Genomic DNA, 113,389 nt, shown 5'->3' on the forward strand with positions numbered 1-113,389 from the left:
AATGACAGAATGATCTCAGTTCGAATCCAAGGCAAACCATTCAATATCACAGTAGTCCAAGTCTATGCCCCAACCACCGGTGCTGAAGAGGATGAAATTGACCGGTTCTATGAAGCCCTACAGCACCTTATAGAACTAACACCCAAAAATGATGTCCTTATCATCATGGGAGATTGGAATGCTAAAGTAGGAAGCCAAAAGATAACTGGAATAACAGGCAAGTTTGGCCTTGGAGTACAAAATGAAGCAGGGCACAGGCTGATAGAATTTTGTCAAGAGAATACGATGGTCATAGCAAACACTCTTTTCCAACAACCCAAGAGACGGCTTTACACATGGACATCACCAGACGGTCAACACAGAAATCAGATTGACTATATGCTCTGCAGCCAAAGATGGAGAAGCTCTATACAGTCAGTAAAAACAAGACCAGGAGCTGACTGTGGCTCAGACCATGAGCTTCTTGTTGCAAAGTTTAGGCTTAAATTAAAGAAAGTAGGGAAAAGCGCTAGGCCAGTCAGGTACGAATTAAATCATATCCCTGTTGAATATACAGTAGAGGTGACAAATAGATTTAAAGAATTAGATCTGATAGACAGAGTGCCTGAAGAACTATGGACAGAGGTTCGCAACATTGTACAACAGGTAGCAACCAAAACCATCCCAAAGAAAAAGAAATGCAAGAAAGCAAAATGGCTGTCTGAGGAAGCTTTGCAAATAGCTGAGGAAAGGAGGGAAGCGAAAGGCAAGGGAGAAAAAGAAAGATATGCCCAATTAAATGCAGAATTCCAAAGAATAGCTAGAAGAGATAAGAATGCCTTCTTAAATGAACAATTGAAAGAAATAGAAGAAAACAATAGAATAGGGAGGACCAGAGATCTTTTCAAGAAAATTGGAGAGATGAAGGGAATGTTTCATGCAAAAATGGGCATGATAAAGGACCAAAATGGCAGGGACCTAACAGAGGCAGAAGAGATTAAGAAGAGGTGGCAAAATTACACAGAAGAACTATACAAGAATGAGCTTAATGTCCCTGATAATCACAATGAGGTGGTCACTGACCTCGAGCCAGACATCCTAGAATGTGAAGTGAAGTGGGCCTTAAGAAATCTGAGTAACAACAAAGCTAGTGGAGGTGACAGTATTCCAGCTGAGCTATTCAAAATCTTAAAAGACGATGCAGTAAAATTGCTACACTCAATTTGCCAGCAAATTTGGAAAACTCAACAGTGGCCACAGGATTGGAAAAGATCAGTTTACATTCCAATTCCAAAGAAAGGCAGTGCCAAAGAATGTTCAAACTATCGCACCATTGCACTCATTTCACATGCTACTAAAGTTATGCTTAAAATCCTACAAGCTAGACTCCAGCAGCATGTGGATTGAGAACTACCAGAAGTACAGGCAGGATTTCGAAGAGGCAGAGGAACTAGAGATCAAATTGCCAACATACGCTGGATCATGGAGAAAGCTAGGGAGTTCCAGAAAAACATTTACTTCTGCTTCATTGACTATGCTAAAGCCTTTGATTGTGTGGATCACAACAAACTGTGGTAAGTTCTTAAAGAGATGGGAGTACCAGGCCATCTTATTTGTCTCTTGAGAAACCTATATGCGGGTCAAGAAGCAATAGTGAGAACTGGACACAGAACCACTGATTGGTTCAAAATTGGGAAAGGAGTCTGGCAAGGCTGTATTCTGTCGCCCTGCCTATTTAACTTATATGCAGAGCACATCATGAGAAATGCAGGGCTAGATGAATCAAAAGTTGGAATTAAGATTGCCGGAAGAAATATCAACAACCTAAGATATGCAGATGATACCACTCTAATGGTAGAAAGTGAAGAACTAAATAGCCTCTTGTTGCGGGTGAAGAAAGAGAGTGCAAAACTTGGGTTGAAACTTAACATTAAGAAAACCAAGATAATGGCATTCGGCCCTCTCAATTCCTAGCAAATAGATGGGGAAGAAATGGAGGTAGTGACAGATTTTATTTTCCTGGGCTCCAAGATCACTGCAGATGGGGACTGTAGCCAAGAAATTAAAAGACGCTTGCTCCTGGGGAGGAAAGCCATGGCAAATCTAGACAGCACACTAAAAAGCAGAGACATCACCCTGTCAACAAAAGTGCGTATAGTCAAGGCTATGGTCTTCCCAGTTGCAATGTATGGCAGTGAAAGTTGGACCATAAGAAAGGCTGAGCGCCAAAGAATTGAGGCCTTTGAACTATGGTGCTGGAGAAGACTCCTGCGCGTCCCTTGGACTGCAAGGCGATCAAACTGGTCAGTCCTAGAGGAGATCAACTCTGACTGCTCTTTAGAAGGCCATATCCTGAAGTTGAAACTCAAATACTTTGGCCACCTAATGATAAGGTTGGACTCACTAGAGAAGAGCCTAATGCTGGGAAAGATTGAGGGCAATAGAAGAAGGGGACGACAGAGAATGAGGTGGCTGGATGGAGTCATTGAAGCAGTAGGCATGAGCTTAAATGGACTCCAGAAGATGGTAGAGGACAGGAAGGCCTGGAGGAACGTTGTCCGTAGGGTCGCGATGGGTTGGACATGACTTCGCAGCTAACAACAACAACAGTTCCAGAAGAGGAGCAGCTTAAAAGTCCGCTCCCCCCACCAGCATTTAAGAAAGAAAGTTTTTTTTTCCTTTTACAGTCTCTTAATCATCTCACCCAGGCGATCCTCCAATTTTGCTTTCTGATTCTTCCAGGTGGTCCCCCTGGCTTGTTATGGCTTGCAATGGCCATCTGACAGCTGCTGGTCTGGGAAGCTTCCGTCGGCTCTCCAGGAGGTTACGATTCCTCCTTGTTAGGCATATGGTGTTAGCCTACAATGTTGGGTTGAAAATATATTAACCATGATGTTATGTCTTTAAGATGTTAATTGGCCAACGGGTGTGTAAGTGTTCTCATGGCCATAAGAGGGAGCTAGTAACGTAGCTTCTCTCTCTGAATTCACTGCTCTCTACTATTACTGCTTTTGCTCTGTTACCTGAACTTTGTATTGACCTCTGGACCGGTAAGAAGACTTTGTATTTTGGATTACTCCTTGGACCGTTGCTATTGTGTATGACCTGGACTGTTTATTTTTGACTGTGCATTTTTGTTTTTACACCACCTCAAAAGTAAACTACTTTTTGCTTTTACAACTCAGTGTACTCTTGTGTTTACTGTGTGACTCTTACTGCTCTCAGTACCCTTCCTTGTCTGTGCAACTCTTTGTTAGTACAAGGAAATCTCTGCACAACAAATTCCTTAACACTGGTTATGGGCCCAGGCCTGTACTGAGAGTTAGTACACACAGTATTCCTAGCTGAGTTTGTGTTAACTATTTGGTGTAAAATGGCACAAGAACTGTTGTCAGGCATCACCTGGATAACCCGGTTGGATGGGACAAACTATGTTTCCTGGTCCACGAAATGCTGCTTGCTTTTGCGCAAGGAAGGACTATGGACTGTAGTAAATAACCCACCTGATACTACTGCTTGGGATGCAAATAACAAAGAGGATGCAAAGAAGATAGACGACTTTAAACGAAAGAATGAGAAAGCGCTTTGTATTATTGGACTAACACTGAATGACCAGCAGCTTGTCCATATTCGTGGTGAGGAGTCTGCTGCTAGGTGTTGGGACGTTTTGCGAAGGCTTTATGTTCGAGACAGTGTGGGTGCACATATACACCTTACACGTAAGCTGTTTAGAATTCATCTGCAGAAGAATGGAGATATGCTGACTCATTTGAACTACATGAAGGCAACTTTTCAAGAGCTTCATGAAAAGGAGCTGATTTTTTCAGAGTTGCATCAGGTCTACATTATTCTGTCATGTTTGGATGAGATGGGTATGTTTATGATGGGTATGTTTCTTCTTTGGAAGTCCTGACCAGAGAGGAACTGACATTGACTAACATTACTGGCAGACTGCTTGAAGAGTCCAGAAGAAGGCGTGACAGAGACCAGCTGAGAGAGACACAACCACGAGAGGAGCAGCAATTCACCACTGCTTACAATGTCAAGAAATGTTATTCTTGTGGGGCTAGAGCATGGGTCGGCAACCCACGGCTCCGGAGCCGCATGCGGCTCTTTGAGCCGTCTCCTGCGGCTCCCAGCTGCCTGGTGCACGCGCACCTGTTCGAACGGGCAGTGGTGCGCGCGCACCTCTCCAAGCCGCCGCCGTCTCGTCCGGAGACCTGCCGCGTTCACGGCAGCTGTGCAAACGGGATGGAGAGTGCGCGCGCACCTCTCCCAAGCCGCCGCCGTCCGGAGACCTGCCGAGGTTTGAGGAGGTGTGCGCGCACCTCCCCAAACCTCCCCAAACGTCGGCAGGTCTCCGTACCTCCACGCGAACGGGCAGCGGCCCCGCTTATTGCGAAAGCTGCTGCGGCCCGTCTGCAAAGCTGCCGAAAGCGGCAGCTTTGCAGACGGGCCACGGCAGCTTTCGCAAGAAGCGGGGCCGCTACCCATTCCGAGAGGTGCGCGCGCACCTCCCCAAACCTGCCGACGTTTGGGGAGGTTTGGGGAGGTGTGCGCGCACCTCTCCAAACCTCCCCAAACGTCGGCAGGTCTCCGTACCTCCGCGCGAACGGGCAGCGGCCCCGCTTGTTGCGAAAGCTGTCGCGGCCCGTCTGCAAAGCTGCCGAAAGCGGCAGCTTTGCAGACGGGCCGTGGCAGCTTTTGCAACAAGCAGAGCTGCTACCCATTCCGAGAGGTGCGCGCGCACCTCCCCAAACCTTTGGAGAGGTGCGCGGGTACCTCCGCGCGAACGGGCAGCGGCGCCGCTCTTTGAGAAAGCTGCGTCTGCAAAGCTGCCGCCTCCGCTCCCTTCTTTCGCCCGGCCTGCTTTTCCAACCTCACTTCCCTCCCTGCCAAAGCTCCTCCTTTTCTACTCAAACCGATTTTCGGGGTTGCTCGGCTTACACCCAAACGTCCCTTTCTCACCGCTCCTCCCTCCCTGCCCGCAGAGGCTCCAAACGTCCCTTTCTCGCCGCTCCTCCCTCCCTGCCTGCAGAGGCTCCAAACGTCCCTTTCTCGCCGCTCCTCCCTCCCTTCCCGCAGAGGCTCTTGCCCTCCCCTGGCTCGTTCAACGGGGGGGAATAGGTCAGGTACCCCTTCCCCCCCCCGAGAACGACACGTGTAAATCTCAAAATGACCCTGGCAAGCTTCGCGCAAAGCCGCCAGGCAGACCCGCGAGCTGGGGCTCAGAGCCAGCAGCTGGAGGGGAAGAAAAAGACGGCGCCGTCTGAGGAGTCTCCTCTTCGGCTATCTTGCTCTGCCCGTCTCCCGCTTGAAAAAACCTCCTCAGCGGATCGGTGCGGTGAAGAGGCCGGGCTTCCTTCGGGGGGCCTTTCATTCCTGTACAAGGGGGAAGGGGAACTCTGTGCTTTTGTGTGTGCGTGTGTGTGTGTGCGTGTGTGTATTTAAAGCACGAGAGAGGGAGGAAGAGGGGGGAAAGCGAGATGTCGGCGCTGGGTCATGTCAGCCGGCTGCGCGTTTCCACGGCTGCTTCCTGGCCTACCGGAAGGCCCCGGTGGCTGCTGGGGCATCGAGAGAGGCCCCGGTGGCTGCTGGGTCGTCCCGGCGGCCGCGCTCTTCCCCGGCTCAGTGGAAGGCCGCAGTAACGTGGGGGCTGTATACAGACACCGGCAGCTGGTCACGGGGCCCGGTGAGTCCCTCCGTGGCCTCACCGGGTGTCGGGCGTGTCGAGCCCGACACCGGGCAGTCTCCCTGGCGGCATCGGTCGATCGGAGGATGCAGCCGGCGTGCGGAGGGCAGGCCCCCAAGACGAGGTGGGCCTGCGCTAGTGGTGTGCGAGGATGGCGGGGGTGGCTCTCGTGGCGAGGAGGGCGTGTCCATGGGGGGTGAGGGCCTCGCGCTGTGCTGCGAAGAGGGGCCCTACCGAATGTGGCGCCCATAGGCCGCAACAGTTGCCGTGGGCAGCATGCAAACGTGCCGCGGCAGCTCCCCCAAAGAGGAGGAAAGCCGCCACGGCCCGTTTGCAGGCCGCCGCCCTCCTCTCTTTGGGAGAGCTGCCGCGGCACGTTTACAGGTTGCCGAAGGCGGCGGCGGCGCTGCCACTGGGAACCGGTTCCATCACACACACAGGAAGGTGGCAACCACGGGCGTCCGCGCATGCACAAGAAAAAACCGTTTTGCGCATGCGCAAGACTTTTTTGCGCATGCGCGTGCATGGACACACACATGCGGCTCCCACTTTTTTGTGTGTGTGATGGAACCGGTTCCCAGTGGCTCTTTTCCTTTTTCGGGTTGCCGACCCCTGGGCTAGAGTGCATATAGCCAAATTCTGAAGAAAGGGTAAAAAACAGAATGTAAATAGCAGTGGGAAGGCTAAGAAGAGCATTGCTTTGGCTGTTTCTGGTGAACCAACATCCAGAAATAATGAATTGTGGGTTGTTGATAGTGGGGCTTCACAATGCATTACTAAAGAGAAAAAGAGGTTTATTAATATGAAAAACAGCAACCAATATGTTTCACTGGCAAATGGTTGGAAGATGAAGGCCTCTGGTGAAGGTAATTCCTATTGTCCATGCATTAATGAACAGTTACCTATGTTATTTATACCTAAACTAAGATTCAACCTGTTATCTGTAAGGGAATTGGTTAAAGTTTGGTTTGTGGTAACATTCAGAGGGGAGCAATGCACTATTGAAAGGAATGGAACCTGTGTAACTGCTAATTTGAAAAATGTATTACAGATACTACTGTTATAGATATTAAGTTGATGTTGAATTTAATTACGGCAGTGAGACTTTTAGTAGCGCAATATTGGAAGAAGGAAAAACTGCCGACTATAGAAGAGTGGACTTTAAAAGTTTCTAACTTGGCGGAGATGGCAAAGATTTCAGCGTATTTGAAAGACCAATCCCAACAGAGATACATTGTGGAATGGAGGAGATGGATTGATTATATTCAGAATAAATATGGGACTAAAAAGTTTCATTTAGCATTTGAATAAGTAGTGGATCTATATGATGTATAATTAGTTAGTAGTTTTTATTAATATTTTGATGATGGCGAGTTAAAGTGCGATAGAATTTAATGTTTTATTGTTGTTAGCATATTTTAGATTATGTTTGTTTGTATTTTTATACCCTGTATTCAGCTCTGGGAAGTCGGGGAGGGGGGAGGGTAGGGTAGGGAGGGGTTGGGGAGAGTGGAGGGGGAGAAGGGTTTTTTTTGTATTCAAAAATGTATTGTAAAACTTTTCAATAAAAAAAAGAAAAGAAAAATGGTTTATTCATTGAGCACGTTGGTTGGGATAGGTTAGAGCAAGAAAGTGTTAATACTGATCCTCTAGTTTTTGAGGACTCCTCTGATAACATAACTAGTAATGATAATACATCTCCTGTAAATATAAAAGATGAAGAGGAGATAGGGGAGATAAAAGATGAATCAGAGGAAGGAGAGGAGTCAGAAATTCAAAGCCCTGTAATTCCTTGGCGTTCAACATGAATCAGACGTCCACCTGATCGCTATGAAGCCAGTGTAATATGTCAAGTTAGTTTAGAGCCTTCTAACTATGATGAGATCAGGATGTATCCTGAAAAGGAACAGGCATCATGGAAAGCTGCAATGAACAGGGAGTTGAAGTCTTTGCAGGATCTTAAGGTCTGTGAGAAAGCAAAACTGCCACCTGGTGAGCAAGCTATAGGTTGCAAATGGATATATAAAATAAAGAAGGGTGTAGATGGGACTGTAACCCATAAGGCACGTTTGGTTGCACAAGGTTTTGCCCAAACTACTGAGGATTATGACGAGGTGTTTGCACCCAGTCTGAGGGCAACTACTTAGAGAGCAGCTTTAGTATGGGCGGCTAAAAACCAATATATAGTTAACCATGTAGATGTTGAAACTGCATATTTACATGCTCCATTGCAACATACTATTTATTTAAGAATACCACCAGGATTGACCAATGATAGAGACTATGATTGTTGGGAATTAAAGAAAAGCCTCTATGGATTGAAACAATCAGGCTATGAGTGGAATAAATGTATAGTTAATGAGTTGAGTGCATTAGGTTTTGTAGCCAGTAATGCTGATCCTTGTTTGTTTAGAAGAGAACACAATGGAGTGTTATCTTTTCTTTTATTATTCACAGATGATATTGCAATAATAACAAAAACTGAGTTAGAAGCACGAACTATCATTTCAAGATTGCAAAATAAATTCACAATTAGGAATCTTGGAGAAATAAGCCACTATTCCGGGTTAGATATTGTGAAAACGAATAGGGGTTTTAAGGTGTCACAAGCAAGTAAAATTTCTCAGTTATTAAAGAGATACAATATGGAAATGTGTAAATCAGCAAAAACTCCGATGGCTATGGATTTTAAGGACACTAATATTGAGAGTCCTGTATTTGATAAGACTATGTACCAATCTTTGATAGGAAGTCTTATGTATCTGAGTAATTGGACTAGACCTGATATTTCTTACTGTGTAAACCAATTAGCTAGGTACAACAATGAACCAACTGTTAGACACTGGCAATCAGCTAAACGAGTATTAAGGTATTTGAAGCAGACTATTCACTACTCGTTATATGTAGAGCCAAATCGTGAGTTAATCCTCACTGCATATGCAGATGCGAGTTTTGCCTCTGATACAAACACTCGTCAATCTACTTCAGGGTTGGCTATAATGTTGGGTGATTCTTTGATTGGATGGAAGTCCATTAGGCAAAAACACATAAGCTTATCTACAATGGAGGCTGAATTTTCATGTCTATCAGTGTTATGTACAGAACTGCTAGTGTACAAACAATTACTGTTGGATATGGGTTTAAATGTAACTGATCCATTCATTGTATATGAGGACAATCAAGCTGCGATACAGATGGCTAATAATGCTGCAGTAAGAACAAGATCCAAACATACTGATCTTCGTAATTTAAATGTCAGACAATGTGTCAAAGATAAATTAATACAGCTAGAGTATTGTTCATCTGATGTAAATATTGCAGACCATTTTACGAAGGTACAAAGTGCTGTGAAACACAATGCTAATTGTGAAAGAATGTGCATAAGATTGTAAGGGTTATATATTATTCTACCCAAAGGGGAGAATGTTAGGCATATGGTGTTAGCCTACAATGTTGGGTTGAAAATATATTAACCATGATGTTATGTCTTTAAGATGTTAATTGGCTGATGGGTGTGTAAGTGTTCTCATGGACATAAGAGGGAGCTAGTAACGTAGCTTCTTTCTCTCTCTGAATTCACTGCTCTCTACTATTATTGTTTTTGCTCTGTTACCTGAACTGTGTATTGACCTCTGGACTGGTAAGAAGACTTTGTATTTTGGATTACTCCTTGGACCGTTGCTATTGTGTATGACCTGGACTGTTTATTTTTGACTGTGCATTTTTGTTTTTACACCACCTCAAAAGTAAACTACTTTTTGCTTTTACAACTCAGTGTACTCTTGTGGTTACTGTGTGACTCTTACTGCTCTCAGTACCCTTCCTTGTCTGTGCAACTCTTTGTTAGTACAAGGAGATCTCTGCAGAACAAATTCCTTAACACTCCTGTGCTGCTAAACTATGCTTCCCTGTTTCATTGTCCCTAGAGGACGGCTCTTGTCTATCTGGAACCCAGGCAGACCCCCCCAAACAGCTGAAAAGCGATGATCCTTCGGGAGCCCCCAAAGGATCCATCGTACCGCCGCGGCACTGGCCCCTTCCCTCCCCATCCAAACGTTCCCTGAAGTGATGGACTATGGACAGGCCACCTCTCTATCTGACCGGCTATCTTGCAAAACTCTCGTACATACTCCAGGGCAGGCCGGCCGGCTTCCTTTATCTTATGGATTTGTTCTTCTGCTTTGAGGGCAATGGATGGGTCCTCAAATCTTTCTCTCAGTCCTAGGAGGAAGAGGTGGGGGTCCTCCAATTCAGGGGCTTGCTCATTGTATAAATTATTCAGCCATTCAAATGCCTCTCCCTCTAGACTGCACACAATCATGTCGACCATAGCGGTTGGGTCTGGGTAGAGGTAGGCACAGGGGTTCAAATGAGAGCGCACTTGGTTGAGAAAAAAAAATCAGCTTCTCTGGGTCCCCATTGAAGGTTGCTCTGAAAGGTGGATCAAACACTGGTTGCTGGGCTGCCCACTCTGACAGTTGCATCCCCCAGTTGCTGCTGGTCCCATCCTGACTGCTGCTGCATGCCCAGGGTTTGCACATTCAGGGGCTGTGGCCACACCCCCTGCTGTGGTTGTAATATCTGCAGTTGCAACCTCCTGTGTTGCCAGGGGTCTCCCAAAGACATTTGCCTGGGTGGAGGCTGTTTTTGAACTTCCTGCTGCTGGTTAGCATAGAGTTGTGGTGCCCTCTGCTGCTGTAGATCCCTCAATGGTTGCTGAATGGGTGGGGATTGCTGCTGGATGTCAGGTTTCCGACGTATGGGCTTTTAAAGTGACTCTGAGGCATTGTTTACCTTAAAAGTCCTTTATTAGCCTAATACACCGGCAAATGCTTGCTCGAAGGAAGCTGTAATCTGAAATCTCTGCCCCTTGCACAATATATTAAAACACAATTCTCCACCTTTCTAATTTTGTCATTAATCATATTCTCCAATTAATTTAAAGAATCAGTTTCCCTTCCGTTAGAAAACCCACCAAGGTCTTATCTTCTTTAGTTACAGATGGCCTTGAAGGTGTAATCCTACTTGTCCCCTCTCCCAACCTTAAACTAAATCTCTTAAAGCAATACACAAGTTTAACATATGAAATGGCTACTTCTTCATCTCTTGTCAAGCAATAACATTCGGTGTTAGCAGCGTTGACACTGGATCTCCCTCATTTGTGGGCCCCTCAGCGGTTGCTGTATGTTCAGGGGCAGTGACCAATCTCCTTGCTGTGGTCGTCCTCCCACCAGCTGCTGATCTCCTGGCTTCTGCACCACCCCAAGCTGTTGCAAGGCCTCTATTAGCTGTGGCAAGCTCAGAGGCTGCTGACCATCTACCTGCGGGGGCTGCCAAACTCCCCATTGCTGCAGAGGCCTCAGACTAGGGTTCTCTCTCTCTGTAGGGCTGGAGGCCCTGGCAGGAGAAGACATGGTCTGGAAGGCTGTCTGATCTGCAATGAAGGGGCTGTAGGCTCCTTTCAGTAGGAGTTGATTTCTGCTTCTCATCTCTAGCTTTTCAAATCTTTCCAGTGACTCACCCGAACCTTCAGTGGCAGACGATTTGGTAGCTCTCCACTGGTCTGCTTTTGAAACCTTTGAGGGTGGCAAGGCAGTCTCCAAGTGTCTTGAGTCTCCACTAGGCTGGGCCTGCTCTGACGGCCAGTTCAGCTCTCCTAGCTGGGAGACCTGCCAAAGTTTTTCTTCTCCCGGCTTGTTATCTGTTGCTTCCCCCCCCCCCCGGGATAACAGCCACTGCCGGGTTGCTGGCTTCAAGCAGTTTCTCTTTTCCCATGATGAAATCTTATCTTGAATCTCTGTCAGCTCCCCTCAAGTCTAGAGCGAGCGGTTGGGGTTCAAGACCCCTAAATAGTTTGAAAAGTTGCAGATCTTGGCTAATTTCATGGTTCTGACAAATGCAGTACTTCAAAGAACTTCAAGGCATTGTTTCTTATAGAAGCTATTAATGAGTCTGTCAGCTTTTACATCACTAGATTTCACCCAGGTGGCCTCAGACAACGGATATCCCTTCCATTGCACTTAGTACTGCAATTTCCCTTTAAAAATTCTTGAATCAAGAATACGCTTTACTTCATAGTGAGTCTGTCCTGCCACTATGAGGGGTCTGGGTGCCTTCTTAGGGGGAGGTCTTAAGGTGGAACCCCGTAAAGGGTTCAACAGGCTACAATGGAAAACAGGGTAAACTTTTCCTAAGAGCCTAGGAAGTTTTAATTCCACTGTGACCGGGTTAATGACCTTTACAATGGGGAAGGGTCCTAAGTACTTCGGTCCTAACTTCTTACTAGGTAACTTCAGCCAGTGCTTTTCAACCTTTTCACCCATGGTACCACTTTTAGGATATGGCAACATCCGAGTACCACCAGTCGCCTAGCAAGGTGTCAAAAACTTGATGACCAAAAAAATAAAGGAAAAAAGTGATGAAGTACAGGTAGTCCTCGACTTACAACAGTTCACTTAGTGACTGTTCAAAGTTACAATGGCACTGAAAAAAGTGCCCCCAAGCCACAGCCAAGCAAGACACCTGCCTGCCCGTCTGGCGGCGCTCTTCCTCCTGTCCAAGGTTTTCATTGTTATGAGCATTTCTGTTGAGGATTGGCAGTGGGGATGACATGAGGGGGTGTTTGGTTTTTATTCCCCCCATCTGCTGGGTGGTTGCAGAAGGTTTTGGTCACTTCACATGACCCTGGGACACTGTGACCATCTTAAATATGAATCATTTGCCAAGCATCTGAATGTAAATCACAAGACCCTGGAGATGCTGCAACATTCCAGCTGATCGGCACTTCTTTTGGGCTCAGCAGAAGCACCAAGATCAGCACTAAGCTCCAGCTGGAGCCCGGCGCTGATCCTGGTGCTTCCGCTGAGCCCTGACAGCCCCGAAGAAGTGCCAATCAGCTGAAAAGCGGCACTGATCCTGGCACTTCCGCTGAGCCCTGACAGCCCCGAAGAAGCGCCGATCAGCTGAAAAGCGGCACTGATACTGGCACTGACAGCCCTGCAGCTCCAGCCATCTCTCACTCAGGCTTGTGCGGTGCTGCCAATGGTTCATCTCATTCCCCTCCCCCGCTACCACTTTTCTAGGATGGTCGCGTACCACCTGCCAGGTGTCAATGTACCACAGGTGGTACCCGTACCACTGGTTGAAAAGCCCTGATTTAAGCCATAAATATTTAGTTGACAGATAAACCTTTTCCCCAACTTGGAATTTTCTTTGAGAAGCCCTTTTTTTATCTGCCCGGTTTTTGTATGTCTCGGAAGCCTTTTTCAAAGCAGTTTTTGTGGTTTTCCAGACTTCCTCCCACTCCCTCACCCATTGATCAAGAGTCTGGGAAGCAGAAGGTGCTTGGGGTTATTCGGGTATTGGGCTGAACTCTTTTCCTGTGGCCACTTTAAAAGGCATGAAGCCGGTGCTGCTGTGAACAGAGTTATTGTAAGCCACCTCTGTGAAAGGGAGATCAGTCCAGTTCATTTGTTGATAATCCACATAGCATCGGAGATACTGCTCTACCATTGAGTTTGCAGATTCAGCCACCCCATTGGTAGATGGGTGATAGGCTGATGATAGTCCTTGAGATGAGCCAATTAGTTTAAGAAAACTCCTCCAAAACGTAGCTGTGAACTGCACCCCCATCAGAGATTATTTGTTTAGGTGCGCCATGCAGTCTGTAGATGTGTTTCAGGAACATCTTGGTTAGTCGTTGGGTGCAGGCAATGAAGTGAGCCGGCTTTGAAAACAGATCTATCAGAGTCCAGATGACTGTATTTCCCCTACTTTCAGGTAGATCTACTATAAAATCCATAGCAATTTCTTCCCATGGTTGGGAAGGGTCTGCCACCGGTTGCAATAACCCAGGGGGTTTTCACAGAATTCTTTTCATGGTGGCACATACAGAACTCTGGACATAGTTTTCCACGTCCCATTTCAATCCCAGCTACCAGAATTGACGGTGGATGGGATGTAGTATTTTTAAATATCCAAAGTGCCCAGCCTGTTTTATGTCATGGCCATGTCAGAGCGCATTAAGGCGGAGGGTCTCTGGCAAATATAGCTTTCCTCCCTTATAAGCCAAACCATCCCTGCATGTTAGGGAGGTTTGATTGTCCTTGAACCATTGGCTGGTGAGGAGCTCTTGTTTTATTTTCTTTGCCCCAGGGTCATTGGGGATAGGGGCTCTTGAAGGTGGGACTCTGTGTGGCATGAGTTGAGAAGCAGTTTGTGGATTGGAGATAATTGCCACATTAACCTCTTCACGCTGGCTTTTGTACTGGGGCAGTCTGGATAGAGCATCAGCTAAGAAGTTTTTTCCTCCCGGTATGTACTTTAGGGTGAAATTAAAACGGTTACAGTACTGCACCCATCGTACTTGTTTCGGGGACAATTTGTGGGGAGTCTTTAGTGCTTCTAGGTTTTTGTGATCAGTCCATACCTCGAAAGGTACCTTGCTCCCTTCTAGATAGTGTCGCCAGTTTAATAGAGCCCAACGAATCTTCCTTCTCCCACACAGCCCACCTCCTCTCACAATCGGTGAATTTTTTTGTGGTGTAGGCGCAAGGTTGTAGGGTCCCACTCTGGTTCTTTTGCAGTAGCACAGCTCCGACGGCCACGTCACTGGCATCAGCTTGAATCACAAAGGGCTTCCCTGGTCAAGGATACTTTTAAGACCGGTTTAACCGCAAATAGACTTTTTAAATTCTCAAAAGCAGTTTGACAGTTCATAGTCCATGCTAGTGGTTGGCCTGGACATGGCTTTCCTCCCTCTTTGCCTGTTTTTAGAAATTCCATAAGGGGTAGGGCAATTTCAGCAAAGGAGGGGATGAATTGACGGTAGAAGTTGGCGAATCCCAGAAAGCACTGGAGTTGTTTGTGAGTGTTTGGGGGCTGCCATTCAATTACGGCTTTCACTTTGGTCGGGTCCATTTCAATGCCCTCGCTGGAAATTCTGTAGCCAAGATAATCTAGTTGGGTCTGGTGAAACTCACACTTTGATAGTTTAACATAAAGTTTGGTGTTCAACAGTTTCTTTAGCACTTCTCTCACTAGTTTTACGCAGTCAGCCATATTTGTGCTGTATATCAGGATGTCATCAAGATATACCAAAACCCCTTTGTATAAATGGTTATATAGTACCTGATTAATTAGCTGCATGAAGACAGCTGGAGCCCCCTGTACTCCAAACGGCATGACTTTAAATTGGTAGCTCCCCATGGGACAGTTAAAAGCAGTCTTCCACTCATCTCCCTCCTTTATCCTCACCCGGTAATAAGTCTCTCTCAAGTCCAACTTAGTGAAGACTCTCCCCTTTGCCAGGTGGGTTAGTAAGTCCTTCAGGAGGGGGAGGGGGTATTTATTTTCCATGCTCACCACGTTCAGACCTTTATAATCCATGCAGAGATGAAGCGACCCATCTTTTTTTTCTTTAAATAACACTGGGGCGGCCACGGCAGACTTGGCCTGTTTGATAAATCCCCTCGCTAGGTTTTTGTTCACATGCTGCTGCATCTCCTCCATCTCAACGGGGGGACATAGCATACATTCTTGGTTGTGGGAGTTTGGCTCCAGGTAACAGTTCGATAGAGCAATCATTGGGTTGGTGGGGAGGCAGAGTGTCACATTCTTTCTCACTAAATGCCTCCGCTAGGTCCTGGTATTCACTGGGGATGAGTGGCTCACCTGGATGAGACAAGGTAGCCATGTGCACTAGCTCATTGGGTGGGCTAGGTTCTTCTGTAATGTCCATCGAGTTAACGGGGGGCTTGGGTCCTATAGGTAACCTCACAGTCCTCATTCCCTTCTCCCACCAGATAAAGAGTTTCCATTTGTCTAACCAGGCTAGTCCTAGGATCACAGCCTCAGTCATTTTTGGAGCCTCCATGAAACAAATGAACTCCCAGTGTTCACCTATTTCTAAGCATAGGGGTTCAGTCAATTGTGTGACTAAAGTTCCTCCCATTAGGGAGCCATCGGCTAGCTCAAACCTCATGGGTTTGGAGAGCAGCCTTGCTTGTATGCTCATTTTCAGGGCAAGTGATAAGCTAATAATGCACCGGGAGCATCCAGAGTTGAATAGTACTTTCAAATCTACCTGTGCCCCTGTCTTAGGGATTATGAGTTTGGCAGGTAGTGAAAAAGGTGGAACATGTCGACTCACCATCGGGTTGTTCTCTCCGTCGTTGCTGTAGTAGGAGGGTAGAGCGGCAGCAGGTCCAGCTTGGGTTTCGGCACTCTCCTGCATGGGGGATGTAACTTGGGCAACAGGTTCCTGCGCGATCTGCTTGCATTTCTCTTTCGCTGGCTGCTGGGCTGGTTTCTTTCTCGCTGGTGGTCCTGGTCTATTCTGCTGCTGAGGGTAAAGGACTGGGCAACTTGCTGCTCGATGTCCCTGTTGTCCACATCTGAAGCACTTGATTGGTGGGCCTGCAGGTAGCCTGGGATTGTCAGTAGCCATAGCGGTTGGAAGCTTTTGGGGTGGTGGTGGCTGTCGTTTGATTTGATCTGGCCTCAGCTCAGTTTCTTGTGGGGGTGACTTCTTATAGTGGGCAAGCTGAACGTCCAGTCTTACTGCTGCCTGGTACCATTCTTGCAGCTGATTAGGAACTGCTTGATAGATACAAGCCTGGGAGAGGTGGTCATCTAGTCCCCCCTTGAAGTGATGGACTAGGGATTGCTGGACCACCTCTCTATTTGGCTGGCTATTTTGCGAAACTCTCGTACATATTCCAGTGCAGGCCTGACAGCTTGCTTTATCTTGTGGACTTGCTCCTCCGCTTTGAGGGCAATGGATGGGTCCTCGAAACTTGCTCTCAGTCCTAGGAGGAAGAGATGGGGGTCCTCCAACTTGGGTGCTTGCTTGTTATATAGATTGTTCAGCCACTCGGATGCTTCCCCTTCCAAGTTGAAAGCAACCACATTGACCATAGCGGCTGGGTTCTGGTAGAAATAGGCACAGCAGTTCAAGTGAGAGCGCACCTGGTTGAGGAAAAAAATCAGCCTCTCTGGGTCCCCATCGAAGGTTGCTCTAAGAGGTGGTGCCATCAGTGGTTGCTGGCCTCCCCACTGTGGATGTGGCACCCCCACCGGTTGCTGACCCCATGGCGGCTGCTGCATCCCCAGTTGCTGCAAGCCTCCTAGCAGTTGTTGCATGTTTGGGGGCTGTTGCCACCCCCACGGCTGTTGCTGCATTGCCGGTGGCTGCGGCATCCCCAATTGCTGTACGACCCCCAACGGTATCAGTGGCTGCTGTGTTGGCACCCCCAGTTGCTGCGGGCCTCCCAGTGGTTGCTGCATGTGTGGGGGCTGCTGCCATCCCCACTGTTGCTGACCTACAGGCAGTTGTGGTATCCCCAGTTATAGGCTCCCCTGTGGCCTCTCAGGTGGTTGTTCCTGGATCCCCATCGGTTGTGGGGCCCTCAGCGGTTGCTGCATGTTTGGAGGAGGCAGCCAGCCCCACTGCTGTTGCTGTACTCCCAGCAGTTGCAGACTTCCTGGTGGCTGCATCACCCCCGGTTGTTGCAAGGCTCCCATCTGCTTCTGCACATTCGGGGGCTGTGGCCACCCCCAGTTCGGTTGCTGCACTGCCAGTGACTGCTGGCTTTCCATCTGGAGAGGCTGCGACATCCCCCATTGCTGTATGGTCCCCAGGCTGGGTGGCCGGTAAGCACGTCGATACAGGGTTTGGCTGTTCCAGTGACAGCTCAGGCTTTTATCTTGTCGGTGGCGATCAGGGCTTTTGGAGGGGCAATGACTGGAGCTGTCTCTCCCCATGGGGCTGGAGGCCATGGTTGGTGGCTTTGAGGACAGGGAAGCCGTCTGACCTCTACAGGTGGGACTGCGGCTTCCCTTTGGCATAAGTTGGTGGCTGCCTCGCCGATCGTGATCGTTCACATATGGGGAACGGGAGGGTCGTTCTCCACTTCTCATTTCTAGCTCCTCAAATCTTTCCACCAACTTCTCCACTGATTGACTACGGGCTGCAGACAGGTACTTCCACTCACACGAGTCCTCAGCGGTAGTCGATTTCGTGGTTCTCCACCAGTCCGACGTGCGGGAAGCTCCTCTTTGCAACTCGACCTCATCCGCCTTCGAAACACTTGATTGTGGCAAGGACATCTCGAGGTGTCTTGAGTCTCTACTGGGTAAGGTCCATTCCGACGACCAGATCAGCTGTCCTCACGGCTTGGGTCTCGCTCCCACCTGAGAGGCCTGAAAAAGTTCCTTCTCCACCGGCACGCTGGCTTGCCCTCCCCCCTCTGAGGTAGCAGCCACTGCCGGGGTGCTGGTTTCAGGCATTCCTTCCTTCTCCATGCTGAGATCTTCCCCGAATCTTTGTTGGTCTATCCCTCAATTCTACGGACAGAGACTGGGGCTCGGGACCCCAAGTTAGTTAGGTAAAAATTGGAGTTTTTGGCTTAATGTCATGGTTCCGACAGATGAATCTCTTCAAAAGAACTTCAAGGCATTGTTTTCCTTAAAGAATCTTTATTCAAGAAACAAAGTATCGGCACTACATAGTTGAAGCCAAAAACTGAATTCCCTTCCCCTGGCACAAAGTAGCAAAGTACAATTCTCTCCTCTAATTAACAGTCATAAATCACATTCCCCAATTAACTTAAAGCCTGGGCTTTCTCCCCATCTCGCCAAATCTCTATCAACTCTGGACCTAATAACCTTGGGTTCCCATGGCTGAGTTATTATTGTTATGATTAGCTGGACTCTCATCCTCATTCCCCCTCCCAGCATCAACAAACTCTACAAGCGATAGAGAAAAAATGGCTACATTTCCATCTGTTGTCAAATCAAGAACATCCGATGTTAGTTTAAGTTACCTAAGTTTTGGTGGGCTGAAGCTACCATTATAAAGCCCACCAAAGTAGTTAATTGGGGATTGTGATTGTTACTTTGTAATCTTGGGGCGGGGGCGGGGGAAACTTTCAGTCTTCATTTTACCTTTGTTCGTGCCAACACCATGTAGCCATTAAATGTGTTCTTTGAGGAAAGCAATTGCCTCGGAGTTCTTATTTCTACTGGTCTCATTTATCAGAACCATGACATTGACTTTTGTTTCAAGTACTGAGCTAAACCTTGTGCAGCCACATATTTGGAGGTGTCATAGACAGATTTAGCTCCACATCCAGTTTTCCCTATCTTTCAGTGGAAGACAGGAAGCTTGTACAGATAAGGACATGTCCATTTTTTCTGGGGTTTAAATCTAACAGACTTAGAAATTAAGGTTAAACTAGAAAATAACCTAGTTCCTTCAGCACAGCTGAGACCAAGATCACACAATGCATATTAAGCAGAAAGCATATTCTATTAGTTGTTGTTGTTAGTTGTGAAGTTGTGTCCGACCCATCGCGACCCCATTAACAACGTTCTTCGAGGCCTTCCTGTCCTCTACCATCTTCTGGAGTTCATTTAAGCTCACGCCTACTGCTTCAATATTCTGTTAGAGCTTAGCATAATATAGGAATCCAGTCTCACACCTTGTTCCTGTGACATAGGAAGAGAAGGGATTTTTGTCTGTGTTTTGGTCTCCTTTCCATGTTTAGTTAGATTCTGAAAGCAATTTTCGATACGGTAATATCATTAAGGATAGCGGTTCAAGGGGGGAAATGGGTATGTTTGTGCTGCAGAGACTTAGGGTGTTATTTAGCCACAGAGTGAACATGCTTGTCCCATGCAATTGGAGAAGCTGAGCACCCCCACCCCCTCCGCAATCAGAGAAGCTGTGCTGGCCCTGCCATTCGCCTGCTGCCCCAAAACATAGCCCCTGCAATCACCCATCGTGTGCTGCCGCCCTGCAGCACCATGGCTTCTCCCTGCCACCCGATTGCCTGGTGGCTATCTGTCCCATGCAGCCAAAGGCCTGGGACATAGGGTGCCTCGGCGAAAGGGCCAGGCTGAAGGGCAAGGAGCCCATTGGCCAGGGAGAATGGATGGGGGAGGGCCAGCCAAGGAGGAATGCTGGAGGTAAATGGGCAGAGAAGCTGTGCTGGCCCTGCCATTCGCCTGCTGCCCCAAAACATAGCCCCTGCAATCACCCATCGTGTGCTGCCGCCCTGCAGCACCATGGCTTCTCCCTGCCACCCGATTGCCTGGTGGCTATCTGTCCCATGCAGCCAAAGGCCTGGGACATAGGGTGCCTCGGCGAAAGGGCCAGGCTGAAGGGCAAGGAGCCCATTGGCCAGGGAGAATGGATGGGGGAGGGCCAGCCAAGGAGGAATGCTGGAGGTAAATGGGCAGAGGCACGGCCAAGGGTAGGAGCCTAAAGGTCCCATTCTGCCTCTTGATGCTGGATAGTCTGACACCTTTTGGCATCTTCTGGGTGGTGTCTCCTCTCCTGGAGTTTTGGGCACTTTCCTTTTCTCCCACTTATTTTCCTCTCGAGCATGGCAGAGCTGTCAGCTGCCATTGTATGAATGAATACCAACAGCTCATCAGCATTCTAAAAATCTGGGTATTGAGAAAGCTAGCTCTCTTTCTTTACAACACAGCTTGTGTTGATAGGTCTAATTGTCTTTCAAAACTCAAGTTTTAAATTACAAAAAAAGCTGCATCATTGAAAATTGGCTGTTTTACCGCCTGCATTTTGCTAGTTGACTTGGAGGTCCTCTGAAGGCTACAAAATAAAAGGAGGGGTGCTTATTACCTATCCCTTTCTGCTGTAGGCTGTTCTGTAGAGCTTTAAAAGGTCCCTCATATAATCATTACTATTAACTGGACATCATCTAGAAGTGTGGACTAACTTCTAGAATTATCACCAATGGCCATGTTGATTAGGGAACTCTGCGAATTTAAGATCTGAAGAGGATTCTGGTTGGAGAAGGCTGAATTTGAAATCAGTTGGTAGGACTAAGATGAAACTTAGTAGAACACCTTGTAGAATCTCAACTTGTTTGGCTTTTGGATGCAATACTGCTTCATTCTGTAAAAAAATACTGGTTAGTTGTCCATTTTTATGGGTAGTGTCCTGCTATCAATTCAAACTGAAATATTCTAACACAAAACAAACATGTAGAGAGCCAGTTTTATTTTTGTCAGTTCTCAAATTAGCAATGGAAGACTGATGAAGCTCTTTTAAGAATTTGAGCAATGCACTACTTTATTATTTTGACTAATCATTAATAAACAGTGGCTGGGTTCATGTATCACTCTAAACTTCTTTGGCTGGGTATGTCATGTGAAACCAGCCCTCACTGTAAGTAACAATTTATGGTTTAATGTCATGAACAATTCCGCCTATAGCTTCAACAAAACTACCCATGGTTTAGCATGCTATGTGATGTTAGCCACATGGTGATGATTCATGTTGCATTCTGCTGGAAATTACCATAGCTCTAGTTAAAAATAATTTTATTATTTAAATTTATATACCGCCCTATTCCCGTAGGACTTGTTAGGCATATGGTGTTAGCCTACAATGTTGGGTTGAAAATATATTAACCATGATGCTATATCTTTAAGATGCTAATTGGCCAATGGGTGTGTAAGTGTTCTCATGGCCATAAGAGGGAGCTAGTAACGTAGCCTCTCTCTCTCTGAATTCACTGCTCTCTACTATTACTGTTTTTGCTCTGTTACTGTGAACTGTGTATTGACCTCTGGACCGGTAAGAAGACTTTGTATTTTGGATTGCTACTTGGACTGTTTATTTTTGACTGTGCATTTTTGTTCTTACACCACCTTAAAGTAAACTACTTTTTGCTTTTACAACTCAGTGTACTCTTGCTGCTCTCAGTACCCTTCCTTGTCTGTGCAACTCTTTGGTAGCACAAGGAGATCTCTGCACAACAATTTCCTTAACAGGACTCAGGGTGGTTTACAGGTTTACATAATGATGGATACTTTGCACTACAGTTTAAGAATTTTTTTAAATTCAAACATGGTCCACATTTAATCATAGCTTAAACACACTTCCTGAAAATATTTTCAGCAGCTTTATTCACAATCTTAAGTCTGAGTGATTAAATGAGTCACTTCACTCAAAAGGCCTTGATGGAGCAGTGGGCTAATGCCTCCTTAAGTAACACCAGCTGCCTGCAATTATTGCAGGTTCGCATCCCACCAGGCTCAAGGTTGACTCAGCCTTCCATCCTTCTGAGGTAGGTAAAATGAGGACCCAGATTGTTGGGGGCAATAAGCTGACTTTGTAATAATGCCGCTTGGGGGGGGGGGGCGAAAGCCCTAATAAGCAGGCATATACATAGAATGAAGGCTATTGCTAAGCACATTGATTTGTGCTTCTTAGATTGTAGGCCACCCTGAGTCTTCGGAGAAGGGCGGGATATAAATGGGATTAAAATAAAATAAAATAAAAATTTAAAAAAGGAACAATGGAAATATTTTTTTAAAAAAATGTATTCATGGGATAAGCCTTAACAAATAAAAATTCTTTGTAATCTCAATGATGCAAGTTTCAAAGAAACTTGTAATTAAACATCTTGCCTCACTACCTTCTTACTCCATAGCAGGCTAAAGCAGGCCTCCCCAGCCTGGTCATGCATATTCCCCATATACTTAAAATGCTCACATTAATTACTTGCTTTTATACTAATTCCTGCAGTCATATTGGTGCCAGGTCTGTGCAAAATCCTAAAGGGTTTTTGTTTTAACAAAAGGTTAAACAAGCCACTCTTTCAAAGCTGCTTCATAAAGCAACATGCCTCCCTCCCAGTGTTGTGATTCAGGGTCAGCCTGTGGGTTCGGCAGTTGGGTCGGATGACTCAGATGAGGGGGAGGAGGGGGGTGTTGAAGAACTTGCTGATGATGGCTTTGAGGCTCCGCAGAGCTCCCAGCCAGGCCCCTCCCACCTGGTGGAGACCCAGCTGTGTGAGTCTGACAGCGTGGATGAAGATGACCCACAGCTGGCCCTGTTCAAGGACGCCCGACGCAGGAGGCAGTCAAGTAGGAGTAAACAGAGGAAGGCAATGGGGCTTCTCAGAAGGAGGGAGAGAGAAGCCACACCCTGAACTCTTTATAAAGGACTTGTGTGGGGAGGGCTGGTTTGCTGAAAGCAACCGCTCAGATAGTGTTTCAAAGCTCCGGTATCTTGGTTCGTGTCTTGTTTGTTTTTGTAATAAATTTGGCAGACGTAATCCAGCCTCTTGCCGTCTGTAAAGGGGTTGCCTTTTCTGCAAGGCCGGTAGCAGGCTGGTACAGAACACCCACTTCTAAAACCAAAGAAATCACGTTTTGATTTGCTTATTCCTGAGGCTTTCTCCAGCAGTTCCAAGAAGTGAAAGAAGCTTCTTCAGATGGTACTGAAAGCCAGAAAAAGTGATGCAAGGCAAATGAACCATTACTGTGTCTGGCACAAAAAACTTGTAATCAAAGCAAATTGTGGCAACCTCACCATAATCTCTCTATACACTGAAGGACACACAACATGGACTTTGTAGTGTTGTTGCACTTGCTAACTTACAGGTAAAACTCAAAAAATTAGAATATCGTGCAAAAGTTCATTTATTTCAGTAATGCAACTTAAAAGGGGAAACTAATATATGAGATAGACTCATTACATGCAAAGCAAGATAGTTCAAGCCGTGATTTGTCATAATTGTGATGATTATGGCGTACAGCTCATGAAAACCCCAAATCCACAATCTCAGTAAATTAGAATATTGTGAAAAGGTGCCATATTCTAGGCTCAAAGTGTCCCACTCTAATCAGCTAATTAAGCCATAACACCTGCAAAGGGTTCCTGAGCCTTTAAATGGTCTCTCTGTCTGGTTCAGTAGGAATCACAATCATGGGGAAGATTGCTGACCTGACGGTTGTGCAGAAAACCATCACTGACACCCTCCATAAGGAGGGTGTCAAACCGTCCCAGATGAGAAATCAGTCGATGAGTCGTGGTATGGTCAACTACAATGGTTCCTTTATTCACGAACTCCAAAGTAAATGCAAAGTCAGCTTTATGCCGATACACGCCTTGGCCCCACTCTCCCCAAACCAAGCCAGCATCCGGCTGGCGCCTATTAAACCCGTCCTCTCTCCATCCCCTCACGCGTCCTCGCGCCCGTGCTCCCGTGACCCGTCCGCAGATGAGGTGGCAACTGGATCTGAGCGTGTGGGGCCCGCAGAACAACTGGCTGACACCCAGCTGGTCATTGGAACGCCCCCCCACCCATGTCTGTGTGGGCGCAGAGCCGTGTGGGTGGGTGGATGTCCCTGAATGCCCCTCGTAGTGTCGGGCCCATGGGGCTCAACAGGCGGCTCCCCTTACCAGGGCTCCACCTGGAAGGTAAGAAGGAGACGTTACACACACTCCTATGTGAGCGACAGGTTCGGCACATTCCCCCCTGGGCTTCCCTGGATACTCGTGGTGAAACGCCCGAAGCAGCCGTGGTGCTTGGATGTTCCCCTCTGCTACCCATGACGCTTCGGATGCTGGATACCCCTTCCACAATAGGAGGTATTGCACCTTTCCCCTCCGTAACCTAGAGTCAAGGATCTCCTGTACCTCGTAATAACCATTGCGAACGGGTCCGGGAGTCCCCTTTTCCCCTACCCCTGTGGATGCAGGGGCCAGTTTCAACAGGCTACTGTGGAAAACCGGGTGAATTCTGCCAAGAAACCTGGGTAGCCGAAGCCGAACCGTCACCGGGTTAATGATCTGGGTGACCTGGAACGGTCCTATAAATTTGGGGCCTAACTTCCTACTTGGTATTTGTAGTCGCAAATACTTTGTGGAAAGATACACCCAATCCCCAACATTAGGGGTGCGAAAAGGCTGTCGTTTCCTATCTGCCTGCTCTTTATTTGTACTAGCCGCCTTGTCCAATGCCTCCTTGGTCGCCTTCCATACCCCCTCCAACTGTTCCACCCATTCTCTGGGTTGGCAAGGGGGGGCGTCCCTTGAGCATACTCTGGGATAGGAACAAAGTCATATCCCAATACCACCCTATATGGGGAGAAACCAGTACTACTATGGACCGTGTTGTTATGAGCCACCTCTGCGAACACCAATAGATCCACCCAGTCCGTTTGCTTGTAGGTCACATAGCTACGCAGGTATCGTTCTACCATTGCGTTGGCTCATTCGGCTGCCCCATTAGTACAGGGATGGTAACCAGAACTCAAACCCTGAGACGAACCAATGAATTGGATGAACTCCCCCAGAACTTGGCCGTGAACTGCACCCCACGGTCCGAAATAATACATCTGGGCACTCCATGTAAATGGTAAACATGGGTTAGAAACATCCAGGCTAAACACCGGGCCGATGGCAGTCCCTTACATGGCACAAAATGGGCCTGTTTTGAAAACAGGTCCACAACCGTCCATATAATGGTGTAACCACGGCTTTCTGGCAGTTCCACGATAAAGTCCATGCCTATATCCTGCCATGGTCTGCAAGGGTCAGCTACTGGTTGCAGGAGCCCCAAAGGCTTTCCTGGCCAGGGTTTTGTAGTGGCACAGGCATGGCAGTTCCTTACATACTCTTCAATATCCTTTTTCATGCCTGGCCACCAAAACTGCCGTCGTGTCAGGTGTAATGTTTTTAAGAATCCAAAATGGCCGTCTTGCTTAGTGTCATGGCATCTGTACAGAACGGTGGTTCTGAGTGGTTGTGGTATATACATCCTGTCCCTGTACCAAGCCAGCCCATCTCTTATGGTCAGAAGGTGCGGATGATGCCGTAACCAGTCATCGTACTTGAGTGTTTCCCGTAGATGATGAGGCAGGTCGTCCACAGCTGCACACTTTGTGGTTCTTATTGTTTCAGGTTCACAGGGGGGGTATAATAGCCTGCACCACTTCCTCCCTCCGATTGTCATACTGTGGCAGACGTGAGTGCGTCCGCTAAGAAGTTCTTTCCCCCTGGTACATACTTTAACGTGAACTTAAAGCGCCTGAAATATAAAGCCCATCAGACGTGCTTAGGAGCCAATCTCCTAGGCGACTGCAAGGCCTCTAGGTTCTTGTGATCAGTCCACACCTCGAACGGTATTTTCGCTGGTGATGGCGCCATGTTTCCAACGCCCACCGAACAGCGAAGGCCTCCTTCTCCCAAATGGCCCAGGCCCGTTCGGTGACCGTCAACTTATTTGATGCATATGCACAAGGTTGTAACTTTCCGCTAACGTTCCGTTGGAGCAGAACGGCCCCCACCGCCACGTCACTGGCGTCCACTTGAACAATGAACAGTGCGTTGGGGTTGGGATGTAACAACACTGGTTCTCTGGCGAACAGCGTTTTTAATGACTCAAACGCCCATTGACAATCGGTAGACCATGCCACCCTCAGTCCTGGATGCGGCTTCACCGACAATTGCTTTGTCTGCAGCAGGTCCGTCAAAGGCAGAGCAATCACAGCAAACGACGGGATGAATTGACGGTAAAAATTGGCGAACCCCAGAAAACCCTGCAATTGGCGACGTGTCCTTGGTGCTTGCTATTGTTGTACCGCCTCCACTTTTTTGGGGTCCATTTCAATCCCAGATGCCGATACTCTATAGCCCAAATAGTCCAATCGAGATGTATGAAATTCACATTTCGTGAGCCTTACATACAAACGTGCTTCCAAGAGCTTTCCCAATACCTGCCGAACCAGGGCAATGTGCTCTTCCATGGTCTCCGTATAAATCAAAATGTCATCTAGATAGACGAGGACCCCCCCCGGTACAGGTGTTCATGCAACACCTGGTTTATTAATTACATGAACACTGCGGGAGCTCCTTGGAGTCCGAACGGCATCACTCGGAACTGGAAACTGCCAAGTGGACAATTAAATGCCGTTTTCCACTCATCACCCTTCTTGATTCGTACTTGGTAATAAGCTTCCCGCAAGTCCAACCGAGTAAACACTCTCCCATTGGCCAGATTTGCCAACATGTCCTTCATAAGTGGCAGAGGGTACAAATGCTCGACACATACCACATTGACTCCATGGTAGTCCACACATAAACGGAGAGTGCTGTCTTTCCTCTCTCTGAATAGGATGGGCACTGCCATCCTCGAATGCGCTGGTTGAATGAACCCTCTCGCCAGGTTCTTATCTATATACCACCGCAACTGCTGCATTTCTCGTGGCGCCATGGCATACATTCGAGGCTTGGGCAGTTTAACCCCCGGCTCCAACTCGATTGTGCAGTCCGTTGGTCGATGGGGTGGTAAGATATCACACTCGCCCTACATGGCTTGGGTCCGGGGTATTTGAGGGAACACCTGCTGCCAGCATCAAGTTCCCTTCGTCCAGTGCGCTCCCACAGGGAGGGTCTTCTCAGGGTCCCACCGGTTTTATTTGTACAGGGATAAATTTAATCTTTTTTAAACTGGTTTTTAACTTTTGTATTTTTGGTTTTTAATTCCCTGTAAACCGCCCTGAGTCCTCCGGGAAAGGGCGGTATATAAATGTAATAAAATAAATAAATAAATAAATAAATAAATTGAAGACCTCCATTAAGTCAGAATATTCCGGCGGTACCTGGACCTCTGCCCCAGACCCGATTCCACAGGCTTCCTCCTTACTTGGCCTCGTTTCCCCTACACGATCGTGGTTCAGAGGCTGGGGCCCTACCCCTAGGCGAAGATGACAACCCCCCCTCCCACCAAATAGTCGGGCCCCATTTATCCAGCCAAGTAAGACCCAGAATCACCTCCTCGGTCATGGAAGGCACCACAATAAACCACAGTATTTCCTAGTGCTCCCCCATTTCCAGACGTACGGGCTTTGTTACGTGTGTAATAGGTGCACCCCCCAGGAGAGACCCATCCACCTGCTGGAAACATTTAGGGGAAACCAGTCGCTCCACCCCGATACCGACCTTGGACACTACCTTTTGGTTGATCAGACAGCGGGTGCTACCCGAATCGATTAAAGCTTTGAACTCCAATTTACTGCCTGTATTGGGACTCACCAACCTTATTGGGATCGTAAAGCGGCTTATGGGAGCACTCACCATTGGATCCTCCTCCTGCTCTTCAGCGCTATCGTAAATAGCTAGTTCCACATCCGTCGGCCTCTCCATCTCAGTTTGGGGATTCCTTCTGGGTATTGCATGCAGAGCCTGGCATGCAGCCCGGGATCATTCCACAGGACGTCTAGGGGAGACACCCCGTGCCAGGGTTGTGCCCATCACCACCCGAGGCACCGGCACCGGGCATTCCGCAACACGATGACCCGGCTGGTCGCACCGGAAACAACGAGGTGAGGCTCGGGATGGCGGTGCTGAGGGTTTCATAGTCGAATTCACCGGCTTTTGTTCCTCCTGCTGCGCCTTGTCCAGGACTTGTCGAGACTCAGATGGGGTTTCCGCACGCCCTTTGCAGCCCTGCAAGCCGATGTCCAACTCGACCGACACCCGGAGCCAGTCCTGAAGTCTAGGGGGGATTCCGCGAACAATACAAGCCCTCTGAAGAGCCCCGTCTAGTCCTGTATGGAATTGGTGAATTAACATCCACTCTGGCCATGAACATAGCTTCCCAGCCACCTCCCTGAACTCACGGATGTACTCCATCGCTGGATGGCCGTTTTGTCGAAGCCCGACGACTTCAGCCTCAGCTCGTTGTATACGGGTGACATCCTCGAAGCGTACCCATAACGCCTCTAGAAACAGACCAACATCCCCCAGCTCCCTGGCATAGTCACTGTATAAGTCAGCAGCCCACACTGCAGCCTCTCCTTGCAGCACCGTTGTGACCACCATCACCATTGCACATTGGGATGAATAAGCTGGGCCAAATTTATCCAAATGGTGTATCACATGGCTTAGAAAGACAGCCAGACGGTCGGGGTGTCCATCAAAAGCCATCGGTAACGGTGATGGGCCCCATGCTACGCCTGCTCCCCAAGGACCCATTTGAGCTCCTGATCCTCGCGCCATGGGGCCCGGATATCGTGGGTAAGCCGCCTGCCAACCTGAAACCTCCACTGGTGGTACTGTTCGTTGTGAAGGACCACCCCCCCCCGTTGCAGGCATATCCACGCCTCCCTGAACCGGAGCAGCAACTGGGGCTTGTGTAGGAGGAGCAGTTCTTTGTGGTGTCCCATGAACAGGCAGTCCCCAGAACTGTGGACTTGCCAGATGAAAACGAGTTTGGTCCTGACGCACAGGAACGGCTCTGTCATGTGACCAGCATCCATTAGCAGGTTCAGGCTCAGCAGGGTTCCATGGTCGGGGTTCTCCAAACCTATCCCTCAAGATGTCCAGAGTGTAGCTACCAGGTGCTGTAGAATAGCTCCACTCCTCACCCTCCTCATCAGTGCTACGTCGTTCCCTCCAGTCGAACAACGGGCCCCTCGGCCTAGTTGGTTGTTCTTGGCCGGCGTCCGTCTGATCCAGAACAGGGCTTAGCCACCATTCCCCACTACTCGTTTGCCCGCCTGTCTCCTGGGCTCCACTTCCAGTAATCACAGAGTGGGGGTCCCGGACCTTGGGCCGTACAACAGACGGAGCCTCCGCTAACTCCCCCACATCAAGGGGTGCTGTGGCCCCGGCTGGCTCTCCTCCTTCAGCCGCCAGAACAGCCCCCTGGGTTCCTTCTGCCATATCAGTCAGCCGAAAAGCAAGATCAGAATACAGCAGTAGGGAAACAAAACAAAACCAAAGCAATGCTGACTTACTGTCAAACGGTCCCCGATGAGAAATCAGTCAATGAGTCGTGGTACGGTCAACTATGATGGTTCCTTTATTCACGAACTCCAAAGTAAATGCAAAATCAGCGTTGGGAACCACACGCCCCAACGCCTGCTTTATGCCGATACACGCCTCGGCCCCAGCCTCCCCAAACCAAGCCAGCAGCCGGCTGGCGCCTATTAAACCCGTCCTCTGTCCCCTCGCGCATCCTCGCGCCCATGCTCCCCTGTGACCCGTCCGCCGTGATGTATCTTGTGTTATCCCCCAGCCCCCTCCCAATCCTACCTTAAACGCCCAGTGTGTGACCATCCCTCCATACACCCCCCTCAGCCCCACCTAGCTCTGATATAACCTTCCACACGTCCCACAAGAAGTCTTTGCCAAGGCCCGGCTCCAGCCCGTCCGGTGTTCCCAATAACGACTGATGGTCGCAAGGCCCCACTGGAGTACAGGCACCAGTGTAGACAGACCCGTCCCGCCAGGACCCCTCTCGTCCGGCCACACACCCTCCCGACAGAGGCCTATCTATGGTTGGGCCTTCGGCGGCCACCTCCGGTGGCAACTGCTGGGTTCCTTGTGCGATTGGGCAGTCTGTGGTGCCCTTTCGAGCGCCTGTGGGGCCTTCCTCAGGTCCCTCTGACGCAAGCACGACGGAGAGCCCTGGAACAGCTGGTTGTCGGAGCACCGGAACCCGGAAGTGTGAAGCAGCCGGCTGCCGGCCTCGGGAGGCGACGAACGGCTGGGACTCTTCCGGAGCTCGCAGACGAGGTGGCAACTGAGTCCGAGCGTGTGGGGCCCACGGAACAACTGGCTCACACCAAGCTGGTTGTTGGGACCGCCGCCCCCGTGTCTGTGTGGGTGCAGAGCCGTGTGGGTGGGTGGATATCCCTGAACGCCCCTCGTAGTGTCGGGCCCATGGGGCTCGACAGAGGGAAAGCCTGAAAAGGTAATTGCAAAGGAAGTTGGATGTTCCCAAAGTGCTGTATCAAAGCACATTAATAGAAAGTTATGTGGAAGGGAAAAGTGTGGAAGAAGAAGGTGCACAAGCAGCAGGGATGACCGCAGCCTGGAGAGGATTGTCAGGAAAAGGCCATTCAAAAGTGTTGGGGAGTTTCACAAGGAGTGGAGTGAGGCTGGAGTCAGTGCATCAAGAGCCACCACACACAGACGGATCATGGACATGGGCTTCAAATGTCATATTCCTCTTGTCAAGCCGCTCCTGAACAACAAACGTCAGAAGCGTCTTACCTGGGCTAAATAAAAACAGACCTGGTCTGTTGCTCAGTGGTCCAAAGTCCTCTTTTCTGATGAGAGCAACTTTTGCATCTCATTTGGAAACCAAGGACCCAGAGTCTGGAGGAAGAATGGAGAGGCACACACTGCAAGATGCTTGAAGTCCAGTGTGAAGTTTCCAGTCTGTGTTGATTTGGGGAGCCATGTCATCTGCTGGTGTTGGTCCACTGTGCTTCATTAAGTCCAGGGTCAACGCAGCCGTCTACCAGGAGATTTTGGAGCACTTCATGCTTCCTTCTGCAGACGAGCTTTATGGGGATGCTGACTTCATTTTCCAGCAGGACCTGGCACCTGCCCACACTGCCAAAAGCACCAAAACCTGGTTCAATGACCGTGGGATTAATTGCAGTAATTGCAGCAAAAGGGGCCCAAACCAAGTACTGAGTACATATGCATGATTATACTTTTCAGAGGCCCGATATTGTTCTATGTATACTCCTTGTTTTATTGATTGCATGTAATATTCAAATTTTCTGAGATTGTGGATTTGGGGTTTTCATGAGCTGTACGCCATAATCATCACAATTATGACAAATCACAGCTTGAACTATCTTGCTTTGCATGTAAATAAATAAATAAACCTTTATTGTCAAAGTACATTTGTACATTGAGATTAGCTGAGCCTCCCCCCGTGCTCTCTCCCCCCAACACACAGTGACAACAAACCCTCCATCCTACCACACCATGTGAACCAACTACACCACACACCAGCCTCCCAAGTCAATTCTGCATAAGTTCACAGAGATTATATCCCATTTAAAAGCCTACCAGCCCACGGATAAAAGCTATTTTTCAGCTTGTTGGTGCGGCTGGCTATACTCCTATATCTCCTACCGGATGGTAGGAGAGTAAAGAGATACCGTCCAGGGTGTGAGTCATCCGTGAGAATCTTCCTCACTCTTCCAAGGCAACGAGCCCTGGCGCTGTCATCCAGTGGTGTCAGGGGACAGCCCACAGTGTCTTGTGCTGTGCTCACTACCCTCTGTAATACTTTTCTGTCCGCAGCTGTCAGACCAGCATACCAAACCACAATACCATACGAGAGGACGCTCTGTATAGTAGAACGGTAAAAGAGGGTCATTAGCCGTTGTTCTACCCTGTTCTTCCACAAGACCCTAAGAAAGTGAAGCCTCTGTTGGGCCTTTCTAGCCACCTGGGTTGTGTTAACTTTCCAGGTCAGATCTTCACAGAGGTAGACTCCCAGAAATTTAAAGGAGGAAACTCTCTCCACACAGTCCTCCCCAATGTAAAGTGGGGCAGGTTCCTCCTTTTTTCTCTGGAAGTCTAACACCATCTCTTTCGTCTTGCCAATGTTTAGGTGCAAGTTGTTGTTACTACACCATATGGATAGTTTTTGTACCTCCGCCCTATATACTGTCTCATCCCCACCTGTAATAAGACCCACCACAGTTGTATCATCTGCGAACTTGATTATCGCAGTGGATGGGTCAGATGATACACAATCATAAGTGTATAAAGAGTACAGGTAGGGGCTAAGCACACAGCCCTGTGGCGTGCCGGTGCAAAGCTTCAGGGGGGTGGACAAAGCAGACCCGACCCTCATTGTTTGTAACCGATCCTTAAGAAAGTCTTGAATCCAATCGGCGGGGGAGAATTTCAAGTCAGTCAGCTTCTCGATGAGCATGCTCGGCAAAATGGTGTTGAAAGCCGAGCTGTAGTCAACAAAAAGCATCCTGACATAACTTCCAGGTCTCTCGAGATGACTTGCTACAGAGTGTAAAGCAGTAGCTATGGCATCGTCTGTCGACCTATTTCCTCTGTAGGCAAATTGATGTTTATCAAAGTCCAGTGGGAGGCATGTCCTAAGATGTTGGAGAACCAATCTTTCGAAGCATTTCATGACTACAGACGTTAATGCAATAGGTCTGTAGTATAATGAGTCTATCTCATATATTAGTTTCCCCTTTTAAGTTGCATTACTGAAGTAAATGAACTTTTGCACGATATTCTAATTTTTCGAGTTTCACCTGTAGGTTCTTTTTCTTAGTTTGCTTTTTTTCTCGTTTTTTTCCCTATTGATGTTAAACTGATTGGTCTGTAGTTTCCTGGGTCCGTTTTTTTCCCTTTCTTGAAGATGGGAACCACATCAGCCCTTTTCCAATCCTCAGGTATTTCCCCCATGCTCCAGGATTTTTGTAAGATATGGTGCAGTGGTTCTGAGAGTTGAAGTCCTATGATGGTACAACATATTGTATAATTTGGGAAACAAGATTTTTTTTCTCTTAATGCTCCTTTATGGTTTGAGAATATATCAGTATAAACAAAGAAACCTTCCTAAATTTGTTTAAAATGCACAGAATTTTTGACATAAGTATACATTGTTCTTAGTTTTACTTAATTCCTGTTAATTTTGTTTATATTTACACTTTTATTGTATTGTAAACTGCCCAGAGTTGCTTTGGATAGTGAGATGGGCATCATATAAATTTAATAAATAAATAAGGAACAAATTAGTAATTGAATGTTCCTTTCCATAAATTCTATTTGTAAGCTGAAGTTGAGGTTGCAACTAGGTATTCTGGAGTACCTGTTGAGGGCTACTGTGGCACAGTAGTTTGTGTCAAGATCCTCAAGATTAGTATCCAGAGATGCAAGATCCTCAAGATTAGTATCCAGAGATGCAACCATGTGCAGAAAGTTAACAAACCACTGAGGGTACTGCACAATTATTTGACAATTCAAAGGACTTAATTGTACTTTTGGAATATAAATCTGACACTAATAGTGCCTACTATGAAGATGGTTTAATTACAAGCCCCCCAGCGCAATTGAAAGAAGAGTTTCAAGTAAATCTACAATCCTCAAGAACAGGTTTGGGGTGTCCACTTCAAAATTGAAATTGGCAATGTGGACGTATTTGTTTTAAAATCATATTGGAGAATCTATTGAGAGTTTATATTTAATAGACATTCAGAAGAAAAAGATTTTATTTTATGAGGACAAGCTGGAGGGAGTGACTTAAATAAATGGAGTTGGACTGGATTTTCTATTGGTCTCACATATATAATTAAAAGACAGTTCCAATGCTTTGTTTTATGCTTATAAAGTGGGTTTAAGAATGGGTTGAATAAAAGGGAAAGAAAAAGAAATTTTAGATCTTTTTGCATATATAACACTTGAGTAATTCCTAAAGTTTGCATTATTATTGCGCCCATATAAATTTCAGCTGTTCTAGTAGGATTTTTCTGACATTTAATCAGTTGCCTCTTACAGCAAAAGGCCTGGTCTGCGAAGAGCTTACAAAGCCTCATAGGGATCTCATTGTTGGAAGGTATCAGTCAGGAGAAGGGTACAAAACAATTTCCAAGGCATTGGATACATCAGGGAACACAGTAGTCATCATCAAGGGGAGAAAATATGGCACTACAGTGACATTTCCAAGGACTGGATGTCCCTCCAACATTGATGAAAAAACAAGAACTGGCCTGGGAGGCTGCCAAGAGGCCTACAGCAACTTTCAAGAAGCTGCAAGAATTTCTGGCAAGTACTGGTTGTGTACTACATGTGACAAGAATCTCCCATATTCTTCATATGTCTGGGCTAGGGTGGCACCCCACCCCACCTTGGGTACGGTGGCAAAACAGAAGCCTTTTCTTATAAACATGAGCCCAGCTACATTTTGCAAAAACCTACATCAAGTCTGACAAAAGTATGTGGGAACATGTGCTATGGTCTGATGAGACCAAAGTAGACGTTTTTTGGCCATCTGTGAGAGGGCAGGCTGCCTAAGATTAGCTAGCACCTGGGCTGATGGTGCCTGCCCCTTTAAGACCTCTCCCTAGCCAGTCTGACAGCTCAGCAAAGAGCAGCTATAAAAAGCCTGCAGCAAACCAGACTTATATGTTGTGGGTGTGCTAGTTTTGGACAGCAGTGGGCACAGAAGGGCTCTGGGAGTAAGAAGAGTTGTGGGTTTTCTAATCCAAATAGGAAACTGGAAGCAACCTAAGATGTCAAGGTAATGATTTAGAAGCTAACCACTTGATGTAATGTATGATGTAATGTTGGAAATGACTAAGCAGGGTCTATGTCTCTTTAAGAGCAAACAGGGTCTGTATCTCTTTAAGAGCTTTGTATAAAAGGGAAGGCTCCGCAGATGTGTTCTTTCTCTTCTGTCTTCCTGCTGTGGTGTGTTGAATCCTGCTGTTTTAACACATGTATGTATATTGTTCCTGGTGTATGATATTCTAGATAGTGTAATATAAACCACCATTTAATATAGACCACTGTTTACTGTGTTTACTCCTGGGTTATCTCAGCGCAATAAGACTGTGCATGCTCTGACATAAAAGAATTGGAGAAGCTCACTCCTGATAGTAAAACAGAGCAGCAGTAGACCTAGGAAGGGTGTGGAATGAAACTGGAACTACTACCCAAGGATCTGGTGTCTAAAATAAGGCTGGAGTGAGCCTTCTAGAGTTTGGGCAGCCCACTGAATTGGGTAGAGAAAACCCAGTGACACCATTGTTCCAAAAAGTATTTTTGGCACACAAACACCATGCATCACCAAAAATACTCCATACCTGTTCTGTACCAGCCTGCTACCGGCCCTGCAGAAAAGGCAACCCCTTTACAAACGGCAAGAGGCTGGAATTACGTCTGCCAAATTTATTACTACAAAAACAAACAAGACACGAACCAAGATACAGGAGCTTTGAAACACTATCTGAGCGGTTGCTTTCAGCAAACCAGCCCTCCCCACACATTCCCTTTATAAAGAGTTCAGGGCGTGGCTTCTCTCTGCCTCCTTCCGAGAAGCCCCATTGCCTTCCTCTGTTTACTCCTACTTGACTGCCTCCTGCATTGGGCGTCCTTGAACAGGGCCAGCTGTGGGTCATCTTCATCCACACTGTCAGGCTCACACAGCTGGGTCTCCATGGTGACCAAGTGGGAGGGGCCTGCCTGAGGGCTATCATCAGCAAGATCTTCAACCCCCTCAGCAAGGTCTTCAACACCCCCCTCCTCCTCTGAGTCGTCCGACCCAACTGCCGAACCCACAGGCAGACCCTGAATCACAACAATACCCACAGTGAAGCATGGTGGTCATAGCATTATGCTTTGGGGCTGCTTTTCTTCCATTGGAACTGGGGCTTTACTCAAGGTGGAGGGAATTAGGAACAGTTCCAGGTATCAGTCAGTTTTGGCACAAAACCTTCAGGCCTCTGCTAAAGCAGAATTTCACCTTTCAACACAACAGTAACCCAAAGCATACCTCAAAATCAACAAAAGAATGGCTTCACTTGAAGAATAACAGAGTTTTGGAATGGCCCAGCCAGAGCCCGGACCTGAATCCAATTGAAAATCTGTGGGGTGACCTGAAGAGGGCTGTGCACAGGAGATGCCCTCACAATATGACAGATTTAGAGCTCTTTTGCAAGAAAGAGCAGAAAAAGATTCCCAAGGGAAGATGTGCCACGCTGATAGGTTTCTACCCCAAATGATGGAATGCTGTCATAAAATCAAAAGGTACTTCATTTTTTAAGGGTGTGCACACTTTCCCACCCCGATTTTTCAACTGAATTGTACAGCTTGTTATATTAAAGGTGGAAAAAATTCTGAAGTGATTTATCTTGGTATGATTTTTTTTACATCTCAAAAATCTGGCATTTTAATGGCAGTGTAGACTTTTATATCCCGTGTAGACTGTTTCAGTCTATTTAAGAAAAAGGTGGAACCAGGTTCATAAAAGCCCATCTTTGAGACTCATGCTGGAACTACCTGCTTAGCCATCTGGTCTTGTCTTTAGTTTTTGTTTTGTATACTGGTTCAAGGAATTGGCACTTGGGGATACAATTCTGAACCTGGCACTGAAAGGCACACAACAGATACCTTGTATAAGAAACTGGCATGCTTGCTTTCCAGTGAGAATGGGTAACCAAAGAGAATCCCAAGATGAGCATGAGAAAATACAGAGAATAGGGAGGTGAGGGTTTGTTTTTAAATGTGTTTAATGCTTCTTGAAAGGATTAGGTCCCCTATTTTACAAGGCAAGCATAAAAAGCACCCATCTTTTGAAAGCCCCTAAGCATCAATAGCTGCATAGTTAGAAGCTGGTCTCACTCCCTCTGCTTTTAGGAATCCTTAATATTTAGAAAATAGTTGTCTCTGCCCACTTGCTATAATGCAACAAAATTTTTAAATATATGAAACTATAGATTTAATTTGGGGTGGAGGGGTTGGGAAAAGATTTTCTGTTTGCTGGATAGAGTAATAGAAAATGTACAGGGGGGGATGTTTGACACCATTTTATTAATCTTCAACTGCAGTGGAAAAATATAACCTTTTACAAATGCCATCCTGTGTAAGCTTCAGTATATAAAACTAACCCCATATCAGAACCAAATAAAGAGAATAGGCAAAGCAGTTTCCAAATTGTACTTTTATCTTTTTTTTGTTTGAACATTTAATTTCAACTTCATTTTTGCAATCCAATATTTCCTGAAAGGTTTTTTTATTTAGACTTTTAAAAAATTCTTTGGCACAATTGTGTATGGTTCAGGCTTTGTTCACAGCAAAAGGGGCTTTGTCCCGTTTTGCTTGTTTTTATTATCACCAATTCAAAGTTGTGTTTTGTTTCAAAGCCTCACATCCCATTTGGAAAAACTGGATCCTAATGTCTCCACTGACATGTATTCTGGACACCCTACCCGCCTCTCACCCCATCCCGGGTTTCTACATTCACAGTTGAACAAAATTCAGGAAGGAAAGGAGCTTTTTATTGAAACAAGATTGTGAAAAAAGTCACAACGGGAGCTTTGAACATCCCACCTACAATCCCCTAAAGAAACCCTACATGGGGCAACTTCTATTTACCCCTCCCCAATTCAAATCTCATACTTTTCTGCCACTTCAAGTAGACTGAACTTGTTAATTTAGGAAATGCAACTGCTAATCTTTTCAGTGTTTCTTTTGGGAAACATCAACTGCAATTGAGAATGTAGATACTGCCTCATTCACACACACACACTTTTGAAAGAAAATCCTTCACCCTTCCCATTTGTCTTGAGCAATGACAGTGCTGTGTGTCCAAAAACTCCCCTCCCTCCTGAAAAAAGGTAACTGGTGGGCTGGGGACCCCATCTTCTCCTCTCTAGCAACAAAAGCCAGACCTTATTAAGTGAGTACTCAAATTGAACCTGAAGCTAGCTTTTCTCTGTCCTAGACTAAGTAAACTACCTCTTCACTGTCCAAAAGACAAGAGAATTAGTCCTTGTCAGAAGAGACTGTACTGAATCATTTTCTACTTCCTGGAGGCAAGCAATGACAAGGTTTTGTTGCTATTCAAGTCAGTGATTAGCTCCATTAACAGTGGTTTTGCCATTTGCCGTGGCTGGATTTTCACCTTGGTGTGTTTAAGCCTCTCACTCACTCATCCTCTCATTCCCAAACACTCAGCATTCGTGCACACTCCTCACTTCGGGTTGGGTTTTTTTCCCCTCAATAGATTGGAGAATTCCAGTGGGGGTCTCAGGTGTCATCCCAACAGTAAAAGATCTGTAAGTGAAGAAAAATAAGAAGGCAATGCAGTGTAATATAAAAAGAGACACTTGCAATTTCTTTAGTAGCAATAAGATTGTTTCATTATTGTGGGTTTTTTAAACAAATATTCGCATTAGACAACTTTTTCACTTCGATTGTCACATCACGTTGCATAAGATTTCTTATATTTTTTAAAGCAGGTCTTGAAAGAAATAAGGAATTTTTGAATAGGACATTGAAGACAAAGGCCATTGGGATGATAATCCAAATACTACTTCCTACACCATTTTGAAGCTTACTCAGTGGGGAATTAACATATTCTGGGCCTTACATTAGTTCTCCGAACGTCTAATGCAAACTGTATAGGAACAACTCAGATGTTTTAAAGAACAAAAAAGTTGGAGCCTTCTTACCAAGCTTGATTTTTCAGTTTTCTCAACTCTTTAGTGGCCCAGGTAGCAAGGGTTTTTGTTTTGTTCGTCGTTGATCTTCTTCCTTCAGTTAGTAATTCATGTATCATGGGCCTAGCTTCTACCATCTTGAGGACATCTTTCCCAAATGCTGTGCACAAATCCCTGTGAAAAGCAAAGAATATAAAGAAAAACCTCCCAATACTTGGTTTCAATGATTACTGTGGCTCATGGGTGTCAAACTCGCCGTGTCACGTGTTGCGACGTATCGTGACTTTTTTCGCATTGCTGGAGCTGGGGTGAGCGCAGCCTCCACATGATGCAACCGGCCTGTGGGCCAGCAGTTTGACACCCCTGTTGTCGGTAGTTGAGTTTCTTGACTCTTATGAGTTATGACTGCAGCACATCTCCCCCATGGTCATATGATCATACTTCAGGCACTTGGCAACCAGCTCACATTTACTACCAGACACAGCAACCCGTGGTTACGTGACCACAACTTGCAACAATTATTATTATTTTTTGCAGTTTTCTGGCAGAAAATGCCCATTGGATATGCTGGATTCACTTGACCACCATGTGGTTTGCTTAACAACTGCAGAGACCTGCTTTATATCTGTTGTAAAAACTTGTAAAATTGAATCTGGTCAAGGACTACCTGTAGTCACCCCCTAAGTGGATTACTGCAATGCACTATTTATGGGGCTGCTCTTGAAGACCATCTGGAAGTTGCAACTGGTCCAGAATGCAGCAGTGTATGCCCATTTTTCCTCTGTGCTCTGCCAGTGTAATGATATATGGGAATGACCTTGGGAGAATGGGCAAAGAGACACCACCAAGGGAAGCTGGATAGTAGGTGGGGCAAGAGGCTCAGAAGAGATTGTCCCTAGTTTCTCAGGCTGTAAAGGAGACTGGGGGGGGGGAAGGGAATGTATTTTCAGACTTGCAAGATTATGTCAATGTAGCTTTACGTTGAAGTCACCCATCTGCATATGTTTCCTATCTGGTTTGCCCTGCAAAGCAACAGCCAACTATATTGGCTTCTGGGTGGAATTCAAGGTGCTGGTTATCATCTCATGGCATGAGGCTGGGTTATTTGAGGCACTGCCTCTTTTTGGTTGTCTATACCCATCCCACTAGGTTTGATAGGAAGGGCTCATTCCAGGTCCCCTCAATTAAATGATGTAATGGGACCTAGGAAGCAGGCCTTTTCTGTCATAACACCTGAACTCTGAACAACCCTGCTCCAACCTTGACAGCCTTTTGCAAAGCACTGAAAATCTAGATGTGTTCCTGAGCACGAGGGTGGGAAGTTAGCTGACTGGGGCATTGCTGCTGTTTTGCACTTATTCTCACCATCCATTTTAGATTCTATGTTTCACTAATATTATTTTTATTGTTTTAATAAGTTGTGAGCTACCAGAAATACATCTGTGATATAAGCAGCCATATAAATTGATTAAATAAATAAGTACAGGTGGTGCTCTATTAACAACCACTTGTTCAGCAACAGTTCCAACTTACAATGGTGCTGAATAAGTGGTATTTATGACTGGTCCTCCAGGTTTTGGCCTTCACAGCACCCCTGTGGTCATGTGATCATTACCTGGTTGCTCAACAGTGGCCCAGATTTCCAACTATCATAGCATCCCGCAGTAATGTAAATGTGAACCTTCCCTGCTGGCTTCTCACAAGCAAAGTCAATGGGGAAGCTGGCAGGAACTTGGAAATCATAGTCCCATTAGGTCCTTACTTAATAAGCTGTGGTGATTCGCTTAACAACTTGTGGTTTGCTTAACAACAGTAACTAGAGGTTGCCAGAACTGCTGTTGCTAAGTGGCACAGTTCTAGGAGACGAGCAGGCTGAGCCTGAGGGTGGGGTCAAATGTGTCATCAATTTGGAGTTGCTACACTCCCACAAGAAACCCAGGTCCACCCCCCCACCATGAATTCCAATGACCCTTATCGAGTGCCAATTTGGTTTGACCATCAGTAGATCAGATTCTTGTGTATAGGTTGCATGTAATATACTTTTAGTGCTTTGAACTTAACTTCTGTTCCTGGTTACTTGCACCTGACATTAATCTGATCTACTCACCTAAACTTTCACAGACTACTATGAAAACCACAGCATGGCATCGGATCCACAAGCTGGAGCAGCAGCAGACAATTCAGAGATGAATATCCTCTACAGACACCAAGACGGTTTGGAAACCAAGGTGTGAAATACAGCAGCTAATATGCACCAGATACTCTTGCTCCACCATCAGCAACTGGTGCTCCACTGCAGAGGACCCCTGGATGTCTACCCCAGAGATTTGCAGGAGACTCAGACAAGATGAGAACATTTCTTACCCAATGTGAACTATTCATTGGCACCAGACCAGTGAAGTTTCTAATGGACAGATCATGAGTGTCCTTCATTCTCAGCCTCCTCACAGCTTCAGCCACTAGATGGGCGCTCCCCCATGATTGAGTGCAATGACCCAATCATGGATAACTATTAAAACTTCCTAGTACACTTCAGACAACACTTCAGAGATGCCACCCAAGAAGACACTGCCACATGCACAATTCAAGAGCTCCAACAAGGCAACTGGAGAGTATGGCTCTACACTGAATTCAAATGGTTGCAGCAGACTTGAACTGGAATGAGCCTTCCCTGTTGGTGCAATTCAGACATGGCCTCAATGACAGAATTGCAAATGAACTCATCAGGCAGGTAGTTCCCCAAACACTGGATGAAATCTACAGAACCTGCATTATAATTGACTCATGTTTAGAAGAGATCAGGGCTTGCTCCAACCATTGCAAGCTACCAGCTCAACTCCCATATCCAGTCCTCATCTCTCTTACACTGACTGAAGCTGATCAAGGGGGAGAGGAGCCTATGCAAATTGATGCAGCCAGACAATCCACAGCCACAGAAGAATGGCAGAGGCACTGAGATTTTAGTACTGTTTCTACTGTAGAGAATCCAGGCACTTGGTCAAGGACTGCACTTCCAAACCACCCAGGAGGAGACAGGCGTTGCAGCCACAGTTCCAGTGACAGACATCCCAAATGCAAACCATAGAAATGGGAAATGACAACAGCCTACCTGCAAGAGCTTAGAGGAGGGATTCTTCAAACACTGAACAGGGTTCACATTCAAACCCACCTAGGTATGTTGTTAAAGACTGATGTCACTTTAGGTCTCTCAGGCGGATGGGAAGAAATTGTTACTGCTTTACTGGATTCAGGAGCTACAGCTAATTTTATAAACTATGCAACAGTAAAAGGACTCAAGATTCCCACAGCCCAGGGGTAGGGAACCTTGGCTCTTTTGACTTGTGGACTTCAATACCCAGAAGTCCTGAACCAGCCATGCTGATTCAGGAATTCTGCGAGTTGAAGTCCACAAGTCATAAAAGAGCCAAGGTTCCCTACCCCAGCCATAGCCCATTTGAAGTTTCCCTTGCAAGTGAAACAACTGATAGTCAGCTTTTGAAAGTGAGTCCGATTACACTATTCCACAGTCCCTTTGCACTTAACCATAGCCAAGCACTCTGAACTGTTAACTCTTTACATGAGTAACCACCTGGACTTTCCAGTCGTTTTGGGGTGTGGACGATTACAATCCCACAACCCCACAATTTGTTGGAAGATGCGTCTTTTTTCATTTTATGACCTAGCCTGTCTCCATCATTGTGATCAGCAGTCCAAAACCCGCCACCAGCCAACCCTGAACCCAAGCAGGGAGATACCCAACCTCCCAAGCAAATACACAGAGTTTGCAGTTATTTGGGGAGGAAGAAGCCCCAGTCCTCCCCCCACACAGAGATTGTGACTGTGCCATAGACTTGATCCCAGGTGCTAAAATACCTGCCAAGAGACAGTATCCAATGCCAGCTAAGGAATTAGAAACCTTGAAGCAGTACTTAGACTCTAACTTACAAAGGGGCTTTATTAAACCTTCAAAATTAGCCTCAGCACCCACCTGCCAACAAAAGTGCGTATAGTCAAGGCTATGGTCTTCCCAGTTGCAATGTATGGCTGTGAAAGTTGGACCATAAGAAAGGCTGAGTGCCAAAGAATTGAGGCCTTTGAACTATGGTGCTGGAGAAGACTCCTGCGAGTCCCTTGAACTGCAAGGCGATCAAACCGGTCAGTCCTAGAGGAGATCAACCCCGACTGCTCTTTAGAAGGCCAGATCCTGAAGTTGAAACTCAAATACTTTGGCCACCTAATGAGAAGGAAGGACTCACTAGAGAAGAGCCTAATGCTGGGAAAGGTTGAGGGCAATAGAAGAAGGGGACGACAGAGAATGAGGTGGCTGGAGTCACTGAAGCAGTAGCCGTGAACTTAAATGGACTCCAGAAGATGGTAGAGGACAGGAAGGCCTGGAGGAACGTTGTCCATGGGGTCGCGATGGGCCGGACACGACTTTGCAACTAACAACAACAACCGACCATTTTTATACTCAAGAAACAAGACCTGAATACACCAAACACAAATGGAGTGCCCCCCTCCATGTATGGGCCACAAATACCAAGCCCTCAACTCTGTGCCAGTAAAGAAACCACCATCCACTGCCCTTAATTTCAGATCTTTTGGACAGCCTGCAGAAGTCACAAATTTTTACCAGGTTAGATTGTCAACTCTACAAATAAGCATGGCTGCAGCCATTTTTTCTTCTCATTCTAGGTTGCCACATAGAACGGAGGGGGGGTTGCCCAAGTGCTTCATTAATCAAAATAATCTTCTGTCCCGACTATACGTTGCATAAAAAGCCTGTCAAATAATCATATTGGGGAATGTAGTTGCTTACATAGTTTTATGGGTGGGACATTTAACTTTGCATTGGGAAATTGTTACTTGTGTATTCAGACTTGGTTTCACTTTTGAACGTGCTGATACTTTGCAACTAATAAACATGTTCTTTGAGGAATTCTCAAGCCTTGGAGTTCTGCTTTATTCGTCTCTCTCTGTCAGAACCATGACATAGATCTTTGCAATGCCTACAATCTCATTAGAACCAAGGAGGGCCAGAAATACTTAACCACTTTCAAAACCTGGTATAACAAGTCTGAATTCACTGTGATCACATTCAGGTTTGTCAATGCAGGGGCAATATTTTCCAGATTTATGAACCATTTTTTTCTGATCTCATTGATAAATTTGTAGTCCTTTATCTGAATGACATCCTGATCTACTCTGAGGATGAATCTCAGCAAAAAGAACATATGTGTACAGTTCCAAGTAGAGTGAGAGACAGCCACCTCTTTGCTAAACCAGAAAAATGTGCCTTTGATCTAGCACAGTTAGATTTCTTGGGCTATCATATCTCCACAAATGGTATCCAGATGGACCCCCAGAAAGTCAGGGCAGTGCTGGAATGGCAAGCTCCCTGCACAGCCAAAGTCATTCAAAATTTTCTGGGCCTTGCAAACTTCTATAGAAAATGTATCCCTGGCTTTGCCCATAAAGACAAACTGCTTACCCAACTAAAAAAGAAAGGAGTTAGATTTGCTTGAACTCACACGCAACAAACAGCTTTCAAAGAGTTAAAGCAGCTCTTTGCCCATCAGCCCCTACTTCAGCATCCAGACCTGTCAAAGAGATTTATTGTTCAGACAGATGCTTCAGACCTAGCAATCAGAGCTGTTCTTTTACAAAAGGGTGAGTTTATAAAGGCCCACAGTTACAATTCAGATTTTGGAAGGCACTGTTTTAGCTCTTTTTTTATTGAAAAGCTTTTCAATACATTTTATCTTTAACAAACCCTCCCCTCCCCCCCTCCCCTTCCCCCCTCCCCGACTTCCCAGAGCTAAATACAAGGTATAAAAGTAAAAAACAATCATAAATTACCATATGCTAACAACAATAAACTATTAGGTCTATCGCACTTTAGCTCTTATAAAATGACTACAAGCAATATAAATATCCCATCAATACTTATTCAAATGCTAAATGAAACTTTTTAGTCCCATATTTATTCTGGATGTAATCAATCCATTTTTTCCACTCCACGATATATCGTTGTTGTGAATGGTCTTTCAAATACGCCAAAATCTTTGACATTTCCGCCAGGTTAGAAACTTTTAAAGTCCATTCCTCTATAGTCGGCAGTTCTTCCTTCTTCCAGTATTGCCCTATTAAAAGTCTTGCTGCCATCAAGAAAACATAAGTTACTCTTGGTTTCAATATACCCAATTGAAAGCTAGGTGGAAGTCAGATCAAAAGGTTTGCATCACAATTACAGATCAAAATTTAGTAAAGCAAATTAGAGATTCAAATTGTGCACATATAAAGAGGATATATAATGCTTTAATTGAATTGTATTTGGAAACGGAATTGGTTAAAGACTGCATGATAAAGTGGGCACAAAATATTCAGGAACCAATTTCGTTGGACACCTGGGAGATAATTTGGGTCAGAAATGTTAAATTTACCCAGGCTCAAAATTTAAGAGAAAATTTTTATAAAATGTTTTATAGATGGCATCTGGATCCCAAGAAGTTGTCCAACATGTATCCTAATTTACAGTCTAAATGTTGGAGGTGTGGTAGTTTAGAAGCTACTTATTTTCACATGTGGTGGACTTGTAGAAATATAAAAGCTTTCTGGATTAAAATTTGGTGGAACATTCAAAAGATTTTTAAGAGAAAGATAAAGTTTTCCCCGCAATTGTTTTTATTGGGTATTGTTGTAGATTGTGATGTTAAAGAAACTAACTTGATGTTGAACATGATAACGGCAGCACGGTTACTGGTGGGACATTATTGGAAGAAGGATAGTTTGCCCATTGTAGAAGAATGGGTGTTTAAAGTTTCGAATCTTGCAGAAATGTCTAAGATTTCTGCTTATTTGAAGGATCATTCACAGGAAAGATATATTTCAGTTTGGAGGAGATGGATAAATTATATTCAAAACAAATATGGGACTAAAAAGTTCCATTTAGCTTATGGGTAGATTTTAGTGGGATATTGTTATTGGTACGTTGTTTGTACTTATGTTAAAAGAGAGTTAAAGCGCATTATGAATTTGGTTAATTGTATATTATGCATAATTTTTATTTAGAATATGATTATTGTAACTATAATCCTGTATTTAGCTCTGGGAAGTGGGTGGGTTTGGGGTGGGAGGGATTTGGGGATATATTGTAAAATTTTGTTTTTGTAAAACTCTTTAATAAAAAAAAAAGTCTTGCTGCCGTAATTAAGTTCAACATCAACTTAGTGTCCACAACAGTAGTATCAGTAATAATGCCCAATAAAAACAATTGCGGACAAAACTTTATCCTTTTCTTAAATATCTTCTGCATATTCCACCAGATTTTAATCCAAAATGCTTTAACTTTTTTACAGGTCCACCATATGTGAAAATACGTTGCGTCTTCGCCACCACACCTCCAACATTTAGGCTGGTAGTTCGGATACATACTTGCAAGCTTTTTTGGGATCTAAATGCCACCTATAAAACATTTTATAAAAGTTCTCTTAAATTTTGAGCTTGCGTAAATTTTACGTTTCTCACCCAGATCTTTTCCCAGGTATCCATTTTAATAACTTCTTGAATATTCTGAGCCCACTTTATCATGCAATCTTTAACAAGTTCTGTTTCTGAGTCAATTTCTATCAATGCAAGATATATCCGTTAGATTTGTGCTGGACCCTGATTTCTAATTTGCTTTACCAGATTTTCATCAATCATTGAAAAACCAATTTTCTGATCTTCTTTCCACCTGGCCTGTAGTTGCCCATACTGAAACCAAGTTTGAACAACCTTTTCTTCTCGTAAAAAGTTATACGGCTTCAAACACCATACATTCCTCTCCAAACTTAAGATTTCCTTATATGTAATCACATCATGTTTAAACCCAACATTTATGTTTTCTATTGCGTGTTTCGGTATTGCCCATAAAGGTATCTTATAATTTAACTTATGTCTATACTTTTTCCAAACTCGCAACAAAGCATACAATACAGGTGAAACTCGAAAAATTAGAATATCGTGCAAAAGTTCATTTATTTCAGTAATGCAACTTAAAAGGGGAAACTAATATATGAGATAGACTCATTACACGCAAAGCAAGATAGTTCAAGCCATGATTTGTCATAATTGTGATGATTATGGCTTACAGCTCATGAAAACCCCAAATCCACAATCTCAGAAAATTAGAATATTGTGAAAAGGTGCAATATTCTAGGCTCAAAGTGTCCCACTCTAATCAGCTAATTAAGCCATAACACCTGCAAAGGGTTCCTGAGCCTTTAAATGGTCTCTCAGTCTGGTTCAGTAGGAATCACAATCATGGGGAAGACTGCTGACCTGATAATTGTGCAGAAAACCATCATTGACACCCTCCATAAGGAGGGAAAGCCTCAAAAGGTAATTGCAAAAGAAGTTGGATGTTGCTGTATCAAAGCACATTAATAGAAAGTTATGTGGAAGGGAAAAGTGTGGAAGAAAAAGGTGCACAAGCAGCAGGGATGACCGCAGCCTGGAGAGGATTGTCAGGAAAAGGCCATTCAAAAGGGTTGGTGACTTTCACAAGGAGTGGACTGAGGCTGGAGTCAGTGCATCAAGAGCCACCACACACAGACGGATCCTGGACATGGGCTTCAAATGTCGTATTCCTCTTGTCAAGCCGCTCCTGGACAACAAACAACGTCAGAAGCGTCTTACCTGGGCTAAAGAAAGACAGACCTGGTCTGTTGCTCAGTGGTCCAAAGTCCTCTTTTCTGATGAGAGCAACTTTTGCATCTCATTTGGAAACCAAGGACCCAGAGTCTGGAGGAAGAATGGAGAGGCACAAACTGCAAGATGCTTGAAGTCCAGTGTGAAGTTTCCAGTCTGTGTTGATTTGGGGAGCCATGTCATCTGCTGGTGTTGGTCCACTGTGCTTCATTAAGTCCAGGGTCAACGCAGCCATCTACCAGGAGATTTTGGAGCACTTTATGCTTCCTTCCGCACACGAGCTTTATGGGGATGCTGACTTCATTTTCCAGCAGGACTTGGCACCTGCCCACACTGCCAAAAGCACCAAAACCTGGTTCAATGACCGTGGGATTACTGTGCTTGATTGGCCAGCAAACTTGCCTGACCTGAACCCCATAGAGAATCTATGGGGCATTGCCAAGAGAAAGATGAGAGACATGAGACCGAACAATGCAGAAGAGCTGAAGGCCGCTATTGAAGCATCCTGGTCTTCCATAACACCTCAGCAGTGCCACAGGCTGATAGCTTCCATGCCACGCCGCATTGAGGCAGTAATTGCTGCAAAAGGGGCCCAAACCAAGTACTGAGTACATATGCATGCTTATACTTTTCAGAGGTCCGATATTGTTCTATGTACACTCCTTGTTTTATTGATTGCATGTAATATTCTAATTTTCTGAGATTGTGGATTTGGGGTTTTCATGAGCTGTACGCCATACTCATCACAATTATGACAAATCACGGCTTGAACTATCTTGCTTTGCATGTAATGAGTCTATCTCATATATTAGTTTCCCCTTTTAAGTTGCATTACTGAAATAAATGTACTTTTGCATGATATTCTAATTTTTCGAGTTTCACCTGTAAATATGCATGCCAACCAAATAACAAATCATGACCTTCAAGATTTAATAATCTCCCTTGTGTTAAGTTAATCCAATCACTTATCGCTGACAACGCAGCAGCTTCATAGTATAGTTTAAGGTTGGGCATTTTAAGACCACCTCTTTGACGCGTATCCTGCATAATCTTAAATTTAACTCGTGGCCTTTTCCCTGCCCATACAAATTTATTGATACCCTTTTGCCATTCCTCCAAGTTTGAATCCTTTTTAAGAATGGGTATCATTTGAAATAAAAACAGAAATTTCGGCAAAACATTCATTTTCACTGCTGCGATTCTTCCCAGTAATGACAATTGTAACTTTTTCCAACTGTCCAGTTCTTTTTGAACTTTACCCCATAGCTTTTCATAATTATTTTTATATAACTTTGCATTTGAGGGTGACAAATATACCCCCAAATATTTAACCCTTTTGACAATTTCAAATCCAGTTAACCCTTCTAAAACAGCCTTTTGTAATACTGTCATGCTTTTAGCCAGTATCTTAGATTTTTGTATGTTAACCTTTAATCCAGAAACTTTCCCATATTGCATTATTATCTCCATCAGGTCCACAACAGAATTTTCTGGCTGGGTCACCGTAACAACCAGATCGTCTGCAAACGCCCTCAATCTATAATCCTGATCTCTTATTTGAATTCCCTTAATTTTTTCCGAATTCCGTATTTTAATCAATAGTATCTCCAATGTTAAAACAAATAATAGAGGTGATAACGGACACCCTTGCCTTGTGCCCTTTTCAATATTGCATACTTCAGTCAGACTGTTATTTACTATTATACGGGCTGTTTGCTTTTGATATAATGCCCTAATTGGTTGTAAAAATTTATCCCCAAAATTCATTTTATCTAATACTTTCATCAAGAATTGCCAATCCAATTGATCAAAGGCTTTTTCAGCGTCCAGAAAAATCAGCGCTGCAGGGATCTGGTTGTTCCTTTCCAAAAATTCCAACAAGTCAACTACATGCCTCACATTATTTTTCATTTGTCTACCACTTATAAACCCAGTTTGATCACCATGAATTACCTGTTGCAGTACCCTCATCAATCTGTTAGCTAAAACCTTAGCAAATATCTTGTAATCCGTATTCAAAAACGATATTGGTCTATAGTTTCTTGCTTGAGTGACATCCTGATCTTCCTTCGGAATCAAAGATATGAAAGTAGTTTTCCAAGATGGAGGCACCCCTCCTCCCCTTTGAATTGTCTGAAACAATTCCCTTAATGGCTTTATCATCTCAGACTGTAAATTTTTATAGTACACAGCAGTCAAACCATCCGTGCCTGGCGCTTTACCCACTTTCAATTGTTTAATTGCTAAAAGAATTTCTTCCTCAGTTATCAGTTGATTCATATCTTCCTTTTGTTCTTGCGTAAGAACCGGAATACTAGCATTCCTCAAATATGCATCAATATCTGCTTCATTAATCTTATCTCTAGCATATAATTTAGAATAAAAATCAACAAAGGTTTCCTTAATAAGATTCTGTTGATACACAACCTTGCCCTTATGTTCTATTTTGTCTATATTAGAAGCCCTTTGCTTCTTCCTTAGCATATAAGCTAACCATCTACCTGGTTTATTGGCATTACAAAAAGTATTATGTCTAGCAAACCATAAATTAGTTGCCACCTGATCAGCCATCAACTTATCAAATTGTCCACTTAATAAATTAATAACCTCTTTAATCTTCAGAATCCGATGGATTCAAAATTAAGGCCTTTTCTTTTTCCCTAATCTCATTCTCTAATTCTTTCCTCCTAAATTCCAAATTACGTCTATATTTATTGTTCAAATATATTAACACACCTCTCATGTATGCCTTGCTAGCATCCTAAACCATTTCCATAGAAGTACCCTTATACATGTTAGTTTCAAAAAAACCTTCATTTGTTTTTTACATTCTTCCACATTTTCCTGATTTCTAAACAGGTTCTCATTTAGACGCCAGGAGCGCCTATCACTATTGTCCTTATCAATCTCTAACCAGACTGGACTATGATCAGACATAGTTCTTGGACAAATCTTTATCTTCTTAATCCTAGAAAAAAAATCATTAGTGATTAATATAAAATCAATCCTAGAAAAAGATTGATGTCTATCAGAAAAAAAAAGTATAATCCTTTTCTTGTAGATTTCTTTCTCTCCAGATATCTCGCAGCTCCAAATCATCCATCATCTCAAAAAAAGACTTAGGCAATTTAGCATGACTTGGAGTACTTCTAAAAAAGCCACTCTTGTCCATTTGTACATTCAAGACACCATTCCAGTCTCCCATAAAAATAAAAGATTTATAATCCAATTGAGTGATCTTGCTGTGTAATAAACTATAAAAGTCAGCTTGTTGTTGATTAGGAGCATATAATCCAACCAAAAGCGTTTTTTTGCCTTCTATTAACAAATCTACTATAACGTATCTTCCTTGCTGATCTGCTTCAATTAGCTCCGCTGTAATAGTATTCTTGACATAAATAACCACTCCATTTTTCTTATTCATTGCAGAAGCAATAAATTGTGTGCCCAATCTTGAGTTTAATAAATACTTTTGGTCCATAACTCTAATATGTGTTTCTTGTAAGCAAATAACATCAGTCTTAAATTGTTTTAAATATTGAAAGATTTTCTTTCTCTTCAGTGGTGAATTTAAACCATTGACGTTCCAAGTTAGAAACTTAGTCGTCATCCTTAGCGACCCGAAGCTTTTGGAGCGCGTCTTCCAGGATCCCCTTGACGTTCTTAGGCCGCGCCCCTCCCACAGCTTCGCTATAGGTACGCTTTGGAGGTTCCATAACTTTCTGCTGGTCTTGTTCTTGCTCGCGTCTCATTCGTCTCAAAGCAGCACGCGTCATCCTCTGGTCTCTTGCTTCTTCCGATGATACTGAAATTTGATCCACTCCTGTAGCTTTCTCATCTGTCTGTGTTGTTCCTTCAGCATCTTGAGGCTTTCCCTCGCCATTCTTCTTTGTAGATTCCAAAAGTGGTATGGGGGTTGCTTTTAAAACATTACTGTAAAAATCACGTGCTTGCATCACTGTAATAAGACGATGTCTCGTGCCTTCATGCATCACCACCATACCCACTGGTATCTCCCATCTAAACTTAATATCACGTCGCCTGAGCTCTTGTGCTAGAAAAGCAAACTCCTTTCTTCTCCTTAAAATTTTTGGAGGGATCTCTTTTAAAACCAGAACTTCTTGCTCAGCAATTACAAGCTTAGTGTTGTGATTCAGGGTCAGCCTGTGGGTTCGGCAGTTGGGTCGGACGACGACTCAGAGGAGGAGGGGGGTGTTGAAGATCTTGCTGATGATAGCCCTCAGGCAGGCCCCTCCCACTTGGTCACCATGGAGACCCAGCTGTGTGAGCCTGACAGTGTGGATGAAGATGACCCACAGCTGGCCCTGTTCAAGGACGCCCGACGCAGGAGGCAGTCAAGTAGGAGCAAGCAGAGGAAGGCTGTGGGGCTTCTCGGAAGGAGGCAAAGAGAGGCCACGCCCTGAACTCTTTATAAAGGGAATGTTTGGGGAGGGCTGGTTTGCTGAAAGCAACCGCTCCGATAGTGTTTCAAAGCTCCTGTATCTTGGTATGTGTTTTGTTTGTTTTTGTAATAAATTTGGCAGACGTATTCCAGCCTCTTGCCGTTTATAAAGGGGTTGCCTTTTCTGCAAGGCCGGTAGCAGGCTGGTACAGAACAGTTTGCTTTCAGCCACCCACCCCTTACTAATATTATGGAGCAGCTACGTGCTGAGAATGCCCAGCTCACCCAGCAACTCACTTTGCTGGCAGCTCAGGTGGCTCAACTGCAAGCTCAGGTTCATGCTGCACCCCCACCCAGGAGAAAATGCCAAGTTGCAATGCCGGATAAATTTACAGGCACTCCAGAACTGTTTCCTGCTTTCCTGGGACAATGCCAGCTCTTTATCAGCGTGAGAGCAGCTGATTTCCCCACTGACCGGGATAAGGTGGGGTTTGTGTTAAGCCTTCTTTCGGGTGATGCAGCTCGTTGGGGCACGCCTCTGCTGGCTCAACCTAGCCCATTGTTGGAAAACTTTGTGAGGTTTTGTGATCATATGCGTCTGATGTATGAGGACCCTATTAAGACGCAGACTGCTACTCGACGTCTGAAAGCTCTGAGGCAGGGTCAACGCCCCCTACAGGGCTATATCAGCGATTTCCGGCTGCTTAGCCAGGATTCCGCCTGGAATGAGGCTGCGCTCGTGGATGCCTTCCAGGATGGATTGTCGGAGATGTTGGATGAGCTGGCCCGTGTGGATATTCCCTCAGACCTGAATGGGCTGATCCATCTCTGCCTGCGGATCGATGCTCGGTTGCAGCAGCGAAGGAGTCGCCGTGCCACCCCACAGACCCCTGCCGCCCCTGTTGTGTGTGAGCCCCCAGTTCAAAGGGAGGAGCCAATGGAGCTGGGTGCCGCCAGGTCTCGTCTATTGGTGACTGAAATGAACAGACGACGATCGGGGGGGTTGTGTTTTTACTGTGGGGACCCTGGACATTTGGCTGCTTTTTGCCCAAAGAAGCGACAGCGGGCATCAGTGATCGAGTCTGCCCCGAGAAAGTCCCCTACTTTTCTGTCGGGAAACGCCCCGAGCCCGATCTAGACGGTGTGATAGATCGGGCGTCCCACAACAACACTGAGCGACGTCTTTCCGATGCTGCCTGTGGACCTCCACGGCATCTGATATTGGAGGCACGTCTGATCCTTCCTGGCAAGCCAGAGGGGATTCCAGTCCATGCCTTAATTGACTCTGGGGCCACCACAAATTTTATGGACTCAGCATTTGTGGCCAAATGGACTGTTCCCCAGTGCCCGGTGGATCCGCCCATGTTAGTGGAGACTATCGATGGTCGAGTGCTCCTGTCTGGGCCTATTACGGCCGCCACACAACCATTATGTATGGCCATCAGTTCCCATGTGGAGGCCATCCAGTTCTATATCACCTCAGACCTGCACTTCCCCGTGGTCTTGGGACTGGCGTGCCTCCGGGCGCATGACCCACAGATCTATTGGTCACAGAACTTGGTCACCTTCCCAAGCTTGCAGTGCGTGGACCACTCCCGCCATATCTGTGCCGGCCAGGTGGAGGGTTTCCCAGGGGTTCCCTTGCCTCCCGAACTGTCCGATTTTGCTGATGTGTTCAGCGAGACAGAGGCGGAACAATTACCCCCGCACAGGCCCTATGACTGCCCCATTGATTTAGTCCCTGATGCGCCTCTCCCAGTGGGGCGTTTGTACTCCATGTCGGACCCCGAGTTGGCTGCATTGCGGGACTTTCTGGAGAAGAATTTGGCTCGCGGTTTCATCCGGCCCTCGTAGTCGCCAGTGTCTGTACCCGTGCTCTTCGTCAAAAAGAAGTCGGGCGAATTACGGCTTTGCTGCGATTACAGAAAACTCAATGCCATCACGGTGCGCAACTGTTACCCGCTGCCCCTCATGCCCGAACTCTTGGACCGACTCCGGGAGGCTAAGATCTTCACGAAACTGGACCTGCGTGGAGCTTACAACCTCGACAGGGTTCGGCCGGGTGATGAGTGGAAGACGGCGTTTGGTACTCGCTATGGACATTTTGAGTACACGGTGATGCCGTTTGGCCTGACCAACGCCCCCGCTGTGTTTCAGCATTTCATGAATGACATTTTCTGGGATTTGTTGGATCAGTTTGTCGTGATCTACTTGGACGACATCCTGATCTACTCCCCGTCGCGTGAGGTGCACCATCAGCATCTCCATCAGGTCGTGCCGCGACTCCGAGAACATCGGCTGTTTGCCAAGTTGGAGAAGTGCCAGTTCTACCGGGTGACCATCGATTTCCTGGGTCACCGCATTTCTCCTGAGGGCATTGCCATGGAGCCGAGTAAGGTTGAGTCTTTGCAGAGTTGGCAACCCCCGCGTCGCGTGAAGGATGTTCAGCGACTTCTTGGATTTGCCAACTATTACCAAACTTTCATCCCTGGGTTTGCTGCCTTGACAGCCCCCCTCACCCGGCTCCTGCAGAAGAAGACTCGGTTCCAGTGGAACGCACCAGAACAACAGGCTTTCCAGACTTTGAAGGAAGCCTTCATGAAGGAGCCCATCTTGAAGCATCCTGACCCGCAACGGCCGTTTGTGGTGGAGGCGGACGCCTCCGACATTGCCATTGGGGCGGTGTTACTCCAGGCAACGACGCCCAGCGGTACCCTCTTCCCTTGCGCGTACCATTCACGAAAACTGAACCCTTCGGAGCGCAATTATACAATCTGGGAGAAGGAGCTGCTGGCCATGAAAGCGGCGTTCGAGGCCTGGAGGCGTCATCTGGAGGGAGCGCGGCATCAAATCGAGGTCCGGACGGACCATAAGAATCTGGAAAGCCTGCAGACCGCTCGGAATTTGAACCAACGCCAGATCCGGTGGTCTCTTTTCTTTGCGAGGTTTGACTTCCGGGTTCGGTACATACCTAGCGGGCACAATCAAAGAGCGGATGCTCTGTCCAGGAAGCCCGAATATTCCCGAGTGGAAGACAAGCTTCTGCCCAGGACAGTGATCCCCGTCGAGTCTTTTGCTGCGGTGCGGGAGCCGGTTGATATACGGGCTCGGATCTGGGAGACACAGCAGCAGGAGGTGTGGGTGGCTCAGCGGAAGGAGGAGGTGGGGCCAGATTCTCCTTGGACGGTCACGGATGGACTCTTGTATTATCGTGACCGGCTCTACGTTCCGGGAGGGCCACTCAGGGGACTCATCCTCAGCCAGTGTCACGATAACCCGGCAGCGGGGCATTTTGGCCTGTTCAAGACCCTGAACCTGGTCTCCCGTACCTTCTGGTGGCCCCGAGTCCGACACGACGTCCAGTCCTATGTCACCTCCTGCATCCCATGCAGGCAGGCCAAGTCAGCGACAGGGGCCCCGCCTGGATGACTGCAGCCCTTGCCAACACCCAAAAGACCCTGGGGGGCTGTGTCCATGGACTTTCTGATGGATTTACCCCCATCCTCTGGTTTTACGACAGTGTATGTGGTGGTGGACATGCTGACCAAGATGGCGCACTTCATCCCCTGTCGCAGCTTACCGTCAGCCCGCGCCACTAGTCGTATGTTCATTCAGCAGGTGTTTCGGCTGCACGGTCTCCCTGATAGAGTCGTCTGTGATAGGGGGGCCCAGTTTACAGCCCGCTTCTGGCAGGAGTTGATGCATGCGTTGGATATCAAGATTTGCCTCTCGTCCGCGCATCATCCTCAAACTGACGGGGGAACCGAGAAGGTCATCGGTATCCTGGAACAATATCTGCGCTGCTACGTCAATCTGCAGCAAAACAATTGGGTGGACTATCTGGCCATAGCTGAGTTTGCATTTAACAATTCGCAGCACACCTCCACACAGATGACACCGTTCTTGGCCAATGTGGGTTATCACCCCCGGTTTTTCCCCCTTTCTCCCGTGGACTCACCGGAGCCGGCAGAGAACGACTTCATGGCAGAGTTACAGGCGATCCATCGATTGGTGCGACGTCAGTTAGAGAAGGCCAAGGCCGATTACAAAAGGTTTGCTGATCGGTCAAGACGGGATACGCCTCCACTATCGGTGGGGGATCGGGTCTGGTTGTCCACCAGGAACCTACCGTCAACACGGCCGGTGAGAAAGTTAGATCACCGATATTTAGGACCGTTCCCAGTCGAGGCTGTCATCAATCCGGTTGCCTATCGCTTAACTCTGCCACGTTCCCTGCGCGTGCACCCAGTCTTTCATCGGTCTCTGTTGGTCCCCGAGCAATCGGCTTGTCCACTCCGCCGAGCGGAACCTCCCCCATCAGGACCTCGTAATGGAGGCAGCACCCCCGAGTACGAGGTCGCCAGCATCAGGGATTCCCGTTGGCTGAAAGGTCGTTTCCAGTACCTGATTGAATGGAAAGGTTACGGACCAGAGGACTTCACCTGGGAAGACGCGACCGCCGTTCATGCCCCTGCGTTGGTGACTGCTTTTCATGAACAATTCCCATCCCGACCGCATCCGGATCGGCAGCCCCGGGGGAAGGGCCCTGCGGTGCGGGATAGTGTTGTGATTCAGGGTCAGCCTGTGGGTTCGGCAGTTGGGTCAGACGACGACTCAGAGGAGGGGGGTGTTGAAGATCTTGCTGATGATAGCCCTCAGGCAGGCCCCTCCCACTTGGTCACCATGGAGACCCAGCTGTGTGAGCCTGATAGTGTGGATGAAGATGACCCACAGCTGGCCCTGTTCAAGGACGCCCGACGCAGGAGGCAGTCAAGTAGGAGCAAGCAGAGGAAGGCTGTGGGGCTTCTCGGAAGGAGGCAAAGAGAGGCCACGCCCTGAACTCTTTATAAAGGGAATGTTTGGGGAGGGCTGGTTTGCTGAAAGCAACCGCTCCGATAGTGTTTCAAAGCTCCTGTATCTTGGTATGTGTTTTGTTTGTTTTTGTAATAAATTTGGCAGACGTATTCCAGCCTCTTGCCGTTTATAAAGGGGTTGCCTTTTCTGCAAGGCCGGTAGCAGGCTGGTACAGAACACTTAGTATTGTAAGAAGCTTGAATAACTTCATTCCTGATTGCTCTCTTTGTAAAATAAACAACCACATCTCTAGGTAATTTCCTTTGTCTTGCAATCCATGAATTAACACGAAAGATTTTGTCTATGTCTCCCACAATTCCATCTGCTGGCCGTCCCAGCACCCGTTCCAGAGCCTCAGAGACTATTTCCTTCAGATCTTCTTTAGGATTCTCTTTCAAGCCTCTGATTCTAACAGCAAACTCCATCTCGTGGTACTGCACCAAGGTCAAGTCACTGTCAATTTTATCCACCACATTCTCAGTCTCTAACATTTTTGCATCTAATTTAATATTATTTTGGCTGAGATCTTCCACTCTTTCATCCAAGCGTTCGATACATATTGCCATGCCTTGAAATGCAAGCAAGATGTCCGCCCTTATATCTGTTAACTTCTCATCCAGCTTTTCATCCATAACTTCAACTAGTTTTTCTGTTAACTTCTCATCCAGCTTTTCATCTATAATCTCAGCTATTTGCTGTGAATGCTTTTCCAAAGCATCTTGCAAAACTTTAACTGTCAGAGCAGGCGAAGGTGGAGGTGCCGGGGGCAATAAAGCTTGCAACGAAGACTGCTGCACCGGGGAGGCCCCCGCACTTCGAATAACTTTGGAAGATTTAGCCGTCATTTTCCCCCACTGTTACTTACTACGCAGTTTCACTTTCAAAGTCTGCAAAGTCCATTAAGCCAAAGATCAAAAGTCCACTTTCACCTTAATCTCCTGTATCGCTCTGCCTGCATCCTCGTTCTCCAGAATCCTTTCCTGCTGGCAGGGATGGTTGCGAACGCCTTGTTCTGCTCCTAAAAGCACGGAGCAGAAACGCTGCGCAGCCCGGAGCAAACCCAGGTTTCGGGGGGGCTCGATCCTTCAGCCGCCAGAACTTTAAGCTCTGGCGGCCCCGGAGAGCTCAACCCCTACCTGGGTACTCACCCCCTCCTCTTCTCCCGAGGAGGGGGCTTCCGAGCCGCTGAAACAGCTGATCGGCGCTGTTTTCGGCGGCTCTACAAAGCCGCGGAGCGGACAGCCCGAAAATGGCTGTCTTCGGCGGCGCCTTGCCACCCAGAAGTCTAGCTCTTGAATATTCAAGTCAGCCTATCTTCAGCCCACCACCCGGTCATGAATGGTGAGGCAAAGAAGACTTACCAGCTGCTCCAACAATATTTGAGGTGTTAATGCACCTACAGCCAAGACAACTGGCCATCATTATTGCTCCTGGCAGTATTTTCTTATAACTCTTTCCACATATCAATTTCAATGACACACTTTCAAGCTCTGTATGGAACACACCCAAGAGTATTACCAGACAACCCCACAGAAGACACATCTGTCCCAGGAGCTGTTGATTTCTTACAGGAGCAACTTGCTACCCAAGCCCTATTGAAGCAACAGCTCAACCAAGCAAAGCAATCTCCCTGATTTTTAGTTTGCCAATTTCACCAATGCTTCCTTGAGAAGTCACGACTGGCCAAGCTTCTAGATCCCCGCACTGCCCGAATAACCTGCTGATGGAGTTACCCAGCCTCTATGGATCGCTCTGGGGGTTTATGATGTAAAAAAAAAGCTCTTGGTAAAGTAGCTCAGCTTTATATGAGGCAAGACTAAGATTCACTGTGGGACTTTTAAGCTACCCTTGTGCCCAAGCACAAAGTCTTCAGCATTTACCCTATCAGTCCTGCTGCACAGGCTACGACTCCATCACTATGATCTTCATCTGCAGCAATATGGTCAATGAAAGACAAGATGAATTCTACTCTAGGCTGCACCAGCATCACATCCGCTGAAAAGGAAGCATAATTTAGTGTTATAGGATTACATTATAGGTTTATTTCTTCCTATCAATATCAACAATTCTGGAAGGTTTATCTTAGCATCCTGTTCAGTGATGGGCCTCATTCGAATCAGAGGCAACCTACAAAGTTATTGTTTTTTTCTGGCATTGCCTCTACACCTTCCTTGTACATGCTAGCTTAAAACTATTTTTAATGCTCATACAAAAACTGATGCATATCTATACACAAGAAACATAGCAGTATTTGAGAGAGAAGGGAAATATAGCTACAGGTGAAACTCGAAAAATTAGAATATCGTGCAAAAGTTCATTTATTTCAGTAATGCAACTTAAAAGGGGAAACTAATACAGTGGGACAAAAAAGTATTTAGTCAGCCACCAATTGTGCAAGTTCTCCCACTTAAAAAGATGAGAGAGGCCTGTAATTTTCATCATAGGTATACCTCAACTATGAGAGACAAAATGGGGGGAAAGAATCCAGGAAATCACATTGTAGGATTTCTAATGAATTAATTCGTACATTCCTCGGTAAAATAAGTATTTGGTCACCTACAAACAAGCAAGATTTCTGGCTCTCACAGACCTGTAACTTCTTCTTTAAGAGGCTCCTCTGTCCTCCACTCGTTACCTGTATGAATGGCACCTGGTTGAACTTGTTATCAGTATAAAAGACACCAGTCCACAACCTCAAATAGTCACACTCCAAACTCCACTATGGCCAAGACCAAAGAGCTGTCGAAGGACACCAGAAACAAAATTGTAGACCTGCACCATGCTGGGAAGACTGAATTTGCAATAGGCAAGCAGCTTGGTGTGAAGAAATCAACCGTGGGAGCAATTATTAGAAAATGGAAGACATACAAGACCACTGATAATCTCCCTCGTTCTGGGGCTCCACACAAGATCTCACCCCGTGGGGTCAAAATGATCATAAGAACAGTAAGCAAAAATCCCAGAACCACACGGGGGGACCTAGTGAATGACCTGCAGAGAGCTGGGACCAAAGTAACAAAGGCTACCATCAGTAACACACTACGCCGCCAGGGACTCAAATCCTGCAGTGCCAGACATGTCCCCCTGCTTAAGCCAGTACATGTCCGGGCCCATCTGAAGTTTGCTAGAGAGCATTTGGATGATCCAGAACAGGATTGGGAGAATGTCATATGGTCAGATGAAACCAAAGTAGAACTTTTTGGTAAAAACTCAACTCGTCGTGTTTGGAGGAGAAAGAATGCTGAGTTGCATCCAAAGAACACCATACCTACTGTGAAGCATGGGGGTGGAAACATCATGCTTTGGGGCTGTTTTTCTGCAAAGGGACCAGGACGACTGATCCGTGTAAAGGAAAGAATGAATGGGGCCATGTATCGTGAGATTTTGAGTGAAAACCTCCTTCCATCAGCAAGGGCATTGAAGATAAAACATGGCTGGGTTTTTCAGCATGACAGTGATCCCAAACACACTGCCCGGGCAACGAAGGAGTGGCTTCGTAAGAAGCATTTCAAGGTCCTGGAGTGGCCTAGCCAGTCTCCAGATCTCAACCCCATAGAAAACCTATGGAGGGAGTTGAAAGTCTGTGTTGCCCAGCGACAGCCCCAAAATATCACTGCTCTAGAGGAGATCTGCATGGAGGAATGGGCCAAAATACCAGCAACAGTGTGTGCAAACCTTGTGAAGACTTACAGAAAATGTTTGACCTCTGTCATTGCAAACAAAGGGTATATAACAAAGTATTGAGATAAACTTTTGTTATTGACCAAATATTTATTTTCCACCATAATTTGCAAATAAATTCGTTAAAAATCCTACAATGTGATTTCCTGGATTCTTTCCCCCCATTTTGTCTCTCATAGTTGAGGTATACCTATGATGAAAATTACAGGCCTCTCTCATCTTTTTAAGTGGGAGAACTCACTGTATATGAGATAGACTCATTACATGCAAAGCAAGATAGTTCAAGCCGTGATTTGTCATAATTGTGATGATTATGGCTTACAGCTCATGAAAACCCCAAATCCACAATCTCAGAAAATTAGAATATTACATGCAATCAATAAAACAAGGAGTGTACAATAGAACAATATCGGACCTCTGAAAAGTATAAGCATGCATATGTACTCAGTACTTGTTTTGGGCCCCTTTTGCAGCAATTACTGAAAGCAGCTACCATTGTCCAGGTCCCCAAGAAAACTGAAGTTGAGTGCCTGAATGACTACAGACCTATTGCACTAACTTCTGTAGTCATGAAATGCTTCGAAAGATTGGTTCTCCAACATCTCAGGACATGCCTCCCACTGGATTTTGATAAACATCAATTTACCTATAGGGGAAATAGGTCAACAGACGATGCCATAGCTACTGTTTTACACTCTGTAGCAAGTCATCTTGAGAAACCTGGAAGTTATGTCAGGATGCTTTTTGTTGACTATAGCTCGGCTTTCAACACCATTTTGCCGAGCATTCTCATCGAGAAGCTGACTGACTTGAAATTCTCCCCCGCCATCTGCCATTGGATTCAAGACTTTCTTAGGGACCGGTTACAAACAGTGAGGGTTGGCTCTGCTTTGTCCACCCCCCTGAAGCTTTGCACCGGCACGCCACAGGGCTGTGTGCTTAGCCCCTACCTGTACTCTTTATACACATACGACTGTGTATCATCTGACCCATCCACTGCGATAATTAAGTTCGCAGATGACACAACTGTGGTGGGTCTTATTACAGGTGGGGATGAGACAGCATACAGCGCGGAGGTACAAAAACTATCCATATGGTGTAGTAACAACAACTTGAACCTGAACATCAGCAAGATGAAAGAGATGGTGCTAGACTTCCGGAGGAAAAAGGAGGAACCTGCCCCACTTTACACTGGGGAGGGCTGTGTGGAGAGTTTCCTCCTTTAAATTTCTGGGAGTCTATCTCTGTGAAGATCTGACCTGAAAAGTTAATACAACCCAGGTGGCTAGAAAGGCCCAACAGAGGCTTCACTTTCTCAGGGTCTTGCGGAAGAACAGGGTAGAACGGCTAATGACCCTCTTTTACCGTTCTACTATAGAGAGCGTCCTCTCGTATGGTATTGTGGTCTGGTCTGAAAGCCGCAGATAGGAAAGTATTACAGAGGCTGATGAGTACAGCACAAGACATTGTGGGCTGTTCCCTGACACCACTGGATGACATCGTCAGGGCTCGTTGCCTTGGAAGAGTGAGGAAAATTCTCAGGGATGACTCACACCCTGGACGGTATCTCTTTACTCTCCTACCATCGGGTAGGAGATATATGAGTATAGCCAGCCGCACCAACAGGGTGAAAAACACCTTTTATCCGTGGGCTGTTAGGCTTTTGAATGAGAAATAACGTTTGTGAATTTTATGCAGAATTGATTTGGGAGGCCGGTGTGTGGTGTAGTTGGTTCACATGGTGTAGTAAGATGGAGGGTTTGTTGTCACTGTGTGTTGGGGGGGTGGGAGCACAAAGGGAGGCTCAGCTGATCTCTATGTATACATAGTTGTACTTTGACAATAAAGATTCATTTAAAAAAAAGGTAATCCCACGGTCATTGAACCAGGTTTTGGTGCTTTTGGCAGTGTGGGCAGGTGCCAAGTCCTACTGGAAAATGAAGTCAGCATCCCCATAAAGCTCGTCTGCAGAAGGAAGCATGAAGTGCTCCAAAATCTCCTGGTAGACGGCTGCATTGACCCTGGACTTAATGAAGCACAGTGGACCAACACCAGCAGATGACATGGCTCCCCAAATCAACACAGACTGTGGAACCTTCACACTGGACTTCAAGCATCTTGCAGTGTGTGCCTCTCCATTCTTCCTCCAGACTCTGGGTCCTTGGTTTCCAAATGAGATGCAAAAGTTGCTCTCATCAGAAAAGAGGACTTTGGACCACTGAGCAACAGACCAGGTCTGTTTTTCTTTAGCCCAGGTAAGACGCTTCTGACCTTGTTTGTTGTTCAGGAGCGGCTTGACAAGAGGAATACGACATTTGAAGCCCATGTCCAGGATCCGTCTGTGTGTGGTGGCTCTTGATGCACTGACTCCAGCCTCAGTCCACTCCTTGTGAAAGTCCCCAACACTTTTGAATGGCCTTTTCCTGACAATCCTCTCCAGGCTGCGGTCATCCCTGCTGCTTGTGCACCTTTTTCTTCCACACTTTTCCCTTCCACATAACTTTCTATTAATGTGCTTTGATACAGCACTTTGGGAACATCCAACTTCTTTTGCAATTACCTTTTGAGGCTTTCCCTCCTTATGGAGGGTGTCAATGATGGTTTTCTGCACAACTGTCAGGTCAGCAGTCTTCCCCATGATTGTGATTCCTACTGAACCAGACTGAGAGACCATTTAAAGGCTCAGGAACCCTTTGCAGGTGTTATGGCTTAATTAGCTGATTAGAGTGGGACACTTTGAGCCTAGAATATGGCACCTTTTCACAATATTCTAATTTACTGAGATTGTGGATTTGGGGTTTTCATGAGCTGTAAGCCATAATCATCACAATTATGAGAAATCACGGCTTGAAGTATCTTGCTTTGCATGTAATGATATATTACTTTCCCCTTTTAAGTTGCATTACTGAAATAAATGAACTTTTGCACGATATTCTAATTTATCGAGTTTCACCTGTATGTAACTGACGACTCAAGCTTCTAATAACACTGAATGGTTTCACAGGGTTTTATTGATTATAGTGTGCTGGAACAGAAGGGATTCATGAATTTGTGGGACTATAGAAATAAAGCATTGGGGTTTGCTTAGAAAACACAGTCCTTCTGCCTTTGCCATTATCTATTCCACATTCATCATTCCTTAACCTATGGTAGTTCAGTTGAGTTTAATGCAAGTTAATAGTTGAGGAAAAGAATCCTTTAATTTTTAAAAAATTGACACATATTCTAATCTTCTAAAGCTATCTGCCTAAAATTGTGTACTGTATGCTATTTTAATACAAACTGAAAGGAAAGGGCAAAATCCCACAGAGGTTAATCTTCCCAAATCTGAAAAATTTTGTTCACCCACAAAATGCCTCGCTATTCTGAAAATCTGCTGATTTTTTAGATTGGACTGGGTACACACCAATCTATTCCAAAAATGTACAGGTGAAACTCAAAAAATTAGAATATCGTGCAAAAGTTCATTTATTTCAGTAATGCAACTTAAAAGGGGAAACTAATATATGAGATAGACTCATTACATGCAAAGCAAGATAGTTCAAGCCGTGATTTGTCATAATTGTGATGATTATGGCGTACAGCTCATGAAAACCCCAAATCCACAATCTCAGAAAATTAGAATATTGTGAAAAGGTGCCATATTCTAGGCTCAAAGTGTCCCACTCTAATCAGCTAATTAAGCCATAACACCTGCAAAGGGTTCCTGAGCCTTTAAATGGTCTCTCAGTCTGGTTCAGTAGGAATCACAATCATGGGGGAAGACTGCTGACCTGACAGTTGTGTAGAAAACCATCATTGACACCCTCCATAAGGAGGGAAAGCCTCAAAAGGTAATTACAAAAGAAGTAGGATGTTCCCAAAGTGCTGTATCAAAGCACATTAATAGAAAGTTATGTGAAAGGGAAAAGTGTGGAAGAAAAAGGTGCACAAGCAGCAGGGATGACCGCAGCCTGGAGAGAATTGTCAGGAAAAGGTCATTCAAAAGGGTTGGGGACTTTCACAAGAAGTGGAGTGAGGCTGGAGTCAGTGCATCAAGAGCCACCACACACAGACGGATCCTGGACATGGGCTTCAAATGTCGTATTCCTCTTGTCAAGCCGCTCCTGAACAACAAACAAGGTCAGAAGCGTCTTACCTGGGCTAAAGAAAAACAGACCTGGTCTGTTGCTCAGTGGTCCAAAGTCCTCTTTTCTGATGAGAGCAACTTTTTTTTTATTAAAGAGTTTTACAAAAACAAAATTTTACAATATATCCCCAAATACCTCCCACCCCAAACCCACCCACCTCCCCCCCCACTTCCCAGAGCTAAATACAGGATTATAGTTACAATAATCATATTCTAAATAAAAATTATGCATAATATACAATTAACCAAATTCATAATGCGCTTTAACTCTCTTTTAACATAACTACAAACAACGTACCAATAACAATATCCCACTAAAATCTACCCATAAGCTAAATGGAACTTTTTAGTCCCATATTTGTTCTGAATATAATTTATCCATCTCCTCCAAACTGAAATATATCTTTCCTGTGAATGATCCTTCAAATAAGCAGAAATCTTAGACATTTCTGCAAGATTCGAAACTTTAAACACCCATTCTTCTACAGTGGGCAAACTATCCTTCTTCCAATATTGTCCCACCAGTAACCGTGCTGCCGTTATCATGTTCAACATCAAGTTAGTTTCTTTAACATCACAATCTACAACAATGCCCAATAAAAACAATTGCGGGGAGAACTTATCTTTCTCTTAAAAATCTTTTGAATGTTCCACCAAATTTTAATCCAAAAAGCTTTTATATTTCTACAAGTCCACCACATGTGAAAATAGGTAGCTTCTAAACTACCACACCTCCAGCATTTAGACTGTACATTAGGATACATATTGGACAGCTTCTTGGGATCCAGATGCCATCTATAAAACATTTTATAAAAATTTTCTCTTAAATTTTGAGCCTGGGTAAATTTCTGACCCAAATTATCTCCCAGGTGTCCAGCGAAATTGGTTCCTGAATATTTTGTGCCCACTTTATCATGCAGTCTTTAACCAGTTCCGTTTCCGAATCCAATTCAATTAAAGCATTATATATCCTCTTTATATGTGCACAATTTGAATCTCTAATTTGCTTTACTAAATTTTGATCTGGTCTGTTGCTCAGTGGTCCAAAGTCCTCTTTTCTGATGAGAGCAACTTTTGCATCTCATTTGGAAACCAGGAACCCAGAGTCTGGAGGAAGAATGGAGAGGCACACACTGCAAGGTGCTTGAAGTCCAGTGTGAAGTTTCCACAGTCTGTGTTGATTTGGGGAGCCATGTCATCTGCTGGTGTTGGTCCACTGTGCTTCATTAAGTCCAGGGTCAATGCAGCCGTCTACCAGGAGATTTTGGAGCACTTCATGCTTCCTTCCGCACACGAGCTTTATGGGGATGCTGACTTCATTTTCCAGCAGGACTTGGCACCTGCCCACACTGCCCAAAGCACCAAAACCTGGTTCAATTACCGTGGGATTACTGTGCTTGATTGGCCAGCAAACTCGCCTGACCTGAACCCCATAGAGAATCTATGGGGCATTGCCAAGCGAAAGATGAGAGACATGAGACCAAACAATGCAGAAGAGCTGAAGGCCGCTATTGAAGCATCCTGGTCTTCCATAACACCTCAGCAGTGCCACAGGCTGATAGCTTCCATGCCACGCCGCATTGAGGCAGTAATTGCTGCAAAAGGGGCCCAAACCAAGTACTGAGTACATATGCATGCTTATACTTTTCAGAGGTCCGATATTGTTCTATGTACACTCCTTGTTTTATTGATTGCATGTAATATTCTAATTTTCTGAGATTGTGGATTTGGGGTTTTCATGAGCTGTACGCCATACTCATCACAATTATGACAAATCACGGCTTGAACTATCTTGCTTTGCATGTAATGAGTCTATCTCATATGTTAGTTTCCCCTTTTAAGTTGCATTACTGAAATAAATGAACTTTTGCACGATATTCTAATTTTTTGAGTTTCACCTGTATATTTAAACAGGAAACATTACAACTGTTCAGGATGAACTCAGGAAGAGGGGCTCTAAATGGAAACCTATACTGAAAGTAGCATTGGTGCATGTACCTGTTTCAAATTGGGAAAGGGCTGTGGTTACTCTTTTTTGTAAAAGTATAGATGTAAACAAAAGGCATCTGATAACTTGGCCAAGACTGTAAAAATAGGCCATTTATGATAACTCCACCTCTAAAAACCAAAAATACCCTGAAAGTCCATACAAGGAGAATAAAGAATACAACCACGTTCTACAATGCAATAACTCCAATCTAAAAACAAAGCAAATTAAGAGGCTTGCACTGACAATTTCGCATTATTATTAACAGGAATAAACAATGGCAGAAACTGAATCTCATGCAGAGGTTAATATTTGTGGCACTTGGGAAAATGAAAAAGGGACTCACGATGTACATTCTCTTGATCTCCTTTCAGACCCTGAATGATGCCTGTGTATGCTTCCAGGCAGGTCTCTCGCAGTTCATTCAGGTAGTCTACCATGTCATAATCAGACTAAGGCCAAACATAAAAAAGAGTTAATTTGGGATTACTGTTCTAGCTACCATCCATCCATCCATCCATCCATCCATGTTTCCCTGAAAATAAGATTTTTTTTTGCCCCCAAAAGAGGCACTAGGTCTTATTTTCGGGGGATGTCTTACCCCGTCTCACCTCGCAGCGGTGCTGACAGCTCCACCGGCACACTTCTTCTGCGGCCACTTGTGCACGTCACCCCCCAGCCTGCTCTGATGGCGAAATGCAGTCCGGGAGGTGCTGTACGCATCAATCCGGAGTTCCATTCTCAGCTGCAGAGGCTTTTCCTGAAGGCCTCTGATGGCAAAATGGAGGCCGGGGGTGACACAAGCGTGAGCAGCGGTGAGCAGCCACAGAAGAAGTGGGCCAGCAAGGCAGGTGTCAGGGCATGGGAGGCCTGGCTGCAATGGTAAGCAGGTGCGGGGCGCGTGGGGCAGCTCCACCCCCACCCTAGCTTGACTTTTAGGTGTGCGTCTTGCCCCAAACCTAGGGCTTATTTTTGGGGTAGGTCTTATTTTTGGGGAAACACGGTATCTTCTCAAACATATGAGAGCCCCAAAGATTCCTTACCTTATCAACCTGGGCTTGAGAAGCCTGCTGTAGAGTATTCAATACAACTTCTAAGTATTTTTTAAATTCTCCTCCAATTGCAAGAGCAATGTCTCCAAATACTGAGAGAATTTGTGGTTTAACAGACTGGTGCACATTTTCATTCTGTAAAGACAAACCGTCATTTTATTCACAAGAAGCATTTTAGCTTTTAGAAATTACATTGTTAAATTGGATACTTAAATTTTATGAGACACTGTCCCCAAGATGTTCAGGACTTTTCCCATTTTATATTAACAAAATTGAAAAGTATTTTAGCTCTCAGCATATTTCCCTCATTCAATAGGCCTCAATGTTCAAATACAGAAAGGACTATATATACCCCCAAGTCTCAGCAACCCAGTATTACCCATCATAATATTACTACCAGATTTGCTGGTCACTAAAGGTTAGCCAACTTAATCCATTTGGTGAGCTATAGATGAAAATACATTTTAAAAAAATAGGTGTCACGTTATTAACTGTCACTCACTAGGTAAGGTAAAGGTTCCCCCGCACATGCGTGCTAGTCGTTTCCAACTCTAGGGGCCGGTGCTCATCTCCATTTCAAAGCCGAAGAGCCAGTGCTTGTCCGAGGACATCTCCGTGGTCATGTGGCCGGCATGACTAGATGCCAAAGGCGCACGGAACGCTGTTACCTTCCCACCGTAGTGGTCCCTATTTTTCTACTTGCATTTTTACGTGCTTTCAAACTGCTAGGTTGGCAGAAGCTGGGATGAGTAACAGGTGCTCACTCTGTTACGCGACACTCGGGATTTGACCCGCCAAACTGCCATCTGGTCGTCAAGCTCAGCGTCCTAACCCACTGAGCCACCGCGTCCCTATATCACTCACTAGAAGGTCTTAATAGAAATTATGACTAATAATTTTCATAATTTCATACATAAATTAGAAGTATATTTTTCTGTTTATACTGCTTGCTTCCTTTTCCTTTGTCAGAAACAAGCGATAATATCAATGTTTACACTTCTGCTAGGATTTTTTAGGTTTCTTTCAATGATAGATGTGGAATTTTCCTTTTGTTTTTAGACCATCAATTTACTCACCCCCAAATTTTCTAAAAGCAGCTGCATAACCTCATCACAAAATGGCAGAATGTTGGACTGCAGAGCCCGACATAAGTCACCCACTAGACCCACTGCAGCCAAGCAGACCTGCGAAAACAAATATACCCACCACTTTCACGAGTCACTTTATACCATACCTCAGGCACCAATCATTATTTCCTTGTCCTATTACAATACTAAACAAAGCCTTCAAGATAATTCCTCAATTGTGACAGCATACTTCAAAGACACATAGTGGGGTGTTATTTTTTGGTTGAGATCTTTATTTTTTGTTAGCTTGATAAATGCTATTTCTTTTAGAGTTGGGAAGGGTAGCACCTGGCCTCTCCAAAAGTTGCTGGATTACAGATTTCATCAGCCAAGGAATTATGGGCCACAGTCTGAAAGTGAGAATTAAAATTCAGCCCACACTGGAGAGTCCACAAATTCCTTATTCCTAAGTTAGAACAATGGTTTTCTTTCATCTCTAATAACTTTTTTACTTAAGAATTTAACAATTGTTTAGAAAGTTATACTAGAATGAAGAACAAAGTACAGTGACGAAAAAAAATGCAGGTAGTCCTCAACTTATGACCATCCATTTCCTGACCAAAATTATGATGGCACTGAAAAAAGTGACATGTAACCAGTCCTCACATTTACAAATGTTGCAGCATCCCTGCAGTCATGTGATCAAAATTTGGGTGCTCAGCAACCAGCATGTACTAACAACGGTTACAGTATCCCAGAGTCATGTGATCACCATTTGTGGGCTTCCAACAAAGTCAATGGGGGAAGCTGGATTCACTTAACGACCATGGTGATTTGCTTAATGACTGCAGCAAAAAGGTAAAATCAGGCATGACTCACTTAATGAGTGCATCACCTAGTAACAGATGTTTCAGTCCCAAATATGGTCATAAGTCAAGAACTACCTGTAAGCATGAGTAAAAGCACTATGGAAAAATCTTTTTAGTGATAACGTTCTCCCCTTCTCTTCCATTTGTTTCCCCAACCTAGTATTTGTACTTTACATGTAAGAAGATAACTAGCAATAACCTTCAAGGTTAAGTCCTTTCATCTGTTATTTTGGGTTGGTCTCATGCCTCTTTTCCTGGAAACAATATTCCAAATCTTTAAATTTCCCTTGCTATGTGATGTACATTATATAAGGGAGACATTATTTATACTAAATTTGGTTAGACGTCTATTATGGATATATACTTTGTCATTGCTGCATATTCTCCAATTCTGGTCTTCCAATCTTGTATGATTGGCTAAGTTTCTCTTTTCCAATTTTGTGTGCCAAATTTTATACCAATTTTCCATTAAATTCCAACTTGAAACAAATGTTATTGATTTTTCCCATATCTCTTCCCATTGTTGTACTGTAATTACTACTTTGAGGTTTTGCATTCACTTTAACATATTTTTCATTTCTTCTATTTCCATGTCATATTTCAGTAACAATTCATATATACATCCTAATAGGCAATCGTCATTATGTTTCAGTGTTTTAAATTGTGTCATCCTTCTCAATTCAAATTTTTATTAGTTTATCAGAATATAAAATACAAAGGAAAATGAAAATAGTGGGAAACTAGGGGAAGGAAAAAGATTGACTTCTGACTCTTTTTAGCATAGTAGAAGATAACATTACAGCCTCAGCTTTTTGCTTTTACACATTAACATACACTAGATGTGTTCTTTTCTTTACACAAAACAGTCAATTTAACCATCTCTACTTTTTTCTTGTGGAAAGTAATATATATTTCTGTTTGCACTTATTAATCTTTATATTATCTTCATTTATATTAACAAAATTCACTACACTTTTTCAAACTCTTTAACCTTAAAGGAAAAAAACTTTTTTAAACATCTTTTAACAACTTTTCTTTAAAAATATTTCTAAAGTCAATTAATTCTAGTACTGTAAATGTTTTTTGAAACTTCCTCTTAACACACAGTACATACTTTCAAATTCACTTTCAGTAATATTTTACAAACTTTAGTAATTACTCAAGCATTATAAAGAAAAGAAATCCATTTTCAAACCCACTTTATAAACACAAAAACATATATTAGAGCTTTCTTTTGATTGCATATATCAGACTAGTAAAATGCACCTCAACTCCAATTGGCTCACTCCCTCCAGCTGCTCATCATAAAATAAAATGTTTTTCTTCTCTGGAATGTCTATCAAGTAATTATAAACTTCTCTTTTTCTCAAGGGATTCTCAACCTAGTTAGTATCCAAGAAGAAAAAGTCCCAAACGTATTCTTTTGAAAATTGTAGTTTTACTTGGAACTCTTCTTTCAAATGTGCTGAAAGGCTTGTATTTAAACCATAATCATAACAGAGATTGGTGTCAGATTTATATTCCAAATTTACAGTTAAGTCCTTTGAATTGGCAGGTACTTGTGGAATTGCCTCAGTGGTTTGGTAACTTTCTACACATTCTAGAACTCTCCCTAACAAAGGAGAGTAATATAAACTAAGGGAACATGGTTCCCTTGTTAGTAGTTGAAGTTTTGGTCCAGAGAAAACTCCCCCCAGACTGGTCAGTCGGGCATTTGCACTGGAAGCCCAAGTTATCCTTCTCAAGGTCCTTCTATTTCTTTCTCAAGATAACACTTTATTCTTCCAGCAATTTCTTAATATTCCAACTTTGGTAAGTTCCTACCTTCACTGATCAGTTCCGCTTGGCATTCTATAGTCCATTGTAAAGGCTGAAAATGTTGGGGCTTGCCCCCCCACCTTTTCCAGTTTTTAGTAGTTCAGTAATAGGCATGGCGATTTTCGCAAAGGAGGGGATGAATTCCCAATAGAAATCAGCGAACCCCAAAAACCTTTGAAGTTGCTTGTGGGTCCATGGAGGATGCCATTCCAGCACAGCTTTGACTTTGGCAAGGTCCATTTCCACTCCCTCACTAGAGATTTGGTAGCCCAAGTAGTCGAAGCACGTCTGATGAAAATCACATTTAGAAAGTTTGGCATAGAGACTAGCTTTCAACAGTTTCTTGAGCACCTCCCGAACTAACTTGACGTGTTCCTCCATGGTTCCAGTATAGATGAGGATATTGTCACGGTAAACCAAACCCCCCTTGTATAGGTGATCATGCAGCACTTGATTTATCAGTTGCATAAACACAGCAGGAACTCCTTGGAGAGTCCGAAAGGCATCACTTTGAATTCGAAACTCCCTAAGGGGCAATTGAAAGCTGTCTTCCATTCATCCCCCTCCCTGAACACAACAGATGCACCAATGAATCTCCAATGTTCCTTTTATTCCGGAACGCCAGCAATTTCACACAGTCGACTGTTAAAGTCTTTAGTTGCCTCTAAACAATGGAGCTTGCTCCCTTTTCCTCTGCAAGGGTCTCCTAAAACCCAGAGTTAATCTCAGTCTCTCACCACACTTGCAGCAAGAGTCCTTCAGGCAAGCTGGCTTTTTTCCAACATAAGACACACGGACATGCTCAGAAGGCACTCCGACTCCCAGCGCCACAAGATCCGAGGAAAACTCTGGCAAGTTTCCAAACAAGAGACAGGAGTTCCAAATAGAAGTGGTTGACCAACAGGGAGACAACTAGTTGTCTGCCACACCTATTCGTCTCCGCCCCTGCCTTTTATCCACAGCTGAGAGTGGGGCTCTGTTAGCAGCGGTGACTCTTCTGCCCTGAAGATTGGCGCATAGCCTCTCACTGTTCTCCTCTTCTCAGCCTCCGCCGCACGTGCGCATCAATTACTGGCCCCATGTGATCCTCCTCTCCTGAATCAGTTGCCTCAAGGCATGGAGGTCTCAGCCTTTCCATCTGGGGGCTGGCGGATGGCCCAGGCTCCGCCTCTGTCCCTGCCTCAACAGCTCCATTCCTTTGTCCGCATCGGAGCTTTCAGCTGGCCCTGACACTGGGCCGGACGCCCACTCCTGTGCTTCTTCCTGAGTCGGCTGCAGAGTTCTCTGTTCTGTCCCAGCCCACGTGAGTCCTTGTTATGCTCACAAGGAGAAACCCCTCTTTCAATCAAGCAGGCAGGAACCGCAGGAAAAACCCAACCTTTTTTTATTCACAGACCTGAGTCAATGTCCAAGACAAACACAGTTCACAGAAACTCGATCCTGAACACGAACAGTTGCCTTTGGCAACCAGCACCTCCCACACCTTCCCTTTTATCATGCAGCCAAGTCATGGCTTTCCTAACGCCTGCTCCTTTGCCTTTGGAGCTGCCCCATTGTATTCCTTTGTCCTGCTCTCTTTTCTTGCCGGTGCTGTCGCGCATCCTGGATATTTCCCAGCTGCGCTTCGTCACTGTCGCACTCAGACTCCCAGCACAACTGTGTCTCAGCCTGAGCACCAGTAGAGGGGCCAGGTTCCTTGTCAGACTGTAAGCCTTGGAGCTCCTCAGAGCCTTCCTCTGATGTCACTCCAGGCCCCTCCTCCTCCTCTGAGTCCTCAGACTCAGCTGCCGGATCCACGGGCTGGCAAGGAATCAAAACATTCTCCAGCGGCTGACAAGCCACAACACTATCCCTCACCGCAGGGCCCTTCCCCCGGGGCTGATGATCTGGGTGCGGCTGTGAAGGAAACTGGGTGTGGAACTCTTGGACCAGTGCAGGAGCATGCACATGGGCCACATCCTTCCACATGAAGTCCTCCGGTCCGTAGCCCTTCCATTCAATGAGGTACTGGACACGGCCCTTAAGCCATCGGGAGTTGCCGATGCTGGTGACCTTGTATTCGGCGGTGCCATCATTGCGCGCCTCCAGGGATGTTCTGGTTGATGGAGTGGGCAGTCTGGCCGCTCCAGGATGTTGGATCCCTGGTAATTGTTCCACGGCAGCCTTTAATGTCTCATAGGCTCCCCCTGAACTCCGATGGCAGCAGCCCCTTTTATCTCACTGAGGTCGGTTGGTGGGAGAGTTCCCGTGGCTAGTCTCAGAGTTCGCATGCCGTTCTCCCACCAAATATTGGGATGCCACTCAAGCCAAGCCAAGCCTAGAATCACAGTCTCTTTCATCTTAGGGACTACCACGAAGCAAATGATCTCCCAGTGCTGTCACATTTCCAGATGCAACAGCTCTGTTAGGTGCATTGCTGGGGAACCTCCGATAAGCGACCCATCTTCCTGTTCAAACTTCATGGCTAGGGGCAACAGTTTGGAACAAATCCCCAACTTAAGAACTGTGGGCAAGTTAGTTAAGCATCTGGTCCAGTGTTCTGTACCAGCCTGCTACCGGCCCTGCAGAAAAGGCAGGGACAACCCCTTTTACAAGAAGGCAAGAGGCTGGAATTACGCCTGCCAAATTTATTGCTACAAAAACAAACGGAACAAGACAAACCAAGAAACAGGAGCTTTAAGAAACAGGAACTATCCAAGCGGTTGCCTTCAGCAAACCAGCCCTCCCACACATTCCCCTTATATAGAGTTCAGGGCGTGGCCTCTCTCTGCCTCCTTCCGAGGAGCCCCATTGCCTTCCTCTGTTTACTCCTAATTGACTGCCTCCTGCGTCGGGCGTCCTTGAACAGGGCCAGCTGTGGGTCATCTTCATCCACGCTGTCAGGCTCACACAGCTGGGTCTCCGTGGTGACCAAGTGGGAGGGGCCTGGCTGAGGGCTCTCATCAGCAAGATCTTCAACCCCCTCAGCAAGGTCTTCAACACCCCCCCTCCTCCTCTGAGTCATCCGACCCAACTGCCGAACCCACAGGCTGACCCTGAATCACAACATCCAGCCTGAGTCTATTAAAACATCTAAATCGGTTTGGGCCCCCGTCTTTGGCACTATAATCTTGGCGGGAAAAGCGAAAGGTGTGATTGGTCGACTTACCATCAGGTCGTCTTCATCATCCTCATCGCTAGCATAAGGTGCTGGTAGGGGCAGATGTTCAGGTGGGGGTCCTGCTTTCTCCCTGGGGCGGGGAGGAGATTTAGACTGCTTGCTCCTGTTTGCACCAATTGGACTTCTCTCCCGTCCTCCTTGTGGTGGCGGTTTTCTTGGCTTAGCAGTTGAAACTGGTGCGGCTTTTGCTTGGGGAGCAGGGGCTAAACACTCAGCAGCACAATGGCCCTGCTGCCCACATCGGAAGCATTTGATGGGAGCCCTGGTGGCCACTCGAGCATCCGTAGTTTAAGTGGCTTGGGGTCACCATCCAAACAGGTGCTTCTCCGGACCTTGTCTCAGCTTTGGCTCGGCGGCAGTTGGTCTCTTGACACGATCCAATTTGACGTCCAAGGTTACTGTCATGTTATACCACTCTCGCAGCTGGTTTGGAGTCCCTTGGTAGATGCATGCTTGGAGCAGGTCGTAGTCCAGCCCTTGTTTGAAATAGTGGATCAGGGACCGTTCTCGCCACTGTCCCAGGTGACCAGCAACTCTCTGGTACTCTTGGACATATTCTTTCGCCAGGCGACCTCTCTGCCTCAAGTGATGGATCTCCTTTTCTGCTTGCAGGGCTTGGGATTCATCCTCAAACCTGATTCTCAGCTGTTCCGTGAATAAATTCACATCCAACAACTCCGGAGCCCCTTCATCATGAAGTCTGGTCACCCACTCCACAGCTTCCCCTTCCATGTTGGTCGTCACTGCATTCACCATTGTGGCATCGTCAGGATAGGTGTGGGCATAATGATCCATATGAGAGCCCACACTTGGTTTAGGAAGAACGGCAAGTTCTCGGGGTCTCTATCGAAAGTGGGCTTGATCAGTGGTGGCTCCAGGTGTTGCAGTGGCAGGTATATTGGTTGCTGAACAGCTTGCTGATCTTGGGGCTGAGGCCGCATCAGCCTCTGGAATCCCCTCTACTGGGCACCTGGGCTCACAGAGTGAGGCTGCTGCAAAGGGCTTTGCTGGGATCGAGAGCTCAACCCTGCGGCTAATGGAGGAGTGGGTAAAGCGGCACGGGCGCCAGCAACAGGACTGGGACTTTGGCAATGGGGTGGAAGTGATGGATAAGTCTTTGCCTTAAACTTTTCACTCATATTGGGCTGTAGGAACCCCTTCTTTGACTCCCAGCTAGTCAAATTTCTCCTTTAGGTGCTCGACTGAAGGAATGTGAACTATAGTCTGGTACTTCCAGTCAGCGGAATTGTCCCATCCAGTCGATCCCTTCCCTTTCTTCTGTGCTGCAGAAGATGGACCTTGGAGTGGAATTAACAACAGCTCCTCTTCAGCAGGCTTAGGGGTACTTCTACACTGAGGGATCTGTTCCAATTAATAGAGGTCCGCCAGGATGGTGGTCTCCTCTTGAGGCATCAACTTCCCTGGCTGGATTATCCTGCTTTTTGGCCAAGCACTCATCATCAGACCCTCTTCAGTGACCGGAGCATCTGCTTGCGCTCTGATGGCTGAATCCCCGCTGCAATTTGCAGTGGATTCCTCTTTTTTCTCCATAGCAAGATCTTCACTGAGTCTTCGCTGTCGTCCCAAAGTGGTGGGTAGGCAGCCAGGGCTCAGCACCCCAAGAAAGAGAGCATTTTGAATGAGATTTGGTTTAATGTCAAGGTTCCGATAGGCAAGACCAAACAAATCAGAACTCTGAGGCTTGAAATTTCCTCAAAGAACATGTTTATTGGTTACATAGTATCAGCATGGTCAAAAGTGAAACCAGCATGTGAAATGACTGCCTTTCTTTGGAAATTGGAATGTAAACTGATCTTTTCCAATCCTAAGATTTTGAATAGCTCAGCTGGAATACTGTCACCTCCACTAGCTTTGTTGTTGCTCAGCTTTTCTAAGGCCCACTTCACTTCACATTCTAGGATGTCTGGCTCGAGGTCAGTGACCACCTCATCGTGGTTATCAGGGACGTTAAGCTCGTTCTTGTATAGTTCTTCTGTGTAATTTTTCTACCTCTTCTTAATCTCTTTTGCCTCTGTTAGGTCCCTGCCATTTTGGTCCTTTATCATGCCCATTTTTGCATGAAACGTTCCCTTCATCTCTCCAATTTTCTTGAAGAGATCTCTGGTCCTCCCTATTCTATTGTTTTCTTCTATTTCTTTGCACTGTTCATTTAAGGTGGCATTCTTATCTCTTTTAGCTATTCTCTGGAATTCTGCATTCAATTGTGCGTATCTTTCTTTTTCTCCCTTGCCTTTCACTTCCCTCCTTTCCTCAGCTATGTACAAAGCTTCCTCAGACAGCCATTTTGCTTTCTTGCATTTCTTTTTCTTTGGGATGGTTTTAGTTTCTACCTGTTGTACAATGTTGCGAACCTCTGTCCATAGTTCTTCAGGCACTCTATCAGATCTAATTCCTTAAATCTATTTGTCACCTCTACTGTATATTTGTTGTGATTCAGGGTCAGCCTGTGGGTTCGGCAGTTGGGTCGGATGACTCAGAGGAGGAGGACCAGGGGGGTGTTGAAGAGCTTGCTGAGGGGGTTGGACAGCTTGATGAGAGCCCTCAGCCAGGCCCCTCTCATCTGGTCATGACGCAGACCCAGCTGTGTGAGCCTGACAGCGTGGATGAAGATGACCCACAGCTGGCCCTGTTCAAGCAGGAGGCAGTCAATCAGGAGTAAACAGAGGAAGGCAATGGGGCTCCTCGGAAGGAGGCAGAGAGAAGCCACACCCTGAACTGTATTTAAGGGGGAATGCGTGGGAGGGCTGGTTTGCTGAAGGCAACCGCTTGAAAAGCTCCTGTTTCTTGGTTCGTGTCTTGTTCTATTTGTTTTTGTAGCAATAAATTTGGCAGGCGTAATTCCAGCCTCATGATGATAAGGACATCATTTTTTGGTGTTAGTTCTATAAGGTGCTGTAGGGCTTCACAGAACCGGTCAATTTCACCCTCTTTAGCACCGGTGGTTGGGGTATAGACTTTGAATACTGTGATATTGAATGGTTTGCCTTGGATTCGAACTGAGATCATTCTGTCACTTTGGGGATTGTATCCCAGTATTGATTTTCCTACTCTTTTATTGACTATGAAGGCTACTCCATTTCTTCTGAGGGATTCTTGCCCGCAGTAGTATACCTGATGGTCATCTGAATTCAATTCACCCATTCCTGTCCATTTTAGTTCGCTGATTCCTAAGATGTCGATGTTCAGTCTTGTCATCTCTTTTTTTACCACGTCCAGCTTGCCTTGATTCATGGATCTTACATTCCAGGTTCCTATGGAGAAAAAATCTTTACAGCATCGGACTTTCCTTTCACCACCAGATACATCCACAGCTGAGCGTCCTTTCGGCTTTGGCCCAGTCACTTCATTCTTTCTGGCACTACTAGTACTAGCCCTCTGCTCTTCCCCAGTAGCATATTGGACGCCTTCCGACCTGAGGGGCTCATCTTCCAGTGTCATATTGTTTTGCCTTTTGGTACTGTCCATAGGGTTTTCATGGCAAAGATACTGCAGTGGGTTGCCATTTCCTTCTCCAGTGGATTACGTTTTGTCAGAACTCTCTGCTATGACCTGACCATCTTGGGTGACCCTGCACGGCATAGCTCATAGCTTCATTGAATTACGCAAGCCCCTTCGCCACGACAAGGCAGTAATCCATGAAGGGGTCAAATGTACTACCTCCTCTCTTTTAAAAGCACAGCTTCAGATTCCTGCAGATTTCTAGGATTTGATATTCCATCCCCACATCCATTCAAGTATTTGCAGAAAGGGCCTGCTCCCTTCCATGCACAATACTGCATTTTAATTCAGTTTTGTACCACTGCTGCAAAGCTTTTAATTTGTCATCCAGGCCTAGCCATTATCTGCTTCTACACCAAATGGGATGTTTTTGGATAGGAAGTAACAGATGACTGCAGGGACTGTGTTTGCTGGGTAACTTGAGTAGGTATCAGGCTTAGCATGGTGGGAATCTTTATGCTTGCTGCTGCTCCTGGGACTGTAAGCAACTTTACTGCTTATGTGTAAATTGTTTTCAAAATTTGAGGAAAAACAATGCTGAATATAAAAAATGTTTCTAAAATATTTTTATCAGAACCACAATTAAACTTTTGTCCTCCTTAATCCACCACCAAGAACTCTGTATCTTTCTAACCTGGGCTTATCATTTTTTAAACAACTGATATACGTACTACTGAATTTTGTTATAATCTAGGCCTCCAGAATGTTGCCAAACTGCATATGATGGACAAAATAATTCTAAAGCAGTTAGAATAAATGAGAATACCTAGACAAGAAAAGAGAAAAAGAGATAAAAACATTTCAGCTGCTTACAGCCACAGGATTCAGATGTGATTATAGGTTAAAAGAATACTTTTTGTTCTCATTAGTCCTCGAATTACAACCATTCATTTAGTGACCTTTTGAAGTTATAATGTCACTGAAAAGGGGACTGACGACTATTTTTCGCACGAACACTGCAGCATCACCATGGTCACGTGATCAAAATTCAGACACTGATTCATATTTATGACAGCTGCAGTGTCCCAGGGTCATGTGATCACCTTTTGCAACCTTCTGACAAGCAAGGTTAATTGGGCAACCAGTTTCACTTAACCGTGTTACTAACTTTACAACTACAGTGATTCACTTAACAACTGTGGCAAGAAAGGTTGTAAAATGGGGGAAAATTCATTTAACAAACGTCTCCCTTAGCAACAGAAATGTTGGACTCAATTGTGGTTGGAAGTTGAGGACTACCTGTATATGTTTTGACAACTACCTATCTTCACTGATTCGGAAATAGAATTACTGCTAAGTCTTAAAAACACTAAGAATGAAAGAATGATACCATAATTCTCTCCAATCCCAGCAATACAGGTAATCCTCGACTTACGACAGTAATGGAGTCTGCCCATTTTGGTCATAAGGCGAGAGGACGTTAATTGAAACTCAAGTGACAGAGCCCTCATCCTGGATCACCCCAATGCATATGTTAAATGAATGTAGGGGGTGAATGCAGGGGTCGTTAAATTTGCATGGGGTGCCTCAAGGATGCCTGCCTTGGGCATGCCAGGGCCTCACCCACCCCAAGATACTCCTGTGCTCTGCTTCCTTTCCTTGGAGTCCCCACAGCCATCTGCAGAACTCAGTATTGTGGGCCGTTCTTACTGTTTTAAAAGGAAGGGGGAGAAACAGCATGTTGCTGTGAGATGGAGAACAGACAATGAAGGGTTAAGTGTTAAGGGCAATGCAGAGGGAGGGGAAAGAGCAGCTTTGCCTTCCAGGTCAGGTTTCAAACAAGGCAAAGCAGCTGCCTCTTCATCACCCTCTCACTGTAACACACTGCTGTTTCTCCTTTTGAAATTCTTTTCAGGAGGAAATATTGAAACTGCAAGGCACAAACTGTGGCCCATTATCCTGTTTTGAGTTAAAGAGGCCACGCAGAAAGGCAGAAGGTGGGGAAAATGCTGCTTTGCCAAGGTCAGTTTGCAAACGGCTACTCCACGTGGCCCAGTAAGAACGGCCCACTATACTGAGTTCTGCAGATCTTCAGAAGGTAAGCAAGGGATTGTGAGGGGTGGAAGGGGGGGGGGGGGAAGCAGACCCAGTTCCTTTGGGTACCTGGCAGGGCAAGGATGGGGGCGGGCAGAGATAGGTGGGCAGCATTTCTGCAAAGTTATGAAGACACCCAGTTATTTGTAAGTGCAAATGACCGGAAAACTTTTGTAAAATTCTTATCTTCGAATCATGATCATATATGGCTTTTAGGAGGTATGTTGTAACTTTGAACGGTCACTAAATGATCTGTCATACCTCGAAGATTACCTGTATTAGAAAAACTACCACCTAATCCCAAATGTCAAGGCATGGAGTTCATATCATAATATTGAATATTGAATACAGACACAAACTAATCCCAACTGCTCTCTTGAGACAATGAGGAGGACCTTACCTGATATTCAGCATAATTTTTTAAACCAATACTCAGGAAAGGTTTGAAGGCATCCATGTACTTGAAAAACTCCCCTCCTAACACTGAGCAAAATGAAAGGTTAAAAACAGTTATGAGAGATCTAAAATGAAGTTGATATCTATAGCCTAGATGGGCTTGTAGCTCTGAAAACTCTAGGGATGCAAATTCCCCCATCCATTTTTTCTTTTAGTAACCGTAGGACCACCGATTATGCTACAAATATTCAATAAATAGTAGTTAACATAGTTACTGCCATTCCACAACAGGAAAAAATAGGAAAATATATAAATTTATTAACATCTCTTTAATTTCTCTGCATCATAACTCTAGCAATAATCACCGCCCTCAACAATGTGCACGTGCGGCCCCGCGCGTGCATGTGCAAGCAGGTTGTGTGCACCCACAGCGCGCGTGCTAGTGCCCATGTGCCAGCGGGCCACTGGCACCCCAGCATGTGCAAACGAGCTGCTAGCGTCCGTGTGACGCTGCTGCTAGCATTCCCGAGCATGCACAAATGGGGCCGCTAGCGTCTGCATGATGGTGGAGTTAGCATCCCTGCGCATGCGCAAATGGGGCCACTAGCATCCACGTGATGGTGGAGCTAGCATCCCTACACATGTGCAAATGGGGCTGCTAGTGCCTGTGCAGCAGTGCTACCATGAGTTGGGGCTTGCCAGCTATTCCCGGGGCCAAGTGGCCAATAGGCCACGGCCAGGTACCGGGCCACGGACCATAGGTTGGAGACCCCTGTTCTAGGACACATATTTACCAATGAAAAACCAAAATCATGAATCAAGAATAGAAAGTGACCTCCCATTGTTTTTTTAAAGAAATCAAATACACTTTCTTATTCTAAACATTGTAAGGAAATTGGGAGCAGGGAAATGTTCTTTGTTTCTGTATGTCAACAATTCTGCCTTTCCATATTGGACCAGACTATTCCCAGTCAATGGGATTTGATCAGATGACAAGATTAAAAAGCTTAGATCCAAAACAGATATTTTTTCACACCCAGTTTCATCTCCATCCATTTATTTGGAAAGAAGTTTTCTTGTGTTTGGTGGCATCTTTCACAAGAGAACAAGAACTGCTGCAGCCAAGTACCATCTTGGAGGAAAAAAAATTCAAAGTAATAAGGACCCGAATTCTCAGCGAGAAATTTAAAAGTGTCTTCTCTTTCTCTATAAACCTCTTGTTCAAATCTGTTATATCACTTCCTGTCTCCCTGTACTGTACTATTCTCAGAAACAAAATTCACAAATGTGTTTTTATGTCTTCTGTTTCTATGTTGTACTATTACATAATAAAAAACATAAATTCCTTTATATCTTTTACTATGCACAATAATCTAAGGACAGCAAAGGAATTTTTGGCAAAGCTTTCTGACAGCTATTATGTATGAAACACTTTACATGGTACAGGTAGTCCTCAACTTATGACCACAATTGAGCCCAAAATTTCTGTTGCTAAATAAGACATTTGTTTTGCCCCCATTTTACAACCCTTCTTGCCACAGTTAAGTGAATCACTGTAGTTAAGTTAGCAACATGGTTAAGTGAATCTGGTTTCCCCATTCACTTTGTTTGTCAGAAGGGTATAAAGGGGATCACATGACCCCAGGACATTGCAATTGTCATAAATGTGAGTCAGTTGCCAAGCATCTGAATTTTGATCACGTGACCACAGGGATGTTGTAATGATTAAGTGTGAAAAACTGTTGTAAGTCACTTTTTTTAGTGCCATTGTAACTTCAAACGGTCACTAAATGAACTCTTGTAAGTTGAGGACTACCTGTATTATGAACATGTGTAAGTATTATGTGTTCATAATCAAGACAGAATTCCTTTGAGCTTGTTCCATAACAGCATATCAATATCTTTTTTATTATCTGTACTGGAATCCTTACCAATTAAAATGTCCTTATAATTTTCTGATATCAACTGATCTGCCCCACCTAGGTCTTAGCCCACAAGTCTGTTCTACATTTATATTCTTATGTCCAGAACCAATATAGAAGTCTCCAAATATATACAATATCCCAACTGTAGCATAACACTAGAATTTGGACAGCCTAAGGTTTAGTAATATATTCATAGAGACTTCAATGTTAAAAAAATCCCTTCCTGTAGGCAAAGCATTTACCTTCTACCAGAGTGCTAACAGCCATGAGGGCATCCTCTTGGACACCTCCTGATCCTGCTGTACTTTGGAACATCCTCAAAAGAGATGCCATCACCACATCTGAAATCTGCAAAGCATCCTGGTGCTGGACTTTACGAAGGACATTCTGTTTGATGAAAGGTAAGATGAAAATTTAGCTGGAAGCTTTCTTGTAATGCTACTCCCGACCCCCACCCCCACATTTCACTTCTAGTCAGCCTATATTTTTCTCTTATCTTGTGAATAAACATGAATTATGCAACTGGAAAAATCTACAAGCAAATCTTTAATGACAACTATCACATATTCCATGGTAGATGATACTCTGAATTCCTTTTAGCTTAGAAATAAGTCCTAATTTCTTTGGTATCTAGCAAAATACAATGGAAGAATGAGAGTTATTTGCTAGCTTTGGCTGAGCATCAGCTTGAATAGAGTGACTTTATCTGTGCAAAAGCTCTTAAATCTCTTTGCTAAAGCAGTGAGAGATGGAACCTCTTTCTCTGACATACCAGTTCTGGGATCAGTTGAAGAGAGGTATATATCCAAGGTATTTGTCTTAAACAATAATAAATAAATAAAAATAAATAAAAATAAAAATAAACAATAAACCATTTGTATTCCTTCATTTTTCTATGTATCACTGTTTTTCACAAATTCAAGCTTGAACCAAGGGGGCATTCGATTTGTAAAAAGTCCAATATAAATCGGTTTCCTCCTGATAACTGCTTGTTCTTATAATATGTGCTTTTGGAACATCTTTACAATCAAGTAATAAATGCTAAGTTTTTACCTGCAATGTAGCACATAGCAAAGACTGAAGATCATTGAACTGGATTCTGTCACTTGTGCTCTGAATATGAGACTGGAGAGAAAATACTGTTTAGCATTTGAAATGTTCTTTAAAGCTTTTTATATCTATTGAAGAACTCATATGTATCCAAAATTAACTTGATTAGGAACATGAACATCTACAGTCAGAACAAATTCTGATCTTAAGTGTTCATTTGAATGGGGCTATCCATGTCCATCTTTCTAACAGATTGTGAGGTTTAAGAACTTGTGCTATGTTTAATTAAAACAGGGGTGTCAAACTCAATTTCATTGAGGGCCGCATCAGCATTGCAGTTGCCCTCAGGGGGTCGGGTGGGTGTGGCCTGGGTGGGCGTGGCTAAAGTGCGTATGGCCTACTGGGTGGGCATGGCCAGCTCTACATCGTTCACATCAAGGGTGCCTATGGGGGCCTGGGCAGGAGTGGGACAGATCTGAGGGTCTCTGGCAGGAGGAGGGTCTCTGGGCCAGGGCCAAGGCAGTGGGGGCCATTCCCTCACTGTTTCTAGGATGGCTTCGCGGGCCGCATGAAACCACTTCACGGGCCGGATCTGGCCCCCGGGCCTTGTGTTTGACATGTCTGAATTAGAACATAACAGTGGTGACCAGACTACAGGCATATGCATATATTGGAAAATCCCAATATAGGCAATATTTTCCTCCAGCAATAGATATTTTAATTTCAATGTTAGCCAAAGAAATGTTATAGGAATCTCAGAAAGCATGCAAAACACGCACAAAACAAAACATAAAATACACAACTCTCCAAGTTGAGCTTTCCTGTTCTAAAGATCATCCATTTTGGGGGATACTATCACCAACATGCACATGTTTCAGCCATCCAAGCTAACCTCCATTTGAAGCACTTGTTGCAGCCGTTCCATGATAACTAAAGTTGTCTTCTGGACAGCAGGGTAACAGTCCTTGGCACTATTTTTCACAATTTCCATCAGAGCTTCATATGCAGCACTCCTCAAGTTGTTCTGATGACCATCAGGCCTGAAACAAAATATAAACATAAGTTGCAAGAGTACATTAAAACAGACACAATTAAATGCCAACCAACTCCAGAAGACTATCTACTGAAGTGGTACATCAACGGAAGGCAGGGTAAAATGTTCTGTTTGTGTTTTTAGGGGGGGTGGGGTGTTAAAAATGGTGGCAAAGTAGAAAAAAGAGAGAGAATTTTGTTACCTGCTACTAGGAATGAATAAGGGCTAGACCTTTCCATCACTCTTAGCTTATTAGCAGTGGCTAAACTCCATTCCTAATATGTGACTATTTTATTGGGGCACACTCATTAAATCACTTGGATTAGATGGTATGTTGGTTCTGAGGTCACATGATAGCATATTATAGGTAATTCAAGATGGCCAACTACAGAAAGATGAGGAAAGTCCTCTTCTCTGTGACATACTCTGCTACTTTAAAATTCTTTGGTATGAGAAAATTAATGGATCGAGTGTGGTGGTTCAGTGGCTTAATGACGCTGGAGATGGACTCTGCTCCAGCAGTTCGAGTCCTAGCACTGTGTGGCAGGGTGAGCTCCCTGTCATTCGCCTCAGCTTCTTTCCCTCTAACAATTCAGAAGCATGTTCTATGCAAATAGATAAACACGTACCACTTTGGTGGAGAGATGAGCTGGTGCTCCGTGCAGGCAGTCAATGCCTGCCAGCTCTGAACCTTCCCATTTGCAACACCCTTTTATGAGGCAGCTCTGGGGAAGGGAGGGGGCCTAGGATGACGCTGCAGGAAAAGCCGCTCATCTTTCTTTCTGGTGCGAAGCCAGCTCGCTCTCCTGTGGTGCACCTTGGGAAGCATGCATGTCCTACAACAGAGCTGGTAAATTGGCAACCAAACCACTACTTGGCAATTGCAATGTGGTCTCCTGGCTAATGTAACAATGCCAATAATAATAATAATAATAATAATAATAATAATAATAATAATAATAATAATAATAATAACAACAACAACAACAACAACAACAACAACAACACAGTTGTAGAGAACCTAAGCGTACAGCTGATTGATATAGCTGTGCCAGGAGATGCCAGACTCGAAGAAAAAGAACTGGAAAAATTATGAAATACCGCGACCTGGCCATCGAAACTGCGTGATTATGGATGAAACGTGTAACAGTGATACCCATTGTCATCGGGGCACTGAGAACTATGTCCAAAAACTTTACAAAACACATCAAGAAATTGTAACTTCCTGCAATAACTCCAGCAAAGCTACAAAAAACTGTGCTACTTGGAACATCTTACATTTTAAGGAAATACCTGGTTGATACCTAGGATGCTGGCAGCAACCCTTGTCAACCATTAGTGCCAGTCAATTTGAGTGTTCAGTTGACTGAGTTTCATGTTTTATGAATAAGTTTTATAATAATAATAAAATAATAATAATAATAATAATCATCATCATCATCATCATCATCCCCAAGTGAGGCACTACCTTGACATGTTTGTGGGGCTTGTGTACTCTGAGGAAGATGAGAGCTATGCCAGAGGTTCAACCAAACTGGACAGGTCTCATCAGAGGAGTCAGACAAAGCGTCTCTCCCATAAAAAATATGGTGAGATGTAAATTTCAGAAAGGTATACTGGTTCGGATGTCGCCCAGGTTAAGGTCCGCGCTAGATGTTGGAGTTCCTGATATCTGGTGAAAAATGGGCTATAGGACTCAGGACCGTTGGCTGAGCAACCAGGGCCAGCAGCTACAGAACTACTGGAAGAAAAGGTGTTTACCCATCGCAAATACAGAGTGATTGAAAACAAAGAAATAATGATCTGTTATTACAGATCAAGTCCAACAAGAAGAGAATATCTAAAATGAATGCACCAGTTCTGGAAAGAACAACAGCCAGAATCAGAAATAACAGAATAGAGACTAGCAGATCAATGTCGATTTATAACACAAAATAAAGGATTCACAGAAACAGAATTGAACGAACTGCAAAGGTTTACCCAGGGCAAAGAAATCAAAGCCTTGCCAGAAGTAACTCAGAATGTAGAGGCAAACCAGGGGAAGTTGGCACTAGAGGAAACCAGGCACCTCTTCCTCAGGAAGAACAAAGCCCTCTAACTAAAGAAATAAAAGAATTGAAATTGAAATTGAAACGACCAAAGTACTGCACCCAACAGACCAGTTTGGGAGACAACTTTCGAGGGGTTCTTAGTGCCTCTAGGTTTTTATGTTCAGTCCATAACTCAAAAGGCACTTTACTTCCCTGAAGTAAATGGCGCCACATTAGTAGGGCCCACCTCACAGCGAAAGACTCCATTTCCCATACAGCCCATTGCCTTTCAGTGTCAGTTAGTTTCCTGGAGGTGTAGGCGCAGGGTTGTAGGTCTCCCTTTGGATTTCTCTGCAGAAGGACTGCTCCCACTGTGACATCATTTGCATCAGCTTGGATTATGAATTGCTCGTCAGGATCAGGGTGTTTGAGAACAGGTTCAGCAACAGATAGACTTTTTAGGCTTTTGAATGCCGCTTGGCATTCCACAGACCATGGCAGGGGCTGACAGGGTCGAGGCTCCCCTACCCCTTTTTCCAGTTTTCAGCAGTTCAATAAAGCTGTCTTAGCAAAAGAAGGAATGAATTGCTGGTAAAAGTTTGCGAACCCTAGAAAGCTTTGAAGCTGCTTGCGGGTTCGTGGGGGCTGCCATTCTAGCAAAGCTTTGACCTTGGCAGGGTCCATCTCTATCCCTTCACTGGAAATCCTGTACCCAAGGTAGTCAAGGCGTTTTTGATGGAATTCACATTTAGAGAGTTTAGCATAAAGTTTCGCTTTCAGTATTTTTTTGAGTACCTCACGCACTAATCTTACATGCTCCACCATGGTTTTGGACTAAATAAGGATGTCATCAAGATAGACTAGGACCCCTTTATACAGGTGATCATGCAGCACTTGATTAATTGCATGAATACAGCAGGGGGCCCCTGGAGGCCAAAAGGCACAACCTGGAACTGAAAGCTTCACAGAGGGCTGTTGAAAGCTGTTTTCCATTCACCTCCCTCTTTAATTTGCACCCGGTAATAAGCCTCTCTTAAGTTCAATTTTGTGAAAAACTTCCCTTTTGCCAGATGGGCCAACATGTCCTTCATCAAGGGGAGCGGGTACATATTTTCTTTTTTTTTTATTAAAGAGTTTTACAAAAACAAAATTTTACAATATATCCCCAAATTCCTCCCGCCCCAAACCCTCCCACTTCCCCCCCCCCACTTCCCCGAGCTAAATACAGGATTATAGTTACAATAATCATATTCTAAATAAAAATTATGCATAATATACAATTAACCAAATTCATAATGTGCTTTAACTCCCCTTTAACATAACTACAAACAAAGTACCAATAACAATATCCCACTAAAATCTACTCATAAGCTAAATGGAACTTTTTAGTCCCATATTTGTTCTGAATATAATTTATCCATCTCCTCCAAACTGAAATATATCTTTCCTATGAATGATCTTTCAAATAAGCAGAAATCGTAGAGATTTCTGCAAGATTCGAAACTTTAAACACCCATTCTTCTATAGTGGGCAAACTATCCTTCTTCCAATATTGTCCCACCAGTAACCGTGCTGCTGTTATCATGTTCAACATCAAGTGTTTCTTTAACATCACAATCTACAACAATACCCAATAAAAACAATTGCGGAGAAAACTTTATCTTTCTCTTAAAAATCTTTTGAATGTTCCACCAAATTTTGATCCAAAAAGCTTTTATATTTCTACAAGTCCACCACATGTGAAAATAGGTAGCTTCTAAACTACCACATCTCCAACATTTAGACTGTAAATTAGGATACATGTTGGACAACTTCTTGGGATCCAGATGCCATCTATAAAACATTTTATAAAAATTTTCTCTTAAATTTTGAGCCTGAGTAAATTTAACATTTCTGACCCAAATTATCTCCCAGGTGTCCAACGAAATTGGTTCCTGAATATTTTGTGACCACTTTATCATACAGTCTTTAACCAGTTCCGTTTCCGAATCCAATTCAATTAAAGCATTATATATCCTCTTTATATGTGCACAATTTAAATCTCTAATTTGTTTTACTAAATTTTGATCTGTAATTGTGATGCCAACCTAGCTTTCAACTGGGTATATTGAAACCAAGAGTAACTTATGTTTTCTTGTCTTAACTCCTCTAATGATTTAAGTTGCCAATCAGTCCCTTGCAATCTAAGTAGTTCCTTATAAGAAACCATATCCATACTCACTCCCATAGATACGCCCTCTATCGCGTGTCCAGGAATTCCCCAAATTGGTATTTTATAATTTAACTTATAATAATACTTTTTCCAGACACGCAATAAAGCACTTCTAAGAATATGGGATTTAAAAGCCCTGTCCACCTTCTTATCGTAAAGCAAATATGCATGCCATCCATATACCAAATCCCATCCCTCAAGATAAAGTATTCTCTTGTTAGTTAAATTAAGCCAATCACTAACCCACGTCAAGGCAACCGCATCATAATACAATTTCAAATTCGGCGCCTTGAGTCCCCCTCTTTCCCTAGCATCTTGTAAAATCTTAAATTTAACTCTTGGTTTTTTCCCCGCCCAAATAAATTTATTAATACCCTTCTGCCATTGATCAAGGTTGGCATCCTTTTTCAATATAGGTATCATTTGAAACAAAAAGAGAAACTTTGGTAGAACTTTCATTTTAACAACTGCAATTCTTCCCAGTAATGATAATTGTAATTTTTTCCAATTATTTAAGTCCCTTTGTACCTTCAACCATAGTGTTTCATAATTATTCTTATACAATTTTACATTTGAGGCTTCAATATATACTCCTAAATATTTAACCTTCTTCACTATTTCAAAACCTGTTAATTTAGATAACATATCCCTTTCACTCATAGATAAGTTCTTAGATAATATCTTAGTCTTATTACTATTCACCTTAAACCCAGAAACCTTACCATACTGAGTTATAATTTCCATCAAATCTATAACCGACTGTAACGGTTGGGATACTGTCACAACCAAGTCATCAGCAAAAGCTCTCAATCTATAATCATTCTGTTTTATTTTAATTCCCTTTATCATAGAGGACTCTCGAATTTTGATTAATAAAATCTCTAATGTTAAAACAAACAATAATGGTGATAGGGGGCAACCCTGTCTTGTACCTTTTTCAATTTTAAAGGTCTCTGTTAATCCCCCGTTAATTATAATTTGTGCAGTTTGTTGTTGATATATAACTTTAATAGCATGTAGAAAACCTTCTCCAAAATTCATTTCCTCAACAACTCTTAATAAAAATTGCCAATTCAATTGGTCAAAGGCTTTCTCTGCATCCAAAAATATCAATGCTGCAGGGACTTGGTTGTTCTTATCCAAGTATTTAAGCAGGTTAACAATTTGTCTTACATTATATTTCATATACCTCCCAGATATAAATCCCGATTGATCACTATGAATCATTTGTTTCAAAACTTGCATTAATCTATTGGCCAGTACTTTAGCAAAAATCTTATAATCTGTATTTAAAAGCGATATAGGTCTATAATTTTTAGGTTGAGTAAGGTCTTGATCCTCCTTTGGAATCAACGATACAAAAGCTGTCGTCCATGATGGAGGAACTACACCTCCAGTCTGAATTTCATTAAACAAAATCTTTAAGGGTTCAATCATTTCAGGCAACAACTTTTTATAGTAAATTGCTGTTAATCCATCCGTTCCCGGAGCCTTGCCCAATTTCAACTGTTTAATAACTAAAGAAATTTCTTCTGATGTAATTGGGCAGTTCATCTCAAGTTGTTGTTCTTGTGAAAGTCTTGGAAAATGAGCTCCCTGTAAATACTTGTCTATATCTAAAGCTTGTATATTTTCTTTAGAATATAATTTCGAGTAAAAATCTAAAAAACTCCTCTTAATCAAATTTTGTTGGTAGACTTCTTTGCCTTTATATTCTATTTTATCTATAGTACGTGATTTCTGTTTTTTCCTTAATTGATAAGCCAACCATCTACCAGGCTTATTGGCGTTGCAAAAAGTATTGTGTTTGGCATAGCGCAAATTAGTTGCTACTTGATCAGCCAGTAGCATATTAAATTGTTCTTTCAATAAATGAATTGAGATCCTTAAATTATTATCCAATGGATTCAAAATGAGCTTTTTCTCCTTAGTTTTAATCTCTTCCTCAATATCTAAACGTTTTTGCATTTGCTTACGCCTATAAGCATTATTCATATAAATCAAAACCCCTCTCATATAGGCTTTACTAGCATCCCAAACCATTTCCATCGAGGTACCTTTATGCATATTTGTGACAAAAAATTCTTTCATATGTTCTCTACATTTCTGCAAAAACAAGTCATTTGTAAATAAATTCTCATTCAGCCTCCAGGATCTCCTACTAGCGTCTTCAGCGAAGAACTCCAACCAAACAGGACTATGGTCAGACATTGTCCTAGGAAAAATCTTAACGTTCTTAACCGAAGAAGAAAGATCAGTAGTAATCAAAATAAAGTCAATCCTGGAGAAAGATTTATGTCTATCCGAAAAAAAAGTAAAATCTCTGTCTCTCATATTCCTTTCCCGCCATACATCTCTTAATTCCAGATCTTCCTTCAAATCAAAAAAAGCTTTAGGCAATTTTGAATTAAAAAAGTTTTTAGAAGATCCCTTCTTGTCTTCAGATGGCACCAAAACCCCATTCCAGTCCCCCATCATAATAACAGATTTGTAATCCAGTTCAATTAGTCTCTGATGTAAAAATTTAAAAATTTTTTGCTGTTGTTGATTTGGAGCATATAATCCAATAAGAAGAACTTTCTTTCCTTGTAGTATTAATTAAATACTAACATATCTCCCTTGTTTATCCGATTCAATCAATCTTGCCGAGAAGTCTTTTCTTAAGTAAATAACCACTCCAGCCTTCTTGTCCGGAGCAAAGGATGCAAAATGTGTTCCCAATCGGGAATTAATCAGATATTTTTGATCTTTTAATGCAATATGTGTCTCTTGTAAGCAAACAATGTCATTTTTATGTTGTTTCAGATAAAAAAATACTTACTTTCTTTTCTGTGGTGAATTTAACCCATTAACATTCCATGTCAGGAACTTCACCATCTCTGGTGACCATGAGCCTTTGGAACAAGGCCTGAAGATCAGCTGTTGCTCTCTTAGGACGTGCTCCTCCCACAGGCTCTGAAACAGCCGCATCTTGCGTAGCTGGACCAGTTACAGGCTTTTGTTTTTGCTCTTTTTCCATACGCTTATATGCAGCTCTTGTCATCCTCTGTTCTTTTGGATCTTCCTTTAATGCCAAACTCTGCTCCATGGCCTCCGCCTTCTGCATCTCCTCGAGAGGCAATGACATTGCCCCTTCACTCAATTGTTTATCATCTTGTCTTACTTCTGTTCTTTTAATTCGGGGAGACGGTGGTAAACCTGCTTTCAGGACCTTGGTGTAGAAATCTTTTGCTTTTAAAATTGTATCCAATCTGTATCTGGTCCCTGCATAATTTACCACAATTCCAATAGGTATTTCCCATCTGAACTGGATTTGTCACTTCTTAAGCTCATCAGACAAAAAGGCAAAGTCTTTCCTCTTTCTAAGAATTTTTGAAGGTATCTCCTTTAAAATCATAATATCTTGGCCTGCAATCTGAAATTTTTCCCGATAAAAAGCCTGGATAATAGAATTTCTGGTTGATCTCCTGGAAAAATAAATCACTACGTCTTTAGGTAGACTTTTTTGCCTAGCAATCCAGGAGTTAACCCTAAATGTCTTATCCATTTCCTTAAATAGTTCTTCAGGTTCACATTTCAAAACAGGAGCCACTGCTCGTGCTATTTACCATTCCAAATCTTCTTTAGGATTCTCTTTGAGGCCTCTGATACGCAAAGCAAACTCCATGTTCTTATATTCTGATATAGTAACCTTGTCTTCTGTTCTGTCAATCTTGGCCTCTGCTCTATCAATCTTCTGTTCAGCATCAATAATTTTATTTTCCAAATTCTCCACATACTCCATAACTGAGTCCACACGAACATCCAGGCGTTCTATATGTGCAGCCAAACCCTGGAGTGCGAGCACTATATCTTCCCTGATCTGGTTGTTTTGATTAACAAATTCTTCCCTTGTTTTCTGTATTTCTTGCTGCAAAACTTGTGTAGACTGCATCACAACTTGCTGAATGTCTGTCAGTGTAAATGCAGGAGGTGGGGGAGAGGGTGGTTGTACTGTAGGTTTCATTGAAGTCTGCCCTGCAGCTTGTGGTATAGGTGAGGAAATAACATTCTTAGAAAGTGGAGGCCCTCCCCCACGTCTCGCAGCCATCTCTTAGGTTTCGATTTCCTCTTTCACCCAGCAGAATCAAAGTTCAGAAAAAAGGGAAGAAAAAATAACAATTCTCTCAAAGTTCTTAACCTTCAATAAGAAGAAAAGGGAACAGGCTTTCAAATAAGCAAAATCCGATACTGGATAAAGTCAGTTGCAAATTGTGTCTCTTGCTTTGTAGCAAAATATAACAATTTTCAAACACAGTCACTTCACACAGGAGAGAAACATTCCAGCGCCATTTTTACTCCATTTCAAACTTGAAACTTGAAGAAGATAATGAAACTGAGTTAAAGTTAAAATCCAATTTGAAAATTCAGATCTTCCTGCTTTGCTCTGCCTGCTTTTCAAAGGAACAAAATACTCACAATCCCCTCTAAGCAGCAGGTGCAGTTGTCGCGTCTTGTTCCACTCCTTTTGGAGCGAAGATGTCCTGAGAGCGGAGAAAGCCTGGACTCTGAGGGGGCTCACCCTGTTATCCCCCAAACTACTTGGGAGAATCGCAGGGGAGCTCTACCTCTACCCAGGCAAGCTCGCCTCTCCCTCTTCTCCCGAGGGAGAAGCTCCAGCGCCGCGGAACAGCTGATTTTCGCTGCCTCCGGGTGTTTTGACGCTTCCCAGGATCGGGCGGCTTCAGAACGCTTCCATTCGGCGCGGCAGTGCTACCGGAAGTCAGCGGGTACATATTTTCTACACTGACCGCATTTAACCCTTTAAAATCAACGCTCCACCTCAGTGATCCATCTTTTTTCTCCTTAAAAAGAATGGGGGCAGCCACACGTGATTTTGTGGGTTGGATGAAACTTCTGGCTAGATTTTTGTCAATGTATCCCCTCAGTTCTTTTAACTCTCTGGGCATCATTGAATACATTTTTGGCTTAGGGAGTTTGGCTCCCAGTAGGATTTCAATCCCACAGTTGCCGGGAGGGGGGAGGGGGGGAGAGGTTGTCACATTCCTTTTCACTGAAAGGTTCCACTAAATCTCAGTATTCACTTGGTATAAGTTGGATCCCTGGAATGGGTTCTATGGCCGCTCTTAATAGTTCAAGGAACTGTCCTTGGTCTTCAATAGCGACAGCTCCCCGCACTTCGCTGGGTGTGGTAGAAGGGAGGGGTCCTGTCCCTAACCTTAATGTCCTCGCTCCATCCTCCCACCAAATCAAGGGACACCATTTATTGAGCCAAGCTAGTCCGAGAATGACGGCCTCAGTCATTTTTGGGACCACTATGAAGCAGATGATTTCCCAGTGCTCCCCCATTTCTAAACACACTGGCTCAGTTAGGTGCGTAGCAGGAGCTCCCCCAATAAGAGACCCGTCTGCCTGTTCGAATCTCATGGCTAGGGGCAGTAGCTTAGCGCAAATTCCTACGGAGGTTGATTATGCAACGGGTGCAAGCCGAGTCAATTAAGACGTTTAAGTCCATTTGGGCTCCTGTTTGGGGTACTATGATTTTCCCGGAAATGGTAAAAGGCGGGATGGGTTGACTCACCATTGGGTCTACCTCTTCGTCATCACTGTAATCAAGAGTCACTCTGGCAGTTTTCTGGCACAGAATGAGGCTTTCTCTTTGGCTTTGCTGTGGCGGCAGGTGCACTCTTGGCTTGGGGAAATGGGACCGGACACTCAGCTGCTCAGTGCCCTAGTTGGCCACACCTGAAACACTTGATCAGTGACCCGGCTGGCGCTCGAAAGGAACCGGTGGTTGCAGTAGCTGGGGGGCATCGGGCCACTTGTCGTCTCTCTTGGACCCGTCTTGGTCTGAACTCAGAGGTGGTAGTCTTCAGGTGGTGATCCAGTTCAATGTCCAAGGTTATAGTCATGCGGCACCATTCACGGAGCTGATTGGGAACTCCTCAGTAGGTGCATGCCTGGAACAAATCTCGATCTAGCCCCGCTCTGAAGTGGTGGATTAGTGAGCGCTACGGCCACGCTCTGAGCCTGCCAGCCACCTTCCAAAACTCAGACGTAATCTTTAGCTGGTCTTCCTCTCTGCTTCAGGTCATGGAGATCTTTCTTGGCTTGCAGGGCATGAGACTCATCCTCAAACCTGGCTCTCAGCTCACCAATGAACAGATTGATGTCTCACAACTCTGGTGCCTGTTCATCATGTAGGGTGGTCACCCACTCGGCTGCTTCCCCCTCGAGGTTCGCTGCTACAGCATCACCCATCCTAGCCCCATCAGGGTAAGTACAAGCGTGGTGGTTCAGGTGGGCCCACACATGGTTCAGGAAGAAAGACAGCTTCTCAGGGTCTCCATTAAATGTGGGTTTGATAGGAGGTGGATATATAATAATAATAATAATTTAATTTCTATACCGCCCTTCTCCCAAAGGACTCAGGGCGGTGTACAGGGCAATAGATACAATAAAATACAGTGTACAAAAGTTAAGATAGAATTAAATATTAAGCCCAATTACAGTAAAATTAATTAAAATTAATATTAAAATTCCCAAACCCATCAGACCAGGCCAGCTAATTCAAATAAATAAGTTTTTAGGTCACGGCGGAAGGAGCGAAGGACAGGAGCCATCCGGAGCTCAACTGGTAAACGGTTGCAAAGGTCTGGCACGCCCATAGAGAACGCCCTCCCCCTGGGGGTCGCCAGTCGACACTCTCTGACCGACGGCACCCTGAGGAGGCCCTCTCTGTGGGAGCGCACTGGACGAAGGGAAGTTGATGCCGGCAGCAGGTGCTCCGGTAAGTAAACCGGACCCATGCCATTTAGGGCTTTATAGGTCATCACCAGCACCTTGAATCTCACCCGGAGGGCAACCGGAAGCCAATGCAGCTCGCGGAGTAGAGGTGTTACATGGGAGTATTGGGAGACCCCCAACACCACTCGCGCGGCTGCATTCTGCACCAGCTGAAGCCTCCGCGTGGTCCTCAAGGGCAGCCCCATGTAGAGAGCATTGCAGTAGTCTAAACGAGAGGTCACGAGCGCATGAGTGACTGTATGCAAGGCATCCCGGTCCGGATAGGGCCGCAACTGGCGCACCAGGCGAACCTGGGCAAAGGCCCCCCTAGTCACAGCTCCTATATGATCTTCCAAGGAGAGCTGTGAATCTAGGAGGACACCCAAGTTGCGAGCCCTATCTACAGGGGGTAATAGCTCGCCCCCCATAGTTAGAGGTGGAATAATCTGAATTTCCCGAGATGCCGACACGCACAACCACTCAGTCTTGTCGGGATTGATCCGAAGCCTGTTCCTCCCCATCCAGACCCGAACCGCCTCCAGGCAACGGGACATCACATCGAGCGCATCACTGGGGTGGTTTGGGGTGGAGATGAAGAGCTGGGTATCATCAGCATACTGATGATACCCAACCCCAAAACCACGAATGATCTCACCCAGTGGCTTCATATAGATGTTGAACAGGAGAGGCGAGAGGGCCGACCCCTGAAAAACTCCACAAATGAGAGGCCTCGTGGCTGACCTCTGCCCTCCTGCCAACACCAATTGCAAACGTCCCAGGAGGTAGGAGGAGAACCACTGCAACACAGTGCCTCCCACTCCCAACCCCCTGAGACGCCGCAGTAAGATACCATGGTCGATGGTATCAAAAGCCGCTGAGAGGTCTAACAGGACTAGGACAGAGGAGCAACCCCTGTCCCAAGCCCGCCAGAGATCATTCACCAGCGCGACCAATGCCGTCTCTGTGCTGTACCCAGGCCTGAAGCCCAATTGGTACGGGTCCAGATAATCAGCTTCCTCCAGGAACAAAGGGAGCTGATGCACCACCACGCTCTCAACAACCTTCGCAAGAAAGCGAAGGTTGGAGACCGGACAATAGTTGTTTAAAACAGCTGGGTCCAGGGAAGGCTTCTTGAGGAGGGGTCTCACCACCGCCTCCTTCAAGGCGGTGGGAAAACTACCCTCACTCAAAGAAGCAGTTATCACTGCCTGGAGCCAGCCTCGTGTCCCCTCCCGAGCCGCATAGACCAGCCAGGAGGGGCATGGGTGCAATAAACATGTGGTGGAACTCAGCTTCCCCATGATCCTGTCCACATCTTCCCAGAGTCACAGGATCGAACTCCTCCCAGATAACATCACCAAGACCGCCCATGTCCTCACCGTCAGACTCTGCCCAGTCGGAGTTCAAACCGGTCTGGATCCGAGCGATTTTGTACGACAGATGTTGGCTAAACTCCTCGGCACGACCCTGCAAGGGCTCCTCCCTCACCTCCTGATTAAGGAGGGAGTGGGTCACCCTAAACAGGGCGGCCGGGCGATTATCTGCGGATGCGATGAGGGTAGCAAAGTAATTAGACCTTCCCATCCTCATCGCCGCGAGATAAGACCTCATAGAGGATCTTAGTCGCAATCGGTCGGATTCAGACCGGCTGGATCTCCAACAGCTCTCTAGGCCCCGTCTCTGACGCTTCATCTCCCGGAGTTCCACGGAGAACCATGGAGCCTACTGGGATCTGCACCGGGTCAGGGGCCGCATGGGTACAACTCGGTCGAGTGCCTCCGTGGCTGCCTTTTGCCAGGCTTCCACTAGGGCCTCGGCCGAGCTGTGAGCGAGGGCGGCAGGTGGGGACCCAAGCGCCGCCTGGAACCGCTCACGGTCCATTAAGTGCCTAGGGCGGAACCATCTTGTTGATTCAACGACCCCACGACGGGGAGTGGCAAAACGGAAGATCAGCCGCAGGAGATGATGATCAGTCCATGACAGGGGCATAATAATTGGGGAACCCCCACCCAGATCATCTAACCACCGTCCAGATAGGAAAACCAAATTGAGTGTGTGACCCCCCCCATGAGTCAGGCCCTGAATTACTTGCATCAGGTCCATGGCCGTCATGGAAGCCATGAACTCCCGAGCTAACTCAGATGATCCCCCCAGGGATGGTAGATTGAAGTCACCCAAAATCATAAATTTGGGGAACTCAATCACCAAACCCAAGAGGATGTCGAGAAGCTCAGGCAGGGCTGCTGCTACGCGACTAGGCGAAAGGTACACCAGCAGCAAGCCCAACTGAGCCCTAGGGCCACATCTCAGGAGGAGAGACTCACACCCGGATATTTGGACAACGGTGGCCTCCCGCAGACATATAGGCTGTGGTCCCCAGTATGCTTGTTGTATGCCCGGTCGCAGGTGTTGGAGTCATGGGGGAGCCACATCGTGAAGCCCTCTTGGCTGGGCTCCCAGGCTTGCAGGGCACCAATCTCTTTCAGGACTACACCAGTGCACAGGGCTTGACACGAAGACTAGCCGGGATAGTGGTGAAGCAGCACGAGCCATCGCAATCAGGCTTGGGCTTCGCTGGAGAGGAGGGAGCGTTGGAGAGCTTCTGCGTTCTCATCTGCTGGATATCAGATGGCAAGCAACCAGTTCTACTTCTCCCATCTCAAGTCGGTGGAACTTCTCTCTTAATTTCTCAACTGAGTGGCTGTGGATGGCAGTCAGGTACTTCCACTCCGAGTCATCCCAGCCAGCTTCACCTTTCTCAGCACAGGTGATCGAAGGCTGTAGGACGAAATCAGTGGGAACTCTGCCTCTGCAGCTTTAGGGGTGCTCCACTGCTGAGAGGTAATCGGCCAATCAAGTTCCCCTAGGGTCAAGGTTCCGCCCAGTTGCCCCTGGCCCTCCGACAAGAGTAGGAGGCCCACTCTCTACCTGAGCGGTAGCCTGCGCTCCAGCGGCCAATGGCACACTAAGGCTAGAGGACGCCTTTCCTCTCTTCTCTATCTCAGATTCTTCCCTAAGTCTTCATCGTCCTCCTACAGGTGTTAGGTAGGCAACTGGGGCTAAGGACCCGAATTATTAAAATTTTAGGTGTCTTGGTTTAATGTCATGGTTCCGATACATGAGACCAATTAAAGAAAAACTCCGAGGCTTGAGTTTTCCTCTAAGAACATGTTTATTGGTTACAAAGTATCGGCACAGACAAAAGTGAAAACAAGACTAAAGTGCTCTCCAAAAAGTAACAGTATTACGAAGTTAAACTTCCCACCCCATAGCCTATGCAATCAACTATGTTTCCCAATAGAATAGTTTGGCGGGCTTTCTAACATTAGGTTCAACCCCCCCAGCCAAAGGAACAGAAATGACCTTGGTTCCCATGGGACAGAGAATTGTTTACACTAGTATAAAACTTCCCAATCCTCCCCCCAATCTTGTGGCAACCAAAAACGAGCAAGATGGCTTCAGCCAGTTTTGTTGCAGAGTTGACACATGCTTCATTCTGCTACAAAATTTACTCAAAAGTCAGCTAGCCTTTCTCCATATCAGGTAAAAGATTGAGCATTTGAAATCAGAGAACAAGAGCAGAATTTTAAAAGTGCTTATATCTTATTGCTCTGTATGCCTGAACCTGAAAAAAAACCCAAAATCCTGTCCAAGTTCTATATTCTATGGAAAGAGGATCATAATCCTGAAACCTAAGTAAATTATGCATGTTAAATAAATTTGCATGATTTTTTTCCATTGTCTCCTATATAATTTATGCTTTTTCTCTTGCTAATTCTTAGAACTTCTAAGTAAATTCCAGAACACTTTTTCTCCCATTCTGTTTTAGTAGACATTATTCATACTCAATTGACAATATCTTTGCAACAATGTGGCTTATGCCAAAATCCAGTAAGCCATGTCTGTAGCTTTTGTGCAATTCTATGGAATTATAGTACATGTAAGAGATCTCAAATCACTACAGAACTAACCTAGTGATATTACACATTAGCCCTCAGAAATTCTGGAGATTTTATAAAATGAAACTCTTAAGGATATCCTGAAGCTGATTGGTCAGCAGTCAAATAGATAAAGAATGACTAAGTTACCTGTCTGTGGTCTCTAAAAGTTTCTGAACAATTAATTCAAAGGATGAGGATAAGCAGTAGGTTGCAGGCTCTTGGTCATCAGCCACATCAGCAGCTTCATAAGCAGCTTCTGCCAAACTAGAAAAAGCCTGAAAAATATTAAGTGTCAATAATTTAGAAGTTGACAATTTCAGGAAGCTTCCTATTTAGGTAAGCTACTGTTTTCAACCTAAGTAATTAATTTTCCAATGTTGACACCAACCTTTGCATCCTTGTTTAATATTTGCAGTAGTGGCAAATATCTATAGCTTGGGTATAGGATGAGGGTGAAGGTTCATTCTCCAAGCTTGTGGGTTGGTTTCCAAACATTTCATTACCAGGCTAGGTAACATCTTCAGCAGCATTTCAGGAATGTCTGTGTCAGTGCTATTCTGTTTATAAGGGCTTGAGGTGTGGGTGTGTCAAGTGAGGGTCTTGTGATGGGTCAGGTGTGAGTCATCAGAGAGAGGCTTGTGATAGGTCTTGTGATGGGGAGGTTACTTCAGGTCAGGGTCGTTGGAGGGTGTGAATTATCTGGGTCAGGTGTGAGTCATCAGTGAGAGGCTGGTGATGGGTCTTGGGATGGGAAGATTACATCAATTACCCTGACCTGATGTAACCTCCCCATCCTCTCTGGTGACTCACATCTCCCAATTCCACTATTTGATGAATTAATAAGAAATCAAACAATAGGTCTATCACCAAACATTTTTGTCTTAGTGCCAATGTTTTACCTGTAACTTTATACAGGTAGTCCTCAACTTACGTATGACCATTTGTGTAATGACCTTCTAAAGTTATGAAGGTGCTGAAAAAATTGACTTATGACTGTTGCAGTGTCCTTTGTGGTCATGTGATCAAAATTTGGGTGCTTGGCAACTGTCATGCATTTACGATAGTTGCAGCGTCCTGGGATTACCTGATCACCATTTACGATCCTCCCAGGGGACTTCTGACAAACAAATTCAATAGGGGAATCTGGATTCACTTAATGATTGCAGTGATTTGCTTAACCACCATGGCAAAAAAGCTCATAAAAACATGTGCAACTTAACTACATTACTTAGTGACAGAAATTCTGGTCCCAATTGTCATAAGTCGAGGACTACCTGTACATTTGGAACAAGTGCAGATTCTAAACCATAAGCCTTTTTTCTAATTTATCCAACACTCAAACGTCTATTCAGAATAAGGATTCTGACTTACCCAGCAGACATTGGAGGCCACTCTTGGCTCTGCACTCAAGCCTTCAATTAGACACTGCAGCAATGGAGTGAGGTAAATATCATTTATGGCTGCTTCAGGTAGCAGCTCGCAAATCCGACCTACAGTCCACGCAGTTGTATCTCTGACTACTACGCTGGGATCCTTCATTAACTCTATAAGAGTAGGCATAGCCTAGGAGATAAATGGCTTATTAAGTCAATCCGTTCAAGACATCTTATGTCTTAGATAATGTTCAAGACACTTTTCAAAACCCTTATGTTTTCATGTCCCTTCAACCAAAAGGACTCAATTAGATCCCAAGCCAGGCAAGGTGTAAGGTATGTTATGTTCTGGGTTCAGACCCATGTATATTTGAAATGGAATCAATATGCTATTCTAGTACGAGTTACCCTAAAATACTGAATAATATTGTGACTAAAATATATCACTTAAAGATAGATATTCAAGTTCACTGGTTTGCCATGAAATATTCAACAAGCGAACTTGAACCAATTTAACAATGTAGTTGTCAGAATCCATTTATATTTCATTTCTAACTATCTCCCCCCTTCATGGATTACTGCCTTGTCGTGGCGAAGGGGCTTGCGTAATTCAATGAAGCTATGAGCTATGCCGTGCAGGGCCACCCAAGACGAAAAGGTCATAGCAGAGAGTTCTGACAAAACGTGATCCACTGGAGAAGGAAATGGCAACCCACTCCAGTATCTTTGCCATGAAAACCCTATGGACAGTACCAAAAGGCAAAACGATATGACGCTGTAAGATGAGCCCCTCAGGTTGGAATGCATCCAATATGGTACTGGGAAAGAGCACAGGGCTAGTACTAGTAGCGCCAGAAAGAATGAAGCGACTGGGCCAAAGCCGAAAGGACGCTCAGCTGTGGATGTATCTGGTGGTGAAAGAAAAGTCCGATGCTGTAAAGATTTTTTCTCCATAGGAACCTGGAATGTAAGATCCATGAATCAAGGAAAGCTGGACGTGGTCAAACAAGAGATGACAAGACTGAACATCGACATCTTAGGAATCAGCGAACTAAAATGGACAGGAATGGGTGAATTGAATTCAGATGACCATCAGGTATACTACTGCGGGCAAGAATCCCTCAGAAGAAATGGAGTAGCCTTCATAGTCAATAAAAGAGTAGGAAAAGCAATACTGGGATACAATCCCCAAAGTGACAGAATGATCTCAGTTTGAATCCAAGGCAAACCATTGAATATCACAGTAGTCCAAGTCTATGCCCCAACCACCGGTGCTGAAGAGGATGAAATTGACTGGTTCTATGAAGCCCTACAGTGCCTTATAGAACTAACACCAAAAAATGATATCCTTATCATCATGGGGGATTGGACTGCTAAAGTAGGAAGCCAAAAGATAACTGGAATAACAGGCAAGTTTGGCCTTGGAGTACAAAATGAAGCAGGGCACAGGCTGATAGAATTTTGTCAAGAGAATACAATGGTCATAGCAAACACTCTTTTCCAACAACCCAAGAGACGGCTCTACACATGGACATCACCAGACGGTCAACACAGAAATCAGATTGACTATGTGCTCTGCAGCCAAAGATGGAGAAGCTCTATACAGTCAGTAAAAACAAGACCAGGAGCTGACTGTGGCTCAGACCATGAGCTTCTCATTGCAAAGTTTAGGCTTAAACTGAAGAAAGTAGGGAAAAGCACTAGGCTACTCAGGTATGAATTAAATCATATCCCTGTTGAATATACAGTAGAGGTGACAAATAGATTTAAGGAATTAGATCTGATAGACAGAGTGCCTGAAGAACTACGAACAGAGGTTCGCAACATTGTACAACAGGTAGCAACCAAAACCATCCCAAAGACAAAGAAATGCAAGAAAGCAAAATGGTAGTCTGAGGAAGCTTTGCAAATAGCTGAGGAAAGAAGGGAAGTGAAAGGCAAGGGAGAAAAAGAAAGATACGCCCAATTGAATGCAGAATTCCAGAGAATAGCTAGAAGAGATAAAAATGCCTTCTTAAATGAACAGTGCAAAGAAATAGAAGAAAACAATAGAATAGGGAGGACCAGAGATCTTTTCAAGAAAATTGGAGAGATGAAGGGAACGTTTAATGCAAAAATGGGCATGATAAAGGACCAAAATGGCAGGGACCTAACAGAGGCAGAAGAGATTAAGAAGAGGTGGCAAAATTACACAGAAGAACTATACAAGAATGAACTTAACGTCCCTGATAATCACGATGAGGTGGTCAATGACCTCAAGCCAGACATCCTAGAATGTGAAGTGAAGTGGGCCTTAGAAAAGCTGAGCAACAACAAAGCTAGTGGAGGTGACAGTATTCCAGCTGAGCTATTCAAAATCTTAAGACGATGCAGTAAAAGTACTACACTCAATTTGCCAGCAAATTTGGAAAACTCAACAGTGGCCACAGGATTGGAAAAGATCAGTGTCAATATCCCGTCCTGTAGATGACGAAGTAGCAATACTCACACCAGGAACGAGAGACGACCCACAAAGGAAATGTGCTTTATTCAAAATACAGCAAACCGAGGCAGGAAAAAAGTCAGCGTTGGCTGCTCACTGCACCCAACGCTGTTTATATAGCTAACGGACACCACGCCCAACAAGCTAGCATCCACCCACCCCCCTATATGTACACCACTCCTCCCCTTTCTTTCCCTTTTTGATCTGCTGTTCGTCGATGCACAACATGCCCTGTCCCTCCAGGTACGTACTCCCTATCAACCCCACCCCGAAAGTCACCCCGCCCCACCACCCTACACCACGCTAGCTGTTCCCAACCTAAGGCTGTTCCCCTCACGGCTCCAGGTCCTGGTCTCCCCCACAGCCCATTATTGTCCCCTTAACCCCCAGCCAAAAGGCCCCAGCGGCAACCCATGTGTAGGCAGGGAGTGGGTGTGAATCCCCCCCTATGTCCAAAGCGTCCATCCGTTGGCGGGAGAAGGAGGCCCGGAACGACAACCGTGCACCAGTCTCCTTGCCGGTAACCCCCTCTAAGGGCATAACGATACCGGCTGACCCGGTCTCCTCGCCTGCAGGGCCATTCTGCGCAGGCGTGACTTCTGTGGACAGCCGAAAGTCCTTGCAGCAGCCGGCAACCCAGTCGGCCGGGTCCTTTTGCGCAGGCGCAGTCTCCGAGGCCACACGGGAGAGCCGAGTAACAGGCAGACCGGCCTCCCAGCCTGCCAGTCCTCTCCACGTCGGCGCAGTCTATGGATGTGCCCAAAGACGCCGGCAACCGTCCGGTGCAGGCGCAGTCCCTGGAGGTGCTCGAGGACTCCGGCAACCGTCTGGAGCAGCTTGGGAGCGCATGGGTTGTCTGGGAGGGGCAGCGGCTGCCAGGCCGCTCCCTTGGCCATTGGAGCCGTTTGTCCGATGGCTGGGAGGGGTGTGTGTGCTGAAGGGGACCCACAGGCGTGGCACTCCACCCCTCGCTGAACGTCGGGCCCGCGTGGATCGACAATCAGTTTACATTCCAATTCCAAAGAAAGGCAGTGCGAAAGAATGTTCAAACTATCGCACCATTGCACTCATTTCACATGCTACTAAAGTTATTCTCAGCCCCGTCGGGAGAGTAGGGGAAAAAATACAACCGGAACGAGTGCCAAGTCCACAGGGAAAAGTATATTGTCCACAGACAGCAATTCCAGGGAAAACAAAGTCAGCGTTGGCCGCTACCCGCAACCAACGCCGCTAAATACCCACCGAAAGCAAACGCCCACACTCCACCCAACCGCACCCACATCCGCCAATCTCCTACTTAAGGCCCGCCCCTCCCCGGAAAGGACCTTTCGGCTCTCACCCTGACACCCAGCACCCCCACCGTCCCGGTAAGCCCCCACCCGTGACCACGACCCACCACCATCATGTCCCGCCCTTACACCCCACCCCAGGGCAGGCTCCACCCGTCCCCGACCCTCGGACATCACCCCACCCCCCACGGTCCCCCGCACCGCCGGGTTCTCAGCCGTGCCAACCGGTCTAACGGCCGCAATCCCTCGTCCCGCGTGTAAGAGGGAGGGAGGCAGGAAGTACCACTCAGCAGGTCCGCCGAGGTCGCGTCCTCTTGTCTGCTTCGGTGCCGACCCGGCTGCAGGCCTCGCGGCGGGAACGGGCCCGTTCCCCAGCGAGACGGCCGCAGAGCGTGCCGGCACCGAGCGAAGCCCAGCAGGGCCGTCCTGCGCATGCGCGCGCACCCCAGCCGTCCGGGAATGTTCGGGAGGCCATTGCGGAGGCTGTGGTGATGGATGAGGTGCAGGAGCTGGCTGCCGCGGAGCAGGTGCATCGGAGAGACGGGAGGGGTGTGCATGCCTCGCCGTGAGGGTCCGTGGGTGCGGTGCTGGTCGTTGGAGGCCCGCTGAATGTCGGGCCCACGGGGCACGACATGCCGCCCCTCCTACCAGGGAGCCTCCTGCAGGGAAAGAGGTAAAGGGTAAGCAGTCGTCCACCCGGCTCGTGGCCTCCACCCGTTCCCCGCCCGGCTTGTCGGGGTGTTGTCGGTGGAACGCCCGTACTAGCCGAGGAGCATGTACATCCGTTTTCCATACCCATGTCGCCTCCTGTACGGGATACCCCTTCCATCGGATTAGGTATTGTATGGCCCCCCTACGTACTCTGGAGTTGAGGACTTCCTGTACCTCGAAGTGCTCGCCCTGAACAGGCTCAGGTCCCCCCTCCCCTGCCGCAGTAGAGGCCGCCGTGGCGGGCTTCAGCAGGCTACTATGGAAGACCGGGTGGATTTTGCCCAGGATTCTTGGCAATTGGAGCCGCACCGTTACGGGGTTAATCACCTGCACCACCCGGAACGGCCCAAGGAACTTGGGCCCCAGTTTCTTACAGGGGACCTGTACACGCTAGTATTTGGTGGACAGGTATACCAGGTCCCCCACTTTTGGCACGGCGAATGCCCTCCGCTTTTTGTCAGCCTGCTCCTTATACATTACCGCAGCTCGTTCCAGCGCCTTCTTTGCTGCACCCCAGGCCTCCTCTATCTGCCTCATCCATTCTTGAGGCTGACAGGGGGCCCCGTCCTTCGGGGCACACTCAGCGATAGGGACAAATTCGCTGCCAGACACTACCTTAAAGGGGGAGAACCCCGTACTGCTGTGGACGGCGTTATTGTATGCCACCTCCGCAAACGCCAAAAGGTCTACCCAGTTGGTCTGCTGGTAGGATACATAGCACCTCAAATATCGTTCCACGGCAGCATTGGCGCGTTCCGCCGCTCCATTGGTGCTGGGGTGGTATGCCGTGCTAAGACCCTGTGATGACCCAATGAACCGGATAAACTCCCTCCAAAAGCAAGCCGTGAACTGCACTCCTCGGTCTGATATTATATGACGCGGTACACCATGTAGATGGTAAATATGTGTCACGAAGAGCCAGGCCAACCGCCGGGCCAAGGGCAAACCTTTGCAGGGAACGAAGTGGGCTTGCTTGGAGAACAAGTCCACAACTGTCCAGATGACATTGTGGCCCTTGCTCTTGGGTAGCTCAACGATAAAGTCCATAGCGATCTCTTGCCATGGCCATGTGGGGTCAGCCACCCTCTGGAGAAGGCCCAATGGCTTTCCAACAGAAGGTTTGGTGGTGGCACAGATATGGCATCTCCGCACATAGTCTTCTACGGTACTCTTCATACGACGCCACCAGAACTGCCGGCGTGCCAGGTGTAGGGTCTTCAGGAACCCATAATGTCCTGCTTGTTTGGTGTCATGGCAACGATATAAGATTCGTTCCCGCAAAGACGCAGGTACGTACATTCGTGTTCCATACCAAGCCAAACTATCCCGCATTGTCAAAAGTCCTGGGTGGGCCTGCAGCCAGTCGTTCCCCTGAAGAACCTTTTGAAGGCCTACACACAGATCATCCTGTGTTGCCAGGACTGTGTCCCCCTCCCAGGCCGTTCCCCCTGCCTCGGTTGGTACGAGTGCCTGAACGACTTCTTCCCTTTTACTCTCATATTGCGGCATACGGGACAATGCATCCGCCAGGAAGTTCCTGCCCCCCGGGACATACTTTAACACAAACCGAAAACGGCGAAAGTAGAGCGCCCACCGGACATGCTTGGGTGACAATCGTTGGGGTGCTTGTAGGGCCTCCAGGTTTTGATGGTCTGTCCACACCTCGAATGGGTGGACTGCCCCCTCCAGGTGATGTCGCCACGTTTCAAGGGCCCAGCGGACCACGAAAGCCTCCTTCACCCAAATCGCCCAGGCACGTTCCGTGGGAGTAAGTTTTTTGGACGCGTAGGCACATGGTTGGAGCACCCCTTTACTATTCCATTGGAGGACGGCCCCGAGAGCAACATCGCTCGCATCCGTCTGGACCACATAGGGCAGGTCGGGGTTTGGATGCAGCAAAACTGGTTCTTTGGCGAAGAGGGTTTTGAGTATCTCAAAGGCCTGTTGGCATGTCAAAGACCATGCCAGTTTAAGTCCGGGTCGCAGCTGTACCGACAGCTGCCGCGTACGAAGGAGGTCCGTGAGCGGCAGGGCGATGGCTGCGAAGCACGGAATAAACTGCCGGTAGAAGTTAGCAAAGCCTAAGAAGCTTTGCAACTGGCGTCGCGTCCGTGGAGCTTGCCATTGTTGGATGGCCTCCACTTTCTTAGGGTCCATCTCCACCCCCCCTGTGGAAATCCTATACCCCAGATAGTCTAGTCGTGTTTTGTGAAATTCACATTTGGACAGCTTCACATAGAGTCGTGCATCCCATAATTTTGCCAGCACCTGCCACACCAAGGTGACGTGTTCCTCCATTGTCGCCGTGTAGATCAAAATGTCGTCCAAATAGACCAGGACTCCACGGTATAGGAACTCATGCAGGACCTGGTTGATAAGCTGCATGAAAACAGCAGGGGCTCCCTGCAGGCTGAATGGCATCACCCGGAATTGGAAGCTCCCCAAGGAACAGTTGAATGCTGTTTTCCACTCGTCCCCGGCCTTAATCCTGATCCGGTAGTACGCCTCTCTTAGGTCCAGTTTGGTGAATACTCGACCCTTAGCCAGGTGCGCTAGCAAATCCTTCATCAGCGGGAGAGGGTAGAGATGCTCTACACATACTGCGTTCACCCCCCGATAATCCACACACAGCCGAAGCCCTCCGTCCTTCTTCTCGTGGAAAAGGACGGGCGCCGCCATTCTGGACCCCCTCTCCAAGTTCTTATCGATATATCGCCGGAGTTCTTGCATTTCCTTCGGTGACATGGCGTACATTCGAGGTTTAGGAAGTCTGGCACCAGGTTCCAACTCGATAGCGCAATCCGTAGAACGGTGGGGTGGCAGCGTGTTGCATTCGCGCTCGTCAAACACATCCATCAGGTCGGAATAGTCCCGGGGCACCTGGGTTTTCTGAACCAACCCGCCCCCACAGGCCCTCTCCCGTTTCCCTGCATTTGTTGGACCCATAAAGGTGTGCTCCGGAGGGGGCTGGGGTCCCAACCCTAGACGGAGGTGTCGACAACCCCCCTCCCACCAAATCGTGGGGCCCCACCGGTCCAGCCACGTGAGCCCTAGGATGATCGCCTCCGTCAGGGAGGGCACTACAATGAACCGCAGGGTCTCCCAATGGTCACCCATTTCCAACCTGACTAGCTCTGTGACATGGGTGATGGACGCCCCGCCCAGGAGAGACCCGTCCACCTGTTGGAACCGTAGGGGAGTCGCCAGACGCCTCGTCCTGACCCCCAATTCAACCACCACTGCCTGGCTCATGAGACATCGGGTACTACCCGAATCAACCAGGGCTTTGTATGCCCTCTTTTGCCCCGTACATGGACTAACCAGTAACACGGGGAATACAAAAGGGCACACCGGAGCACTCACCATCGGGTCCTCCTCCTGTTCCTGTTCCTCAGAGCTCTCGTACTGCCCAGGTTGGGCAGCCGCTGGCACTTCCACTCGTACGGGGGTTGTTGTCCTAGGCGTATCTCCGGCTATTTGATGGGCAGCCCGTGTTCGCTCTGCGGTCTTCCTTGAAACGGACCCCCTTGCTGAGGAAACAGAAGGGGCTGCCCGGGCAGGTGGCAGTGGGCACTCAGCTGCCCGATGGCCCGGTTGGTCACACCTGAAGCACCGAATGACGGCTCGTGCCGGCTGAGCGGAGGGTCGGGCTGGCGGCTCCACAAGTCGCTCCTCTGACTTTGCCTTCTCGGCGAACCGCCGGCCTCCAGGAACGCCCTCGGGACGTCCCCGAACGTCCTGCAACCCAACGTCCAGTTCCACGGCCACGCGGAACCACTCCTGCAGCCGAGCCGAGACACCGCACACCACACAAGCCCGGCGAAGGGCACCATCTAGGCCGGCCCTGAAATGATGGACAAGAAGGCTCTCCGGCCATGAGCGCAGTTTCCCGGCGACCTTACGGAACTCTCGCACATAGTCCACTGCCAGTCTGCCCCGCTGCCGCAGGGACAAGACCTCAGCTTCAGCCCGATGCACCCAGGAGATGTCTTCAAAGCGCCCCCGTAACGCGTCCAAAAAGAGGCCAACATCCCCTAGCTCGCGGGCGTGGTAACTGTATAGCTCGGCCGCCCAGGCCGCGGCCTCTTCTTGCAGGCAAGCCGTCACTGCCACCACCATTGCCCACTGGGACACATAGCCTTGGGCGTACTGGTCCATGTGGTTTATCACCTGGCCCAAGAACATTGCCAAGCGGTCGGGGTGGCCGTTGTATGTTATTGGTAGTGGTGGTGGCCCCCACACTACACCAGGACCCCATGGCCCCACCGGCAACGCCAAAACCTGGGGGCCCCCAACTGGCCGTGTTGACGGTTGGCCGGGTCTACCGTCCGCTCCCAACCAGAGCCCTGAAGCACTCCGGCCAGGGGCTGCAGGGGCTGGACCCTCACGGTGCATGTCGAGACCGGGCGGACTCTGGAACCGTGGACCGGCCAAGCGGAAACAGAACGGGCCAGACCGTCCTGCTGAGGCCCCAGCGAGAGACCACCGGCCTGGTTCCATCCCGGAAGCAGCGCCCACCCATGGGGTTAGTTCCTGGCCGCCAACCTCCCCAAATCTGTCTCGCAGGATAGCCATCGTCCGACTGCCTGGGGTGGTGGAGTAGCTCCACTCTTCGCCATCGTCCTCCATCAGGCATCGCTCCCTCCAAACCGAGGGGCCCCTCAGCCGGGTCTCTTGGCCCCGATCAGGCTCTCTGTGCCCCACGGCGGAGCCCAGCCACCACTCCCCTGCATGCTCACGGCTCCCGGCCTCCCTTGACTCCACCGCAAAGTCCATAGGCAACGGAGGCCGCCGTTTTGGCCGTACAGACGGAAGCGCATCCTCCCTCACGTCTACCACCTCGGAGGGTGCTGCAGCAGCCCCAGTCGTGTCCTCTGAAGCAACCGCTGGAGCGGTCCCTTCCGTACCTTCCGCCATGCCGACTCTCCCCAAACGGCCACACAAAAGGGGAAAAACAAAAAGGGGAACAACGTTGACTTTCTCTCAGCCCCGTCCGGAGAGTAGGGGAAAAAATACAAACGGAACGAGTGCCAAGTCCACAGGGAAAAGTATATTGTCCACAGACAGCAATTCCAGGGAAAACAAAGTCAGCGTTGGCCGCTACCCGCAACCAACGCCGCTAAATACCCACCTAAAGCAAATGCCCACACTCCACCCAACCGCACCCACATCCGCCCATCTCCTACTTAAGGCCCGCCCCTCCCCGGAAAGGACCTTTCGGCTCTCGCCCTGACACCCAGAACCCCCACTGTCCCGGTAAGCCCCCACCCATGGCCACGACCCACCACCATCATGTCTCGCCCTTACACCCCACCCCAGGGCAAGCTCCACCCATCCCCGACCCTCGGATATCGCCCCACCCCCCACGGACCCCCGCACCGCTGGGTTCTCGGCTGCGCCAACCAGTCTAACGGCCGCAATCCCTCGTCCCACGTGTAAGAGGGAGGGAGGCAGGAAGTACCACTCAGCAGGTCCGCCGAGGTCGCGTCCTCTTGTCTGCTTCGGTGCCGACCCGGCTGCAGGCCTCGCGGCGGGAACGGGCCCGTTCCCCAGCGAGACGGCCGCAGAGCCTGCCGGCACTGAGCGAAGCCCAGCAGGGCCGTCCTGCGCATGCGCGCGCACCCCAGCCGTCCGGGAATGTTCGGGAGGCCATTGCGGAGGCTGTGGTGATGGAGGAGGTGCAGGAGTCGGCCGCCGCGGAGCAGGTGCGTCGGAGAGACGGGAGGGGTGTGCGTGCCTCGCCGTGAGGGTCCGTGAGTGTGGTGCTGGTCGTTGAAGGCCCGCTGAATGTCGGGCCCACGGGACGCGACAGTTATGCTTAAAATCCTACAAGCTAGACTCCAGCAGTATGTGGATCGAGAACTACCAGAAGTACAGGCAGGATTTCGAACAGGCAGGGGAACTAGAGATCACATTGCCAATATACGCTGGATCATGGAGAAAGCTAGAGTTCCAGAAAAACATCTACTTCTGCTTCATTGACTATGCTAAAGCCTTTGATTGTGTGGATCATAACAAACTGTGGCAAGTTCTTAAAGAGATGGGCGTACCAGAACATCTTATTTGTCTCTTGAGAAACCTATATGTGGGCCAAGAAGCAACAGTGAGAACTGGACACGGAACCACTGATTGGTTCAAAATTGGGAAAGGAGTCCGGCAAGGCTGTATACTGTCGCCCTGCCTATTTAACTTATATGCAGAGCACATCATGAGAAAGGCAGGGCTAGATGAATCAAAAGTTAGAATTAAGATTGCTGGAAGAAATATCAACAACCGAAGATATGCAGATGATACCACTCTAATGAAAGAAAGTGAAGAAGAACTAAAGAGCCTCTTGTTGCGGGTGAAGAAGGAGAGTGCAAAAGTTGGGTTGAAACTTAACATTAAGAAAACTAAGATCATGGCATCCGGCCCTCTCAATTCCTGGCAAACAGATGGGGAAGAAATGGAGGTAGTGACACATTTTATTTTCCTGGGCTCCAAGATCACTGCAGATGGGGACTGTAGCCAAGAAATTAAAAGACGCCTGCTCCTGGGGAGGAAAGCCATGGCAAATCTAGACAGCACACTAAAAAGCAGAGACATCACCCTGTCAACAAAAGTGCATATAGTCAAGGCTATGTCTTCCCAGTTGCAATGTATGGCAGTGAAAGTTGGACCATAAGAAAGGCTGAGCACCAAAGAATTGAGGCCTTTGAACTATGGTGCTGGAGAAGACTCCTGCGAGTCCCTTGGACTGCAAGGCTATCAAACCGGTCAGTCCTACAGGAGATCAACTCTGACTGCTCTTTAGAAGGCCAGATCCTGAAGCTAAAACTCAAATACTTTGGCCACCTAATGAGAAGGAAAGACTCACTGGAGAAGAGCCTAATGCTGGGAAAGATTGAGGTCAAGAGAAGAAGGGGACGACAGAGAATGAGGTGGCTGGATGGAGTCACTGAAGCAGTAGGCGTGAGCTTAAATGGACTCCAGAAGATGGTAGAGGGCAGGAAGGCCTGGAGGAACGTTGTCCATAGGGTCGCGATGGGTCGGACACGACTTCGCCGCTAACAACAACAATCTCCTCCGAGCTAACACCAAATCTCATGTCCCCCTGGATTCTGCCATTCCCAAGGGGGAGAGGGAACAGGCATGGAGCTTTATGGCTTTCATTTCCTCCCTTAAATGTAACCTTTGTTTATTCCGCCTGCCTGCTATCCATTACAATATAATCAATTGCTTTCTCGCTAGGCATTCCCTCTCATCTTATGGGCATCTAGGAAAGAGGGTGGAAAAGGGAGGAATGAAACTCTCCAGAATCTGGTTTGTTTCTCCGAATGAAGTGTGAGCGGGGTGGAAATGATCCTGCTGCAAACGGACTGTTATCTCTCCTCTCCCATGATGGGCTTACCACCTGGAGCTTGGCTGATCCCGAACTGACCGAATGAACTGTGGGGTGGGGTTTGCTTGGGGACACTTTAAAAATATCGATCTGTGAGGGGATTCCTCAGATCCTGTCTATTATGCCTGCTATCTCCTATTTCTTAGTAAAAGTTCCCGCTTGGAAAATCTTGTCTCCAAGAGTCCTTCTTTCTTAGATGTGGGCTGAAGTGGCTTCTGACATTAGACAGGATCTGCATTAAGAGTGAACCTGGAAGGAAGAACCTTATTGGGGGACTTTGCAAAAAATACAATGTCTAGCAACGAGGCAGGGAAGGAGGGAAGCCCCATGGAAAGGGAGCTTTCCCCCCGACCGAAATCCCACCAACTATCAGGAACTGAAGCGTCATATTCCTCCGAGGAAGAGGTGGTGGAGACGCATGACCACAAACCACAGTGGTCGATGGGAGTTGGAAAGAAAAGTGAGTGGGAAAAGGCATTGAGGAAAGTGACCAAGATGGGGCAGCCACCAACCCGAATGGAAGCCAATAGATGGAGAATTCCCTGCACGTCAGCGGGGAGGACGGGAGTTATGCACCACAGTCAAGACTGGATCCTAGTGAAAGCTATTGACCTGATGAAAAAAACCCTTGGCTTTCTCTAAGGGGGAAGAAACCTGAGTCCCGCAGCCACACCAGCGCCTGGAGCTGCAGCTTGAGAGAAAGTGGGGGGGATCCAGAACTTGTAGCACCGGGGGCGTCTGCTGGACCAGGAGCTACCACCTCAGCAGCACCCACCCACTGCTGACCCGCAGATGGGGATCAGGATGGGGGGCAATACTGCCAGTGGCGAAGGCACCGATCTAAAGACTCCCGCCTTTGGAAGCGAAATTGAGGGGGGAGCTGCCACGCTTGGGTTTTTCCTAACTCAGGTCCTCTGTTATATGGAAGAATACAGACAGGACATCCCCAGCGACAAAGCCTGCATACACATCGTGCAATCCGCCCTGGATGGACTGGTCGCAGACTGAATGGTGATCCTGCATGACTCCGACGCCCCAGAATTCAACAACTTCAACCGGTTCATGTCATCCTTGAGA

At 46.0% G+C, this 113,389-nt stretch overlaps 1 protein-coding gene across 1 annotated transcript; it reads right to left on the reverse strand.

Moving 5' to 3' along the window:
- Positions 1–36,895: 36,895 nt before the first annotated feature.
- Positions 36,896–103,827, reverse strand: LOC310648314 (importin subunit beta-1-like; the record flags this gene model as incomplete). Its single annotated transcript, XM_083376077.1, has 13 exons — positions 36,896–38,054; positions 38,453–38,614; positions 58,268–58,382; positions 66,531–66,636; positions 67,228–67,371; positions 68,313–68,420; positions 80,104–80,186; positions 82,267–82,411; positions 83,078–83,149; positions 83,967–84,114; positions 99,224–99,351; positions 100,448–100,639; positions 103,480–103,827. Coding segments are annotated over 13 exons (1,752 nt in total). The 3' UTR covers positions 36,896–38,053.
- Between the last annotated feature and the right edge of the window lie 9,562 nt (positions 103,828–113,389).

This window comes from Vipera ursinii, assembly GCF_947247035.1.
Source record: "Vipera ursinii genome assembly, chromosome: W".
NCBI lineage: Eukaryota > Metazoa > Chordata > Lepidosauria > Squamata > Viperidae > Vipera > Vipera ursinii.